The sequence below is a fragment of the Macrobrachium nipponense genome, chromosome 27 (genome assembly GCF_015104395.2).
Source record: "Macrobrachium nipponense isolate FS-2020 chromosome 27, ASM1510439v2, whole genome shotgun sequence".
NCBI lineage: Eukaryota > Metazoa > Arthropoda > Malacostraca > Decapoda > Palaemonidae > Macrobrachium > Macrobrachium nipponense.
In genome coordinates this window covers 31,276,270-31,394,113 of record NC_087216.1, presented here as the reverse complement: position 1 = coordinate 31,394,113, position 117,844 = coordinate 31,276,270, and the positions used below count along the sequence as shown (strand labels likewise).

Genomic DNA, 117,844 nt, shown 5'->3' with positions numbered 1-117,844 from the left:
TCCAACACCAGCGGGCATTTCAGAGGGAGGCACTTCTCTTCCAAGAGTTTCTTCACTGTCGGGCTGAAAGACAGATTTACCCACTCAGTGAACAAATGCCTCGTTACCCAGGCTTTCGCATTAGCCCTCCACATCACTGGAAGCTTCTCCTTAAGCACTTTGTGGGCGTTGAAGGCTCGATGAGTCTCGGAATGATAGATCAGTTTGGGCTTCACCTTGCAATCCCCACTGGCGTTCGAACAAAGTGCAAGCATAAGCCTGTCTTTCATAGGCTTATGCCAGGGTAGCTCCTTCTCTTCCTCTGTGATGTTTGTCCGACGAGGCATTTTTTTCCAAAAAAGGCCAGTCTCATCAAAGTTGAAGACTTGCTGAGAACTGTAGCCTTCCTTGGTCGTCATCTCATCGAACATCTTTTTAAAGGCCTCAGCCGCTTTCGTGTCCGAGCTGGCAGCCTCCCCATGCCGCACCACCGAATGGATGCAAGTCCGTTTACGGAATTTCTCGAACCACCCATGAGAAGCCTTGAAGTCTGGGGTTGGCGTTGATGTCCCTTGTCCTCCGTCGTCTTCGGCCTGGGCAATCAAATCGCCGAAAATAGCACTGGCCTTGTGGGAGATTGCCATCTCCGTTATCTTATCGCCAGCAATTTCTTTGTCTTTTATCCAGACAAGAAGAAGCCTTTCCATCTCGTCGTGCACGTGGGTCCTATTGCTGGACAAAATAGTGATGCCCTTGGAAGGTGTAGCTGCTTTGATGGCATCCTTCTGCTTAAGGATGGTGCCTATTGTCGACGGATTTCGGTCGTATTCCTTGGCGATCACACTCAACCTCATACCAGCTTCATACTTCTTGATAATCTCCATCTTCGTTGCCAAAGAGAACATCCTCCTCTTTCCGTGAATTTCAATTTTTCTTGGGACCATGACTACGTATATACCGTACGTAATTATGTTATGTATACGTATACGTGTGGAGTAAAGTTCTCATACAATACGATAAAGTATACTACAACGAAATCACTAACAAATTTACGTTAATAAACAAAATAGTTAGAACGAACAAATACCGCGTGCGTACGATACAGATGATGCCGTGCAGTGGCCGAAAAAGTACGCCACTATGTAGTAGATGCACGATGGGAAGAATGCTGACCAATAGGAGAGAAGGATCTCGTGGCGGTGACTAGCATCAGGAACCAATGGGAGAGCAGGAGGATGGTGGCGAGTTTACTCAGTTGGCAGCGCACGAGTTTCAAAATTGTTATTGGTGGTCCGGGCGAATCTCAGACTTAACAGCAACAACCTTTCGTATCTTAACCCTCTTACGCCGATTGGACGTATTAAACGTCGAGTCAAAATGTCTCCCGTATGCCGATTGGACGTATCATACGTCGGCTCAAAAAAGTTTTTTTTTAAAAATAAAAACGCGGAAAAAAATTTTACTTATAGGCCTACCAGCCAAAAACTTTTGTATCACGCGCCTTGGGGGATGCTGGGAGTTCATGGATCAAGGCGTTGTTTTGTTTACAATCGCTACGCAGGCGCGCAAGCGCGAATTTCTTTCTTATCGCACTAAAAAGTATCAGTGACACATCTCGGAAATTATTTCGTCACTTTGACATAATTATTGCACCATTTTAAATTATCCTTTACATGAAGTATTATATATGAAAATGTGCGCAATTTCGTGCACAATACAACTAAAAAATACTCATGATTGTAGCTTTTATCAGTTTTGAAATATTTTCATATAAATAACGATAAGTGCAAAATTTCAACCCTTCGTCAACTTTGACTCTACAGAAATGGTCGAGAAACGCAATTGTAAGCTAAAACTCTTACATTATAGTATATTCAACAATCATTTGCCTTCATTTGCAACAATTGGGACGTCTCTAGCACAATATTTCGATTTATGTGAATTTATGAAAAAACTTTTTCCTTTACGTTCGTGCGATAACTCTTCCGATAAATTTTTTCGTGCGATTGTCCTAATGTTTGCACCCTTTTAAATTAGAGCGTTACATGATATATGGAAATGTGCGCAATTTCCTGCACAATACAACAAAAAACAACCCACTGGTTGTAGCTTTTTATCAGTTTTGAAATATTTCATATAAATACATATAAATAACGTTAATAAGTGCAAAAATTTCAACTTTTTCGGTCAACTTTGACTCTACCGAAATGGTCGAAAAAAACGCAATTGTAAGCTAAAACTCTTATATTCTAGTAATATTCAATCATTTACCTTCATTTGCAACGACTTGGAAGTCTCTAGCACAATATTTCGATTTATGGTGAATTTATGAAAAAAAAAAACATTACGTTCGCGCGGTAACTTCCGAAAAAATCAGAATTTTTTTGTGCGATTGTCGAAATGTTTGCACCATTTAAAATTAGCTGTTACATAAAGTTTTATATATGAAAATGTGCGTAATTTCATGTAGAATACAACTAAAAATGATTGAAGGTTGTAGCTTTTCTCTCGAAATATTTGCATATAAATCACGATAAATAGAAAAAAAACCACGTTCGGTCCAAATTTGACTCTACCGAAATAGTTGAAAAACGCAATTGTAAGCTAAAACTCTTACGGCCTAGTAATATTCTGTCATTTTTTCTTCATTTTGAAACAAATTTGAAGTCTCTAAAACAATATTGTGATTTATGGTGAATTTTTGAAAAATATATTACCTTCACTCCGCGCGCGATTCGTCGGCCGCAAGTCTCCGAAATACGTACATGGCATTATCCTAATATTTGCTCCTTTTCATATTAGCCTTTTTTTATAGAGTTTCATATATCAAAATGTGCGCAAATTCATGAAGATACAATAAAAAATAATTGAAGGTTGTAGCTTTTTTCCATCTTCGAAATATGTCCATATAAAAAAATATATATATATTAAAATTTCGACATTCGGTCAAATTTTAACTCGTCCGAAATGGTCGAAATCTGGCAATTCTAATCTAAAACTCTTACAGTATTGTAATATTCAATCATTTTTCTTAATTTTGAAAACAAATTGGAGTCTCTAAACATTATTTAGAATTACGGTGAATTTTTTTGAAAATAACATTTTTTTTACGTCCGCAATCGTTACGAATTCGTACATCATTTTGTGATAATATTTTTCCGGTGTTGCTTTTATTGTTTTACAATGTATTATATATCAAAATGATCGCAATTTAGTGTACAATACAACGCAAAAAAAGTAACTGGTTAGCTTTGACCGTTTTCTGCACAGCGTGATTTGAATACAATTATGTATGAATTTTTTTTTTCGCTACCATATATCGCATTATTTACATATGATAATGATATTATTTTTCATTTCTGATGGTTGCATTCTAAACTTCAGGCAATGACAAAAAAAGGAGCCAAAAATGAACTCTTAATCTTCAAAAGTACGCGCGCTGTAATTTTTTGAAAAAATTATTTTTTCCACTTCCGCGCTCACTCCAAACCAGGCCCGGCATACGGGAGACGTTTTGATTTTTAGGGCTCCGGCGTAAGAGGGTTAAGCAATTTTCATATGCAGAGCCGTAAAATTTTTCGTATTAGCTTTCGTATCTCGAGTTTTTCATAAGTTGAGCCTTTCGTATCTCGAGGTACCACTGTACTATGTACACCCGATCTTGACCCTGCATTTGATAATGACTCCATAGGCGCTCTACTAGCCTGTTTAATACTGAAAAATCCGCTATTTGAAAAATAGAGAAGAATCTCTACAAGAGTAACGCTGCTGAAATAGCCATTACTTTTAATAAAATAATAATAATGATACTAATTCCTCTATTTTCAGCTCACAGACTTTGTCCCTTTCCCATTTTTCCATCCTTCCTTACCCACTTTGATATCCTGGATATTTTTTCTTTTCCCTTTCTTGTGTTGAGATTCAGATCACATTCCTCCTAACTTCATTGTCCTTGCCACCTGCCATTTAGTCTGTCCCCCTCATTTTGTAAACTAATAGTATATCCTGTTTCTTGCATGTCCTCTACCATAGCTTAAAGGCTGTTTTCTCTTTAGTTGTTCTTTCTACATTGTGATTCTTCCATTATTTTAGATGCACATGGAGTGTCTGTTTGTTAGAAAATCTGCTTGAAGACGATGTGATTAGTAAATAATTAACACAGTTTACTTTACATACTTAAGAAAACAAAAGCTCTTAGTGTTGTTGTTATTATTAGTTTTTGAACTTATTATAAAGTGTTTTCTTTGAAAATTTCTCAGACGTATCAAGATGATTTTAGAAAATTATTTACGATATGTGAAAAGTATACATGTGTTGTTACAGTAACATTTATGAATCATGTTCAGTAAAGTAAATATGTTATTTCCACAGGAAAGTAGTTTAAATCAGGCCCTAACACTTACACTCCTTGGAAAATGCAGTAGAAAGTCCTGTCCACGACCACGTGCCCGCAATCCTCGCACAGGGGCCATCCATGATTATTGCTCCCTGCGCTGTGCTCAGCAAGCTAAATATCTTCCAGAACAAGGTATGCTCAAAGGTTTGAAATTCAATTCATTTTTTACTTGATTAATTTTATGTTAACTCATTTCCTCTGACCTTTGAATTATAGAAAGAAAAGTGTTGTAACATTTATAGTCAGTCTCTGGTATTTTCGGGGCACGAGTACCACAACCCCGCCCCCTCCTACTGGCGCCGATAAACTGCTTATCAGGATCGAAAATCACTTACTGACACCTACCTAAAATCTAGTTAACGATGTTGTTAGCCAAGGATTGTAAAAACCAAAGCACCAATCACTGAAGCTGCCAGTAAGCAGGCACTGCCTGTATATGCATGTATATAGTATATGTACGTATATACAGTCAGCCCCCAGTATTTGTGGGGAGGATGTGTACCACAAAAAAAAAACTAAGAATGCTTATACTTGAGTACTTTAATAGTATAGTCTTATCACAAAAAGTGCATTTAGTCAGGAAAATGATATAGAAATATAGTAATTAGTGAATATTTCTCAGTGAAATACTGCCAATAGGCAAATTTTCCACAGATAATGTGTATATATGTTCCATAGAGAAATCTGCAAATACAGTAAACTCCTGTATTTGTGGGGAATGGCACCACACCCTCCCTCACTACAAATAGCTAAGATATGCAAATTCTTAAAACCCCTCTTAAAAGGCTTAGAACTGCCTATTTTGATAGTTAAAATAAAAAAAAAACCCTCTAGAAGTGCTTATACCTGAGCATTTTATTAGTTTTATCACAATAAGTGCATTTAGTCATGAAAATTATATGAAAATGCAGTAATTGGTAAATATTTCTTGGTAAAAAATACTGCTCATAGACAGATTTTTTGCAAATAATGCATATATTTGCTCCATAGAGGCATGCATATAGGTAAGTCCACGAATTGTGAGACTGTGAATAGCAAGGTATATCAGTTACAAAACTTGTAGCAAATTTACTTTATATTATATGGTGGCATCTTACTCTGAATCACTCAACACCTACACATTACAAGCATTTAATTTTATATGCACTTTTCTCACTTGGTGAACCATTTGTAGTGACCAAAGACTAGGGGTTCCTCACTTGTATGCAATTGCGCTGAAAATTAAATCTTATCAATGATGCAACAGTAGAGTAACTGCAAGGATCTGGGAGTTGGCTAAGCATAAAAGCTGGCTAGGTTTGTTTGAAGAGATTCACTTCATTGTCTTGGATGTGTCCCACGCAAAGGCTATTTTATGATTACATTAAGGGTTTGCACAAATAAAGTTGTGGGTAACAAACCAAACTGAACTATCATGTCAGCATGATAAAGTTAGTAAACTATTGAATAGTACATATTAGATATCATGTTCCTGTTTGCTTTTTTCTAAAATCATCCAAGCAAAAATATATAAAAAAAAAAGAATCAGATCAGTTTCCATGTATAACTGTTTACAAGAAATGATGGAAAAATATTTTTGATGATGATGAAAATAGATTTTATATAAAAAAATAATTTATATCAGTATTGCATATGTGGCACATGAGCCCTCAGAATCACAGCAAGTATCTGCCTCACTTTTCATGTATTTTGATGTTTAGTGAGGTTGCATCACCATAACCCATAATGGCACAGATGTAAAATTTCCCTCTATATGCAATACAGATCAAGCTAATCATAGATATGAACATATAAGAAGTCTATGATTATTTAATGCAAACATGAACAAACTCTAGAGTTGTTAACTAGCTAATTGCTCATTACCTAACTAATCCTAATTTAGACAACGAAAAACTTTTTATCATTCAGAATACCCCATAAACACATATCACTGGAACTTTTACTAATGGCCACACCTGAAATTTTATTCCCAGAGAACAAGTGAAAGCAGAAAACAAGATCCTGCAACTCATGAGATAACCTGGGGAAAAAATAAACTACTTGCCAAAACCTAGAGTTCCATTAATGATTACCAAAAAGAAAAATATAAATAAAAAAAAAAAAATTGCTCGAGCCAGTGTTCGGTGTGCTGCCACAGAGAGAGAGAGAGAGAGAGAGAGAGAGAGAGAGAGAGAGAGAGAGAGAGAGAGAGAGAGAGAGAGAGAGAGAGAGAGAGAAGACTTCTCAGCTGATCTGGGTTGATTATTTGCCCATTTCTTTCACTTACACTCGATCTGCCCAAATCACTTTTTTGTTACGGTAAAATACCAATGTAGTGACAATTGCTTTTTACGATATTTTAATACAGGAATGAAGAATGCGCTTGGGTATTAGTAGTAGTAGCGAGAGGAAGGTAAGGGAGGTGACCTTTGTGACGGCTCTAACCCTTATAACGGCTCTTGCTGTGGAGGGATTTTGGAAAGGAATCCTCTAATTGGCAGAGGACCTGTGAGTAGTGGCTTCCACTCGCCCTTATACTACTTTATATCGACGTCCCTTGGGTGCTCGCGCTGGGGGTAGTAACTTCAGCATACCATGCTAGCTTTTTCTCTGGTATATTTATACTTAAAAAAGTGAGTTACAGGAACTTTTCATCGGGCGACACAGGTCTTCCCCCAGAAATAGATTTTTCCTTCGTCAAAATCCCTTTTTACTACTGTAAAAGTAGCTCAGCCCTGTAATAAACAAACTGGCTCCACTTTCAGCTGCCTTCAATTGTTTGTTGAAACGGTTTCCTTGTGAAAAGTTATTTTATCTCCTTTTCCTGCATTCTTGAATTATTACTTATTTGTTTGCAAAATCTTCATGCTTGTTTTAAAAGTCTGCCATTTGCCAACAGTAAGTTGATGTATTATGGCATAATTAATCTATTTTGTGCACTTAAGATCCAAGTGTAAACAAGCTGAATACACTCACTCTCTCTCTCTCTCTCTCTCTCATTAAGGGAAATATTTTCATTTTTTAATACACATTTTTAGATGTAATATGATTTAGTTTACCCTGCAAGGGTGTCTTTTGCAATCATTTTGTTTTTTCAGGGGATGGTGAAACCACATCATGGGAAGGTTGTGATTCAAATATGGAATTGCTCATTGCTCTGGAAATGTCACGTCTTCAAATGATTGAAGATGAAGCAAGACGGAGACTATCATTGTTACAGGAACACTCAAGGGAGCATGGATGGGATGGAACTGGGGACCCCAGAATTGCTCAAGGTAAGTGATGCAGAGAAATTTAGTTTTATGTTTAAATGTAGTGATGCTTGAGAAAGTGGTGGTGGGTTTTTTTATATTTAATCAGGTAGTGGTTTTGGGATTTTCATGGTACCTAGGTTAATTTACATATGAGGTGTGTTCAAAAAATTATCTGACCTTTATTCATAAAAAATACCCTTACTCAGATACAACAATCTTATACTAATTTCCTTCAAAGTAGTCCCCTTGGGATGCCACACACTTCTCCCAATGGCTCTACCACTGTCGTAAGCAACGCTGGAACATGTATTTTTAGATGGCGTGCAGCCATTCCATTGTATTCTGCATGATGTCTTCTCTGGACTGAGTTCTGGTCCCTTTCACATTTGATGCCACGTTTCTTGGCAGACACAACACACCTGTACTTCATCAGGCTCCTTTCTCTCCCAACTTGGCTCCGTGTACTTCTGGCTTTTCCCCAAGCTGAAAATGCCACTGAAAGTGACTTGATTTCAGTCCAGAGATGACATCACACAGAATGTAACAGACAGCTGCTTCTGACAATGGTAGAACCATTGGGTGAAGTGTATGGCAGCCCAAGGGGACTACTTTGTAGGAGATTAGTGTAAGATTGTTATATCTGAAGATGAGTTTTCATATAAGTAACATCCCAAATAATTACCGTATATTTCTGTGTACATATATGACGACCTTTAAATCTTAAATTTCACTCCTAAAAATTCGGGGTCATCTTATATTACCATTGTAAAAATTGGGGGTCGTTTTTATACTACCATTTTATAAATCAAACCTTGAATTCTAAGTAATGTTTATCAGTAGGCTAGCCTCATTCTCAGTATGATAACCACAGCCATACATGAAAAGATTCACATTTTAAAATAAACATAATATGTAAAGGTAATAAAACTATTTTTACCCCATACATCATTGTTATATTCAAGAAATAATTCCATGTCGGTGAAATCAACTTTTATATATATGTATTAGTATTGGCATATTTGAGAAATAATTTCATGTCAGTGAAAATAATTTTTTTTCCTTCATACAAACCGAGCTGAGAAAATGTAAACAAGTTACGGTTGCACTCAGAAATATTTATATTTCGGTAACCTTTCAGATTTTTTTAATGGTAGTATTGTAGGTAATTATGGTAGTACAGTAATAATGTTTAGGAATACATACTACATACAGTTGACCCCTGTATTCATAGGGGATGCGTTCCTGACCCCCCGCGAGTAGATAGAATCTGCGAATACTGAGAACACCTATAAAAACACTTAAAACTTCCTACGTACTTTCTTAGTTCAAACTCAAGAAAAACCCACTAAAAATGCTTATACCTGGTTTTCTTAATAGTTTTATCACAAAAAGTGCATTTAACCCTCTCGCGCTTACAGGGGTTATTATAGTGCTACCTAGTACACGACTTAGGCTGTGGAGGGAAAAGTGGGGCTCGTGCGGAAAAGTTTCTTTGTAAAAATCGATACTTCCAAACTGTAATTGATATACGCTTCTGGTTTGTTTTATGATGTTGGCAAATGATTGAATTTTTTCCTGAAGCAATCAGAAAATATTTACAAGGCTTAGAAATAATAAAATAGGTGTGATGAACGTGACATTTTTAAATCATGGAAAATATAATAATTAGATTTGGGGAGTTTATTTTATACATAAATTGTATGGAAATGTTTGAACTTTCATGTGGGAGCAATCATTTTGATATAAATGTGTTTGCTAATTAGCTGTTACCGATTGAAAAATTATAATTTTTTACAGAGTGCAATTTTCAGATTTTCCAACCTACTTATGTTGATGTTTCGTATTGCACCGAAGTAAAGAATAAAGATACAAAAATGAATAAAGGTGGCATTAGAAAGCTGAATAAATTTCCTATAAACACACACAAGAAAGATACTATATGTATTGTTAGAATAAAATTCAGCAATTGTCGTTAGATTACGGACAATCTTTTTTTTTTTTTTCTAAGAAAATATACAGTAACGATTATTATATTGAAACATTGATATTTTTACATTTAGCTGTTCGGCATGATAAAGTACAAAGAATGGCCGTTTGAATGATATTTAATACAGGCAGTCCCCGGGTTACGATGGGTTTGGCTTACAACGTTCCGAGGTTAAGGCGTTTTTCAATTATATTCATCAGAAATTATTTCCAGGGTTATGACGCCTACGACGCTGATCTGGCAGAAGAAATATGACACCAAAAATGCAAAATAATCAATATTTGAAGGATTTTTTTGATGAAAAATGCAATAAGAATGCAGTTTACATAGTTTTCAATGCACCCCAAGCATTATAAGTAAGGTTTTCTTAGGATTTTTGGTGATGTTCCGGCTTACAATGATTTTCGGCATACGACGCGTCTCAAGAACAGAACCCCCGGTGTACTGCCTGTACATGCATATTGAAGTTATATACAGATGCACAAACAGGCGTACCAAAAATTATGTATGCATGCATAAATTCTGGCCAACTACGGCAGTCAACGCATATATATAGATTGACATTTTTCTTAATTATGCTCTGTAATAATTAATGCTAAAAAAGTGAAAACTGCAATGGAAAGCTGAATAAATATCCTATATATATATTACCTAAAATTAGTAAGTGTTCCCCGTAAATGATTGAGCAATTGAATCTCAAAGACTTAAGTTTTTTTTTTTTCACATAAAGTCCACTGTTCACTAGATATTTAAATAGAAATGTTGATATTTTTACATTTTGCTGTTCAACACGATAAAGTACAAAGAATGGCTGTTTGAATGATATATATGTAATACATGCACATTGAAGTTATTTACAGATGCACAAACAGACATACAAAAAATTATCTACACATGCATAAATTCTGGCCAAACTACAGCATTCAATGTGCATATTTTTATGTTTTACATCCAGCTTGTCAAAAACGTAAGGGGAAAGAGGAAGAAATGGAGCGCTTCTGACTTACCTTAGATAACTGTTATGGGGTGTAAAAGGTCGCTATTGAAAAACTCAGCAAGTTAATATAATTTATAAATTTATTTACAAGAAAACATTGAATGGTCTGAGATAAAGACAAGGCATATAGGCCACGTGGGAAGAGTACCGTGTACTGTCTGGATTACTCTTATCATTCCCAATATGAAAAAAATGGCCGAATTCAACATCTACTGCAAAGCTGGTTTCCAAATTTCTGTTTTCAGGTAATAAAAGTGCTTGCAAGGAGACAGGGAGCACGGTATCATCAGGGGAAATCTGGAAATTAATTCCCAAATTACACACAAGATAAAAATAAAGACTTCTCTCACAATAATTTTGTCTAACGCACTATGGAGGGAATTTATCCTTGATCACACACAATGGGATGGGAGAACTCTAGTGCTTAAAGAGAATGGCTCAATGAAGATTCTTGTTTATCTGGGACGATCCCAAAGGTAGCATGCTGCCACTTGGTAGAAAGGAACAAAGGGAGGTTCGTTTGAGAAGTAGGAATTTGAATTGGAAAATGTGGGAGAGTTTATTTGACTTGGAGTAAAAGAAACTGGCAATATGACTGTATCTCAGACGTACCTGGGTGCCCTATTGAGAGTAATTTGGAGAGGATGGCGTCGGCTTTCTCCTAGTTTAGGGCGCGCCAGTCAGCGCCTTTGTTTAGGCCTATGGGCAGGCAAGATCAGATGTCTTTCCGGGATGGAAGACTAAACTGGACTGAGAATGAGGTCAGGTGCAAATCCTGGCCATTGGGGTAGCTTTTCTCCCCCATTGGCAGGTCATTCTGGAAACAGACATATGGCCAGTGGAAGATTCACAGGATAAGGGATCTTATGAGTAGGTCTAAGAAGTACCTAACGAGCTACACACACCCCTTGTGATATGTCCCTAATGCTTAACGAATTTGCATTCCCCCAGCTACTACACGACTGCAGCCGGAAATGACTATGTCTGGCCTGTTCTGAGTTTCCCTCCTAAAGTCAGCTGATGGTAGGAGTAAGATGGCTGCCGTTTCTAGCTAAATTCATTTTGATAATACTAGAGAGACGTGGCGATCTATAAATGTAACAATATATATATATACAGTCACCTCTCAATTAACGCGAGGGTCACGTTCCTGGAGAGCTCCTGTTAATTAAAAATGTTATTTAAACATAGTTTTCCCATATGAAATAACAGGAATAAGGGGGGTTATGTGCCTGGACTTGGGGAACTCTGTGCTTTTTTTGCTAAGTACAACCAAATTGGATAACAGCAACATCTGTTTGGTGTATTTCAACCATTGTACGATAGCAAACAATTACCGTAGTTATGTTATAAACGAAGTTATGTAGAATAGGACTGATGTATTTTTATGTAATAATTTTATTTGCTATATATCAAAGATCAAGGAAATATGCTGTTAAATTTAAACCAAGTTGTAACTGAAGATTAGAAAATTGTTCAAGCTGCTAATGACTGTTATTGTGCATCAGTAACAGATAAAACTCCAGTAAAGTTATGCCATTAAACACAACTGCATATAAAATTGAGAAAAAATAATTTTAATCAAAACTACTGGCTTGAAACAACAACAAATTTTACTGTTGTTTTCACACCCACATAAAAGGGTGTGAAAAGAGCGAATGGAATCTTTTTTTTTTTTTTTTTTTTTTTTTTTTTTTTTTTTTTTTTATACAAAATAAACATGTTCCCAATGCAATCTGTTAATGAAAAAAATAATTTAATTCACAACAAGACTTATTCAAGCCATATTTCAACTTAAAAATTTGTCTTATAACAAAAAATGACTTGTTTTGTATAAGTAAAGTACTAGATATTCGTTTATGCTAACTAAAAGCAAGAAAATTTGCAGAGAACAGAATTAAATACAGCAAAATAAATTCTTATTCGCCATCAGCCGATTTCCAAACCAAAACATTGACTGCTATGTTATTATTTAATAACAATAATATGAGAATACACAATGCATATTATTCGTTACGTGTGTAATTATATGTACCCATCAGCAGCATGACACTGCTTAATTATGCTGATGTCTGAATGAAGCTGATTCTCGTTTTGTGTTGATTTTTTTTTCTTTTTTTGCTTTATTAATAAATAGACAAAATCTTTCGCTTTATATTGATAAATAAACAAAGTTTATCCCTTTATTAATAAATACATACTGTGCTATGTCTTTGTATATGTCGACACCCGTCGTCTGCAGCGCTGTTGCACCGGTGATTTGAAATAAATACTCGGGCGCCAATTCGTGTTAAATCAAAATTTTCATGTTTTTGAAACATTTTAAAATATTTTCTAGCCCGCATTAAATAAAAAACGCATTAATTGAGAGGTGACTGTAAGCTGAAATTTTTCGTGGTTACTCTGTTATGAATAATGTTATCGGTTTCCTGTTTAGGTTTTTTATAGGTCCAAGATCTGCCAACGCAGTGGCGCAGTCCTCATGAGTGGGTGTGTGCGTTTTTGTTTTTTGTTTTTTCCCCCCCCAAAATGACTTGTCGATGGCGCAAAAATCCCGTCATTGAAACACTTACAACAAAAAATTTATTGGCACTGTTTCACGTCATCGGATCATAAGGAATTGATATGAAAATATAGTAATTTGTGGATATTTCTTATAGAAAAATACAGCAAATATGCAAATTTCCCGTGAATAATGGTTATTATATGGTCCACAGAGAAATCTGCAAATATGTGAGTGTGTGAATGCTGATAACGCGAGTACTGGGTTCCAGTATATTAATTTTTCATTAAAAATTCATTATCATTTTGCTGAATTAACAATTTTATATTACATACAACTGTTTAGATGTTTAGAACAATTCTCATACAAATGATAATTATGTACAATAATTATCATATATTACACTAACCTCTTTTCCTCCATCTCTTTATCCCATCTTCGAGTTAAATGAGATTAGAAAAGTTAAAGAGAATTATAAAAGTATCGTTAGTAATGCTATACTCTTTGCGTCGGCAATGTGAATGAAACTTTCTCAAACTTCGTTATGCCATCAAACTCGACTGTTAATAAAACTGGAGAGAAAAGTATTTTAATGAAAATTACTGGGCATGAAAGACCACTTGTTCTTAACGTAAGGATAAATCTAGTAACGGCTGGAAACTGGTAAAAAATCATAAAATTGTATATGCAAGGGATTAGTGGCATCTGTCACAAACGAATTGAGCTCTTCAGCTGTGATATACCCATTCTTCCCCAAAAGTTTGCCAGGCTAGTCACCTACACTAAAACAATAGAAGCGCTACCACAAATTTCAAAAGTTAAGCTTAATTTTATGAAAATAACATATTTTTTATGAATAAATGTCAGATACTGTTTGAACACACTTCATAGACTAGTGCATTATGCTCTATTATTTTTGGAGTACATGGTGTAACACAGAATTTGGCTATACTATTCTTATGCTTTTTTTACTTCCGTCTATCAGACACCTATTTTTTGTATACATTCAGTATGCAAAAAATAATGTATGCATAACGATAAAATCTTGTTATTATTAAGAATTGGAGTCTGTCTAGAACTTTTTAGATGACTGAAGTAATAATGTATACAAAAGAAATGCTGATGCTCATTAAAGCATATGTTGCATGGGATGATCTGCTATACCATGGTTATAAAACTATTACAACTGGTGTGGGATTCATTGAAAAGATTAGTGTTTGAGTGTTTTTACTTGGCTAGAAAATACTGGTATGCTTAAAAGCGGGACTTGATCAGTTGGAAATTGAGGCGACGAGTATGGAGAAGAATAGATATGGGTACAATTGATAAGGTTAATGATCTCTTAACATACAACTCCTGCTAACTCTTATCGTCAAGTAACCTATGAAGATTTGGGTTTGCTTATAGACTAATGGATTTTTAGGTTGTAGTGAAGGAACTAGTGGCCAAGGGTCAACCCTTGCAAGCAGCTTTCTTGGTTATCAGACTACTTACATTGGTTGTGGAGGTGCTGCCGGGCAGGATGAAGCCTCAGCTTGGCCTGGTGCTGATGTGCCTGAAGGGGCTACATCCTGCCAGCCTACTAGTGCAGAAATAGCAGTGGACTATTTCCTAAAAAAGCTTGCAAATAAGGAGATCAGTTTAAGGTAATGCATGGATAATCCAGCACTTCATTGTGATATGTGGGAATAATTTTCAACTGTCTGTTTTTTTATTTTGATATAAGACTTGATAATGCATGTTTGTTTGTAGTTTGGATTTATTTACCAAAGCAGGTGCTCTGTTATGTGTATAACCACTGCATGCTTTCTTTATTTTATGAGGGTAATCTTTTGATATTTTCTGCCTATCCAATTCATGTTATGCTGTGTTTGTTCCTGTGGAAATACAAACCTTTACCATTTTATTTAAAAGTATCCTACAGCACAAACTTGACTTGGTCCTTGAAACTTGGTAATTATTGGAGATGGAGGTGAGTGAGGGAGTACCCCTCACTCAATTTCCATCACTATTAACTTTTATTTCTATGGCTGCCGTATGGTAGAAACTGTGCTTTACTGTCCTGACTTGCGTTTGAAAAACATGGGTGAATAGCCTGCTATTTTGAGCGATTGTGTGTTTGTTTGTTGCTGTTGTGAGGGTTGTGACCTTTCTTTGGGCATTTATGTCCCACTATAACAATAGACCCACATACTTCATATTTCATTTTGGGTGAAATTTGGCTAAAGGAGGAAGGGAGACAAGAAGTGTTTGCTGGCTCCAGGTATGAGAGATGGGGAATCTGCCCTTGGTGATGCCCCTGAATCTTTTCTGTCTCCTTTTAACCACCTTCTCCCTTTCCTGTCCCACTGCCTAGTAGTTCTGTTCCTTCTAGGAGAGACAGTACTAGGACTTTTTGACCTGCATATTCTCTCATCTAAGGATGAAGCACTTGCAGAAAGTGCTCCTTCAGCAACTGCCTTGCCCTCCTTTTCACCTGATTATGACATTCTAGAAATCCATAAGGATCTGACACCTAAGTTTTCTTCACCTGTGGTTTCAGCTAAGGCTGTGTTTGCAGGTTCCTCAGCTTCATCTACTGCAAAGGAGGGTATTCTACTGTTGCAGTAGTGCTTCTAGTGCTTCGTCTTCAATTCCAGCATTGACCAGCTTTTCAGTGCTTAACCCTTAAAGGCCGAAGTGGTATTTTAAAAATCGTCTCCCGTATGCCGGTGGCGTTCGCAAGTGAGCGCCGAAGCGGATTTTTTTTTTTTTTTTTTTTTTTTTTTTTTTTTTTTTTTTTTTTTTCCAAAAAAAAAAAAAGCTCGCTTAGTTTTCAAGATTAAGAGTTCATTTTTGGCTCCTTTTTTTGTCATTGCCTGAAGTTTAGTATGCAACCATCAGAAAAGAAAAAAATATTATCATATATAAATTTTGGGATATATGACAGCGCAAAAAAAAAAAATTCATATATAATTGTATACCAATCGCGCTGTGAGCAAAACGGTTAAAGCTAATGAGTTAATTTTTTGTTGTTGTATTGTACACTAAATTGCAATCATTTTGGTATATAACACATTGTAAAACGATCAAGGCAACAGAGAAAATATTATCACAAAATGATGCATGAATTCGTAACGTGCGGGCATAAAAAAAAGCAGTTTTCAAAAATTCACCATAAATCGAAATATTGTGCTAGAGACTTCCCGTTTATTACAAAATGAAGGTAATTGATTGAATATTACTAGACTGTAAGTGTTGTAGCTTACAATTGCAGTTTTCGACCATTTCGGTCTAGATAAAGTTGACCGAAGGACAAATTTTTTCTATTTATTGTTATTTATATGAAAATATTTCAAAACTGAAATATAGGTTGTTTTTTGTTGTATTCTACATGAAATTGCACACATTTTCATATATAAAACTTTATGTAATGGCTAATTTAAAATGGTGCAAACATTACGACAATCGGACGAAAACATTTATGATTTTTTCGGAAGAGTTACAGCGAGGACGTAAGGAAAGTTTATTTCATAAATTCACCATAAATCGAAATATTGTGCTAGAGACTTCCAATTTGTTGCAAAATAGAGGTAAATGATTGAATATTACTAGAATGTAAGAGTTTTAGCTTACAATTGCGTTTTTCGACCATTTCAGTCGAGTCAAGTTGACCGAAGGTTGAAATTTGAGCACTTATCGTTATTTATATGAAAATATTTCAAAACTGATAAAAGCTTCAACCATGGGCTTTTTTGTTGTATTCTACATGAAATTTTGCACATTTTCGTATATATAACTTAATGTAACGGCTAATTTAAAATGGTGCAGACATTACGACAATCGGACGAAAAAATTTAAGATTTTTTTCGGAAGAGTTACTGCGCAGACGTAAGATTTTTTTTTTTTTCATAAATTCACCATAAATCAAAATATTGTACTAGAGACTTCCAATTTGTTGCAAAATAAAGGTAAATAATTGAATATTACTAGAATATAAGAGTTTTAGCTTACAATTGCGTTTTTTTACCATTTCGGTCGAGTCGTTATTTATATGAAAATATTTCAAAACTGATAAAAGCTACAACCATGGGTTGTTTGTAATTGTATTCTACATGAAATTGCGCACATTTCCGTATATAAAACTATGTAACAGCTAATTTAAAATGGTGCAAACATTACGACAATCGGACGAAAAAATTTATGATTTTTTCGGAAGAGTTACCGCGCGGATGTAAGGAAAAAGTTTTTTTCATGAATTCACCATAAATCAAAATATTGTGCTAGAGACTTCCAATTTGTTGCAAAATGAAAGTAAATGATTGAATATTACTAGAAGAGTTTTAGCTTACAATTGCGTTTTTCGACCATTTCGGTAGAGTCAAAGTTGACCGAAGGTTGAAATTTTGGCACTTATAATTTTTTATATGAAAATATTTCAAAACTGGTAAAAGCTACAACCATGAGTTGTTTTTTGTTGTATTCTACATAAAATTGCGCACATTTTCATATATAATACCCCATGTAACGAGATGTGTCGCCGATACTTTTAGTGCGAGAAGAAAGAAATTCGCACTTGCGCGCCTGGGTAACGATTGTAAACAAAACAACGCCTTGATCCGTGAGCTCCCAGCATCCACCAAGGCGCGTGATTCAAAAGTTTTAGCCTAGTAAGCCTATAACTATTATTCCTCTAATTTTTTTTAAAAACTTTTTATATCGACGGACCATACGTCTAATCGGCACCCAACAGACAATTTATATCAACGTTTAATATGTCCAATCGGCGTTAAAGGGTTAAGCCAAGTAGGACTAGCTAGCAAGACAAAAGGGAAGAAGCATGCTCAGATCTTTTCTTCATCGTTGTCTTCCTTGCATCATCAGACTCGTTCACCTCCTCATCCAAGGGCTCCCTTCCATTGCTTAGGCAGATTAAGAAGACGAGAGAGTCTTAAGGCCTTGCGAACGAAGTCTAGGCTTTGCGAAAGAAGTCTAGGTGGACTTTGCTTAAGGACTCTTCCTTCTCAGCGGGGAATGAAGCTACTAAATCACTGGTGAGTGATTATCATACCCCTAGCAGGGCTGTCACTATTGGAACTGCCCACTTAGATAAAATCTGCTCCTGTCTTGTCCTACCGTGGACTTTAGGGTTCACACATGGATGAGTCTCCCAGTCTTGCTCGTTCTGCTCAATCTTCATAAGATGATGAGGGTGGGCAGCTGCTGGAGACAACCCTTCTCCGTGTGTCTCAGAAGTCACACAGAGAAGGGCTTGTGTAACCTGTTCACTTGGTCACACTTGGTTGAGGATTGAGTTCATTCTAGCAACTGGGTAGGTTTTCCTTCTTGCATGGAGCATACACAGTTGAAAGTGCTCTCACTTGTTAAGGAGATCTCCTTCGATCTCTTCCACTTTTCATGTGTACATATGCTGTGTAGGCAGGAGGCAGTGGGAATAGTGGTGTACATGCTCATTCAACTCCTCTGTCCACAGACTTGGTCACTACCAAGTCCAAGAGCCAAATGGTGGTAGCATTTAAATCAGAACTCTGTTCTAGTAGTGACCCTGCTGGGTCTTCTCTGTCTTCTCTGGGTGGCGGTTCATCTTGTTCTGTGCAAGATTGAGAGCCTAACTGATATCTTTGGCTGGAGATGGGGCCACTTGTGCCCTAGGTGGATCTAATGGGACCTGAGGATCCCTCTCCTCTGGTAACCCTACAGACAGAGCCTTTTGAGAATTATTTTGCTCATCTGTGACTGGAATAAGCTTACGGAGGTGACCTCAGCTTCCTACTTGCCAGCAGTCTCATCTGCGGAGCTGACCTTTAGGAATGTTTCTGAGACATGGCCCTTGGCCAGGTTGCCCTAGCCACAGTTAGCATGTAGTCTTTTGGAAGAGAACATCCTGATTCCTGGGTGGGAAGATCCCTGTCCTTCAGCAGATCAAACAAACTCCTCCCCCTGCTGCTTTCATATCAGGGGAGATACTACATTCTGGAGGATGCAGAAGCTATTCCTTTGCAGCTTGCTTATCAGCCTGGAGAGATCACATCGGGAGGTTCTTCCGTTCTGTGCTTCAGAGACGAACTCCTTGGGCTTTGTCTCTGTGGCTACTCTCCAGACTATCTCATGGTTTGATTAGTAGTTGAACGTGTGGACAGACATGGCCATGGCAGGTATCGTGTCTCAAAACAAGAAGGCATTGTTCAGGAGGTGCTGGTGTCCAGATGTAAGGCCCATACCTTCCTGGCACTAAGGAGCATTTTAGTGTTAGACTCTTCAATACTCTTTCCAAAAGTATTGTGGAGGCAGTAGTGGAACTTGAGTGATCAGATTCCTAAGACTCCCTTATCAGTAAAGCTGCATTTAAACTTTAAGTTCAGAAGTTGCTAAGCCTGTTGGTTCAGTAAAGCATTGCAGGAACAGTTAAGTGGTCAGTCACTTGTGTTCATGAGCAACAATATGTCAACCAGTAGGAGTGGTCTTTGTCTCAGACCCTGCACCATTCAGAGTTGCAGATGCACAAATGGACAGTTTGCTCTCAGTTCTCTGTTCCCCAGTCCCAGACCCTCGGGAAGTTGAAAGATGTATCCCAACACCCTTGGGACAATCTGGATGCATATATACTTTCCCAATGTTCAATCTTCTTCCCAAGGTATGACTGGTGGCGGTGCTCCTCAATGGCAGGAAGCCCAGGGGTGTCCTGATCTGCTGACTACTGTCAAGAGAGCTACCCCAGTGGCCCACCCTTCTGTGAGAGCTGCATGTTCACAGGTACCAATAAGAAGTTCATGCCTTTATGCTTGGTGATTATCTAGCATCTCTTGTGAGAGAGAGATGTCTGGATACCTTCATCCTTCCTTAGTGAATGTTCCTAAAAGAAATGTGGGTCATCATCTGCGATTGGTATTGTTTTGTTGAATGGTTCTCTCTCCAGTTGGAGTGTCTTTTCAGCAGATCACAGACTTCCTCGTCAACTTTTTCACTGAGAAAAGCTCCTTTCACTTTCTGGAGTAAAAGGCTGTTACTCAGCCTTGTTTAAGTGGAGTTGTTTGTGCTAGTGAGAACTTTCAACCAGTCATGTCTTCCTTGGAAACTGTGTCCACCCAAGTGGGATATGTCCTTTGTTCTGTAGAGCTTCACCAGGGCAGAGACCTTATGCTCAAGACTTGTTTTTCTCTTAGCTTTGGCCTGAATGAAAAGGGTGTGGGAGTTAAATAGTCTGCCTCATCTCTCCCGTTTTCTTATGTACCTGATTTCTCGGCATAATCTCTGAATCTGTCTGTTCCAGACAAAAGATTTGAGAGTTTCCTGATCCCCTCCCTCTGAGTCTTCATGGCTGCCAGCCCAGATGAGATGATGCTTTGCTGGTATACATGCTGTTATATACTGTTTGAAAAGGAACTACTACCAGAGGCCTAAGTGTAGAAGACTTTCATTTCTATAGGTAAGCATAAGAAGGAAGTCTCTAAGGGCATCCTTTCTTCCTGCCTTTGTGAGGTAATCAGGCAGGCCTGTGGCTCCTAAAGGGAGATTGGCCTTTGTTACTTTACAGTTCATGAAGCCAGGGGTGTGGATCTCTCCCTCAGTTTTCATAAGAACATTTAGGTTTTTCAGGTAATGAGAGCAAGTATTTTTTTTAGATAGATCGTTACTTCATTGTGCCAGAGGGATGTTGCCATAAGTCTTTGGATACCTTCTCCCTAGGACCTATGATGGCTTCTGAGCAGGTTATGTAGGCACCTAAGCTCCATTTCAGACAAGAACGGCATCTCATCTGAGTACTGAATGCCTAACGTAAGTCTAGATTCATGAGTGTGGAATAAATAGGCTTCCCTTCCATCCTTACCCCTACCCCTTTTCATGAGCAGCATCTTGGACTGTGGTTCTTAACCTTTTTATTACCACACCCCCTCTAAGAGTTGGTCCTTCCCTCCATGCCCCCCTTGCATCTATGAGTAAAATTTCCTCCTAGATTAAAAGAAAAAAAAGAAGAATAAAGAGAAGAGGTGTTGAGTTGAGAAGATACAGGTGAGTACACTCCAGGCATCCTGTCCCACCCTCATGGCTAAGGTGCATCTCCTTCAGTCTTCTCACTTTTAATAAGGGGGAGTGGACATGGTAGAGCTTATTTCTCAACTCATTACATGGTAACTGAGGCTACTATTTCCAAATAATGAGTTCAGAAATAAGTTCTACCATGTCCCCTTCCCCTTGAATTAGGCAACCTTACAACAGGAGTTGTTAAGGTTCTTTGAGATATTTTCCTTACATGAGTACACTCCCTTTATGTGGGGTACTTGGGGCCCTTATGCTTACTGTTGTGGTCAATCCATTTACCAGACCAATAGGAGGTTATAGGATTCATAAAACATACTGTATTCCTTCCCTGCAACTCATCGAAGAGCCTGGCAGTTCTGTGATGATAGTAAGTCCTCTACATAAAAGGCAAATGCTTTTATTTCTATAAAAATGAATAATAAATTTTAAAAGTAATATGTATTTTTCATAGAAATACAAACCAGTCTTTTATATACTTTAAATCTACCTCAATCAGTGGCAGAATTAAGCAAAGGGTACTACCCTGATCACCCCCATCTCCACCAGTTCACTACCTTGTTACCGAGTATCAGTGACCAATTCCAGCCCATGCTGAAGAATACTCCTATATAAAAGGCTGTGGCTTATTTACCAAGGAAAAATATAAATTATTTTAAAATATTTTCTATTAATAGATTTTTGTATTTATACAGTGCAAAGCTTTTGATGAAAATTGCTTACCTAGGTAGATTCTTTTGATACCTACAGATTTTATTTGAGTTTCTGTGATTCTATGTACATATTTGTTATTTCAGTGCGAATTTTTTTTTCTTTGTTATGTACCTTTCAATATAGACTTAGGATATTTGTTGAAATTATTATTGTATGATTAAGTTACTGCTTTTGTAAACTTCCTTTCATATTATCTATGAAAATATCGGTGCTTGAAGTAGAAAAAATTGAAAAAGCTATAACCTTCTGAGGCAGGATTTCAATCTGTGCACACTGATATTGAGCTAACACTTTGCTGTACCTCTGATGTGTGGGTTCAAATCTTACCTCAGAAGGTGATACCTCCTTCCTTTTTCCCTAATCGAATAAGGCTTGTATTGATAAAACTATCCAAGAATGAGAGGAAGCTGAGAAGGTAGAGGTCATTGTGGTTATTAAGAATTCATATCTAGGGTAAGGGGCCCAATGGGGACTCATTTTGCCTTGATTTTTCTACTTGCAAAGCTTATAACTTTTGATTTTCCATATTGTTTCAAGTTGTCTTTATTTATTCATAAATTATTGTATTTTCATGTTTCAATCAGAATTGGATTATCATTGATAGTCTTTGAGTTATTAGGTGATAGATTCAGCGTCAACATTATGCACGTGGCCTCATGGAGACACCTGGCCTAGTGGAGACAAAATTTTCAACTTCATGTAGATTGCACTGATATCAAAGAAGGAAGAAATGAACCACAGAATAAAAGTTTAACTTTTATTAAGTCATATGTGTTGTACTTAACCCTTAATGGACATTGCTTCTCCGGAGTGGTAATAACAGGTTTGGGGTGGTGGACGGATTGATCCTGTAGAGAAACAAAATGTATTGAGGTCCACTGATTTGGAAAGAATCGGGTGGGAAAGAGGTGCCAATATACTTCTATAGCCCATAAATTCACTAATGGCAACTTTTACACTGGCTAAAATCAAGACTCGCGGCCTCATGCAAGCTTAGTAGTGATCTTGACTGAAGGGGATGTACTGCCTCTCTGTCTCATATGACTTCTTTTTATAAATTTGCTCATAGATATACCAAAGAGCTGCTGTTGGTTCTAGTTCTTGTCTTTTACGATAGTGTGATAGTGTGTCAATTGTAAATGTAATTTTGCAAAGAAAAGTGCAAAGAAGTATTAGAAAAAGCATTTATAAAAAAATTACTGAATCTTTGTTCTCGGTAAATTTACGTAAATATTTTTCAACAGACATGCAAAGAATTTGTTACTGATTTTATTTCTTATCTGTTTTTGTATTGTTTGAACTGTTATTATAATTTTACAAAATGAAATAACATTATTTATTAAAGAAAACATATATAGTTGGTAAAATTTACTATTGTCTTGTAAAAGAGGCCCCACAAGGGGTTGTAAATAGCCATTTTCAGATTCTCATACGTGCATTTGCATATCTTCCTTTTTCCATTGGTGTGTGTGTGTGTGTGTGTGTGCTGACCTATAGTTTACCTGGCCTGAGGAGCTGCTTGTTGATTTTTTTACCTGTCCACTAAGGGTTAATTTACTATTGCAAAAATAGGCACCATTAATATGGTCATTGACCTAATGAGAAAATATGAATGCTTTCTTATGTTACTTGATAGAAATTGTTATATGTATATGTATATTACTTTAATCAATTAAAACAAAAAATTTTTATATTTAGAAACATTATAGTCATAGCATTAATACTGAATAGACCCTATGCAGCTACTTGGCAGAGCTTATGTGAGCAATAAAAAAAGAATTTTCTACAAACATAAATTCTACTTTGTACAGTGTAAATGACTGAATTTAGAGGCAAATATTTATGTAGATTAACTGATTAAACTACACAATCCTTTATCAAAAATTCTAAAAACCAAAAACATTTCGTGGAGAGTAGGAGAGTAGCGTATCAATTCATATGATTGGTGGTTTGGTTTCCTAATGGCTGACTTGAGTCATTTGGGTGTGCACTGCTACTCTATTTTTTTTATGAAATCCCAAGAATTGACCTTGGAAAATCCCAAGAAAATACGGAATATAATTGTATCTCTGCAAAGCCTTAGAGTCCTAAAAAATAAAAAATATCTCTCTCTCTCTCTCTCTCTCTCTCTCTCTCTCTCTCTCTCTCTCTCTCTCTCTCTCTCTCTCTCTCTCTCTCTCTCTCTCTCTCTCTCTCTCTCTCTCACTTCTAATTTGAGACTTTAACCAGTGGGTATTAGCACATATGAACACTCTGTGTATGCATAATGTTTTAAAAAATATGTAGTACAGGTAATAAAATCTTTAGGTGATACATCTCCACTACAAAAACTATGCACGTACCACTACAAAAACTATGTACGTATTGTATTTAAAACATGCACTTATGTCATCATCAGCTTCACATGAGCAAAGCGTTCTTACTTAGACAGAATACTGTAGAGTTAAAACTGATTGGCTGGCTGGTTACCATGGAGAGCTGTTAACCAATGACACCATGTACTTCTGATCTGTTTGTTCACTATAAACATTTCGATCCCAATTTGTGTGTACGGTACTAAGTTTGAACTTTCCCATGATCATGATTTGAGTGCTGATGGTAAAAATTACTCAATAATTTGCTATGATCATGATTTGAGTGCTGATGGTAAAAATTACTCAATAATTTGCTTCAATTGATTATTGTTCATATGCGATCAAACCTTCAGTCTTAATAATAGAAATTATTTATTTCCTTGTAACAACAAGAATTTAACAATAATTTTAACTTTAATATAGGGAGTCCATGGGTATGGTGGGGGGGGAGCTCTGTTCTAACAGCATGATGATAAGCGAAAATCGCTGATAACTGAAAATCGGCACCAATAATCAGTTAATGGTGCCTTATTTAGGTATGTATTTGGGGCCACAACTCAATTATCAGTGTCAATAACCGGAAATTGGCGCATTATGGCACCGGCTACTTTCAGCGCTAGACAAGCACTATAAAACTGGATTGCCGATAATCGAGTCCCCTAATAACTAGGGGTTGCCTGTATAGTGGTATGAAGAATCCAAGACTGTGTTGTAGTGCTGCATCATCACTTGCTAACCTTGTTCTGGGACCATCCTAAATGTACAACTGTAAACTGATGATAACATAGTGGCCATAAAGAACAAGATTGATACGATGAAATGCATTTTATAGTCTTATCGTTAAAATTCACAAGTTGAATTACAATTATTTTTATTATTTATTTTTGCATTTTACACAATGTTTTTGTTGAAAATAATAGGTGTTAGTAAACTTATGGTCTTAGTTGTCCCTCTATTTTATAATTGATGATCTTAACCCTTAAACACCTATTGGACGTATTATACGTAGAATAAAATTGTCTGCCGGGTGCTTAACGGACGTACAATACGTCGACTACAAAAAGTTTTTTAAATATTCGCGGAAAAATAGTTATAGGCCAAGTTTGCAAAAAATTTGAAATCACGTGCCTTGAGGGATGCTGGAAGTTCACGGATCAAGCTGTTGTTTTGTTTACAAGCGTTACCCAGCCGCACGTGCGCGAATTTCTTTCTTCTCGCCCCAGCAAGCATCAGCGATGCATCGTCGGAGAGTGATCTCATGCCTCATTCGTGCTTTGCAGAGCTTTTGCTAGTGTTAGAGTATTTGTGACGTAACAGGACGTTCACAGAGATCTCCCAACGTCGTCAGGAGCGTGAAAGGAGCATATTGCCTGTTAGTAGTGATAGTGTGAGGCGAGTTTTAGACTTGGATGCTGGAGAGGGACCAAGCACCCAAGGTGACCCAGCTTTCCAACGCCGTGTTGTGCGGCCTCATATGGCCGAAAGTGTCCAAGGACCACATCCTGTGCCTTTTACAACCCCTAGGAAGCATTGGGGTGACCTGAGGGGCATTCGTAAACATTTGGGAGGCCTCCAACAAAAGGACATAGACAAATACTTGTTGGAGCTTGATCGAGAGGAGCTCGAAAGTCCTCATTTTGATGGCAGTTGTTCGTCTAGTGACGAGGACATCACGCCCAATGTCATTGATGACGAATATTTGCCCCCAATGTCCGTACGGGAGCCACAACCTAAAGGTGAGCTCGAATTTAGTGGTTTTAGTGCATATGAGGGAGAATCTGAGGAGGAGGAGGAGGCACCAAGTTTTGGTGTTGGGGATGAGACAGAGGGATGGTGAAAGCGAGGGAGATGAGCCGGGGTGAGGGGGTTGGGAGTGCGAAGCCGTGCCCGCGCACAGGCCTGTAGAAGGTCGCAACGTCACGCCAGCCTAGGTGAAGGCCGTTCGTCCGAAAGTGGTGAGGGGTGGCTGGAGGACCCCACCCCACCTAACATGCACCCATTCACGGCAGCACCTAGACTGACCGTACCTGTTCCTCTCACTGCACTGGGGTTTATTCAGCTGTTCCTGACGCGGGAATTGCTGGAATACCTGGTTGCAGAGACGACGGATTACGCATGGTACTGCCGTGACGAACTGCAGACAACGTTGTCATATCTCTGGCAGGGCTGCAAACTCACAGACATGGCGCATTTTTTGGGGCTCCACATTTTTTTTGGAATGATGCCTGCTGCTGACATCAGGCAATATTGGAGGCGGCGTTTTTTTTAAGTACGCCCAATGTGCCTTGCGTTATGGCCTGTGATAGTTTCCTGGCATTGGACAGGTATATCAACGCCTTCAACCGAAGGGCCATACCCCAGAATAACCCCGACCACCTCATCTTCGTCCGCCCAGTGTTGGACTACATTTATGAACGGTGCCAGTTTCTCGTAGTTCCTGCCAAGAACCTTTCTTTGGATGAGGGGATGTTGCCTTACAAAGGACGTCTCGGTATAAAAGTGTACAACCACAAGAAGCCAAAGAAATGTGTAAAATTATTTTTTAGTACCGAGTCCAACACTGGATACGTCGTGGACTTCTCGGTGTGTTCCGGGGTTTTCTCCACGTTGCGTGGTGACACTGTCTTCGGTCTTGTGGATTGTTTCCGTAACCAGGGATACCACCTGTTTATGGATAATTATTATACCTCGGTATCCCTGGCCCAGGAACTGTATGAAGCAGGTGTGCATGTCAGTGGTACCCTTCGGTTGGTGCGTGGGGCCCCGAATGTCCTCAAGAGGTTCGCTAGTCAGCCGCAACATCTGGCAAGAGGAGAGACAGAGTGTCGGCGGAAGGGAGATGTCTTCGTCATCTGTTGGAAGGAGGTCCAACTCGTGCCCATGATTAGGACAAGTCATGAGCCCATCCAAGAAGAGATCATCCAGCAGAAGAAGACACGTCGGCAGGGCCGAGTTACTTATGAGGAGTTTCGTGTCCAGTGGCCTATTGTCATTGGGCACTACAACAGGCACAAGGGAGGAGTTGATGATCAACTCATCCAGTATTATCCCTTTGCCAGGGGAACTAGAAGGTGGACACAGAAGCTCCTCAAATACATCCTTCAGTTGGCCCTCCAGAATGCCTACATCCTCTACTGTGGGTACAATTCCGACCCCCAGAGGTTGTCCCACTTGCAGTTTCTCGAGGTGGCTGCGAATGCCCTCATAAACTTCAATCCTGATGAGTGGCCTTCCAACACCGGCCCCCTGCCCGGAGCTCCAGATCTGCCGCCCTCTCTTAGATTTCAACTTCCCGTCGGATAGTGGACCCTGTGTGTCGGCTGCAGCCAGGGGATCACACACTGGAGCTCCTAGAAGGGCGCAGGCAGAAACGGTGCCGGGTGTGCCATATGAATGGCAGAAGAGACACCCGGTATGTCTATCGCACCTGCAAGGTAGCACTTTGCTGCAAGTACGGGGAGTGTGACCGCAAATACCACACTGCGGTCATATATTGGAATGCGCCGACCCAAGGGATAATGGAGGGCGCAGCAGACCGCCGAAGGGCGGCTCGTCGGCAGTAAGGGCACTTGTCTCCCTCCTCCACCTGTACCTCATCATGTCGAGAGGAAAAAAAGCAAGACTCTTCAATGGATGAGGGAGAAAACAAGAATAGAACGAAGAGTCAGGATTACGAGTGAGTATTCTGCATTGATTTTATATTTAGTTTTATATTTATTACAAGTTTTTATATATGTATTTATTGGTGTTTTGTATATTATTTTGTTTTCTGAAAAAAAAAAAAGTTTTTCACCGCATTCCTTTCAGTTATGTATTCGTACCAGAATAAAAAAAAAAATATATATATATATATATATTGGTATTTTTGGTAAGCAAAAAATCTAACATTCTAGTGATATTCAATCATTTACCTTCATTTTGCAATAAACGGGAAGTCTCTAGCACAATATTTCGATTTATGGTGAATTTTTGAAAAAAAACTTTTTCCTTTCCATGCACGCACTGCCGAAAATCTCAGAAATGCTTTAGTCACCTTGTCGTAATTTTTGCACCGTTTTATATTAGGCCTTACATAAAGTGTTATACATGAAAATGTGCGCAATTTCATGTAGAATACAACAAAAAATAACTTTTATCAGTTTTGAAATATTTTCTTATAAATCACGATAAATAGTAAAAATTCGACCTTCAGTCAACTTTAACTCGACAGAAATGGTCGAAAAATGCAATTGTAAGCTAAAACTCTTACAGTCTAGTAATATTCAATCAATTACCTTCATTTTGCAACAAACAGGAAGTCTCTAGCACAATATTATGATTTATGGTGATTTAAAAAAAAAACTTTTTCCTTCCCTCCGCGCGCGGTCACTCTGCCAAAAATCTCAGAAATACTTCAGTCACCTTGTCGTAATTTTCGCACCATTTAATATTAGGCCTTACATAAAGTGTTATACATGGAAATGTGCACAATTTCATGTAGAATACAACAAAAAATAACTCGTGTTTCTAGCTTTTATCTGTTTTGAAATATTTTCATATAAATCACGATAAATAGAAAAAATTTCACCTTTGGTCAACTTTAGCTCGACTGAAATGGTCGAAAAATGCAATTGTAAGCTAAAACTCTTACATTCTAGTAATATTCAATCAATTACCTTCGTTTTGCAACAAACAGTAAGTCTGTAGCACAATATTTTGATTTATGGTGAATTAAAAAAAAAAAAAAAAACTTTTCCTTCCCTTCGCGCGCGGTCACTACCGAAAATCTCAGAAGTGCTTTGGTCACCTTGTCGTAATTTTTACACCGTTTTATATTAGGCCTTACATAAAGTGTTATGCATGAAAATGTGCGGAGTTTCATGTAGAATACAAAAAAAAATAACTCATGGTTGTAGCTTTTATCAGTTTTGAAATATTTTCATATAAATCACAATAAATAGAAAAAATTTGACCTTCGGTCAACTTTAACTCAACTGAAATGGTAAAAAAATGCAATTGTAAGCTAAAACACTTACAGTCTAGTAATATTCAATTAATTACCTTCATTTTGCAGCAAATGGGAAGTCTATAGCAAATATTTTGATTTATGGTGAATTTCTGGGCTCAGCTCGTGTCGCTGCGCGAAATATCCTTTAATCTATTATTTCTAGGGTAAATGTACTAACACATACCAGAGAATAAATAAATAAAGAAAAAGGTCAGTACAACTGACTCGCTCACCCTCCAAGAGGGTGTCGGTATGAACACTATGGCGAGTGAGACCACTACCACGAGCCGAATGCCAATAGAAATCTCCCACTACAAAATCCCCACAAGAGGAGAGCCGACCCACAGAGTGGGCAGCAACTACTACTACTCCATCCCATGCTGCCGACTGCTGCGCCTCTGGTGGCCATCCTTTTCAGTTAGCGCACACGATACACACGTGCCCTTTTTTACTCTGTGTTTTTTGTGCCCTTTTCTTTGGATTTCTTTATCATGGAGCGTGCAGCCATCGCAGCAGCTAAGTTAAGTACTCAGTGTTTATTGCTAATTGGTTTTTTCCGGCCCTGAGCCCGTATTTGCCGTTTTTTAGGTATAAATACGAACTCTAGGTCGGAAGCATGGCAGCATGTTCTGCCTCGTGGTGGGTTCGTTCTTGGTCACCCATACCCAGAACATCCCCTTACTTAAGTACGCTCTATTTTAATCATCCGCTTTGTTTAGGGTACGGTCTACACGGTTTTGTCATGCATGCATGTCGTTTACCTTATGTAGGCTCCTTCCATCCAGACCCTAGCCACGGCTCTTAGTATCGGCCTCGGCTAGCTTTGAGTTGGTAGACTTTCCTTCGGGTTAATCGTACACTCCTGGATTTTTTCTCCTACTATTTTGTTTTCTTTCTTTCATATTATTCATTTGAATTATTTTTATGTTATTTGTTTAGGTTAGTTAGGCGTCTGGCTTTGTTTAGCCTAGGTGTTGGCCCATGGGCCCTTATGCTACCGCTCTTCAGTTCAGTTGCTTCCCAATAGCATCTCTCTGATCAGCTGGTTATGTTCTAGGCTATGTTGTCCATTGTTTTGTACTTACCGCCCCATGGTCACTACGTGATCACGGGGCAGCCAGACGCCTGTCCAGTCACCTTCCCCCCCTCCCGCTCTTCCATAGAGTCGGGGGGGGTGGGTCGGTCTGCCCATGCTCGCTCCGCATAACCCGAGCCCGCCTCCCCTCTCTCCCCCCAGGCGGAGGGAGTAGAGGGACGGAACAGACCCAGACTGGACTCGACCTCTCCGGCTTCTCGGTCCGGCCGGATGGTAAGGTGGGGGGGACTGGCCTTTCCCCCCTCCGTTGCTACTACTCCGTCGCTCCGTTGCTAGCCCGAGTCTGTATGTCCTCTCGCTCTTTCCCACCTTACTAGGGCTCCTTTACTACCGGAGACCTGGCATCCAGCGGAAAGGTGCTAGTCCACCCAGCAGGGTGGACCGGGGCAGACAGTTGGTCCCTCTAACCACTCCGTCTCGCTGAGTTACGACACTCCGCCACGCACTGGACTTAGTCCGGTACGTTCGAGTTTTATAGGTTTAAGATCTATTTCGTTAAACTATTAAGTTTATCTTAGCTACCTTAAACCATCCCCCCTCCCTTACCTGTTTCACCGGATCTCTCCGGGGTTATAGCCTATTCAGGCGATAAGGGAGGGGTTATGCCCAAATTTTTTCCGAGCTCCGGCATGCAACGGAGTTCCTCTGTCCTTTAGCCTGTAAGTGAGAGTCTTTAAGATACTCATGTGTCTTTTCACTTACAGACCACCAACTGTGAGCATCCGGGATGCGCCGCCACACTTCAAGACCCATGTGGACATGAAGTTTGCCGTCCCATGCTCCATGCGCGACTCCGCACGGGGACATCCAGGTCTGGTACCACGAGACGTGTACCATCTGTTATGATCTGGTGAGCCAGCTCTTAGACGGGGTAAGTATTCCAACTCCGTTAACTGGTCTTCATTTGTTATAGTGCTTAAGTTTTTACATTAATCCCTAACTTAAGATAAAATTCATGGGGTTTTTGTAGCCCTATAATTTTAAGTTAAGCTTTTAAATTGGTTTTAGTTTTAAGCTTAATCTTAAAATCTAATCAATACCCTCTCTTCCAGGCTCCGGCTGTGAGGGATACCGCACTGGCAACCCTGCGGGCCTGGGTCGGCGGTTTTGGGAAGAACGCCGCCAAGGGTATGCCCTACATTCTTGAGAAGAAGTTGGCGGTACTAATCTTCCCCGGAGGCAAGGCTACAGGCTACGTCGACCCAGCAGAGGCGGCCCCGACTATCGCTTTCATCCAGCAACAGCTGGCTGCCTCGTTGACGGACCAAGGCCAGGACATCTCCTCGGAAGTCGCGACGCTTGATATTAATGTTGAACCTATGGTAGGTGTAGACGACCTGTTGGTCGAGGTAAGTACGTTGGACACCCAAGGGATGCCCTTGGGTGCTACTGGATCTTCTACCCCTGCAACCTCTCCATCCTTCCAAGGCTTTACGGGTAATGAACTTTATACTTCTCCTGACGCTTCCGTTAGACCCAAGGTCAAAGGTCAAGCAGTGAAAACCTTGACGAAGACGTCGTCGTCGTCTAAAAAGTCGGCGTCGGCGTCATCTTCCTCTCGTAAGTCTCCGGCTAGGAATCCCGGAGCAGAGAGATCTAAAGCTTCTGGGTCCAGCTCTAAGTCCTCTAGGAGTAAATCCTCCAGGGAGAGATCTCATACTCCAGCGGAGTCGTCAGTTCCGCTTCCTTTGGTTCCGGTTCAGAGCCACCCTTCCACCTCCGCAGCAGCTCCGGCTTTGGACTCCAACGCTGGTCTGTTGCAACAAGTGGGCGATCTGGTTGGTTCTCTGAAGAACAGCATGGAACAAATGATCTCCCGGTTGTCTGATAGGATCACCTCTCAGGACAACATTATAGCCGGACTTAGCCAAGCTCCATTAGCCTCTTCTCATCTTTTCAGCACAGGGGTTGGAGCCCAATTACCCAGTATGACTCTCTACCTCCGTTCTCAATGAACAACCCTTGGAGAGTAGCGTCATACGCCCCCTTCCAGGACGGGCTTATCTCTATCCCGGAATGTGGAACTCGGAGGGTTGAAGACTTCAAGTTCTACCCGGAAGACCTTCAGCCTCCGTTCATCGGCTACGCCAGGCTCACCGCCTCAGCCATGACTCGGGACGATAAGGTACCAAAGGAGACAGTCCTCTATTCACGAGACCAGGCTCAGAGAGAATGGCTCAGGTGTCTAGAGGACATGGATTGTTCCAACACGAAAATCCAACCTTTTAAGAGTCCGTTTACGATCTTTACGATGGAAGAGGGTACCCCGCTCCCTTTCTTGACAAAGATCGCGACAACCACCATTCCAGCAAGCCCAGAAGGGGATTCCATGCCTCAGCTGAAGGAAGCAGATCCTACGTCTCCTTTACTTCCTTCAGCCGGTGAATTGTGGGAAGATTTGCCCAACACCTTCTCAGATGGCAAACTCAAACCAGACTGTGCTATGGAGCAGTTTGGTGAGAAGCTACCTAGGCTTCCGATAGCCTTATTCAGGCGGAATTCGATTCCAAATCGCGGTTAGCCAGATCCATTAATTCCATGGCTATGACCGAGGTGGCTACCATTGCCTATGGATCGGAGCCACTCTTTAAGCTTCTTACCAAATCTTTGACTCAAACGGTGCAGTCGGATATGTTTGAGTTCGCCACTGCTAGGACGAATTGTAGGAAGCATGTCCTACAAGAAGCAACAATTCGGCACGAGCCGAATAAGTTGCTTACGTCAAGCATCTGGGGAGCAGACCTCTTCCCAGAAGCAATGGTGAAGGAGGTTCAAGCAGAGGCTACGAGATTGAACCAAAGCCTTAAAGACCGTTGGGGTCTTACGGCCAAAAGACGACAGGATCAAGCCGGTAAGGGTAAGGCTCAAAGGAAACCCAGACGTTTCCAGCCCTACCAGAAGAAGCAGCCACGCTTTTCTCAGCAGGTTCCGGCTGTTCCCTTGGTGCAAACAGCCCAACCCTCTACCTCAAAGGCTCAATCGCAGCCGATTTATGTTATCTCCCCTCAGCCTCAACCCTCCACCTCTTACGCTCTCTCTCCAGCCTACAATCAGGTCTTCGAGGGTCAAGCTTCCCAGAAGTATGACCGCTCGGGTAAGGGAGGCAGAGGTAAGCGATCCTTTCGTGGAGAGGATCGGGAGGTCCCTTTAATAGAGGCAAACATTTCAGGGGAGGCCGAGGAGGCTACCAAAACCAATGAGGAATTTCAGGTAGGAGGGAGGCTGTTTCACTTTCGCCACCGGTGGAACTTCAGCAAGTGGGCTCAGAGCATTGTGTCAAAAGGCCTGGGTTGGAGCTGGTTAGCGAGCCCACCCCCATCCAGACTTTCGCCATCTTCCTTCCAGGAATTGACGGAGTATGCGGAGGATCTCCTTCAGAAAGGAGCTATAGCAAGAGTCAACAGGTTAAAATTTCAAGGTCGCTTGTTCAGCGTGCCAAAGAAAGGCTCACAAAAAAGAAGGGTAATCTTAGACTTGTCCCGCTTAAACTTAGCCATTCGCTGCGACAAGTTCAAGATGCTCACGATCTCGCAGTGCGGACCTTACTTCCCCGTGGGGCCGTCACCACCTCTATCGATCTTACAGACGCTTACTATCATATCCCTATTGCAAGAACACTTCCGTCCGTATCTGGGCTTCAAGATAGGAGACCAGACATTCTCCTTCAAGGTAGTTCCTTTCGGGCTCAACGTAGCACCCAGGGTGTTCACGAAGCTGGCGGAAGTAGTAGTTCAACAACTAAGATCGCAAGGGGTTATGGTAGTAGCGTATCTCGACGATTGGTTGATCTGGGCTTCAACAGTCGAGGAATGCAACAGAGCAACACTGAAAGTGATTCAGTTCCTGGAATATCTAGGCTTCAAGATAAACAGGACCAAGTCAAGACTCACTCCAGAGTCAAACTTTCAGTGGCTAGGCATTCAATGGAATCTATCCTCCCATACTCTGTCGATTCCATCAGCCAAGAGGAAAGAAATAGCGAAGTCAGTCAAGCAATTTCTGAGTCACAAACTGGCGTCAAGAAGAACTCAGGAAAGGATCCTGGGTTCACTCCAGTTTGCATCAGTGACAAACATCCTGATGAAAGCCAAACTGAAAGACCTAACCAGAATCTGGCGCTCACGAGCAAATGTCAGGTCCAGGGACAAATTATCCTCAGTCCCTCTGATTCTACGGAATCGACTCCGGCCGTGGACGAAAGTCAAGAACTTATCGGTATCAGTGCCCCTTCAGTTTCCTCCACCAGGAATTACCATCCACACAGACGCTTCATTAAGCGGTTGGGGAGGATATTCCCAGTTCAAAAAAGTTCAAGGAACCTGGTCACCTCAGTTCCGTCAGTTCCATATAAACGCTTCTGGAAGCAATGGCAGTGTTCTTGACTCTGAAAAGGTTACGGCCGCCAAAGTACTCCCATATAAAGCTAGTCTTGGACAGTGCAGTGGTAGTATTGTATAAATAAAACAGAGGAGGCTCCAAATCACGTCATCTAAATCATGTCATGGTAGCCATCTTCTCCCTGGCGGACAAGTTCAGTTGGCATCTCTCCTCCACCCATATAGCTGGAGTGAGAAACGTCATAGCAGATGCTCTATCCCGATCAGTACCTCTAGAGTCGGAATGGTCACTGGACAACAGTTCGTTCCAATGGATTCTTCAGAGAGTTCCAGGCTTACAAGTGGATCTCTTCGCATCTCAAGCGAACCACAAACTCCCATGTTATGTGGCCCCCAACCTGGACCCTCTGGCCTATGCCACGGACGCCCTGGCTCTAGACTGGAACAACTGGGAGAAGATTTATGTCTTTCCTCCAGTGAATCTTCTCATGAAGGTATTGAACAAACTCAGGACATTCAAGGGTCAAGTGGCTCTAGTAGCCCCAGACTGGCCGAAGAGCAATTGGTACCCTGTTATTCTGGAACTGGGTCTTCGCCCTCTTCGGATTCCCAGTCCCAGGCTCTCCCAGTCAGTACAAACGAAGACTGTGTTCGCTTCCTCAGGGATTCTCAAAACCCTAACTTTATGGATTTCATGAAGTTTGCAGCGAAAAGGGATGCGAATATTGACCCTCAAAATACCCTCAAAATATTCTCTTCTTGGAATCCGATAAAAGAGATTCAACTTTGAGACAGTATGATGCTGCTGTCAAAAAGTTAGCAACCTTCCTGAGAGAATCAGATATTAGGATTCATGACAATCAATTCGGCTATATCCTTTTTCAGATCCTTATTTGAAAAAGGCTTAGCAGCTAGCACGATTACGACAAACAAGTCAGCCTTGAAAAAGATTTTTCAATTTGGTTTCAACATAGACTTGACAGATTCCTACTTCTCGTCTATTCCCCCCAAGGCGTGTGCTAGACTTAGACCTTCTGTAAGGCCTACGTCGGTATCATGGTTCTTAAACGATGTTCTAAAGCTGGCTTCAGAAACTGATAATGACACATGCTCGTTTATTATGCTCTTAAGAAAAACTCTATTTTTATTAAGCTTGGCCTCAAGAGCTAGAATTTCAGAACTGTCGGCTTTATCCAGAGACCCGGATCATATTCAGTTCCTTCCCACAGGGGAAGTTCTACTTTCTCCGGAACGTAGTTTTATAGCTAAAAATGAAGATCCTTTGATGAGGTGGGAACCATGGAAGGTACTACCCCTTCCACAAGATGTATCTCTTTGCCCAGTTTCAACCTTACGAGCCTTTCTGTCTAGGACCTCCTCATCCTCATCGGGTCCTCTCTTTAAGAGAGAAAAAGGTGGTACTTTATCTATTAAAGGCATCAGGCAACAAATCCTGTACTTCATTAAACAAGCCAATCCTGACTCTTTTCCAAAAGCACATGATGTCAGGGGCAGTAGCCACCTCAATTAACTATTTCCAACATATGAACTTCGATGAGTTGAAAAAGTATACTGGATGGAAATCGCCGACAGTGTTCAAACGTCATTACTTGAAGTCCTTGGAAGCTCTGAAATTTTCAGCAGTAGCAGCGGGTAACATAGTTTCCCCCGACTCTACCTAATCTTTAGTAGAAGATCCAGTCCTCCTTTCTACCTGCCTCACCCAACAGTTCGTCTATCCCTGCCTTGTTCATCTACGGTTACCTTGTGTCTTAGCTGCTTTTATGATGATGTGGTGGGTGTCCCTTATTTTTTTTTTGCTAGGGGCACTCACAATTGATTGTGAATATTGATCTCTTGGATGTCATCCCCTTATTTTTATGCTAGGGGATACATCTTATTTATAATGGTTACGGGTTTTGTATATTAAGTTATATACATTCCTTTATATGTTATTATTGTTGAGTTTGTTTTGTTCAACTTATTATGTTAATTGCTCTGGATTTCTGATACATATCTTTACACAGATACTATTTTGGTACAGATATACCATATTACCCCTGTATATATATAAATTACCTTAAGTTAAGGAAAATATTAGAATTAAGTTTAATTTAAGCATATTCTAATTTGTATCATTGTGTTTATGTATCTTTATTAGCAATTATATTCTTTTATTTTATTTTACCTTTTATTTGAGACCTAATTTTTGTTTTGTTGAATTTTCTTTACAATCTTGTGCTATTTCTCTGGTACGATTTCGCGCAGCGACACGAGCTGAGCCCAGAAAAGGGATTTTGATGTAAGGAAAAATCTATTTCTGGGCGATTGGCTCGTGTCGCCAGCGAAATATCCTTTAATCTATTATTTCTAGGGTAAATGTACTAACACATACCAGAGAATAAATAAATAAAGAAAAAGGTCAGTACAACTGACTCGCTCACCCTCCAAGAGGGTGTCGGTATGAACACTATGGCGAGTGAGACCACTACCACGAGCCGAATGCCAATAGAAATCTCCCACTACAAAATCCCCACAAGAGGAGAGCCGACCCACAGAGTGGGCAGCAACTACTACTACTCCATCCCATGCTGCCGACTGCTGCGCCTCTGGTGGCCATCCTGAAGTTAGAAGACAATCTTGGGCGATGGGATGGGTAGGGCGGGATTTCGCTGGCGACACGAGCCAATCGCCCAGAAATAGATTTTTCCTTACGTCAAAATCCCTTTTTTGAAAAAACTTTTTTTACATCCGCGCATTACGAATTCATGCATCATTTTGTGATAATATTTTCTTTGTGTTGCTTTGATCTTTTTACAATTTGTTAAATAGTCGCAATTTAGTGTACAATACAACGAAAAACAATTAACTCATTAGCTTTAACCGTTTTGCTCACAGTGCGATTTATATCCAATTATATATGAATTTTATTTTTTTTTGCCCTGTCATTTATTCCAATATTTATATATGATAATGATATTGTTTTTCATTTCTGATGGTTGCATACTAAACTTCAGGCAATGACAAAAAAAGGAGCCAAAAATTAACTCATAATCTTAAAAACTAAGCATGCTGTGATTCTTTGAAAAAAAAACTTGTCCCACTTCAGCACTAACTCCCAAACCCCGCCGGCATACGAGAGACACTTTGGGAAATAGCGGCTCAGCGTTTATGGGTTAATTATGTTAGATTCATGTAAAAGTACATTAATATATTGAATGAATAACTATAATAATGAAAAAATATGAAAAAAGGAAAAAACTGTTTTTGCTGCAGTAGTTTATACCCATGACCCCACAGTTCCAAAATCAGACAAATCCAAAAATCTAAATACATCTGGCCCCTAGGATTTTGGATAAAGGCTGATGTACATATGTTATACTGTTATATCCTGAACTTACATGAGGTTAGAATCCAGGCCCCTTGCGTAAGGTGAATTTTTGAGTAAGTTTGGCAATCTCTAAAAATGCTAATAAATGCTTATTTCTAAAGTGTAAGTTTGAACACTAAATATGATCCTAATCGTGGTCCCTAAGTATTACCCTAATTTTTAAATGATATTTAAGTTAATGAAATTTATTTAAAAGTTAGCTAAATATATTATCCTTGAAAAAAAGAAATAAAGGGTCAGTAAAAATATAGGAGAGTGTGCATATTACGTATGTACTATTTCTTCTTAACCCCATCTGTGGTAGAAAAATTAATTCTTGAATAGCCACTGTAAATAAAAAGTTAGATGATAAATAAGACCATGGTTATCTCATTGTATTACCTGTAATGGATGTCTTCTTATTGTTTTCCTATTCATCACTTTACAGTAGTGAATGTTTTTTTTGTGATGGAGGTGATCTTGTTTGCCTCTGGCTATGATTATGTATCTGGGTTTCATTCGGCTGTATGAACACTGCTGGTCTTTTCTATTCCTGTAGTTAGCCCTATGTTTGTTTGGTCATTACAGGAAGTACTACAATGTGCCCTTAGAATTTTTTTTGTGCTTGTCCTTTGATCTACTTGGTTTTTTTTTCATTGATCTGTCAGACTCCTTTGTCTTGTTAAAATTCTTTACCGTTCATTCATGATGCAATCCTTTAGTCCAGCCAAATTTAAGACTAAAAGTAATTCATTGTTCTAGTTAAATTACTTGAGAATAAGAATTATAACGACACATGGTTTGATTTATAGTATTTATAGTAGATGGTTCTGAAGTTTCTCTGTAATGTTCCTGTGGGGCTTAGCAGCCATTTGTTTTCCATCCATTCTTTGTAGTCTTATCATCTTAGGTGTCCAACTTCTTAACCCTTAAACGCCAAGCCGGTATTTCTGAAAGTGTCAACCGTATGCCGGCGGCGTTCACGAGTGAGCGCCGAAGCGCAAAAAAAGTTTTTTTTCAAAAATTCACAGCACGCTTAGTTTTCAAGATTAAGAGTTCATTTTTTTTTTTTGTCATCATTACCTGAAGTTTAGTATGCAACCATCAGAAATTTAAAAAATATCATTATCATATGTATAAATATTGGAATATATGACAGCGCAAAAAAAAAATCATATATAATTGTATACAAATCGCGCTGTGAGCAAAACAGTTACAGCTAATGAGTTAATTATTTTGTTGTTGTATTATACCCTAAATTGCGATGATTTTGGTATATAACAAATTGTAAAACGATCAAAGCAACACAGAGAACGCGGACATAAAAAAAAAAACTTTTCAAAAATTCACCATAAATCAAAATATTGTGCTAGAGACTTCCCGTTTGTTGCAAAATAAAGGTAATTGATTGAATATTACTAGACTGTAAGTGTTGTAGCTTACAATTGCAGTTTTTGACCATTTCAGTTGAGTTAAGGTTGACCAAAGGTCGAATTTTTTCTATTTATCGTGATTTATATGACAATATTTCAAAACTGATAAAAGCTACAACCATGGATTGTTTTTAGTAGTATTCTACATGAAATTGCGCACATTTTCATATACAAGACTTTATGTAACGGCTAATTTAAAATGGTGCAATGGTGCAAACATTACGACAATCAGACGAAAAAATTTTCGGAAGAGTTAAAGCGCGGACGTAAGGAATTTTTTTTTTTTTTTTTATAAATTCACCATAAATCAAAATATTGTACTAGAGACTTCTAATTTGTTGCAAAATAAAGGTAAATGATTGAATATTACTAGAATGTAAGAGTTTTAGCTTACAATTGCATTTTTTGACCATTTTGGTCGAGTCAAAGTTGACCGAAGGTTGATATTTTGGCACTTATCGTTATTTATATGAAAATATTTCAAAACTGATAAACACTACAACCATGGGTTGTTTTTTGTTGTATTCTTCATGAAATTGCACACATTTTCATATATAAAACTTTATTTAACAGCTAATATAAAACTGTGCAAACATTATGACAATCGGATGAAAAAATTTATGATTTTTACGGAGCGGGCATAGGAAAATTTTTTTTTCCATAAATTCACCTTAAATCGAAATATTGTGCTAGACTTCCAATTTGTTGCAAAATGAAGGTAAATGATTGAATACTACTAGAATGTAAGAGTTTTAGCTTACAATTGCGGTTTTTGACCATTTCGGTCGAGTCAAAGTTGACCGAAGGTTGAAATTTTGGCACTTATCATTATTTATATGGAAATATTTCAAAACTGGTAAACACTACAACCATGGGTTGTTTTTAGTTGTATTCTACAAGAAATTGCACACATTTCCATATAAAAAACTTTATGTAATGGCTAATATAAAACTGTGCAAACATTACGACAATCGGACAAAAAAATTTCTGATTTTTTCGGAAGACTTACCGCGCAGATGTAAGGAAAAAGCTTTTTTTCATAAATTCACCATAAATTGAAATATTGTGCTAGAGACTTCCAATTTGTTGTAAAATGAAGGTAAATGATTGAATACTATTTCTAGAATATAAGAGTTTTAGCTTACAATTGCGTGTTTTAACTATTTCAGTACAGTCAAAGTTGACCGAAGGTTGAAATTTTGGCACTTATCGTTATTTATATGAAAATATTTCAAAACTGATAAAAGCTAAAACCATGAGTTGTTATTTGTTTTATTCTACATGAAATTGCGCACATTTTCATATATAAAACTATATGTAATGGCTAATTTAAAATGGTGCAAAAATTATGTCAAAGTGACGAAATAATTTCTGAGATGTGTCGCTGATGCTTTTTAGTGCGAGAAGAAAAAAATTCGCGCTTGCACGCCTGTGTAACGATTGTAAACAAAACAACAGCTTGATCCGTGAACTCCCAGCATCCCCCAAGGCACGTGATTCAAAAATTTTCGCCTAGTAGGCCTATAACTTTTTCCGAGAATTTTTTTAAAAAGCTTTTTTCGTCGACATTTCATATGTCGGTTCGGCACCCGACAGACAATTTTCGTCAACATTTAATACGTCCAATCGGTGTTAAAGGGTTAACTACTTTTATCAGAGTTTCACTTTTCTTGAGCTGAATCTAGCAATACAACTCGGTAACCTTATTCAACATTTTAGTAATAAGTTGTAGGCCTTGCCATGTCTTTTGTTACTTTGTCTCATTTTAGAATCAATTGACAAAACAAATTTCCTTTTCCTGTCCTTCTACAAAGATGATGGCACCAAGATATCACCATGATTTGGCATATTTGCGAGATCCTTGACAATGATAAGACATTAATCAAATTTATTACCCCTGTTGACAGGGAGAGCAAAGGTAGACCAAGTAATGCATTTGTCAGATAGGGACAAAAGCAGAGTTAGAGAAATGTTAATTACATCCTTGGTGGTCCTCACTACTATAAATTTTGACAAACAGCCAAGGTACACCAAACATCACAGATTCTATCTTTAGTGGCTTTAGCTTCTCTCTAATAGGAGAGTTACATTTAAAGCACCAGTATCAGCAAACATGGCCAAGTCACTAACTGAAAGAAGATAGAAAGAGAAGAATGAAGAAAACTCCTAGTAAGATCAAGCAAGTGGAGCTAAAATCATAAAAGCAGACAGAGATTAGTTCAAGACAAAGTTACGTACCTGGCTTGGAATCAGTCGAAAGGGAGCTAGTCAAGCCAAGTACAATGAGCATGAGTCTAGCTGAGCACCCCTCAAGAGCATAGGCATATCAGTAAATTTCCAGTCAGACAGAATCCTAAAGGCAGCAAGAAAGCAAGCCAGGACATAGATAAGAGATGTTAATTTGTAATTAGAATGAATCCAAACAGCAGAATAACAAGAAGCTGAAGTAATGACATAATGCTGCAATATCATAATAGGAGTGAGTCTTACTTCTGGTGTCTGAGGAAACTTGTTTAAAACATTTTGTTTGAAGGTTTTTCCATGATCAATGCTTTTGGAGTTAAGTAAGCTTCAGGCTTTTTAGGGTGCATAAGTTAAGCCCTATGAGAGGCTAGAAATATAATTCAGTCATTTTAATCAGTACCCAATACAGAAGTTGCTTATTGTTGCTTTATAGAACACCAGCAGATATAGAGCATTGGATATTTGTTGTAGAATAATTCTAGTTGGAGATATTGTTTTTTGTGATGAATTGCATTTGTCTTGGGATTAATGTTTTTGTCTCAAATTTAATCCTAGCCTATAAAAGCTGGGATTGTTAAATCCCAAAACCCTCTGCCATGACTTCTGACTTAGTGGATGCTCCTTTTCTAGCAGTTATGCCTTCATAAGTTTGTGTTGCACTGAAAGGTGATGTACTGATCAGGATCACTTCATTTGTCAGTACATCTCTGGGTTGTAAGTCCTCAAAGGTCAAGGCTTAAAGATAAACTTGATCCTGGCATAAGTATGCCCAAGAATATTTTGAGCAGTTATCATAGAGTCATAATCAGCATGACTGCTCTTCCTGTTGAATGAGAACTAAGATCAGGTGGTAATTGCATTTTTTGTGTTGTCCATGACTGCCCAACCTTTCCAAGAGAACCTGTGTTACTCATACCAGTCAAAGGAAGAATATTCCAAATGGGTTCTCTTGTGTTTGCACTGAGAGGATTTCATTGGCAAAGGCAAGTGTTACCTTTAGTCAAGGCAGTGCCTGTAGAAGATTAGCAACATGTGACTTCTGGCCATTCTTGCATCTATTCATCTACTAAAGAGAAGGAATGATCTTACCCCTTAGTAAAGGTGCTGATTCCTTCATTTCTCTGTTTCTGCCAAATATATTTGCTCTTTCATCCTCTTCACTGGGAACTGATTTTCACAAGTACCAGTAATGATGCAGACTTCCCCTACATGGAAAGCATTGTGCAGTGGCCTTGGCAATGGCCATTCAAAATTATGTTTGAATGGCCTGAATATCCATCATCTCCATGCCCATAATAGAAAAGTTGCAGTTATGCATCTTGCACATGGCTATCACATCAGGGAAAGGTGCTTCAAGAACTGGTATAGTGGAAGGAAAGTCATATAAATCAGCCCTAGTATTTTCTTATTTGCCACCAAATAAGAGACAACTTGGTCAGTCACTTTATCTGGCAATCAGGTATGCCAGATTTGGGAGTCTCCACCATTGTAGAGAGTTTCTCTAGCAACTTTGCCTTTTGCTTTGTAGGGCCTGAACATCCCTTCTATTCATGCCCAGAGGTTATTCAGCATAATGAAGGGCTTACAGTTTTGCATCGTGAACACACTGTCCAGGTATGCCAACTTTGGTGAGTAAGGGATGGTAGTTTTTCTGACTTGACACAAAGATCTATTTCTTAGGGGGGTACTAGTGTTCCTCATCAAGTACACCTGAGGCATTACTTAAGGTTCTTTCCAGCAAACCTTTGGCCTCTAGCTGCAACTGCTATCATTCTTTTTGCTGTACTGTACCTCCATTCATATTCTTTTTTTTATTTTCTCACTCCTATGCTCTCTCCTAACAATTGTCTCAACATTATTTTCAGCACTGAATGACCTTATAGCACTTGGCATTTTACCTTGATTTTATATTACATTTTAATTTAATTTTATATTCCAATTTCAATTCTACACAAAGATCTAAATAACTGAAGTTATTAAGGGAGAAGGGAATATGTAGGGAGAGAGAAAGCTAGAAATCCGAGGTTCGACAGGAAGAAGGGATCACAATAAATGGCAAACATAGAAGAAAACAATGAATGGGATAAAAAGCCAACATATAAAAATTAATTATATATAATTATCAATTACATACATACTATACTCAACTTAGGCATTAAATGGTGAATAAGAGACAAGAAGTACATTCGTTGCTGGTGTTCCAAGCAGGGGTCTTCAAATGATTTGAAAATCGAACCACTCTTGCAGTAGGACATGAGAATGGTGAATGGCATCTAATCTTGAAGGTCAAGCCGAAGATCAAGAACACTGAACATTTATCAGGAGAGGAATAGCCTATCCAGGAGGAGAATGTACGACGTAGCTGGGCTTCAATGTACGTTATGCTATTTCATATATCCTTTTGAGCACTGTCCAAATATCAGTCTAGGCACTGTCCATTATTTTCAGCATGACTTGGGCGTGAATTATTTACATGAGAAACAAAACCTCGCTTGACTAGGGTCCCACACCTGTCAATACGGCTGAAAAGACACGAAAAAGAAGCAATTACCCAACTGTGGCACTTTAAACTATAATTAATGTTAAAACAAATTTTTTCACTGCACTGATGGTTGATTTTACAATTCTTACGTTTGTTGTATTGCTCAAAAGCAGACTGGTTGAAGTAGAAAAACCACCACACGAAGTAGACTTTTTGAATAAAGAAAACCCAAGGAATCAAGAAATAACAAAATTCCAATGATTCTAAAATGCCCTGCCCTCTAGCAACTAGAGTTATATACTAAATTTTATTTTAGAAGAAAATTTCTAAATTTCCTTTACATACCCCCGCACTAAGACAAATATAAGTAATTATATTTATATTCAAATTCTATTAAAGATTCTCATTATACCCAGCATCTACTTAAGAAATCAGCAAAGATATTGTCTATTCCCTTAATATACACTACAGTATATTTATATTGCTGTAAATATAGTGACCAACGTAACAATCTCCCATTCTTGCCTTTAAAATGTTCAAGGTAAGACAAAGGTCTGTGGTCACATTCAACAATGAATTGTTTACCGACAAGGTAATATTCAAATTTCTTAATGGCAAAAACCAAACTTAAACATTCCTTTTCAATAACTGAATAATTTAGTTCGGATTTATTTAATTTTCTTCCAGCATAGGTTATTGGATGGGGAACGTTATTCCAATACTGCAGTAAAACAGCTCCAATGCAATTCTTGGAGGCGTCACTGCGAACAACAAAAGTTTTTGTTATGTCAGGTAATCTTAAAACTAGATCAGATTCAAAATAATGCTTCAGGGTGTCAAACTGCCGTTTAAGGTCAATAGATAACTCAAATTTATCGGGCTGGTTTTTTTTTTTCTTTAGTAAATTTGAGAGGTCAGAAGTAATAGATGAAATATTAGGGATAAATCTTTGATAAAAATTGCAAGTACCTAAAAAGGACTGAAGTTCTTTCTTGCACTTAGGATAATTAATTTCCATGATTTTACTGCACTTATCTGGATCTGGATAAATACAATTCTTAGAAATCTTAAAACCTAAGTAGGTTATGGAAGGTAAACCAAAACGACATTTCGATGGCTTAGCAGTTAAACCATGTATCTCAAGTGAAGTTAATACATTATTCAAAATCTGAGATGTTCTGGCCAGTCCTTTGAGAAAATAAGTATGTTATCAAAGTATATACTTATTCCCTTGACACCCTCAAAAAACTCTTCTCATAAGTCTGATATACGAAGCACAAGCAGTGGATAACCCAAAAGGCATCCTAGTGAATTGCATCAATCCTTTAGAGGCCTGGAAGCAGTATATTGACGGCTATTCGGATGCAAAACAATCTGGTAGTAAGCTTTGGTAATATCTATTTCTGAAAAGTAAATGGCACCTGTAAACTTAAAGAAATCTTTATCAATTAGTGGCATTGGCTCACAATCAAAGACAGTTATTGAATTCAATGCACGGAAATCTAGTGCTAACCTATAAGTCTCATCAGGTTTCTTAATCATGACAACCGGATTACAATAAGGGGAATCAGAAGGTTCTATGATACCTAGCTTAAGTAAATTATCAACTTCAGATTCAAATTCCTTACTCAAATGGACAGGAACAGGGTAAAGCCTTGATTTTAGAGGTTCATTAGTCTTAAGTCTAATTGTATGCATAACCGTAGAAGTACAGCCAGGGATATCTGAGAAAATCTTTCCTCAATTTACTTAAAATTCTTTTCTTTTTAATTCTGTAATCATTGGACTAGTTAAAGATTCACCAAGTTGGTAAAGATCTTTAGAAGTTTCAGAACCTACTGTTGGTAGTTCTGTATCAGAAGAATCTTCAACAATACAAAAGTTAACCATCACATTAGATGAAGTAACCTCTTCTATTACTTCTCTAGATGATAAACCATCAAAAGTATTCAAGCAAAACATAGATCTTCTAACATACTTCTTTAAAAGATTAACATGGAAAACTTTTAGCTTTTCCTTTAACATCCAAAACATAATCTACTTTATTTAATTTTCTTAGAACTTTGTAAGGACCTTGCCAAGCTAATAACAGCTTGTTATAACGTATCCGGCAGCATTACTAGAACTTCATCACCTGTAACAAAAGATCTATTAGAACTATGAGCATCAAAAAGTAAGTTTTATATTGTTTCATAGCAACTTTTGTATTTTCTGCTGCAATTTGAGCAGTCTCTTCTAGTCTCGAACGAAGATCAAGAAGAAATTGGTAGCAAGTTTGCGTATCATCCGAAATCTTTCCATTTGACCACAATTCATGCAATATGCCCAATGGAACCTCTAGCTTGGCGCCATATAAAAGTTCAAATGGAGAGAAACCGCTAGTGTCTGTAGGAATCTCTCTCATTGCAAAAAGAGCACAAGGAAGATACCTATCCCATTCTTTAGGTCTAAGATAGCATAACTTCTTTAAAATAGATTTTAGGTGATGGGAGTGCTGTCTCTCTATTTTTCCGTTAGCCATCGGGATGGTAACGGAGTGGTAAACACAGGTTTTATACCAATCAGCTCATACACCTTACCCCATCAAGTCCTGAAGTGATTGCGCCCCATCTGTCGGAAACAAATGGACTTTAGGAATTCCTACCCTAGAGAAGATGGTCACTAGTGCCTCTGCTATATCTATAGAAGTTATATTTTTTAGGGGGACTGCTTCTGGAAAGGAAAGTAGCATAATCTACAAGTGTTAATAAATAAGAGCAACCTGAAGATGCTCTTGGCTTTATAGGCCCAACGATATCCACTGCTACTTTCTCAAAAGGTACGGAAAATCACAGGCATTTTAACTAGTTCTGCCTTTTTTAGCCTACCCTTTGAAGCAAACCTCTGACATACATCACAACTCCTACAAAAGTCATAAATGTCAACAGTCATGCCTGGCCAGAAGTAAAGTGAAGAAATTTTCTGATAAGTTTTTCTTATGAGAAAAATAAGGCCCTGAGAAGGGAGACTCATGAGCTACTTCTAAGACTATATTTCCTTAAGATGGGTTTAGGTACGACTAGAAAAGACTTGCCCACAAGTTGACTATTAGTCGAGTCTAGATTCTCTTTAATAAAATGTTATGGTCATATTCAAAAGTGTACTTATGATTTTTACGAGTGAAAACTGTACCCTCCTTAGCATGATCCCTAATATCCTTCAAAGTAGCACACACTTCTTGATATTTCACAAAATCACTGTTATTAACATTTAAATCTTTTACAGCAGGTAGTAATAAAGGATGTACAGGAATTCTTTTAGATTCCTTACTAGACTTAGATCTGGTGACTACAGATACTGAATCGAACTTTTCTCTCACAGCATGGAAAGTATCTTTAGAATCTGGCATAGTAGCTCCTTCAACATTACCAATCATGACCGAACAACAATCAATAGGTGCAACTACTACATCTGTCCACCCCTTAAAAAATTGACAATCAAGAAACGCTCTAGTAACAGGAAAATCATTCTTTCGCCCTAGGTAATCAGAAACTGTACATTTAGGTAGTTTATCAGGTTGGATATTTGGAAAATTTTGTCTGACACCATGATGCAAGTACAACCTGTATCTCTCAAAATTGTAGAAAACATTAAGGTCCATTAACTTTACCTGCACAGAAGGGGCCAAGATTACGATCATTACCTGTTAAACACCTCTTAATTACCTCCTCTGCTTTGGAGACTTGGAGACAATTTTTTAAGCATAATGTCCACGGTCAGCCAACAAGTGAAGCAAATTGGATTCTTCATTTGAATTTTATCTTTAGTTTGAATGAAGGTAGCTTTAGTTTCTGGTTTTTGTTCAATTTGGACTTTCTTACTCGAAGATTTATTGCTATTTTTGTCTCTAGTTCTGTTAGGATAGCAATCATGAGCTCCACAATATAAATCAGCCTTTCTTGCCAATTCTGTAGCATTAGTAAAACCTTGTTCCATAAGGAATAACCTAATATATTTAGGAATGGCAGACATAAATTGGTCGGTTACAATGAAATCTCTCAGACTGTCATAATCTTGTCAATTTTAGCACTATCTATCCAAAAGTCAAAGAGGCGGTAAAGGTTAGTCAGATACTGCATAAAATTTTCATCTTTAAAAAATTTAGCATACCTAAATTCTCTACGATACTGTTCTGTAGTTTTACGAAATGCTTTCAAAATAGCATCTTTTAATTTATCATAATCCTTGCAAACTTCATCAGGTAAAGTAGAGTAAACATTAAGTGCATCACCCGAAAATAAAGAAGCTAACCTAGGTGCCCATAATTCCTTAGGGTCCATCCACTCAGCTTTGCTAAATTTTCAAACCTTATCAGATAAGCTGTAATGTCTTCACCACTTTCATACAGTTTCAATTTAGGAATAGCAACGGAGAAACTATCCTGAGCATTAATAGACTGTGGACTAACACTATGGAGGCTACTTAACTTTTTATTTTCTAATTCAAGTCTTTCATATTCTAGTTTCCTGTCCTCCTCTTCTTTCCTACTGTTTCTATCTAATAATCTATCCTCCCTTTCACGTTTCTCCTTTTCTTTCCTCTCTTCTCGTTCTATCCTTTTATTTTCTATGCTCAGTCTTTCCTTAAATTTGGTATCAGCAAAATTCATTAATTCCTGGCCACTCAACTGCAACTCTTTACCTATATTAATCCAAAACTCAAAAGTTAACTCACTCAGGGAACTAGCCATGTTAAATAATGGTGAAAAAAAATTGTATAAGAAAAAAAATATTACGATTATAATTAAGACTCACGCCAAATCTCAATCTATTCACTCATCTACACTAAAGCACTGATTATTCAGATAGAACTACCACCTAAATTCAGTAAAAGATAAGTTCATTCTTATCCACAGTTTAAAGCTTCGAGGGATTAGCTTACACCAAGACAAATACAAGAAAATATCTAACAGTATCTATCCTATAATTGACTAATACAGCTCCACTAACCTCACTCAGGTAAGGGGTATATCTTACCTAACCTAACAGGAAATCCTCGGCAAACAGCACTAGTACTAGGGAACCTGGGATACGTGAACCCGCCAGAACTCTGAAAGCCTATTCCACTTCACAAGTACCTATACTCGTGAGAACACACAAACAAAATTCCAAATCATAACCAAAAATAAGTGCTATACTTAAGTGCCCAAATTGGATAATATATGTTCTATTTCAGTCTTGTTTATGCCAAACAACCCCATGTTTTCCCCATGAATGCCAACATGTAATGCCCCCGGGTCTGGGCACCAAATGTAAGGGAGAAGGGAATATGTAGGGAGAGAGAGAGCTAGAAATCCGAGGTTCGACAGGAAGAAGGGATCACAATAAATGGCAAACAAGAAGAAAACAATGAATGGGATAAAAAGCCAACATATAAAAATTAATTATATATAATTATCAATTACATACATACTATATCAACTTAGGCATTAAATGGTGAATAAGAGACAAGAAGTACATTCGTTGCTGCTTGTTCCAAGCAGGGGTCTTCAAATGATTTGAAAATCGAACCACTCTTGCAGTAGGACATGAGAATGGTGAATGGCATCTAATCTTGAAGGTCAAGCCGAAGATCAAGAACACTGAACATTTATCAGGAGAGGAATAGCCTATCCAGGAGGAGAATGTACGACGTAGCTGGGCTTCAATGTACGTTATGCTATTTCATATATCCTTTTGAGCACTGTCCAAATATCAGTCTAGGCACTGTCCATTATTTTCAGCATGACTTGGGCGTGAATTATTTTACATGGAGAAACAAAACCTCGCTTGACTAGGGTTCCACACCTGTCAATACGGCTGAAAAAGACACGAAAAAGAAGCAATTACCCAACTGTGGCACTTTAAACTATAATTAATGTTAAAACAAATTTTTTCACTGCACTGATGGTTGATTTTTTTTTTTTTTTATTTTCAATTCATTACGTTTGTTGTATTGCTCAAAAGCAGACTGGTTGAAGTAGAAAAACCACCACACGAAGTAGACTTTTTGAATAAAGAAAACCCAAGGAATCAAGAAATAACAAAATTCCAATGATTCTAAAATGCCCTGCCCTCTAGCAACTAGAGTTATATACTAAATTTTATTTTAGAAGAAAATTTCTAAATTTCCTTTACATCATCCATCCACTGCAAAGGACAAAACTGCTTGTTCTGCTCATGGAGAGATACCAGGCTAACCTAAGTAGTCCAATTACTGCTAGGGTAACAACTCTAAGTGGCAGTTTTCCATGAGCTTACTACCTTGATTTTGAACTCTTCTTGGCTAAGTCAAGCTTCTTGTATCATTTTTAAAATTTAACAGTTACTGGAACCAACCTATTTCAAGTTGTTGAAACAAAGTCTGACTAGTATTCTCTAATGCACATCATAGAAGTTACAAACTCATAAATTCTCTAATTTTCCACTCATTCATGGCACTGAAAAAAGGGGGTTAGTGCCACCATTTCACCTCACGCAGTGCACTGTAGGCATTACTTAAGGTTCTTTGCAGCATCCCTTCGATCCCTAGCTGCAACCCCTTTTATTCCTTTTTACTCTACCTCTGTTTATTTTCTTGTTATTCCATCCTACTTCCCACCCTCTCCTAACAATCATTTCATAGTGCAACTTGAGGCTTTCCTCCTGTTACACTTTTTAAACCTTGCGACTATCAATTTCCCTTTCAGTGTTGAATGACCTCATAAGTCCCAGCACTTGGCCTTGGGCCAAAATTCTATATTCCATTCCATTCCATTCCATTCCACTGATAAGAGAAACAGTTTCAGAGATTTTTCCCACATCTCATGTTCAAGGTTAGTGTTGTGCTTTTCCTGTCTTAGATGACTGTGGAATTTACCTTTTACATTTAGGCCTCCCTCTTAGATAGTGTGTAAAGTATACTATAATTAATGGGGTTATGATGAAGCATACTATTATGTTTTATAGCACCACAGATTTTTCCTTGCAACCCTTTAATCTTATGATGAGCTCACTCCTCACAAAACGCTCAATTTGTTCATGAAACTTACCTGACAGATATATATATAGCTGTATTTCTGACGTCCGACAGAATTTCAAAATTCGCGGCACACGTAGTGGGTGCGGTCAGGTGGTAGTACCCATTCCCGCCGCTGGGCGGCGGATATCAGGAACCATTCCCATTTTTCTATCATATTTTTCTGTCGCGGTGCTGCAAAACATCTGTTACAGTACCTCCGTCTAGGATTTTTTCAATTATCTCGCTTAATATTATCTGGATTGACTTTTGGTATCGACTTCTGGATTGTTGGATTGGCACGCGGAATAGTGGATTGGTTTTTGATTTTGGATTGACTTTTCTGGATCAGTATGTCTGGATCAAGTTCGGGAAGTTTCAGAGTGTGTGTGAGGAGTGAATGTAAGGTGAGGCTTCTTAAACCTTCAGTCGATCCTCACACAGTTTGTATGGATTGCAGGGGGCATGTTTGCGTGGTTGATGATCGGTGCAATGAATGTAAGGATTTGGATGATGATAAATGGAGGATGTATGAGACCTATCGGCGTAAATTAGAGCGCGATAGAGTCAGGAGGTCTTCCTCTAAGGGCAGCTCTACTAAAGGTAAGGATAATAACATTTTCTCCTCCTCTAACACCAGTATAGATTTTGCCCAACCTAATCCTGTTTTGTTTGCCTTCGGGCCCCAGTGCTGTGTCTGGAGAAGGTAACACCCTTTCTCTGATTCTAGAGTCTATTCGTGCTCTCGAATCTAAAGTTTTGGCCCTAGAAAACCGGCCCAGTGAAAGGTTTGTGTCAGTGCCCCTAGTGTTGTGGAGGGGGCGTCAGATCGGCCCCGTTAATGCCTCTAGGCCTAGACCTCTATCGGACTCCCAGGACTCAGGGAGTGGGTATGTCGAAAGCCGCAAGAGTGTTACGGGGGCTCCCCACCGATCTGGCGTCCCTTCGGCAGGCCTTGTTGCTAAATCCCAGGCTGCCAAGGAGCGCGCACGAGCGCGTATCCTGAAAAGATTGCTTTTCGTCCTCCGAAGGCGTCCTCCCCGCGCAAGGGGTGGAGCGCTCGGAGAGACTCGCGTCCGTTGAAAAGGACTTTTCGCTTTGAGGACGCTTCACGTCCTATGTCTCCTCTTTCGTCAGAGGAACGATTATGACGCCTTTTCCTCCTCAGAAGGAGAGGAAGGCGTTCTACCGATGAGGACGTTAGTTTCCACGCACAGGCGTGTTCACCTGAGAGGCAGATAGCTGTACCTGCTAGAAGGAAGGAGGCGTCCCCTCGCCCCTCGCCTTCTCGTCAGGTCCTCAGTCCTTGCCCCCTTCATTTGCTTCCTTCGTCACCTACGAAGGATATCCTTGTGTCCCTTCAGGACCAGATTACGTCGCTGATGGCTCAGAGGACTTGCCCAGCAGCAGTCGAGTCTAGGCGTAGGAAGGACGTTCGGCTGCCCGTTCAAGAGGACGAAGCGGCCTCATTCTCTCTCAGCTCGCTCGTCTCTCTCTCCGCCTCCGGATCGTCAACGTTCTCGCTCTCCTAGCATATCTTTTACTCTCAGGAGAGGACCTGCTCGTCAAGACTCTCGGCTTTCGAAAGCAGGCAGGCGCTTTGCGCTCTCGGCAAAGTATCGGTTGAGGACGCTCGGCAGGACGCTCGGCGTTCTAGACAGGACGCTTTAGCCTCTCCTTCAAAGACTCTTTTAAGGACGCTACGGCAGGACGCTCGGTCGTTCGAAGCAGGACGCTTCTGGTCTTAGACAGGACGCTGTTGAGGACGCTCCGCAGGACGCTCGCCGTGTGAAGCAGGACGCTTTTCGAGCGAAGCAGGACGCTTTGGAGCCTGCAAAGCAGGACGCTCGCTCTTCTAAGCAGGACGCTTTTGGCGCTGCTCTTTCAGGAAGCTCGCTCTTCCTTCGAAGGGGAGCTTCGGTTAAGACATTAACTTGGCTTCTAAGGATGCTTCTCTTTCGGAAGATGTCCGTGCATCTAAAGAGCAACGTACGGCGCTGCTTCCGTACCTGTAGTGGATACTTCCAACCAACGGAAGTCTTTATTCAGGATTGAGCCTAAGGGACGTACTCCCTCTCCTGATAGGCGTTCTCCAGTTCCTCTTAGGGAGGAAGGAAGGGGAGCATAGTAGTCCAGGGAGTTCCGTAGAGGAAGAACAGCCGGTAGCTTCAGCTGTCTCGGACTACAAGGTTCTTGTTAGGCTGTTACGTTCAGCATTCGGAGACAAGTCAGCCTACAGCCCCTAGGTCTCCTCCCTCACAACTTTCGTCGTCTAAGACCGTAAAGACCCCTGAATTCGTTGAAATGGAAAACGCTCTGTCGACCAAGAGGGTGGCGTTTAAGAAACTCCAAGACTTTATGTCCAGAAGGAAGGATCAGGGCAAGACCACTTTCGCCCATCCACCCTCTAGACTCGCAGGGAAAGGAGGAGTTTGGTATGAGACCAAGGGAGGATGTCGGGATAAAGGTCCCTTTTTTTTTTTTGTCCGCGTTGGGTGACTTCTCCAGTTTAGTGGACGCCCAGAGGAGGTCTCTCTTAGCGTCGGCTAAGGTGACCTGGACTCCAGTTGAGACTGACCACCAACTTGAATAGGGTCTTCTTCGTACCCTTAATGTATTTAATTTCCTAGACTGGTGTCTGGGAGTTTTGGACCGTCAGTCTAGAAGTCCTGATTCTCTCAGTCTGGGGGAGCTGTCCCAGCGTGTTGTCATGTATGGACAAGGCCGTCAGGGATGGTTCGGAGGAGCTAGTTTCGAATTTTGGAACTGCTTTCCTAAAGAAAAGAGCATTGCTGTGCAATTTTACGGCTAAGTCGGTATCTCCCGCTCAGAAAGCGGATTTGCTCTTTGCGCCTCTTTCGGAACCATCTCTTCCCCCAGGCTATGGTAAAGGATCTTGCACAGAGTTTGCAAGAGAAGGCGACCCAGGACCTCTTGGTTCAATCTTCAAGACGTCCAGCGGTTCCTTCCACGTCAAACTTTCAGCAAACCCCCGAAGAAAGTCAAACCCTTTCGCGGGGCACCCCCTCGAGAGCAGCTCCTCGAGGGAGAGGTTTTCCAAGAGGAAGAGCTTCATTCAAACCGAAAACCAGCAAGTGAAGATCTCGTCCTTCAGACACCAGTCGGGGCCAGACTGGAATTCTTTGCGTAGTCTTGGAGGCAGAGAGGAGCGGACCCTTGGACCCTCAAGATAGTAGAACGGGGGTACAAGATCCCTTTTCTTCATCCTCCTCCTTTGACTTCGACTCCCAGAGACCTCTCTCCATCCTATCAGGGAGAGAAGAAAAGGGTTCTTTTCGATCTCTTAGACCAGATGGTCGAAAAAAGAGCGGTGGAACAAGTCCTGGACCTAGAGTACCGGGTCTTCTACAACAGGATTTTCCTTGTGCCAAAGCAGTCATCAGGTTGGCGCCCGGTCCTGGATGTGAGCAGGCTAAATCTTTTTGTAGAAAAGATAAAGTTCAGAATGGAGGACGCCTGTCAGTCGGTGCTGGGAGCATTGAGACCTGGCGACTCGGATGGTGTCTCTAGACCTGCAGGACGCATACTTCCACGTCCCAGTCCACCCTCTGTCAAGGAAGTACCTGAGATTCGTCTTGGACAACAGGGTTTGGCAGTTTCAGAGCCCTTTGTTTCGGTCTCAGCACGGCCCCAAAATGGTTTTTCACAATGATTATGAGGAATGTAGCGAAGTGGCTCCATTCGTCAGGAATCAGGATATCCCTCTATCTCGACGATTGGCTGATCAGAGCGTCGTCGAGGCAGAAGTGTCTGAAGGACCTTCAGTTTACGCTAGCCCTAGCAAAGTCTCTGGGTCTTTTGTGGTCAACACCGAAAAAGTCGCATCTGGACCCCGACACAGTCCATCGTGTATCTGGGGATTCAGATGGATTCAGTGGCTTTTCGGGCGTTTCCATCCCAGGAACGTCAGCGACTGGGGTTAGAGAAAGTCGCAGCCTTCTAGAGAGAGAAGCTTGTTCGGTGAGGGAGGTGGCATGAGATGTCGGGCGGGCACCATTTCCTCACTAGAAAAGTTTGTCTCGCTGGGAAGACTGCACCTCAGGCCTCTTCAATTCTTCCTTGCGGAAGAATGGACGTCGAAAGGGGACCTGAATGCGATCCTAAGGATCTCCAACGATGTAAGAGTTCACTTAAGAATGGTGGCTCGACCCTCAGAAGTTACGAGAGGGCCTCTCCTTAAATCTTCTGAGCCCGACCTAGTGTTTTGTTCTCATACGCTTCCACTTCCGGTTGGGGAGCAACACTAGGGGGGGAAGAAGTGTCAGGCTCCTGGAGAGGGAACAGGTAGCCTGGCACTCAATGTAAAGGAACTGGCAGCGATATTCCTGTCGCTGCAGTTCTTCGAAGAGAAACTGTCAAGCAAGGTTGTTCAAGTCAACTCGGACAGTACCACAGCCCTTGCGTATCTAAAGAATCAGGGAGGGACTCGTCCAGATCCACCCTTTTTCTCCTGGCGAAGGAAGTTCTACTATGGGCAGACGCAAGGCCACATCAAGATCCTGACAAGATTCGTAGCAGGGGTTCAGAATGTAGGGCGGACCTTCTCAGCCGCCGGAATCAGCTTCTGCCAACAGAATGGACCTTGCACCAGGAAGTCTGTCAAAAGTTATGGAAATTGTGGGGACGTCCTCTAGTAGACCTGTTCGCTACATCGAGGACGAAGAGACTTCCTCTGTATTGCTCCCGGTTATGGACCCGGGGGCAATTGCAGTGGACGCGTTGCTCTGGAATGGACAGACCTGGATCTTTACGCCTTTCACCCCCATTCAAGATCATGGGGGACGTAATGAGAAAGTTCGCAGCGTCAGAAGGGACAAGGTTGACTCTGATTGCCCCAATGTGGCCAGCAAGAGAGTGGTTCACAGAGGTCATGACATTCCTTGTGGACTTCCCCAAGAACGTTGCCCTGGAGGAGAGATCTACTCAGACAGCCTCACTTCAAAAGGTTTCACCAAAACCTCTCCGCTCTGGCCTGACTGCGTTCAGACTATCGAAAAGCTGGCCAGAGCGAGAGGCTTTTCAAAGGCAGCTGCGAGAGCAATCGCTAATGCTCGAAGAGCCTCTTCAAGAGCTGTCTACCAGTCTAAGTGGTCTTCCTTCAGGGCATGGTGCAAGAAGGAAGGAATTTCCTCTTCCACGACCTCTGTGAATCAGATAGCAGATTTCTTTCTCCATCTAAGAAATGTGCAAAAATTGGCAGTTCCTACAATCAAGGGTTATAGGAGTATGTTGTCTGCCGTTTTTCGCCACAGAGGAATGGACCTTTCCGACAATAAGGATCTGCACGATCTCTTAAGGTCGTTTGAAAACTACCAAAATTCCACAAGCAAGACCGCCCTCATGGAATTTAGATGTGGTATTGAAACATCTGATGCTTAGTCCCTTTGAGCCTCTCCATGAAGCTTCTCTAGGGACTTAACGAGGGAAAACGCTTTTCCTAACTTCTCTGGCGACGGCGAAGAGAGTTAGTGAAATCCAAGCGTTCAGTAGCCTAGTGGGTTTCAGGGAGACAGCGCTGTCTGCTCGTTGAACCCTTCTTTCTTGGCTAAGAACGAGAACCCGTCTAATCCTTGGCCAAAGAGCTTCGATATCAAAGGAATATGAGTCTCGTGGGTCAAGAACCAGAGAGAGCCCTGTTGCCCTCCGTCAGGGCTCTCAAGTTCTATGTGAATAGGACTAGAGAGATAAGGGGTCCCTCAGGTATCTCTGGGGCTCGGTGAAGAGACCGGATTTACCGTTGTCGAAGAATGCTGTTGCTTTCTTCTTGAGGGACGTCATTAAAGAGGCTCATTCATCTTGCCAGAAGACTGATATGAGCCTCTTTAAAGTGAAAGCTCACGAGGTCAGAGCCGTAGCTACCTCTCTTGCCTTCCAAAGGAACATGTCTATCAGAGATATTCTTGATAGCACTTCTGGAGGAGCAATTCAGTATTCGCCTCACATTCTCCGGGATGTGAGGACGATTTACGAGAACTGTAGTTCTTTGGGACCTTACATTTCGGCAGACACAGTTTGGGGGGCTGAAGGTAGCTCTCTCCCTATCCCTTAGCGTTAGTTAGGGTTAGTTTATTGTGTTTTTTGGTTGATGTGAGATCTTCTGTGAAATCTCCCATTCCATAGTGTTAATATCAGGGGTTTTTTGCGTTAGTTGGTCAGGTGGTGGTCGGTTGCTGTGTTACTGCCATATGTTTGCCTAAGATGGTCTTGTCGCATTGTGGTCACGCCCCCGTTGACAGAGCATCCAGAGAGCACCAGCACTACAGGTCAACACCTGGCTGGCAACTCTGATAAAGCATAAGCAGGCCTTTTGGTGACAGTAATCACATAGTCCTACTTTGCTATCAGGTAAGGAACCAATAAGATAATCTTTTATTTTATTTTAAATTTCCTAAAAAATCCTAGTCTGTCTCTACCCACCATCCCGAAGGTGTTAGATTCAGCTATATATATATCTGTCAGGTAAGTTTCATGAACAAAATGTTATTGTTATAATACAATTAAGTTTGTTCATACTTACCTGGCAGATATATATACTTAGAGTGCCCACCCTCCTCCCCTCAGGAGACAAGGGCCATGAATAAATATGAATAGAAAATGGGAATGGTTCCTGATATCCGCCGCCCAGCGGCGGGAATGGGTACTACCACCTGACCGCCCCACTACGTGTGCCGCGAATTTTGAAATTCTGTCGGACGTCAGAAATACAGCTATAATATATATCTGCCAGGTAAGTATGAACAAACTTAATTGTATTATAACAATAACATATTTTGTTTTAATAGCACCACAGATTTTTCCTTGCAACCCTTTAATCTTATGATGAGCTCACTCCTCACAAACGCTCAAATTTTGCTAATTTCCACAACAGGAGATTTTATAGTGAGACTACCTTGTTGTTTTTTTGCAAGACAAACATAAGACCTGTGATCCTGATAACATTGTGGACCTTGATATGGGCATTATATAAGTGATGGTTTTGTATGAAAATGTGCGTACATCCTAATGTGTATATTTTTACCATTTCATTAATGAATCTTTTAAACAATTTCATGTGTGGAAAATTGCAGTGACTTGAACAGTAGGTATAAAAATGTTTATACCATTTTTTTTTGTTCAAAATTGCATAGCTTTGACAGTTTTCAAGTTAGACTGCCAAATATTATTTAATTTTACAGTTGAGTGATTTCTCTATATAATTGGTGATAGGTGATGATGTCTTACATTAGAAGACAGGAGATTGCAGGATGAGAGAAATGATATCCCGAGTCATAGATTTGTTTATTCCAAGCAGCAAAAGGTAAATATGTACAGAGGCTTTGCAGGGCGTGCAGTTCGCGCCAAGAGCAGCAAGAAGAATAGCCATGCGCATATGCGGGGTGCATACAGGGCGACACATGCGGATGCGTTCACAATAGGCAATTTTATTAAATACATGGAAATGAATAGTACAGCAATTTAATAGTAAAATATACATTATTCCACACCTCACCTCCCTCTTTTCTGTTCAAAGAGGTATTTTGAACGTATTAAACAAATTACATGATGTAGATTTATCACGTATGCATGTATGAAGCAAGTTGCATACGTGGTATGTGGGCTTTGTACACTATGTAGGCCTGTTTAATCTTGGAGGCCTGTGAGGGTCTTTGGAGGGAATTGATGACTTTTCCATGTCTGGGCTAGGGACCACGGGGAGATCTAGAGTTGGGAACTTGATCGGGGCTGGGCACTGAAAATAGGAAGCGACGGTTCCGATGTAGCACTCGACCACTTGGGAGGCAGATCGTGCACCACCCATGACAATCCCAACTGTGTCCCATCGGTGGGATGTCGGGTCCTGGAGGCAGACATGTTGGCCCACATTAAGCCTGGGCAGGGGACGGGGGTGGGCATCATAGTTGCACTGCACCTGAGCAGCTCTCGCAGCGGCTCAGCGGTCACAGTCATGGGCCTTTTTCTGCCAATCTTCTGTGAATGACTGAGGATGGGAAGGCACACATGTACGGAGAGGGTGACCATACAGTACCTGGGCAGGAGAGGGACCAGACTGGTTGGGTGTGTTTCTTAACTCGAGGAGACCACGATCGAAATCGTCGCAGTCAATGTTTCCTGTGGGGGCCGTTTTGAGGATCAAGTGCTTGACAGCCTTGACAGCGGCCTCAGCGTGTCCATTAGACTGTGGGTAATGTGGCGACGAGGTGATGTGGTGTACACCCCAACGTTCTGTGAAGACGGCAAATTCTTTGCTGGTAAACTGAGGTCCTCCATCGGTGCGCAGGCGTAAGGGAACACCCACCTCTCTGAAGTAGCGGCAGAAGTGCCGTATGGTCGAGGAGGCAGTAGTGTCGCCCTTGCAAGGACAACCACAGGCCAGCCAGAGAGGCGGTCGGCGACTACAAGAAAGGACTTCCCAGTTACTTGGAAGAAGTCCGCCGATACCGACTCAAAGGGCCTGGATGAAAAAGCCCCCAAAATAACTTTTATGTAGTGGAGTAATGAGTAGAAATTACCGATATACAAGAAAATGTTAGTCTTTGCTTTTTATTTATAACACACCCAGATAAATTACCTAGTTATTGCAGTTAAAACAGTAGTAATTATAGCAAATAAAATATGAATAAATTAAGACAAAGTAGAGTCACGTTTTCCATAAGAAAAGCGATACATGCTAGAACTCTATACTTTTTTTGTTCAAAGGCACAAGCTCTGAGAATTTAAAGCAAGACTGCTCAGTTAGGTTTCATTTTGCAACTGAATGATTCATCTACACACAGCCATGAAAATCCCAACAAAGTAACTTTATGTAGGTGGAATAATGAATAGAAATAATGAGATTAAAGAAAGTGCACTTTCCACCGTAATAAATTGCCAAAAAAACTTGTTTGTGATAATCATATTTTATCCATGACACACCTAGATAAATTACCTAGTTATGGTAATAAAAAAAATGTAATCATAACAAGCAAGATATGAAAAATGCCTGACTGAAAAATATGAAAAATGCCTGACAAAGTAGTGTAATATATATATCTCTCTCTCTCTCTCTCTCTCTCTCTCTCTCTCTCTCTCTCTCTCTCTCTCTCTCTCTCTCTCTCTCTCTCTCTCCTCTCTCTCTCTCTCTCTTCTCCTCTCTCTCTCTAAAATTACTATGCAAAAATATACCAAACAAATACACATACATACACTCCAAAATGATCCTGATCTTTCCTGCTGGTTCGTGCATTATTTTTTTTATACATATGGATACATTATTAAAACACGAACAGCTTGAGTATGGATGAAGGGTCAATAATTGTCAAATTGTTCTATTCTTATTCCTTTACTTTTTCCACATATATATACATGTTGCACTTTTTGTCTTACTTTTTTTTTCTCCTTTTAATTATTTTCTTTTTCCCTCCGTACAATATTTACCTCTCATCAGTAGATTGGGCACTGAATTTTGAAAAAGGTAGAATTACTGCACATTTGTACAGGTTTTTTTGTGTCCCACCATTTTTCATCACTTTTTGGGAATTAGCTCCTGGTTCTTGGTTATCTGTCAAATGCAGCTTTAGACAGTCCAGCCTGTCTGTTATGTCTTTGTTGTTTATGAAGTAAATTTTTGTTGCTACTAAATAAAATTGTTTTAATGTTGTTTAATCAGTGATGCCACAAGATAAATATTTTGTGTTAAAGAGTTAGATTTTGCTGGACGATTCGTAGCCAATAGGAAGACTTTAACCACTTTCACTATATTTTGTAAGTTTTAAGTCTTTTTGTTTTAAAAGAGGAAAATTTCAACTTTTACATTCATATAATACATATATAACTTTTACCATCAAAATGGTTTGTTTCTGTAAACAAAGTTGTAGTAAGATAATCAAATTCACTTTACATTGGTTAAAAATTATTGTTGAAAATATGTCATTAAATTTTATAAAGGGAGAGTAGTTTATATGGGAATAAAAATATAATCCGGTTTACGATTTTACTAAATTAAAGCAGTTTGTCATGAAAGAATTTGCTAAAGAGAGTAACATTATCCACTAGTATGATGGATTTAGTTAGCACAGTTTTTGGTTTTTGTAATTGTTATATATTTGTCTGAATAATATTTTTTAATCTTGTAGTTGTAACAAACTTACTTATAACTTTCAGAAACCTCAACGTAGACAAGGATTGGGACAATAAAGCAGATAAAGACCTTCTGTGCTTCCCTAAAGCAACTAGTGAAGTAGAAGATGGTCATTTTGAGTATGGGGATCTTCATGAAAATGGCCATCTTCTAATTTCAGGTCATTCTTTAGACCACAGGCGTGACTTGCGTAGATCACAGTCCTTGGGTGACCTTAAAAATTCGGAGGAGCCTGAATGCATGATTGATTCTGACCATGTGCATCAGGATCATCCTGAAGAAACTGCCAGACTTAGATTATCAAAACCAAAGCAGCAAGAAAGTTTGGATATGGAATCAGAAAGTGGTGGGGATGTTGAAAATACTGATCCGGGGGCTGCATCTGAAATTATTGGAGATATGGACTCCCCTTTAATGGATATGGAAGTACGTGGTATTTTAAGTCACCTGGAAAGCCCGATAGACCAGTGTGGAGGAAGTGGCACTAGTTTAAGTCTTGATCCTATGTTTCAACAAGAGCCATCCTTTCAGTTAATTGTAGATGAAGGAACTGATAAAGATGAAAGTAATTCAACTGAACAGAGCAGTAGTGCTCCTTCCAATGTTAAAGGCCTTAGAATTCATATTTCTCATTCTTCTAAGCTTGAAAACCAAAGTTCAAATGACTATGAATCTGAAACAGGAATTCCAAACTCCCCAACCTTGTATATTAGTGGGGTGTCCATTTGTCGATCACCCGAACCACGTTCCCCAAAGGTTCAGCACAGAGAAACACGCTCACCTAGCTTAACTCTTCCCTTGTGTTGTACCCCAGAACCTAGATCACGTGTGGAAACACGACTAGATATTTCTCCTCTGCCAATTTATAGCCGCTCTCGATCTTCCTCTTTAGTTGTACCTAGTACTGCCAATTTGTCTTCTCGAGTTTCAGCTCAGCCAAGTGGAACTTGTCTTCACCTATCCTCCTTATCCCTCCAGGCTACAAGGGCTACTTCTCCTTTCCTTCTTGGGGAATTACGTGTTTCTAGATCAGCATCGGAGCCTGAAAAAGGACGATTAGTGTTCCAATTTCCTAAGTCACCAACAGATGGTGCGCTTAGTTCAGTGCTACATGTTGAAGAATCTACTTTAAGCTCTGATGACTTTCATGAAGCTTTGTTTTTAGGGAAGTCTCCTAAGCCATCAAAAAGAAAAAAATCTAAGAAAGAAAGGAATAAAGATGCTAAAGACAGGGGTAAACTAGATAAAGACAGTAAAGACAGGAATAAAGAAAGTAAACAGAAAGATAAATCTAAGGAGAATGGCAAAGAACAAAAAGAAAGAGAAAGAAAAGAAAGTAAAGAAAAAAGGAAAAGCAAAGAACTTGGTTCGGCAGTATGACCTTTAATAAAAGTTTGAATATTATTAATGGAGTATTTTTCATGATTTATATAACTTTGTGTATTGTAATTTTAATGGCTGAAAATTAATGACACTGTGACTGCCATTAACCGACTATGCCAATTTTATACCACAACAGCTTTAAATGAATGTCCTGGATTCCTGTATTAGGAAGTGTTATAAGGAGCATCATTGAAGCTCTTTAGTTGGTTAGGTTAACCTTTATGTACTGTCCCAGATGATAGAAAGCCTTGTGTTTTATGGGTCAGGTTTGAATTTACTACAGTACAGTCCTTTTTGATCACCTTACAATTTTATACTGCTGCGTCTTTTGTAACTCATGCTGTCATCTCACTTAATCCATACCAATTTTTTCCTCCCTACCTGTGATATTGTAGCCATGATTATAGGTCATGTTTCTAGATCATGTTTCTAGATGATGTTGCTTTTAATGTTATTCTTTTCTTATGTAAAACTGTCTGTGATCATTTATTTTTTTTCTTTTGTAATGTTGATGAACATACACAAATGCTAATCCTGACCAGTTTCATGTTTGGAGATGCATTGGTACTTTTGCAGATAGAATTGATTGCCTTTTGAAGAATTACATAGATCACCCTTACTGAAATGTAGCTAGGATTTTGTAAGGTTTATAAAATAATGTTTGTGGTTTTGACAATTACCATCAGTACTTATCTACAGGCTTTGGCAGCTTCTGATGGAATAAAGTTTAGAAGGAAATGTTTGAAAGGGTATAAAGTGACACCAATAGAGAATGCCAGTCTTTTAAATGATGCTCTTTTGTTAAGGGGAAAGAAACATTTTGAAGTCTGCCTGTATGAGAGACCTTTTTAGGTGATCTTTAGACATAAATGGTAGGCGAGTTTTATTTTTAGGTGCATTACATGGACATGATTAGGCAAGAGGAAGTGACAGTAATACTGCATGTACTTAACTCTAGTATAGAATTGAACAGCATATCACTTGCACTGCCATATCCAACAGTTGTAGTCTTTTTACTTTAATATTATCAGACAGATGCAGTGTGTGTATCATGTGAATGTAATTGATCAGCAGTTTTAGTTCTTAACGTTTTTGACAATCATTTCTAAACTAACCATATTAGAAGCTGCTAAAACTTGTTTAAAGAATTTTTGGTTAATTGCCATGACCAAAATTCTATTGTGTAGGGTGTAAATGTTTGAAGAGTACTGTGATTTTGTGTGGATGAAATTCATTTTTGTAAGTGGATTACTATGCCAGGCAATCCTAGAGCCCTCCGTAGGAGTCCTCAAAAGAAGAGAGGAGATTGTAGAGCAGGCAGCAGAGATAATCATTCATGTCCATTACCAAGATTCACACCGTACAGAAGGAAATAGTAACACAAACATTCTTGAAACCAGGAGGTATAAATCAAGTGAATTAATTTCCATAGGCCATGAAAGTATTCTGATATCAGCGTTAAGAACTGTTCAACTACAGTACTGTTAATTATGTAAGAAATTAACTAAGGTAAGAGTTTTGTAACATTGGTAGAAAGTAGATGGAATTTAATGCCTTGTTTTATATTGTAAAAAATTATGTAACAGACATTACTTGGCTTCTGGGCTTTTCCAACTGAATGCCATTGTCCAAACTGCTCAAATAGTAATTTGAGCCATTTGTTACTAACATATAGTTTGAAGTAAAAATCGCTGCATTTCACCCAAGCCAAAATATTTCTTCTTTGAATTTCTTTGCAGACATTGTAATCAAGGGAAACACAGAAGATCAGCTTTGTAGTTATGGTCTGCTCCTGCATTGTCTCAGCTCAAACTTTAATACCTGCTTACCCACATATATTTTTGCACTGATGCCAAATTTTTGGTGGTCAGAATGCTAGCAGAAGGTTATGCCTGGTACATGTTGCTGCTAATAATGGCTACCTGTACTATTATATCTGATGTTTAAATATATGTTGTCTACCAAAGGGCTAAGCAAGGATTCAAGTTCGAGTATTTGCGAGGCAGCTATTTGCCTTGGCACTGAATGTTGGATATGTTTGTAATTGTATGTGCAGAGTTCCTTGATGTAATTCTTTGTAAAGATATAAAATTTTCTGTTTTATCCCACTCTGACCAGGTAAATTGGTGAATAACAGAGCACTTGTGTGACTATATATATATATATACATATACATAATATATATTATAATATATAGATAATATTTATATTTATATATCTATTATATTATATATATATATCTATATATATTATATATATATATATATATATATATAATATATATATATAACTTTAGCAGTGTTTTAGGGCATATAATTTGATACCTCGTTGTGCACAAATATGAATTTTACACCAGAATAGTGTTGTTAAAATTTTAAGGCTATTATAATGTCTACATTCTTATTTCAAATATACTTGGAGTTTATGTACATTGATTATACATATTAAAGTAACAAACTTGTAATCCTGCTGAAGTAAATCAAGTCTTGAGTACAAGGTTCAATTGGATTGTATGGGATGAATTGTTGTTAAGGTAGATATTTGTTTCATCAAAAAAGCCATTACACTGACAAAGCCCATTTGTGTGCCAGTGAATTCCAGACACATCATTCCACTTTGGAAGAAAAAAGATCAGGTGCCTCAGGTAGATTAATGCTTACACATGTATTCCTTTCAGTCCTCAGTAATTAACTAAGTTGGTGTGTGTGTGACTCTGCGTCTGCTGACTGATCAGTTGCTCCCACAGATTCTCTGATTCTCTGTCTTTTGGAATCTTTAAGGATTACTGTGTTATTTCCCTTGATTTTTTTACAGCTTTATGATTTTGCCTTGCTTTAGGTGAGAGCCCTAATAACATGAACAAAGTTTTTGGTAAAATCTCTAATAAATATTCAACAGATACCTTGGACCAGCCATGTAAGAGCTAAATAAATTAACTCAGTGATCTAATTAAACTGCTTGATAATAAAAATTAGTTTGTGAACTTTATAAGTTTTTCTTTAGTGGATGGGAGAAAATTTCAGCAAGTACTGATGAGCTCTTTTCATTTGTTTCTTTTGTTACCTTCAGTCTGTTGGATTTTTTAAGATTGTTTTGTAACTGTCTGGTGTTGAGTTTTTTCTTGCAATTTGGGGTGTAAGTATTTGTATCCAGCTAGAGAGAGTGGTTAGCTAGTTGGTGATTTGGTTTCAGATTTGTCACTGATTGTTTATATTACTAAACTATACTTTTGTGTAGCATTTCTTCTGACCAATAATTCTAAGGTAAGCATGAATTTTTAAGAGTTTGGTACTTTTATGGGGTGTTCATTGGTAAGTTATTGTACATGCTTTTCCTTAGTTAATTTTCTGGTGATGGATAATGAGCTCATAGCTGCTCTCATTTTTCCCAAGTATTATTGTGTATAATTTATCCAATGTTGAATGCAGTCGCTGTAGGAAGACTGTTTATGGAGTCTTAATTTTTCCAAAACTTGTGTTTTTAGAATTAGAATTTAAACAATTTTCTTAGATATTGGCTTAGATTTTGTGATATTGGAACTTTTGTAGTGATGTTCAGTGGTAGAAAGGTGTGTTTTTCAGTGGTAGCAAGATATGCACTATCTGGAATCAAGTTCATCGGGCGCACTCCTGTCATATTCATTCCCAGGAACAAGCCATTGTTCTTAAGGCCTGCCCACACTAGGAAACATTATTTGCAAACAATTTTTATCATATATTTTTTCCCATCCAGAATGGAAAACATTTAGTGTTTCTGTGTGTATATGTATATATACACATAATGTATGTATATGTTTATATATATAGTACATATGTATGCATGCATATATGTATATATACATGTACATTGTATGTATATGTTTATATATATAATCTATATGTGTGTGTATGTGTATATACAGGGTGTAACACGACTTTATGCAAATATTGTGGGAAATGAATGAAAAAGTTATCCTGAGCAGAAAATCTTTTGAGAAAATATTTAGGCTTCATTGGTGATGGAAATTTTTGAAATCGTTATATCTATCTATTGCTGCTTTCATGTGATAGAGGGTGGTAAAGGGAGGTCGGTGCATCCTGGGATGTATGGAGGCTGGGGGTTGGGTGGATGATGGAGCGAATAGGCTGATGTGAATAAATTACCTCCCAATCACATGTATTATATAGATTTTGAAGAAAAAAATGGATGCATCATTGAATCCCTATTCCTCCTTATAAATGGTATTTATTGGACACCGATAAAGAAAAGGGAAAAGAAGCCTAATTGAATCTCTCCACCATCAAAAGTAGGCTTTTTCTTTTTCATCCCTCCTCAAGTGCACTAAAATAGCCAAGTAGATTACAGAGGCTACTGCACCGACAAGCATCCTGACGACAACTGAGGTCTGGACAGGAAACATTGTTTGCAAACTTTGTTTGTAAACCATGTTTCCTAGTGTGGACAGGCCTTTAAGAATAGTCTGTCAATGTTTAAGATATCTGTGCATGCCAGTTTTGCCTTTTTACTGGAAGAATCTGTGCATGCCAGTTTTACCATTTTATTGGAAGAAACAACTTCCAGCTTATCCTAGGCCCAGTCCAGATGGTGTTTCATTGTAACTCATGTCAGGGCATATTGGACCCTCACACCTATCTTTATTTCCTTATATATTTCCAAATAGGATTCGGATCCAAATATTGATCCTCATTTTGCTTTGTAGCCTTGGGTTCATTTTACACATCCTTGTTCAGGAGTTCCATTATCTCTTCCAGTTTGTGTTAAAAGTAACAGATTTTTAGTGAAACAAATGTAAATTTTTAAAGATTATACTATATGCAAAATAAATCACCTGACCACCAACTACTAAAGGAGCATATGTGCATGCACCAACCTACTTAAGCTACCTGATCACTTTCTTCTAAAGGGTATTGGTGTCCTATGCACAAGTAGGTTATGTTACAGTAGTGGTTTAGTATTGAAAATATTAAATTTGCCTTTTAAACACTTGCATATATATAAATATATAGTATTTTATATGTGCATTTAGTCTTGATAGAAAAACTTGAATTTCTCTTCTTGTAAACTGACACTGAAATTGGTTTGTAATTGTTCTCCAGCTTGCAGTAAATGTATTTATCAAAATGTATTTATCATCACTCAATATTCAGTACTAAGAAGTCATCAGATTACTTATGTCAGGCATGAAGGCATGACCAAAATGCTGTAGGTCTGTGTTTGCTTAAAGGACTTGATTGAGATGTCCAGAAGAGCCTTTATTAGGCTCAGAGGTCTGGATAAACTAATCCTTAATATTGATAAAGACCATGAATTACCAAAGATGTAGTGCCATTATTTTGCAGATGTCTTTTTAGACTAGTTGAAAATTCAGAACTGTCTCATTACTGTTGGTTAACCATAAAGCATCCTCATCCTGGGAAGGCCCCTCTCCCTCAGAATTAACATTCTGCCTGGTCAGTTTCAGATAAGTTTATACTTTGTCACCGTTTTCCTTCCTTTGTTGTCACATATTTCCTTCTTTTTTTTTTTCTTTTTTCTTCCAATGCATGTTTAGCTTTAGCTTGATGTGGGTTTGTTATTTAGTGCTGTAGATATCTTGTAAATAGCTAGTAGTACCTGAAATTATTTCATTTAGGAATATGGCACATTCCTAACGTATTTGGTTAATTTTATAGTCCTATTTGTTCTTTTTTTTATTTTTTCTCTCTTGGCCAGCCTGCTGGAACTTGGTATTGCAGGTCAGGTAACTGAAGACATATACAGACATTGAAGACACTGACGTATGTCACCCACCCCTTTAGCCTCCTTGTCAGATATCAATTCTGCTGTAACCATAAATTAGATCAGACAGGATAGAATGGGACCAAAGTTCACACCTCATGTTATAATTTGGAATCTGTTGGGTAATGTAAAAGGCAAGCAAATGTTTTGATAATTTAAGATTTAGATTTCACCCCAGGTTAAAATGTCCATTGAGTTCTTCCTCTCGTGTGATGTCCAGCATGGATGTAAGATGGAGGGTCTTTCCTTCAACTTATTTGGAGATGCTGTGATGGAGCACTATCAGGTTGTTACCGACAGCGGCAGAGCCAAATGTCAGAGTAGTTTAAAACTTTTAGTGATTCTCTGTAAGAATTGCTAATGAAGGGCAGCTTTTGTTACAATGGCCTCCCACCCAAATAGTTGTTCAGCATTTGTAAAACAGATTTTTTATTTGTGTGAACCGAAAAAATATTAAGCTTTGATCTTTTCATAGATGTAAACCTTTGTTTTATTACAAGAATTTTTCTTCTTTCCTCCAAGCATCTACAGGAACCACATAACTCTGTAGCTGCTGTTTGGTTTGAAGTGCAGTTGAATGAGGAAGAGGGTTTTCCCATTTGGGTTGCCTCATTTACTTGTTAACCACAATTTGTCAGACAGTTCAGAATTATAGACATTTTCAGGCCTATTGCAACTGGCAAAAAAAGGCATTGGTAAAATTATGACTTAACTATGAAACAAGATTGTTTTCATTGCTTTTATATTTTAGTCACTTCTTCAGTCATTCCTACAAGTATAAAATCATAATGCTTTACAACCTCTAGCATTAAAAATTATGCAAGGCAGAAAATAACAGATACTGAACTCCCTCCATTTTCATTTGTAAGACACTTATAAATATTACAGTTGGACAATTACTTAGTTTATATTTTACCAAACCTCACATCTTGGCAAAAGTAGTCCATACGAGTTGCGTGAATTCACGTGAATTGATGTGAAAACTGCCATTGTCATACTAGTATGAAAGCTAGTTAGGTATTATGGGGTGTAGTTTTAAAAATATCCAATTGATATTCTCACTATTTGTCTGGAAATGTTTGGAATACATTAGTCAAAGTAATAATCTTTGAAACTTACAGTTTACTTCTTGTTAGTGGAGGCTTTTGGGTTTTTATTTTTTATGTTAAGAATCTAATCTTCTTTTAACACGGAATAAGCTCCATAATTATTATTGTTGTTGTTGCTAGAAAATCCTTCAAAAGCAGATAAGATGTATAGATAGAAATTAATAATTTTTTTATTTTTTTATTTTTACTAGTACGTACGTGGTTAATATTCGCTTTGAGGTTTATACTATCATTAATAGTATATGTATAGTAATCAAGAGTATGTTACAAATTTGCTTATACATAAGCGAAATAGAAATGGTATGCGTGATATAAGGATAAAAAGCAGTAAAGTTTCCCGTACTAAAGGACTCCTGGTTTACAGAGTGTGTCCCTACTTCACTTTAAATAGGTTATATTTTACTATAGATAGACAATTGAGTGTTAGGTAAATATTTGTTTACTTGTGAGAAAATAGCATATTTTGTTTCATAAGTAATTTTTTAAACATTCATTTTATAAGAGACAGAGAGATTGGAAACTTAACATTGCATGACATCTATAGAAAATAAAATAAAATATGATTACATTTTCAGTGTTTTGGAGGATGATGGTTTGTCTCTACTTCCTCTAGAAGTAAGGACTGTGTAAAGAGAATTATAATTTTATGGAATGAGTTTTACCCAATGTTAAAGATAACTTATATTTCCGCACTGATAGGTGAGGAGATTCAAGCTATCTTTAACAGTAGGTCAATATCCAAATAACAAATTTTATTATAAAGATTTACACTATTCACCAATATGAAATCATCAAAATTTTTATGTAGTTTCATATTTTTTAATATACAATATACTAACATAAATATTAATTGTATATTATTGGAAAGGAAAACTATCATTCTTTTTTATGAAACAAACTTTAGCTCATTATTTTGTCCACAACATTTTTGTTGCTTTGCATATTCCAAGGTATCAAAATGGACAGTTATTTGGCTCCTAAATGACACCAAAACCAGCATTCACTGAAAGCAAATATCCTGCAAACAATAAATAAAATTATCTCCTGAGTTTTGAAGCAGCAAGCCACAGTATGTTTTACCACAGACAAGATTTGAACCCCCAAAAATCTGAAATGGTTTAGTTTCTCATACCAAGGAAACCTTTTTTATCAGTTTCTTGATAATCCTCCACATTATCTTTGAACAGGCACAGTCTTAATTTAGACAACTGTTTATTAGCTATTTTCATTGATAGTCTTATGTATTTTATCTAAATTTTATTGTGATCTGGTAGTGATATTTGAAGTTGTAACTAAAAGTACAATACCAAATTTATACTAATTTGTTTGTTACTAAAAGTTTGTCATCTCACTATAATATTTCCTTATCTTAATCTTTTTTTTCTCTTAATTATTATTATTATTTTTGCCATACTTGAGAACAAAGGTAGCTTACAGGTTATTTTCTGAATTTTTAAGGAGATAACTGTGTATGAGCTTAATCTGAAGCATAATTAGTAGCTAAAACATGGTTTAAAGCCACTAGAATGTTAAAAATGGTAATCCTATGCATTTCTGCCTCGTGTAATTGATCTAAAATTAAGCATAAAATTAATTTTACATTACCTCAAGATAAAGGTATTTTTATATAATTTAAGAATATAGTAACATAACTAGTACAGAATCAGAAGGTTTAATTACAGTATATATATAAATGGGGTTCACTGACAGATGACTTCCTAATAATGGAAGTCTAAAGAAAGATAATTACTAAAGTTAAAATTGGAGCATAACTTCTTTTTTTTTCACCAGCAAACTGAAAAATTAAAATGAGGGTATTTCTAATCAAACCAAAGGAACTTGTAAAACTGAAATAACATATATTTCCAGATCTCTATTATTATCTGCAGCTAGATGACTTTTTGACTGTGGCAACAGTTAGGCTTTTGTAAACTGATGATACCCATAATTGTCTGTGTATTCATAATGGAACATTTTCAACAACAAAATTATATCTTCGAAATGTGACTTGACATACAACTAACAGTATTTCTATCTTTTTGTGGTATGCTGTGCCGTATTGTGAATATTTACCTTGATGTTAGCAATATTTTCATGTCTATTTACAAGAAGAGAATTTAATATTGGAGTGTCAGAGAGATGTAAACATTTACTATAGTGTCACCTTTCAGTGATGTGGATAGACATTTAAAAGATTCTTCATAATTAATCTGTGGGATGGTTTTCTCTGGTAACATTTATGGTTGAAAACTGAAAATAATATCTCTTCATAAGTCTAAAACTTTCTGTGAATATCTGTAAATGCTTAGGTTCATCCCTCCATATGAGCAAAATGATGTTTTGTTTGCCATATGAGAGTTGGCAGGCTGATGGCCGAGATATGGGAACAATATTTGCTAGGATTAAAGAGGCATATGGAAAGTTAAATAGTACGTAAAGTAGTTTTGTGATGTAGTTCATAAATATTTATTGATGAAAATACATTTAAGGATATTTTATATTAATTTAAGACCCTTTAAATAATGAATGAATTTTTAAATTTGTTCCATTACACTACGTACATTGAAATTTGAGACATGTTTCATTAATTGACTTCTGTTACTGAGGCTATATTTATTTAAAAATGTGAGATGTACAATAGCTATGTTGCTTTTGGGTAAGACAGGTTTTGAAGGATCAATCACCATTTATAAATTTTGTTTTTTATTTTATGTTTTGCAAATAGCCATAAGACGTGATCTTGTTTCCAATGAGTATTGGAAATCCCTAATTTTTTTAGATGATCATTCAGTAAAATTCTTCTTGACACCTTTGTAAACTGATACTTCTCCCATAGAAATACCAGTAACATGCATTTACTTGGCAGTAAAAGCCTAATGCTTCAGCATGGCATTAAAACTCAGTATTTTACATGAGCCTTTTTCTCCCACTGGCAAGGATGGCTTACTAACAACAAAGGTAATTAAGTGAGAGGCAGTTATTTCTAAGATGGTAGCTATGCTAGTCAACATTCTCCATTCCTACAGTACAGATGATTTTTAGCTCTCTTGAAAAAGTAAATTAACTTCACTTCATAAAGAATAAGATTTGTATGTATTTTATAACTGCAGTTTCAATGTTTTCTAATGTAATTTTTTGACAATCAAAATTGTGCTGAACTTTGAATGTGAATATGGCTTGTAATACACTGTACTATTTGATAGAAGCCCGTATGTGGTCTAAAATCTCTTATTTTCATATTTGATAAAATTATAAAATTTTGGTAAATTCTCAAAGTAAGAAACAATTGAGTGAGATTTACAGATTTAAGAACACCACTTGAAAATGCACAGAGCATTAATTAAGATTATTATCTCATTCTGCTTCAGCTATTTATTATAACAATTCTCCCTCAGGTCAAAAGAGGTCATATCAATTAACCATATGAAATTTAAAGGTTAACTTAGTGTTTACGTACTTTATTTGATTTCTAATTTTATTGTAAAATGAAAGCAGTTTTATTCCTAATTGTGTTATTAATTTTCTTTTGTTAACACAGGCTTACTGATTTATGTAATGTATCATTACCTATTCATATTGTAACCAGTGCTATTTTTTGTATTGTACATGATAATTTTGTATAATAATGTACAGAAAAGATCTACCTTTTCATGAAGTAAGCAGTCAAATAAACAACATTTGACTTTCATTTCAGTTTTTTATATATATTATATATCGTGTGATGACTTGAGTTGGAAGAACCAGACTTCATGTCAGCCAAAATATCCACTTATATAAATCTATGTACAGGTAGTTGTGGGAGCACTGCTTGCAGTGTGCCTTGCCTAGCACACTGTAAGCAATACAGTACTAAATTTATTTTGCAGCATCTCTTGCCTCTTTAGCTGTAGTGGTTTCTGTCTGTATCTTTGATCTATACCTTAGAGTGTCTTCCTGTTCATCTCCAACTTCTATAAATGTCTTGCTCTAATTTTCACCTCTTATTCAAGAATAATTTATTCTGTTGAGCTTCATAAAATTCTACTGTGTATGTTAGTCCTAAAAGATAGTTTAACTATTTGAGAATAACTACTACACAAAAACACTTCATACCTAGACTACATCCATATAGATTACAAGTCAAGATTTTTGATGACTTAAAAACAGTTCTGTGCCTTCATCATCCATCAGTCATTAAGTTTAGCTGCTCTTCAGTCATTTTTTCCATATATGTAATTGCTTGTTTATTTTTTTGGCCATGCCACTGAAGGTTTTGGTTCACCCAGAAGTTGAAAAGAGAATTGCTGTAGATCTTAAAGTTTTTCTATTCTAAGATGTTTATTTCATTCCTAAGAAGACCTAGGTCTCTTTAAAGAAGCCAGGTCACCCTGCACAAAGTAAGAAACAGATTACCTAGTTTTCCTTTTTTTTTTTTTTTTTTTTTTTTTTTTGCACTCTCGTATGACACTGAGAAAAAATTTCTTGGCTAGTCTGCAACAGTATTTTTTTTCTATAATTATTCTTTCTGTGTTTGCCATTCAGGGTTCTTCCTTCTTAAGCAATGGGTACCGTAGCTGGCCTCTGGCACGGGTAAACAAGAGAAATGGAATGAAGCTGCCAGCAAGGTTGGATCTTCCTTTCTATCCACCTCTTTTAGTATAACCTTCTTTTATAAATATTTTTGGTAACCATGATTTGTAAATATAATCACTATTCTCAGTTAATGCAATAAAAAGCTTATGCAAAGTATGGAGTATAGTTAGTTAAGAAACAAAATCTGCAATAAGTAACTAATTGCAGTGGAAAGATTTTTGTTTTTGTTTTTTAAGTTTACTTTTGTATTTTTGTTGACATTTATACTAATATTTTATCGTAATGTTTAACATGTTTACGAGTAGCATATTATTCCCCCACTGTAGCAGTGAAATATTTTATAGAGATCTCTTACTTTCAGTTTCATTAAACATAGGATTTTTAATTTAATGTAACCTATATTTGTAGGTTTTTGTAACAAAGTCATTTAGCCTCCAGGGTAAAACTCGGATCCAGTTGAATATCAGGAGAGTAATTTCATGACTAAATAAGTTGAAATAATTGAAGCCAATGTTGGCATATGGAATTCATTGTATCGAGGAATGACAGACAAGTACGTACTAGTTTTCATGTCTGTTAGCATTGGTCACTCTTGCTTGGCCCCTAGGCCATGTGTTCAGTCCTTATGCATATAGACACTAGAGTGATAGTAACAGTTAATCATCATTGTGTGAATGTTCAAAATATAATCAACAATAAACATAAGTTTTGGCAACAAATCAGTTAAATTTTGTGAGAATCTCCATCATTGTCAATAACCACATTTTGAAATTTTTTAAAGCAAAATTAAATATACGCAATATCTAAAGTTTACAATTTAGACAAATCTTTTGAGCCATTCCTGTAAGGGCTAAATAAACTCAGTGGTCTGGTTAAACTACTAGATAGGTTGTAACAATGATAATGGATTCTAGCTCTAGTGTGTATTCTCATGTGTTTCTAAAGGTAGGTGCCAGTGCTTGGCTTTGGGCCTCAATTTTGTATTCCATTCTATTCTCAAGGTAGGGAAGACCAGATTTCTCACTAACATCAGAATAGCCTGTGAGCAAGGCCTTGAATAGCTCATCTCATGGCATTTTATTCAATTCCCTTTGATTTTTTTTTATTAATTTCATTGATTTGGTGCAAGGTAAAGTTAGGTCTGCTCCCCTTTTGCTGGTATTCCTTGGATTAATGTTTTACCTTAATGTGAGATTTTTTTTTTTGCTCTTTGGCCTCTTTCAGGTGTCTCAGTACCTACAAAGGTTTGTAACAGCTTTTGGGCCTGATCTAAACAAGGCATTCAAGAGTCAACACGGAAAGTGTCAGTTAGGTAGAGGATCTCGTCCTATTACAGCCCGATCAGACCTTGAAGAAGCATGACCTTATGTCTTACCAAAAATTTCAAGGGGTGAAAGTTATGCTTTGCTGGATTCTCATAGGTTGGGTTGTTTGTAGAGGTTTTCCACCCATGTTTAGGTTGCCAATTATATCTCGTGAAAAGAGGCTCAACCTAAATATGTTCTATTTTCATTGAACTTTTTTCATGCCTTCCATGTGCAGCGTTTCAAACTCCTGGTAATTTTGTTCCACTTCAATAAAACCAGTTGCTCCCTTTTCTGATATTTCTCAGGTCTCTTGGTATTCTTCAGAGCTTAGAATATTTATTTATTTTAAATATATATTGGGTCCCTGCACATGTAGACATTGAATAATTTTGCACCCCTAGTGATGGGGAATTGGTACAGCAAGTATTTTCAGTTCTCTTTAAATGATGAATGCACAGCTGCATTTCAAGTATTAGCACACATAACTGTGTACAGTATTATTTTAAAAATTAAATGTACTTTTAAATGTAAAATAGAAACTATACAATTTTGTTATTGCAAATCCATAGTAAATACAAAAGCCTTGTGATTCCTTTGGAATTAACAGGCTAAGAGTTGTACTTTCAGGTGGTTAAATTTATATATTTCCAATTATTTGTTGTATTTTTCCACTGACAACGGGAAAAGTTCATCAACATAACTGTTACTTGTAGACAAGTCAGGATACTCTTTGTCAGTTTTTTGTTTCACTCTGAAATATGTCTTAATGATTTGTATTTGACAGTGGTCAGTGTGCATTTTGATTTGCCTTTCCTTACTAGGTATGTACTTTGACAAGATCCTTTCAGTTTTTTTTTTTTTTCACTGACAGTGTTATAGTGGCAATAGCTAGGTAATCTCCTGATTCAGTCTTCAAGTTTTCTGTTTAGCAGCAGTTTGTTAAACATTCATGATGAGGGGTGCCCCTTTTAATTCACCACTTTTATGCATAATGCTCATGGCTCCATGTATGTACTCTATATGCCTCTTGTTCGGCGAGGTTTTGTATCGGCATGCAAGAATGTTGTTTATTTTACACTCTTCTAGTCAGCTGCAAAAATAATGCCTTTGCTTGCTTGCCATGGCTTCCATGCTGACTTGTGTTCCTACACCCTAATACTATGTTTGATGGATAGTCATCAGATGTAAATGTTCACCATCTCCTCTTAAACTTTTCTTATTATCAAGGTTGAGGTTCTGATATCTGTGCTTCATTGGGCCTGCTTCTGAATCTGAGAGAATTTCCAACCAACATTTTTGTGTAAGCTATTCATGTTCCAGTCTCCTGTTCAAACTCTTCTGCTCCCGTGTTACCTCGTTATCACTCCTACCATGTAGCCAGGGTTTTGGTGGATCCTACCTCCTTCCTAAGCTGCCTGCCATCCTGGCTTCATCATCTGACATTCTTCTACAATGGCACTTTTGTCATCTACATTCAGCTGCTCCTGGTTCACTTGTCATCTGAATTCAGCTGCTCCCAGTTCACTTGTCACTACTCAGCTGCTCCATTCACTTGCATCTACTTCGCCTGGTTCACTTGGCATCGCATTCAGCTCGGTTCACTTGTCATCTACATTCAGCTGCTCCTAGTTCACTTGCCATCTACATTCAGCTCCTGGTTCACTTGGCATCTGCATTCAGCTCCTGGTTCACTTGTCATCTACATTCAGCTGCTCCTAGTTCACTTGCCATCTACATTCAGCTCCTGGTTCACTTGGCATCTGCATTCAGCTGCTCCTAGTTCACTTGGCATCTGCATTCAGCTGCTCCTGGTTGACGTAGTACTGTAATCCTTGGCTACTGTGATTCCAGCGGTGCACCTCCAATCACAATCACTTTCAACAAGGCTTTCATATATTATATGTTGACAGCTGTAATCCTACCTCCTTGCCTGCAACATCCCTCACTGACCAAGCCTTCTTGTTGCCCTTCTTGGCAATTGCATGTCCAGCCATACACATGCTTTTGGCATGCAGCTTTCTCAATACGTATACTTTTCAGTGTTTCTGCTTCAGGCATGCTTCTTGTATAGTCACAGCTATTTCAGCCTCTCCTTGCTCTTATGTTGCCTGTTGCTGGCTTCATCCTGGCTTTTGCTCACCTGGTGTCTGTGATCTTGACCTCATCTATAGTCTACTGAGCCTTGCCAGTCTCTGCCTCATGTCTATCTTCAGCCGTTTGTTTTGTCAGTTGCTGGCCTGCTTCCACATTGCACCTGCAGTTTCTTCATTGCAGAGAACAACTTTTAGCCAGTTTTTCGTCTGTCTTGACTGCACGCTTAAAATCAGCCTCGCCTTCTTTCAGTCAGCCATACCATTAGCCACAAGCCTGCTTTCTTCTTTGGCTGTACAAAAGTTTTCAGGATGATCCTACACAGCATTTGCTATTTTGTGTTTAGACAGCACTCGTCATCTTTCCCTCTTTCCAGTCACTGTGGGCTCACTCCATCCCTCACCCTCCAAAGACAACTAAGGTAGCTGGAGACCACACAGCAAAAGTTACAAACTCTTCCCTGCATTAGTTCTGCTTTCTGTCACTACCTGCATCCTTCTTCCCGTCCTTGTCTCCTTCAGTTACTATTTATTTTTATTAGACTATCTTAGCTTATCTCTCATCTTTGAGTGTCAAGCAATGCCTGATCCACTACACAGCCTTGTGAAAAGGTTCAGCTGATTCATCACTGATAAAAGCAGGATTACATCTCTCAAGGATGACAGATCTACCCACACTAGCTGAAGATGCTGCTCTCTGTGAGGTAAATAGGTGCCTGTATTGACCTTTGCAGTCTTTGTTCCTTTTTGCCTCATTCCATTGGGGCTATTTTGGTTTCTTTAAGATATTTTAATCTAGTCAAGAGTTAGGTTCTTTTCACCTGGTCAATGTCAGCAGCTCACTGCCAAGTTTATTCATGTCATATTAAAGTAATGGGTTTATGATTAAACTAATTTTAGTTTTTAAAACAAAATTATTTTGTACACAAATGCATACATTAGCCAAAGTACCCTTCTCCTGACTATGGTTCTTTCAAGCTGAATCATGTTGCACAAAAGGGATTCAACTAACCTGTTAAGAACCAAGAAACCAATCATGCATGCATCAAAGTACCAGCTGTTCTTATTGGCTTCTACAATTGCTCAAAATGTCGGGGATTTTGTTTGATATATAAATTAGGCTAAATTAAAGTTGTTTTTGTTTAAAAGATATTTTAAAATAATTTTTTTTGACAGAAGGCATCATCTAACACGCAATCCCAATTGTTAGAATTTTGACTGAAATGTTTACACTGGAAACTAATATCTGGTACCAAAGGTCATTTGTATACTAGAAACTAAAATCTGTTATAATGCAATTAAAAAGTTTTACCCCTAAAGTCATGCATTTAGAAATGGGCAATGAACCAGGTAAAGGCCAAGAGGTTAACACGATTCTCGCCCAGGCGGTCAAAGAAAAGACAGATGCGTTGTCGTAGGTGGATGGTCTTCGACCATTCTTCATCCGATCTATGCATGCGTTGCCAAATATCACAAGATTCCTTGCTTTCATGTTTTTTAACTGGATCCAGCTAGGTGCTAGAAATGATCCTATTGTTAAGAACTCAGGTTTGTAGCTATGAAAAACACAAATTGTCTCTGAAAGTTTGTTTGTTTGTTTTTGTTTTTTTGTTTTGTTTTTTTTGTAAATCCCATTATGTTTATACTATTCCATAAGTCCTGTCTTCTGTGGCTTTGCCAATAAGAACAGCAAACATTAAGATCTAGCAAATTTTGGAGTCAAGGAATTTTAATGCAAGTGTTATTTATCCCTCTGAAAGATGCAACAGTTGTACGTAGATCACTTAATTGAAAAATTATGAGGTATTGAAGCTAACCAGAATTCTTTACATGCAAATACCTTATTTCATTTATAAAACCACTACATGCTCTCATTCTCATGCAAGATTAGCAAAAATAGCTACTGGTTTTTAAAATTACTTGGTACGTATATATTTTAGGATGTTTTTATGCTACAATTATTGTAGGAGTTATTTCTTTTAATAAATAGTATTGAAGGTGTCTGGTTAATTGAAAAAGATAATGATAATCACAGAAAAAAAGAATTAAAAACAACTTTAAACAAATATATAGCTTACAAGTCAAAGGATAAAAAAAAGAATTATAAATAACTTTAAACAAATAGTACACAAATATATAGCTTACAAGTCAAGGATTATTTGAATGAGAAATGCAATACTGACGTACTGGTAGCTTTTTTTTTTTATTTTAATGTTGAGAAATCGATAGTTTATTGTACAAAACGTGATTATCTGAATCTACTAGGTCTATCAAGTAGTTCTCTGTGAATACTAGTTGCTCTGAGCCCCACAATACAAGAACTAAGGTGCATATCTGGATGTCTCTCACCCATGTAAATGCACACTTATCCATTAGTAATACTTTAATAAGAATAATCTGCTATCTTGGAGAGCAACTTCTGAATATTTGAAAGGGGTAAAATTGAAATAACTGGAGCTGCCTGTTATTACCATTTTTCTTTATGTTTACTTTTTTGTTCTCAAGTTGTACTCGTGAGTGATGAACGTGGTAAACTTTCCCTGATTGTAAGCATATGTGTAACTGTAAGAACACTGAACCAATCTATTGTAATTTGGCATGAAGAAAGCTGTAATGTGTAAATGGTTTTTATTGTTTATCTAAATTTCTTGGTCATTCTAAAGAACTTTAAGACATCATAAAACTACCAAACCTCAGTGTCTTCACTACAATTATGTTTGTATATTAAAAAATTAAGGATATTTAGTATGAATCTCAGTATTACAAATCAGTAGTGCTTCCATCCAATAACAATGTAGACATGCATGATCATGCTGCTGCCTTCTTACTAGATGGATATAAGGGGTTTAGACTTTGTGCAAGTCTAATAGGGCAAACAGAATCCAACAGGAGTGCAGTACATCGGGCAACTTTAGAACAAATTCTTTGGGTAGCTCTATGAAGTGCACTTTCTGTGTAAAGTATTTTTTACTTATTATAATACTAATAGCAGTGACAATGGTTTCGTAACCAACAACTCCTCACCCCGAACACCACCACCAGATTATTTGTTATAATGAACCATATTGTTAGAAAAAGTGGAATGAATGTTTAAAGTATTCGGAGGTATGCCTTTGTACACACAAATTTAAGTCTGATAAATGAAGTCTGATGAAATGCAAACACTCTTAGTAAATACATAAATTTTCAAGTCAATTAAAGGCACAATGGGCAAACACCACAAGAACTCCAACAGTAGTTTAGTATTTTGTCAAAAGTGCACAAAGATGAAAAATAGTTATTTTTATGTTCCAGGTGTTTACGAATGAACATTTTAAGATAAAATTTAATCATAATTTTAAAATACATGAATTTAACTTTTGCAGATTCAGTGTGTAATGGGGATGTAATGCTTGCAGCCCTCAGTAGAGAATACTTAATATTTTGTTTAGCTTATCATAAGCTACTGTCTTGTATAGAAGTCTGTGTATGTGATACTACCTTCAATTATTATTTAATACATTAAAACTAAGTTCTACATGGGGCTTTTAAATCTTGCTCTGATTCCAGCATGTACATTATGAAACAAGAATTTTTCATTAAAAGAAGTTATGTGGAAAGTTATTTTGGATAATTTAGGATTCCTTTTCTGTCTTTAACCTTCAAAATTGTCATTTTTTAATACACAAAGGTGCCGAGATTCTGATGAAAATCTTACATATTCTATACAGTAATGACATTTGTTTGGATCCAGGTAACCTGAAATTTTCAGTATAATACTGTATAGTCCTTTTATGCTATAGAGGCTGTGTAAATGATGTCATGACATGCTATCATTTGATGAATTCCAGAGGGAAAAAAAAGAAAATTGCTGCTGGGTAGTTGACCATCAGAATGCTGATTCTAGTGAGTTAACCATCAAAATGCTGATTCTGGTGTGACTGAAATGATAACTTATCTTATCATGATGAAGTTTTGTATAGAAAACTGTCGTTTTCAGTAAAAAAAATAAAATAAAATAAGTTATCCATCCTATGGTGTATGCAGGCAGTACAAATAACATCTACTTATCTAATGCCTCTCCTAATATGCCCAGCTGTGAAAAGCAGTATATAAATTAGAATTTACTGGGTATAATTAGTTGAGTCTTAATTCTTAAGAAATCAACATTACAAAACAGGTGGGTATGGGGCAGGGCTTCCCTAGTTGATCTGGATAATCAGTGTATCTCCTGTTTTGTGACAGTTACTGCAATAAATTACAAGATCTTTTAATCTTATTCAGGAGTTTCATTCAACATTCCATATACAAAATACACGGCAGAGTAAATGGCTGAATGTACAATGGCTTTTAATGTTCTTTTTATCAGTTCCAACGAATATTCCAAAAGTATTAAGGTTTTTATGAAGAAGCAGCTAATATTTATTTGGGTATTCATGTTTCAAGTTGAGAAAACTGGTGCTATATTATTTCAAGTGTACTTGGTTTCAGTTAGCTCTAATGTCCTGTCATCTTTTAAGAAAACATGTAGTTTTAAGAGGAGTGGAAAGCGGTAGGGGAGGAAATATCAAGGTAATGAACTGTTATGGATTTAGCTTTCTTAGTTTTCTAGTAATCCCATTTCTGTAACAGTCGAAATTTATTTGATCATCCCAATTTGGTACTCTCCGTTTACCTTTTGGGTGGAGAACACACTAGTGGGTGTAGACTTGAAGCTTTTGTGTTCATAATAAAGATGCCAAACTCTTAAAGTCAATCAACTATTTTCAGCATTAATATCATTCTGCATATGAAAAATTATTTTATTTTAATTATGGGCATTATTAAAAAAATTTAATTTCTTAAAAATACAGTACCTTATCACTAACAAGACTTTGAGGTAACACTGTCATATTTAGTTCATATACAGCTACATATATTTCCCCACTCACTACAGCAGTAAAACCATTTGTTCACTTGATGCAATGGCAGAAATGCATAGCTTCTATAGCAAATCTTAGTAGGCACTGAGGTAAACAAACATGTCTACATTTACATTTGCACCTCGAATCCTTGCTTTTCATGAACTGTCATTTCTGTTATAAAAGGACTTTTGTATTCAGAGCTCTTTATAAGTTACTGTTGTCTACATTTTATCACATTTCATTCTGTGTCTGTGGGATTAATGATCAATATGTCTCTCGTAGGATGGTTAACCCATACAAGCATAATTTAAAATTTTTCCTCATTTAATACAGAAGAGTTGGATTAGGGTTTTGTAATACATAACTGGTTTTGTATATAGAAGCATTGCCATAGTGTTTTGAGTGTGTTCAGAATTTTTGTGAAGATGCAAAGACAATGAAAGAATATAGACATTCTTGAAAATGCCTTCATGGGAATTTCTGATGGTTCATAGCAAGTGAAATTCTCATCCAGCTTAGATTGAGATAGAACGTTTGGCAAGTCGGTAATTATTAACCCTCCTTGTAAAATTTTCATCTAGTCTGACTTAGCAGACATATATATGTGCTATGGAAGTTTTTGAAAGTACTAAGTACTGTGTAATTTTTCTATAAAAATTTCATATACTGTACCAGTTTAACTTACAAAATGACAACATTCCAATCTTGGCACATTGTTATATTTTAAGACTCATCCTCCCATCAATCTAATGCAGTAGGATGCCTATATTTCTTCATGTGGAATTTTGTCATCAATATGTTCAGTACCTCAGGAAGAGTAGCAAGTGTTATGTGGTAGAGGCAGTTTTTTTTTATGCAAAGGTTAAGTAATAAGTTGTTGATTATGTCAGAAGCACTGAACGTATTACTAGAGTAACAGTAACAATAGCTTTATTGATGTGAGGCTTTAACACAATTCAAGTAGATATTTCCAACCAGAGGATTTTACACATGTATTGATGTTCTGTGGAAGAAATTCTTAATATCTTGATAAGTGGATTTATTGGAAAGACATAAACTAGTTTGTATTTGTCACAGAACACCAAAGACCAAATTTATATGACCTGACCATTTTACAAGATGCACATCAGCTGTGTTCATTATGGTTAGGATTATGAAAGCTGTATTGTGTTCTTAACTTATTTCTCTAACTTTTCTTTTTTAATAATTAAATTTTATAATACAGCTACAGTATATATTAATTATTGTTGCTATTAATTACCGATTCCTTCAGGATTTTGTAAGGTTTTTGTATGTACATATATATAATTTTTTAGGTTTCTTTTTATACAAAACATAATTAAAAAGTTCATTTCATATACATCATAGGCATTAGGTGGTGATAAGTGGTCACACTGTGTGACATGAGCATGCAAAAGAACTGATAATTATTTTTGTGTCCTCAGGATCGGGGAAAGTATGTTCACAAGAGAAAAAGGCAAAAGTTTGAAGGTACATTCTCCAATTTTAGTCTCCTAGTATTTTCTTTTAAATGGTTTTCTTGTATATTGTAACATACAGTCAGTTATTTAATTCAAATACAATTCTATTTTATATAAGAATACCCTCATAATTTTGCCTTTTCTTTTTGTGTGTGCTTCAGGCAAAAGCCCTTAACAATAATTAACTGGAAGTCTTTCTAAGACCTGCTTCACACTGAACAATAAAGATTAAAAATTAACTATCGAGTCAACTTCTTACCTGGTAGTATTTAATGTTTAACTGCCAACTGTGGTTTTGATGCTTATTCTTTAACCTTCAGGTACTTTTCTTTATGCTTGCAGGAACCTCATACTACGGGGAAATTTCTGGTATGGCCTACAGTTGAAAGGACTGGCGACGTTAAAATCTAGCAATTTAACAGATATTTCAAAATTCTTGCTGAATTTTAGCCTAACAGTACTTAAACATTTTCCACAATATGTATGTTGGGTCTAGGCTAGTAGAAGAGCAAACTAATTTAATTTTTCTACTGCTCTTCTGAACATTTGTAATAAAGCTGACTAGTACTTCCAGCATCAGAACCAACCTCCTAAGTAAGCTCATTGTGAAGAATGTAGAATGTTTCAATTGCTCACTTTACCCAGTCTATGCAGTAAACAAGTGAGATTTGTTACATCCTTGGTCACATGATCACATTTTTAAAACAACCCACTTTTCCTACTCTTCACAAGTCTACATAATGAGCCAAAGCTATAATTGTATATTGGGATAGCACATCACCAAAACCTTGCAAATTATTACCTTTAGTCCTAATGTAACGACCATTCGACTCAATTGCATGGAAAAATTAAATCCATGACTGTAATCCGAGTTTCTATCTTGTACTAGTGTACATATTGACTCAAGTTACACAAGTGCAGTACATTTACATCAAAAACATTATTAACACTGATGCCTTTAAAATTGCCATTAGTGCCAGTCTGGATGTAGACTTGAGAAGTTGTAACAATGCTCAAACATAGATCTCAAAACTGAAAATATCTCCCTGCTCCACAAATCAAGGATGCATGGAAATTTCCATTCTAGATGGACTGCTGCAGTGACTACTCACACCATCTTGAAGGGGATGTGCTGAAGATAAGGTGCAAACTGCCTGTTGCCTTGGAGAGCATAAAAAAACCACCACAGTAATCTATTCCACACTTAAACTCACTGGCCAAAGCCTTGACTTCTCCATGACATCTTTTATTCTGCAGTTTTGGTATCTGTAGAATAACGATGATGTTCACTCCGAGCCAATTACTGCCTACTGGGAAATGAAACACGGTCAACACAATGTCTACAATTTCTTCACTAAAGCCTTGGAAAATAAGAATAGATCAACCAGTCTGATGCATTCATGTTTCTGATTACCAAGGACAAGAAGTTGGACAGGTCCTTAGTGATTGTATCCCACAACTTTGTGACAAAGCTGACTAGGAGGACACCACCATCCGACAAAGATTAGTACCCTGCTGTAATTCAACCATGGGTCTGATCTGCCATAATTTATCAAGTTCACTATGCCATAAAGTCCACATTTCTCAAGATAAATGACAAATTTTAAACCAATTTGTATTTTTCACAGCTAACAGCTAACAAACACGAGGTCTTAACAATAAGATTATTTCCCACACAAGCTGGTTACTGATTGGAAGCATGTGTCCTATGAGCAGATGACCTAGAGACTTCAGGGTGTCTTAAAGAGAAGAAAAAAAAAAAGGGGGGGGTATCTACATGCAAAGGGGAGAACCCTCTTGACCAATTGTAAAGGGGGGGGGGGTGGACAGGCGCCAAAGATATCTTAGGTGAGGTGGTCTGTTTGTGATGCTGACATCGAAGAGAAAGGACATGATTAAGGGGGCTGACAAGCACTAGTGTTTTCATTTAAAAGAATTATTTTCTGTAAAAATACTTTTTTGGTGAAACATGTCCTTTCTTGCAGCAATCAGCTTGAAGTGGAGAGGAGCCTGGAGCTGTTAATGCAATTTTATGGGTTCTTTCAATGAATTAGACCCATGGCCGCTGGACCTGCTCAAAGAGCATACTCTGCTAGAAGATGCATGTTGAGATTCACCATGATGAATTTCACTGAAAATTGCAATCCCAGATGACCTCTCCTTATGAATGCCTTTTGGGTAGAATGTGCTATGGCTTAGATTATCATAATGGCAAGCATAAGAGGAGCCAATCAACACAACAGGTGATACCAGAGTACATGAGCAGCAAACACTGGGAGCAGTAGGATTAACCAGAATTAATATTTTCAGAGGAAGCAGATGCAAGCATCAAAAGTGAAGGCACATCACAACCAAACCAACAGAAGTAGTGATCAAAGAAGCAGCAGGAAAACCATCTAAAGATATAACAAATGCAGCAACAGACATCAATATGTGTAGCAAAAAGAAACTCAAATGCCAAAAAGTGGGCAGGCTGCAGGAAAGGAAAATTCATAACAAAACTGATGAGCCTCCCACTTTAAACACAGACGAGGAAGAAACAAAGCTGACCAAGGCACACAGTAACAGCATGCATGTCACCAGCAGCTCCCTTATTATGCCTAGACTTGCAGAATCTCCTCACATTGTCTGACCAGTGGATAAGTGGGGGGGGGGGGGGGGGGGGGGGGGGAAAGGGGGGGGGGGAAATATGCTGGAGCCATAACAAGTGCAAAAGTCTGCCTCCAGCAAAAAAAAGGAGTAACTAGCAATTTTGCCAAAGCACACTTGAGAATACAAAACTAAACATGCAAGAAAGAAACAGAAATAAAGCAAGGATAAAAATAAACCAATATGTATGAAGCAACTCAAAAAGAAGCCAACAATAAAAAAAAATACACAAGCCCACAATATAAATAATAGAACACAAGAAAATCACTTACATTGCTGAAAGATAGAGAATATTATAAGACTAAATTATGGTTACCATGAGAGATATTTAACCCTCTTACGCCGAAGCCCTAAAAATCAAAACCTCTCCTGTATGCCGGCGCTGGTTTGGAGTGAGAGCGGAAGCGAAAAAAATAATTTTTTCAAAAAATCACAGCGCGCTTAGTTTTGAAGATTAAGAGTTCATTTTTGGCTCATTTTTTTTCATTGCCTGAAATTTAGTATGCAATCATCAGAAATGAAAAATAATATCATTATCATATGTAAATATTGCGATATATGGTAGCAAAAAAAAAAAATTCATAGATAATTGTATTCAAATCACGCTGTGCAAAAAACGGTCAAAGCTAACGAGTTAATTTTTTTTTCGTTGTATTGTACACTAAATTGCAATCATTTTGATATATAATAAATAGTAAAACAATAAAAGCAACACCGGAAAAATATTATCACAAAATGATATACGAATTCGTAACGCGCGGACGTAAAAAAATGTTATTTTCAAAAATTCACTGTAATTCTAAATATTGTTCTAGAGACTTCCAATTTGTTTCAAAATTAAGACAAATGATTGAATATTATGATACTGTAAGAGTTTTAGATTAGAATTGCAGATTTCGACCATTTCGGACGAGTTAAATTTGACCGAATGTCGAAATTTTTATATATATATTTTTTTATATGCACATATTTCGGAGATGGAAAAAGCTACAACCTTCAATTATTTTTTTATTGTATTTTTCATGAATTTCCTCACATTTTGATATATGAAACTCTATAAAAAGGCTAATATGAAAAGTAATATGAAAAGGAGCAAATATTAGGATAATGCGATGTACGTATTTCGGAGACTTGCGGCCGCGAATCGGCGAGCGGAGTGAAGGTAAATATATTTTTCAAAAATTCACCATAAATCACAATATTGTTTTAGAGACTTCAAATTTGTTTCAAAATGAAGAAAAATGACGGAATATTACCAGGCCGTGAGAGTTTTAGCTTACAATTGCGTTTTTCAACTATTTCGGTGGAGTCAAATTTGACCGAACGTGGTTTTTTTTCTATTTATCGTGATTTATATGCAAATATTTCGAGAAAAGCTACAACCTTCAATCATTTTTAGTTGTATTCTACATGAAATTGCGCACATTTTCATATATAAAACTTTATGTAACAGCTAATTTTAAATGGTGCAAACATTTCGACAATCGCACAAAAAAATTCTGATTTTTTCGGAAGAGTTACCGCGCGAACGTAAGGAAAATGTTTTATTTTTTTTCATAAATTCACCATAAATCAAAATATTGTGCTAGAGACTTCCAAGTCGTTGCAAAATGAAGGTAAATTATTGAATATTACTAGAATATAAGAGTTTTAGCTTACAATTGCATTTTTCGACCATTTCGGTAAAGTCAAAGTTGACCGAAAGGTGAAATTTTTGCACTTAACGTTATTTATATGAAAATATTTCGAAACTGATAAAAGCTACAACCATGGGTTTTTTTTGTTGTATTGTGCATGAAATTGCGCATATTTCCATATATAAAACTTTATGTAACGGCAAATTTAAAAGGGTGCAAACATTTTGACAATCGCACGAAAAAATTTATCGGAAAAGTTATCGCACGAACGTGAGGAAAATTTTTTTTCATAAATTCACCATAAATCGAAATATTGTGCTAGAGACGTCCAATTTGTTGCAAAATGAAGGAAAATATTTGAATATTACTATAATATAAGAATTTTAGCTTACAATTGCATTTCTCGACCATTTCTGTAGAGTCAAAGTTGACCAAAGGTTGAAATTTTGGCACTTATCGTTATTTATATGAAAATATTTCAAAATTGATAAAAGCTACAATCATGAGTATTTTTTTGTTGTATTTTAAATGAAATTGCGCACATTTTCATATATAATACTTCATGTAAAGGATAATTTAAAATGGTGCAAAAATTATGTCAAAGTGACGAAATAATTTCCGAGATGTGTCACAGATACTTTTTAGTGCGATAAGAAAGAAATTCGCGCTTGCGCGCCTGCGTAGCGATTGTAAACAAAACAACGCCTTGATCCGTGAACTCCCAGCATCCCCCAAGGCGCGTGATACAAAAGTTTTCGGCTGGTAGGCCTATAAGTATTTTTCCGCGAATTTTTAAAAAAACTTTTTTGAGCCGACGTATGATACGTCCAATCGGCATACGAGAGACATTTTGACTCGACGTTTAATACGTCCAATCGGCGTAAGAGGGTTAAGTAAACAAAAGTGTAAATAAAAATTATTTTAAATATCAAGACTAAAAAATAGATGCAGTAAAATCCATAAGCCGGTGCCTAGAACAATAATACCTAAGCTTGCACAATGGTCTATCTTTTCATGTGCTAATTAAAGAGCGTAGACAGCAACATGGGAAAAATTACTAAATAGAAATAGCTAAGCAAAAAAAACTGGAAATACCAACACAAGATGAGGAAAATTCACAGAAAAAAATAAGTCGAAGACAAAAGAAGCGACCAATGACAAAAAATCCTTATAAAAAGTTATATTTTCACTTTTAATGAAAAAACATGAAATTATAAGGGGGGTCAAGGTAAATCTACAAAAAGGTAAACAAAATTTGATATTTATTAATTAATTTGTATTTTTCCTCTGAATAACACCAACCAGAGGTAGCACCTCAGTAGTGTGGTCAGTTTGGTCTTGGCCGCGAGTTCGATTTTCAGGAATTCCACTGAGGGGTCAGAGATGTGTATTTCTGGTGATAGAAGTTCACTCTTAACATGGTTCGGAAGTCGCGTAAAGCCGTTGGTCCCATTGCTGAATAACCATTGGTTCTATGCAATCTACAAACACCATACAAACAAACCTGAGGTCTTTAATTGTAGGGATTTACTTTCAGCGCAAGTTGGAGCCTGCCATTTCACTTAAAGCAAGGTGGATATGGGTAGCTGGCAACCGATGGAAGGGGAGGAATGTGCATTCACTTTACTTTTTGGCCCAGGAAACAGAATGAGGGGTGGCTAGAGGTGGACCTTTATGTAAAGACCTCAGGTCTGTATGATAGGAAAATTAAAAATTACTTTAAAAATTTTTGTCATTTGTTCCTACATGTATACAAATCCTGTCTTTACATTTGGGAGATTTACTCCTTGGTGGGAGGATGCTGAGCAAATCTTTGAACTGACTGGTAGTTCGCTCACCTAGGACCTCTTTCCTGGACATTTAAGATCACAGGAAAGAGACCCATGCCTCTGATTTGTTGAACATGTGTGATGTTCAACTGCCAGACTTCTGGGAATTCAAGTAAATGGAAGTTAATGAAATTGATTCAAAGATAGCCTTGGATGAACCCATATTGCCGGGGACAATAAAGCTGAACATGACCTATGGGTCTTTTAATTGACAGTCCCCCTCTCCCCTTGTTAGAGGTTAGGGAAGGAGTTGGATCTATTAATCCAACAAGAGCTAGATTATAGACAGGATACTCAGTCATCTAGAACACCTGCATGCATACCTGTCTAGTAAGACAGTTTGCTAAGCGTCCCTTAGAAGGGTATAAAAGAGAAGGTTTGATGTTCGTCCCAAACAACTTCCTCGTTTGCAGCCACACACCTTAGGCGAGATGCTACCTGTCCTCATGAGTTGGGTGATCAATGTGACTGTTGAGTAGCCAACACAAAACCCACCCATCCCCAGGAAAAAAAAAAAAAATAAGTCCAGGGTATCACTGGGGGCAAGAAAAACATCCCAAAGGTACAAAGGAGGCGAATGTGATCTATAGTGACCAAATTCCCAACCTTTTTCCCAGTCTGAGATGTTCTTCCGGTATGCTAGAGGCAGACCGACGCCCAATCTTATGAAATCTCACCCGGACTCCATGTTGTCCGCCATGTTAGCTGTGGAGTACATACATTTGATCATGCATAAAGTCAAAAGAAATGGAGTTCCTAGACAACACTTCTTGGCTTAGTCAGAACTAAAACCAAGCTGTCAGCACTAAGTTTGGAGGTGAAGTCCTAAGTGGTAATGCAAAAGGCCTTCAAGCATGTGGTAGCTTTTAGGGTCCTTAAAAACGGAATGCTCATATACTGTTGATCTGACAAATTAGGCAGAACGACGGGGAGTCGTAATCCCAAGACTTGAATCGTGTATGCAAAGTACGTCTCCTAAATGCCAACATCATCTTTAGTTCCTAGGAGGTCACTTATCCAAGTACTGACTAGCCCCAACATTTCTAACCATAGATGAAAAAAAAAAAAACTGAAGGCTTCAACAGCATCCGGTGTTCCCAAGAGGTCACCTATCCAAGCACCGAGCGGGCTTGATCGTTGCTACACTTCACTGACCGGACGAGAAGCAATATTTTCAATGTGGTATGGTCAATGGCTGTTATGCCTACGGTCTATAAGATGAGCCAAACAATAAGTTTCGATACACCAAAATTGAGGGACTAATTTGAACGTCTTTCTAGATCGTACAATTTGAAACGTCAAGGTGTCATGGCCAATTGTCACAAACACTGACCCTAGTGACCAAACTTGTCTGTCATACATCCATCATCCTGGAATCTCTGACTGATTGCTGTGCTGAGCATGCTACTGCAACATCAATCAAGGATATTCAAAGATTTCCAAGCAAAAAGCTGGGAAACCACTGACAATAGCTAATGCTCAAGTGCTAAATACATAATTGGGTTCATAGGGTACATCCATAAAATAAGAATGTCTTTTGAGACAATTAAGACTAAATATAAGTAACTACAATATAATTGATGGGGTTGCAATGACACTTTCAATTTCCATTTCCTGTCATCCAAAGAATGGGATATATGACTATTTTAATTTTTTTGTGATACAAATACTATCTTTAAGGCTTTGAAAAATTTCAAAATTAGATACATAATCATGTTAAATTAAGACCTACTAACCATTCAATAATGTACGCCTTATCCAACGAAGGCAGAGCAATACTTCATTTAAAAGTAAAATGCTTCTTTACAAAATTAAAGACTTCCTGCAGATGGAAAATGACAAGTTAGTTTGGAGGCAGCTACAGGAAAAATAGGCTGCATTAGCTTTCACTAGAAATAAAATGCTCAGCATAAAAATTAACTTTAAGATATGACAATCTTCCTGTCTGAATTAATCTTGGATACAATACCTTCACTTTCCAATTATCATTAATCTATTAAATAGTATATTGCAACTGATATGATACAACACCTTCACTTTCTATTAATCATTAATTTATTAAATAATGTATTACAACTGATACACATGCCATAATAATCTTACAAAAAGAACTACATAAGACAGTTTTATGTCAAATCAATATTTATCCTCAATGTTTAAGTGTTTTTACATAGACTATTTACAAATGGAGACAACTGTAAATTGAATATTATCCTCAATGATGTTCTTCATGGCCATGGCCATGGCCATGGGCACCTCCACCTAATGCTCGTTCAACTGCTACTGTTGCCAAAGCTAACGCCAGTCCCCACTTGAATCCTCTGAATAACACCAACCTTAAACGCTGACCATGGGTCCCAAACTGTGTGCGATCAAACCTCCATACCTCATTCCTGGAAATTATGATGTCAAATAAATTTCTAAAAGTGACCTTAATCATTCTAGACTTTTGGCTTTTAAGATCAGGGAGATAAGACATAAAACTTTGGGAGATGACATCAATAATTCTACAGCAATTTACATGAAAAACAAAAACAGTTTAGGTATATCATAAAACATTTTATGATTCTCCTCTCCATTTCTTCTTCTGATGAATAACTTTGACAGTGAATTTTAAGAGTACTTACAATTTGTACACAAATGAAAACAAAAAATGAAGGTGACAACGAATTTTATAGGTACTTAACTGTACACAAAAAGAAAATAAATTTGAAAATACAAATATGACAAATTTGTAACTAATTTGTATTTTTCATAACTAACAAACCTGAGGTCTTAACATTAGGATTTACTAGCGCCAAGCTGGAAACCGGTAGAATTAAAATTAAACTTGTGCGATCCAGGGACTATTGGCATCTACCAGGTCACGGGGCATGTATTACCCAGAATGCCCTCAGCATCTTGTGACCCACCAGTTATACTTCTAACAAAGTTAGACTGCTAGAGGGGTGGTTCGAGGTGGGCCTTTATCTGTTAAGACCTCAGGTTTGTTAGTTATAAAAAATACAAATTAGTTACAAATTTGTCATTTGTTCATATAAGAAACAATCCTTCAGTCTTAACATTAGGATAGAGTTACTTATTGGAGGGAGGTAAGTCTCTATAACTGACTGAGAGTTTGCCACCTAAATCCATTTCCGAATATTAGGAGTATTCCAAGAGAATGGACTATGAACCCTTCAACCAAAGATATAAAGAATCTATTGGTTTTCCTCAATGTGTGCTGGTACCATGCCATGGTTTATAAACTATGGGAAAATAGAGGACCTTACATTCTCATAAACCACTCTTGTCCCTTGTATCTGGATCTACCATCACCCCTCCCTTCCCTGTTACCGAGAGGGGTGTTTTGCTACTGAAAAGTATACTGTACTCTAAAATAACTTGACAGTATGGCTGACCACCTCACCTGCATCTAGTCCATTCCAGCTTATGATGGCGCTCTCCTTCATGCTGCCCGTAGGTAAAAGAGTAAAAAGAAAGTAGTAAAGAAAAAAAGACCAGTCATCCCATTCATTCTACTTTCATACCTTCATCTTAGACTAGACACAAACTGACCCGCCAGGGGTACTGGATGAGCTATACCACATGCTGGGCTGCCACCACTGGACCCAAGGAAAAGGTATCCAAGGATCTATGGGCAATGTCTTTTAAATAAAAGGAAGTGAAAGTCGTTTGGCGTTTCCCAACACCAGCTTTCAAAATTCTCTCCACAGACATATTCTTCTTGAATGCCAAAGAAGCACTCGAGCCTCTGGTGTCATGAGCCCTAGCCCTCTCCTGGCTATCTGACCCCGTCTCCTGTCATGTAGGCATTCCTGATCGTTTCTCTTAGCGAAAACGATATTGTATTCTTGGACACTTCTTTTTTTGTTCCGTCCTGTACTACTTACGAACAACCTCCTGCACCCCAGCCGGAGGTGCCTTGTCCTTCTTAAGTACTCCCACTAAATGGGTTTTGAGTTTTGGCCACGAATTCTGGAACAAACTCGAATACCATTGACTTCCAACCTCTCGAGTGCTTTACAATATATGACAGGCCATGTAGTTCCCCTATCCTTTTGGTTGAAGCTAGGGCCAATAAGAAGACTGTTTTCAGGGTCAGGCTCCTATCTGTGGACTGGCTTAGTGGTTCGTAGGGGGGTTTTGTCAGACTACTCAGTACCATGGTCAAATCCCAATCTGGGGCTATTAGTTCCTTTGGCGAACATGACTGCTCAAAGCCCTTCATCAACATGGCCAACTCCCATGAGGATGAAGATGAAATGTCCACACCTCCCATGCGTAGACCAAGGCTAGAGCAGCCCTGTACCCCTTCACCGCAGATACAGACATATGCCTTTCTATCCTGAGATATATCAGAAAGTCTGCCAATTGCTGAATAGTGGTACTGAGTGGAGACAAGTTCCCTCTACGACACCAATCACAGTATGCTGACCACTTTCCTTGGTATACTGCTGCCGATGACTTTCTGATATTTCCTGCCATCTGCACTGCTGCTCTTTGAGAAAAGCCTTTCACTCGCAGGAGATACTTGACAGTCTCCACCCGTGAAGTGATAGGGATTTCACCGACCGGTGGTACCTCTCCACGTGCGGCTGACATAGTAGGTTGTTCCATGGGGGTCTCTCTCTCGGCACGTCTATTAGGAGTTCCAAGAGGTCCAGAAACCATTCCGCCTTTGGCCATAGAGGAGCTACCAGTCATTCTGAGGTTCTGAGACTGCATTACCCTGTTCAGGACCTGACGGATTAGACAAAATGGAGGAAATGCGTAAACGGCCAGATTGTCCCACGGGTGTTGTAGCGCATCTTCTGCTACTGCCTCTACATCTGGGACTACCGAACAATACACTTCCAACTTTTTGTTGTACCTGGTTGCGAACAGGTCTATGATCGGCCTTTCCCACAACATGAGCATCCTGTCCACTACTTGTTGATAAATTTCATGACGTTTATCAGGTGATACTGGGCCGAGATCTCCTGAAGCCGGATCTCCCCTGGACGCAGCTCCCACTACCAGATGCACCGGACCCCTGCAGCATGCCAAATAATCAATTATCAGTTTTAGATTCCAAGGCTAGTGGCTTCGATGTCCCTGACATCTCTTCTATTCATGAACCTGGTCCTGATCCAGTGCCAGAGCTAGAAGTTCCTGCCGCATCCTGCCCGCCTCTTACCATTTCACCACCCCCCACCTCCATTTTGGAAGAGGCGAGCCCACCAGTTGACCCTGAACTTGTTCCGGAGGGAAATTCAACAGAGGATTCCTTAACCTTCCCACGTCAAATTGCCAGAGAGGACTCTTCACCTGTGCCAGAGCACACTGCAAGCCTTGGTGACCCCACAAATTCGCAATCTGTGGTGCCATCTCAGCCTTATCGTCCAGTGCCAAGGAAGAAGTTCTGGAACAAGTTCTGCCAAGATTGTACAGAGGAGACTGATGAGGATCTAAATGCTCCTGTGCATATTCTTAGGCCTTCGTTGTGAATTGGGTCTAATATTTTCAGTGCTGCTTCTGAAGCTGACCCATATATTTCACTTCCATAATCAATGATTGATAGCACTGTTGCTTTATATACATAGTATAGTAAGAGTGTCTATCAGCTCCCCAATTTGTGAGTGTGTTTTTTAATTAGGTTTACTGCTCTTTTTCATTACGATTTTATGCAAGTTATATGGGCTTTCCAGTTGAGGTGTGTATCAAATATCAAACCTAAAAATTTTGCAGTTTGGCTAATTGGTATATTATGGTTTCTCATTTTTAATCTGCTTCTTAACCTTTTTTCCAAATTTTACTTTTATAAAACATGACAGCTTGGGTTTTTTCTATGGAAAATCTAAAGCCTACTGATGAGGCCCATTCATATATTTTTATTATAGTTTTATTAATAATTCTTTCTGCATGTTTTATGTGTGATGCTGTGTAATATAATGCAAAATCATCCGTATACAAGTTACTCTTAATTCCGACCGGTAGCATGTATGTTACTGATGTCATTAATTGCCAATGTGAACAAAGTACCACTAAGGACGCTACCTTGTGGTATTCCATTTTCAAGTGGAAATATTTTGGAAAAAACATTATTCTCACCTGAAAAGTGCGGTCAGTCAAAGTTTTTAATAAATTTAGGAAGATGGCCGCGTGTGTTATTATTATGTAATGATTTTAATATCGCATACCTCCCATGTAGTGTCGTATACCTTTTGAATGTCAAACAAAGACAGCCACTGTAATTTGTTTTCTTTCAAATCCTCTACGTATATGGTCTTCCAAACTACAAAGAGAATCTAATGTAGACCTATTACGTTGTGAACCAAACTGTGTAGGACTTAAAAATTTTATTTTCACGAATGTGCCATGTAAGTCATGCATTTACCATTTTCTCCAATAACTTGCATATACAACTTGTTAATGAGATAGGTCTATAATTATTCACATTACTAGCATCTTTTCCCGGTTTGGGTATAGGAATTATTATTGCATTTCGCCATTTGTCTAGAAACAAGTTTTGGAGCCATAAATGATTGTAAAATTTTAATAAGTATGATTTTGCCAGAGGTGCTAGGTGGCAAATCATCTCAAAGCAAACTTCATCTCTTCCAGGGGCAGATTTATTGCTGTTCAAGAGAGCATATTCTAACTTTTCAATATTAAACTTATTATAATATATATCTTCCTTTGTCTCAAAATTAAGTATAATAGATTCTGCTTTGTTTTTTACTTTTTTAAAATGTTTGTCTAGATTTTCGTCACTACTTATTTTGGCAAAACTTGCTCTAAGTATGTTACTCATTTCAAAGGAATCTTAAAGTTTATTTCCATTATCTAATATAGCTTGTCTAGGTGGTCTAATGTTTGTTCCATTTATTTTTCTGAATTTTTCCCATACTTTTTGAATGGATGTTTCACTTGTTATTTCCGACACACAGGACCTCCAAGATATTATTTTACCTTTTATCACTTCTTTTCTAAATTTGGCTGATATTTTATTTTATAAAGGTTTTATTACATCTATTTCTAACAGTAAAATTGTCATTTTTAATATATTTTCTTCTATGAATGGTTTTGACTTATTGACTTTATTGAATCTTCTGTTTAGAGTATCTAACCTTCTTGCTAGTGTGTTTTTCTCTTACTAATTCAGATAGATCATCTGACCACGAGGGGACTTTTAAGTTTTTTATTCTGGGGTTTTGAATGAGGAATAGCTTTGTCTGCTGCCTTTTTAATGAAGGAAACAAAGAAATCGTTCGTCTCATTGTGATTTCTCAAGTAATCATACGGCGGTATATTATTGGTGTGAAAGTTAAAAATGTCCCAATCTGCTTTTTGCATGTTATAATGTGGAGAATATGGTTTTGGTTCATTATTTAATAAGGATATTATGGGAAAATGGTCACTTGAGTAGGAGTCATCACATATATTCCAATCTAGTCTGTCAACTATATTTGTTGAACAAAGTGTGACATCTACTGTGGAAAATGTTCCATGGGTGCTGGAATAATATGTATTTACTTCGCTGTCATTTAGACAAGAAAGATTATTAGCGTTCATTAAGTTTTCTATTTTTGCTCCATCTTTATCCGGAGTAATGTTGTTAGAGTCCCATATTGGATCATGTGCATTGAAATCTCCTACAATTAATATAGGATTCTTAAATTCTTTTATTATTTTTTGTAATTTGTTTAAATCATACTTTTTATTTGGCTGCTTGTATAAGTTAATAATATCAACCACATTATTTTCTATTTTCACTGTTATTGCTGAAATTTGCAGTTCCTGTGATGTTGTAGCTAATAGATATTTACCTATTTTTGGAACACCTTTTCCTATGTGTTGTATACATACAGTGGTACCTCGACATACGAAAGGCTCAACTTACGAAAAACTCGAGATACGAAAGCAAATACGAAAAATTTTACAGTTCTACATACAAAAAGATTTCAAGATATGAAAGCTTGTTGCTGTAAAGTCTCAAGATTCGCCCAGACCACCGAGAACAATTTTAAAAGTCCCGAGAAAAATTTTAAAACTCGCCACCATCCTCCCGCTCTCCCATTGGTTCCTGATGCTAGTCACCCCATAATGTCCTGCTCTTCTATTGGTCAGCATCTACCCCTTGTGCTTTAAGTATTCTATTGGTAAAAGGATGCTGTAAATTGAAAAACTTATTCATGCAATACATTTAATAAAAAAAAAAATATTAGGTAAAGATAGAATAAAGAATAGAAATGAATGGTTATTATACAGTTTGGTAGTTTCAGTAGTTGAAGAGAGATAATGAAAATTTATGGCTTACTGTGTAAAGTGATTGCTTGGCGATCGTTCGATACTCGTAAGTGCTGGATGTAAACAGAAGTTTGGATGCTTTTTTTATTTTTTTATTATAGTTAATGGTTACTTAATAATTATTTGAAATGAGTACATGCAATACATTTCTCTTTGTCCGGTGACGACCTTAAGAGCTTATCTGTCCAGGACATCTTCCAGATCCTCAGGCCCCCTTTATGAGGGAAAAAGGTGGTACTATTTCAATAAAAGGGATTAGACAACAAATCCTATACTTTATCAAACAAGCTAATCCTGATGGTCAATGGTCCACTCATATGGGACTTCCTTCTTGAGTAACTGCCTTAAAACCTTAGTTTTCTCTGCCATCAGGGGTAAAAGGGCATAAGTACTGTACAAGTCCTAACAAACTTTGTAGTTCCCTCACACTTGATGGAGGGGGTCATCGATTGATTTCATCGCACTTTGCAGGGTCTGGTTGCATGCCATCCTTAGACCATACAAGACCGTAAAAATTAATGGTTTGTTGTCGCACATGGCATTTCTCAGCCCGAAAAACAAGGCCTTCTTCCCTGGCCACCTTCAGTAGCTTATGAAGATTATAATCATGTTCCTGTATGTCTTTTCCACAAACCACATCATCATCAGCTATACCAATTACTCCCTCTCCTACTTTTCCAAGAATCCTATCCATCCGACACTGGAAAATATCTTGTGAAACACCGAGTCCAAACGGCCGGCAGAGGAAACAATATTTCCCAGCAGGACTCTGGAGAATGCAAAGTTTACTGCTCTCTTCATCAAGCTTGATTGACCAATAGCCATTTTTGGCATCCAACTTTGAATAAAGGACACTTCATGACATCTTGTGTGCTATCTCATCTAAGTCCTCTTTAGTGCAACATTCAGGTGCTTAGGATCAAGACATACCCGCAATTCACCCGAAGTCTTCCTCGTAGCTAATGCATGTATCCACTTAGACGTCTCATCCTCTGGGCACTTCTTCACAACACCCCCTCCTTGACACTCGATATATTCTTGTTTTCCTTTATAGCACTAATTCCTAGTCTCTCACAGGCATCACATGACAGAATTGCTGGTCCATTGGTATCTCAGGCATAAAAAAGTAAATCGACAACTTGGGACTTATCCAGACTTGTTGGTATTTCTATAGTTCCATATGTATGAATGTTTGTGTCATTCACGGCTGTAAGTTTAGCCAAAGTTGGCTTCAGTAACCCTGTAAAATTTCCATTAGCATTTGGGTACATCTGTCCGAGACATCTTATAGGTAAGATATTAACATTGGATCCAGTATCGACCTTGACCTTGAGTGTCACTTTCCTTAAAATGTTAGGGGGTTTGATATCCAGTTTAGTCATAATTACTTGTCGTTCCCCTTTTGAATTATTAATGGCAGCTACATTTACTTCTGACAAGTCTATAGATCCACAATTCAATGTCGTGTCATCAAAATGGATTTCTTTATCTTCTTCAGTCACTTGGTTGCTGTGGACTTGGGTATTTCCACACATCTCTCTGGTCCTTTCCTTGGACCTGGCCCTTGACATGCTTCGTCAGCGGGACAGTGAAAGACTTTATATTCTGACAGACACCCTCAAAGTGATTCATTCTACATTGGGGCATCGTTTAATCGCGGATCAGTAATCACGGATTCAGTTAATCACAGGTTTTTTCTTGGACCGTTTCTCATGCTACATCGCTGGCATGAATCGCTGCATCGCGGGTTTGTCGTGTTGCGTATGTGATGTTTTTCGGTAGGCTAAGCCTCGGCCGCGGTCCGATAACCACCAACATACATTAAAAGACTCATATTATGATATTAACTGACAATAAAGGTAATAAAGCCATTCTCACCTTATATATTATTGTCCTATCTTTGTAATAAATAGCCTATTCAAGGTTTATGTACGACGTTCATTGGTAGGCTAAGCGTAGTTGCGGTGCGATAACCACCAACATACACAAACAGATTCACATTATGATATTAACTGACATTAAAGGTAATAAAAATTCTTACCTTATATATTAAAGGCATATCTTCATAATAAATAGCCTATTCAAAGAATAACTCCACACCACTGCACTCAACTTATTGTGGAGTGGCCAGCCACAAAATGTAAACATATAACATTACGAAAATGGTGTATGTATACGGTTGCGTTCAAAGCGACATTTATTGTTCGATAACCTTTTAGAAATTTTAATAGTAGCAGTAGTGTAATTACGGTAGTAATAACATTAAGGCTAAGATTAATTCGAACTTCATTATTATTTTGGTAGTATACGTATATAACTTCTCCGAACAATGAAGTCATACAAACAATATTTGTCATAGATTATTGTAAGTATTGCTGTTTGCTATTGGCAACGAAGCGTAAACTAAATACATAAAAGCATTTTTTACCTTATATATTATCGTCATATCTTCATAATAAAAAGGCTATTCGTGGAGTAATTCCATATCAGTGAAAAGAACTTTTATCTATGCGAGGCCAGGCAGCTGACAAAATGTACGTACGTATATGAAAATAAAATTATGGTAGCGTTCACAGCAAGATTATCTTTCGAAATTTTTATAGTACTATTCATGGTAGTAATAATGTTTGGAATATATGTAACATTCATTTTCAATACACAATATCATCGTTATTTTGGTAGTGAATAATAGTTTAGAATTATCATACATACACTGCATGGTTATGGGTTTGTGGCAGTGATAAAACAACCAAAATAACTTTTTCCTTTTAGTCAACACATTTAGGAAAAACACGACATAGAATCGGCTTTGCATGTGTTAATCTTGGGGAAAACATTTATTCAAATTACAAAAATACACATCACAGTACGCATTTATTAGTTTGTTCCTGTGATTACATTAATATTACAGCATTGTACTTTCATTTGTACGTAGAGTAAATACTTTTTTATCATAAATGTGTATTCATTCACAAAATGCATATTAACATAAAAATGCGAAAGATGATTGCCGTGACGTCACCAAACATACAATCTTGTTTGTATGTATGTACTATTGCACACAAAATAATAAGTAGTAATTACACTATCCCACAAACTACCCACATATTTTATATACTCTAGTAAACCCATAATAAAACATTTTTTGTACTGTAAATATAATTTCAAAATCATCTTACAAAACACAAAAGAAAAAAAAATGAAAAGTCGTATGGTTGCATAGTAGTATGATGCGCGGACATGTTCAGTCCAGTGTTACCAATTTTGCATTTTTAATGCTAGCGTTCATTTTCCTGAGGTAATTACAGTGGGCCCCCCGTATTCGCGTTCTCCGGATTCACAGACTCACACATTCGCGGATTTCTCTCGGGAACGTTTCCCTGCATTATTCGCGGAAAATTCGCGCATTCCTGGTATTTTTCTATGAGAAATATCCACAAATTCATGGTTTTTTTGATCAATTTCATCATAAAATGCACTTTTTGTGATAAAACTATTAACAAACCAAGTATAAACATTTTTAGTGGTTTTTCTTGAGTTTTAACTAACAAAATAGGCTGTTTTTAACGTTTTTATAGGGGTTCCAAACATTCGCGGGTTCTAGCTATTTACGGGGGGGTCTGGTACGCATCCCCCGCGAATACAGGGGGACCACTGTAGTAAGAAAATTTTCAGTCTAGCATCTGGCAGGAAAAATTGCACTTTTTTTCGAATACATCTAGCATACATATTTAGACATCAAATCTTTGTACTGTTAAGTTGAATATTTCTTTTATTCTACTATATTTGATATATCATGTAAGAAAAAAGAACAAAATCTTGCAAAACCATTTTCAGGAATTAAACAGAATAGGTTTCGAAATGATTAGGAATTATGCAACGTAATGTACAAGTACACTGTGTATGTTAGAAACATGTTTGAATCGAAAAGGAGAGCAATCGGTTGAAATTGGCTGGGTGGCATTGTTGTGTATGATGTGATTTTTTAGCCTTTTATGGAGCAAAATCTAGCAAGAAATTGCCATTCCCATTTGGCAACACTGGCCTACCCACATTTGTCCAAGTTTTGTTTGTTGTTGTTATGATGTGTGGTGTTCGCCGCGTTCTTTAAATTGTACCCATATAAAAGACTTTATTATGTGGCATCCAAAAACCCTGATTCTTTTACTCTTATGGGAAAGACGCCTAAAGGTCAGATTAAGGTTTTTACGTGGAATATATTAACATGTGTTGTGAAGATGGGAAGAGATGTTTCGCTGCATACTGCTGGTAGCATTATCGTTATTATATTCATTGACAATTGCACTGCAAAATTGTCGCCATCTTTTATCAACATAGATTGTTGGTGAGTACCCATATGATTTACATAATTTTGATAGTTCTCTTACCTCTCATCCTCTCTTTCCTTGTAAAAAAAAAAAAAAAAAAAAAAAAAAAAAAAAAAAAAAGGAGGCCCACTATGCATCAATTTGCATTTGTCTTGTACTTGAGTAAAATCAATTCCTGAAAGATCTTAAACTATAGATTAAACATTTTGGGAATAAGGAAATGCCCTTAAAATGTTAATTATTGTCGATTGTTTCTTCCCCCGCGTGAGTACCAGTTTTCGTTTGTAATAGCGTCAAGTTCGTCTGCTCATCCAAGTCGTCTACAACAGTTTAAGTGGGGAAAAAAAAAAAAAAAAAAAAAAAAAAAAAAAAAAAAAAAAAATAAAAAAAAAAAAAAAAAAAAAAAAAAAAAAAAAAGGAGGCCCACTATGCGTATGTAGGCTTCTAGCTGTAATCCATAGGCTAGTAGGCTACATATGTACAGTAGTACATATACTACATACATTTTTTAAGGCTGATGTTGTAAAATAACTTTAAAACTGTCTTGAATTTAGTTTAAGGTGATAGTTGAAAACATATTCGGTGTTTGAACTAAAGTAGACAGTTATAAACATTAGAATAGTGGTCTTGGGTGGGTTAACTATTAAAGTAGGCAGTTTTAAGCAATTTTTGAGGGGGGTATCAGGATAACACGGGTATTTACTTATCACGGGGGTTCTGGGCCCTATACCCCGTGGATAACGAGGCCCTACTGTACTGCATTTCCGGCACTTCTTCCAATACGCAGGGCATCTCCTTGGAGGATGATGGAATCCATAATACCTGCAGCTCTTCTGCTGCACTGAATGGCTTCGTTCTCTTTTGACAGCATTCACGGACGTGCTTTTCTCAAATGAGGAAGTATTTGAGTGTTGCTTGGAAATTCTGTGCTGTCTCAATAGCATCATTAAGGGTTAAAACATTCCCCTTAGAGATCATCTTTCTTCGTGCTTTTGACCACTTGATTCCCTTTATCAGTTGGAATGTTATCTGTTTATCCTTAGTACTCACATGAAAACTACAGCTATTGGCCTTTGCCTTTAACCTGCAAACATAATCTTCTGATTCTGACTCACCTTGAGACATCGAAGCCAGCTCTAACCTTATCCACATTTATTGTGTGTGCCTACCAGATGATCAGCAAACTTCCTAAAAATATCATCTGGATCTTTCTTTTGAGTATCAGTCAACTGCCAAGAATCCCATAACTGCTTTCCTTGTGACCCAGCAGAAAGCTTTATGTAGTGCCATTGGTTTTCAGCTTCAACCTAATTGATAAATAAGTAACTTTCAAGGAAATCCTTCCCTTCATTAAAAGCACTGACTTGATGATTTGGCAGTTGCATAGGCTACTCTTAATGTCTATGATCACTGCACAATATGTTGCAAACTTGAATGATCATACCTGGATCCAAGTTATATCCTCTTGATGATCGCAATCCTTCACATATGTCGAAAATGTTGATCATCGGAAGGTCTCTACCTGCCAAAACAACTTGGAGACGACGCTGTCGGATTTTATACGTAAACTTTTGCCACTTATCTTCATAATCTGGTGCAGACTCTTACTGTACACATTCTTGAAGGTTGCCTACACTGCCACCATGTTATATGGTGGGATGTCTTAATGATACAGCCAATAAAATAACATTATTTTATTGTGTAACACTCTTGCTGAGGTAGGCACGAGTCAGTCCGTGATGTAAACAACCTGGGAATACAACAATGGTTTCGTACATCTAAACACAAGTCATCATACTGAAACATCCACTGCTCATCATCCTACTCCTGACAAACAGAATGCCTCAGCTCTTTAGAACACTCTTGCCCCCTACATTTAGTACACTTGGAGTGAGGGAAATGAGTGAGGGTCATAAATTTCCTTAACTAGTCTAGTTTTGCAGCCCTCTGCACAAAACCTCACTCCTGATGAACTAGAATCTGACATAATCGAGAAAAAAATAATAATGCAGCAAATTATCCCAAAAAAGTAACTAAGGTAAGCTAACTCCTTGAAAAATACACCTAAAAACTTGTACGTCACCAATATTCCATGAACAGGCAAACAACCCTTCAAAGGATGACGAAGAAAGCCCACAGAGCTACCGATGTTACTAAGAAGCCGGCAGAAATCTAATTGAAGAGGTGCGTTGAGGTCATACCCGTTTACCGAAGGTGGGCAGTAACTAGTTACCTGTACTAATGATGGCGGCGCCACCGGGAAATTTGAAAGTTCGTCTGCCGTGCATAGAATCCTACAGCTGAATAATTGCTTGGTGACTAAATAAAAAACTAAACTTTCTGCAAAGAGGAAGAAGTTATGAAAACCTATACAAGCAGTCCCAGTTATTGGCGATCCGATTTTACGGGGAAAGTCTAGCGATGACGATTACTGAATTTCTGGTGTCAGTCCTCGGTTATCAGTGCCAATAAACATGGACCAGCGTTATCGCCAAATTTTGGTTATTGACAATTTTCAGTTATCATCACACCATCCCGAATGGCAACCCACCCCGATAACTGGGGACTGCCTGTACAAGTTTAAGGATTACAGCAATTCCTACAGTGTCTATATAGTACCTTACAGTGAAACTTGATCTCAAGTCAAGCGGACAGGAAATAGCAATAAACTGAGGTCATAAAAATTTTATTGTAAAAACTCAGGAATACCATACCTTAGCCAAGGATCTTTCAATCCATGGGATGCTAGAGCCCGCTGGACATTTACCAATTCAGGAGCATTTTCTACTTTGTAAATTCTCCAGTCTGGAACTTTATAAGGGGCTCCTCCACCACCCATCTGTTCACAGAAAAATTTATGTACTATTACAATTTCCTGAAAACAGCAGTATAATATACGTAGTACCAAATTACAACAATTATATTGAACTGTAATTACTATAGTAACACCGACCCAAAGATTGGTACCTCAAGGATCCTCAATCAAAATACTTAAAACTGATGTGTTTCAATAAAGCTTTGTGGCAAATGTTTTACATGAAATATAAATACAATTACTATTCACTTTTTAAATACTTAAATCTCCATCTAATATATAGCTTTTACTTCCATGCCAGTGGGAGATTGACAGATTAAAAAAAAATTAGAACGCTTGGTTTTCTATATCCTTCTTCTATCCATCTACTTCCCAGTCCCCTCACCGGGGGACTAATAGGTATAAACACCAGTAGCCTTCAGTCCACTTCTGTCCACTTTGAATGTGAGGAGGTAGGGATAGCAATTTATATAATGATAGCAATTTATATAATGGAGAGGTAATTATACAGTAGATCCCCCCAATTTGCAGAGGATGGGTACAAATACAAATAGCTAAAATCCCCTCTAAAAATGTTGACTAAACTGCCTTTTTTTTATAGTTAAAACACAAAAAAACACTAGATCTTTAATAGTTTTAGTACTACAAAAAGTGCACTTAGTCATGAAACTGATACGAAAATACAGTAGTGTAAATATTTCTCACGAATAATGGGTATATACTGTTGCGTTGGGCGTTGTTTTATTTAAACGATCGTGTCAGGGTTGTTTGCCTGTTTCTCCATCTCTCCATTATTTTCGTCAGTTTGGCAAGTTAACGACTGTCTTGGTGAGAAGAGCAGTGCTAGTTTTGGAAAGCTGATCAGCAATGTTTCGTTGAGACCACAGGAGCAGCACTTGTCAACTGCTAAGGAGAACTCAGTCCAGTTCCCAAGGACAAGGTGGTGGCTAAGTCATAGTCCCTGTTAAGAAGAGGTATTCTTTCTTCCATGTCAGATACGAGGCTGTCACTATGGAGGAGTTATGGAGTTCCATTTGACAACGTCTGTGTGAGAGAGAGAGAGTGAGAGAGAGAAGAGAGAGAGACGAGAGGAAACTGGAGAGAGAAGAAGGAGGGCGACGAGAGAGAGAGAGAGAGAGAGAGAGAGAGAGAGAGTGTAATTGCTGTATGGATGGTTAATGATGGTTATTGGTGGTTAGTGGGTTCTGGGCTGTTTGCTGTCGGAGATCTGTGTTTTGAGTGAGAGTTTTCAGTCAGTCTTTAGTCAGAACTGGTGATGTTTAGTAATGTCGGCAGCGGTCTGTGAAGGCATTGATAGTCAGTTAAGTTGTGTGTCATTGATTTGTTGTTTGGTTGTTATTAAGTTTGATGTTAATTGATTTGGAGCGGTGTTGTTGGATTCGTTGTGCTTATGAGGTTTTGTTGAGTTATTGTGAGTTGTTATAGTTGAGGGTTGTTGTTGGGAGCTGTTGTGGTTTCTTGGTGGGTTGTGAGTTGTTGAGGGTTGTTATTGGAGCTTGTGTGGTTTCATTGGGGTTGTGAGTTGTTGAGGGTTGTTATTGGTGAGCTGTTGTGATTTCTTGGTGTTGTTAGTGGCTGTGTGTGTTGCCTTTTGTGCTGTTGCTTTTTTTGTGTTGGTTGTGTTGTTTGTGCAGTGGTCTTGGGTTGCGATTGTTCCTTTTTCCTTGTTTTGTTGGTTGTAGTCCTTGGTTGTTGTGTTGTTGTTGTTACTGGGTTGTGGTCCTTGGTTGTTGTTGTTGTTGGTATATCTTGTGACGTAAACCAGTGGACAGCACAGGATAGCCCGGAGTATCTGGATTGGTGGAGTTGGTAAGTACATGTGTTTGTGTGTGTGTGTCTTTTTTTGTTCTGTGTGCAGGTATAGTTCCATTGTCCTGCTGTATTCTGAAGTGTAAAGTAGAAAGTGTGACTGGGGTGGGTTGGGTAGCAGGAGTGATTAGGTTAATGTGGGGAGGGTTTTGCAACTTGTTTTTTCTAGCTTGTGATCCCGCCACATCGCAGATAAGATTGTGTTGTTCGATGGGATCTAAGATTGTGGCTCTTACTGTTTATGTGGAATCATTATCAGTATCTTTTGGATGAACAAGCGTATGGTTTTTACTGGGTATGCTGTAACATTATTAGTTTTTCTTGTATGAATAAGTATGTATTTCTTACTGGGTATGCTGTAACATTATCAGTAATTTTTGTATGAACAAGTGTGCGGGTCTTACTTGGTATGCTGTAACATTACTAGTATGTTTTGTATGAACAAGTGTATGGTTTTTACTGGGTATGCTGTAACATTATTAGTATTTTTTGTATGAACAAGTGTATGGTTCTTACTGGGTATCCTGTAACATTATTAGTATGATTTGGATGAGCAAGTGTATAACACTTGTTAATGTGTACTATTGCAGTTATTGCTGAGCAAGTGTGGCTCTTTTGGAGATTATTTTTATATTTTGTAGTGCTGCTGTTTTAAGATGTTATATGTTGGTCTGTTAAAGTGATATTTGTATTTTGGGCATTTATCTATTTAGTTAATATCACAATTTTTTAAAGTAAATCGTATTTTTCTTAATTATACAAACCTGAGGTCCTTTACATAAGGATTAACTTTCAGCGAAGGCTGGAATCCAGTCGTAAGAAAATAATGAGGTAGTTAGGCAGCAACTGCTGGTCCAATAGTTGGGAACCCGCCCGACTGGACGTAAACATTCCACTTTGCTTTAGGCCCAGGAACAGATTGAGGGGTGACATGAGGTGGGCCTATATATGTAAAGCACCTCAGGTTTGTATAGTTAGGAAAAATACAACTTACTTTCAAAAATTGTGATTTGTTCCTACATGTTATACAAACCATCGGTCCTTTACATAAGGATGACTCACTGATTGGTGGGAGGAATCTGAGTCATGTAAATAGACTGTTGTTCGCCCAACCAAGGTTCCCTCCCCGGTCATAAGAGCAAAGGGGGGAACCTAGCCTCTGCCCGATTGATCAGTGTGTGAGACCTCTGAACCTATTCATAAGAGGAAGGCAAGCGTGGCCTCTTATGAATAGCAAACAAGAACTTAATAGTCGGAAGCAAGAAGACAAATATACACTGTCGACTTTGTCTCATGCTAGTGCCCACTTCCCCTCGTTAGGGAAGGGACGGATATACGCTTCTGTACCCTAACGAAAGGGCAAGAATGGAGCTCAGTCATATAGCTTACTTGCATCGACCGCCCTTTCCAGTATGTGATGACGGCCGCTCTCTGCCTATAGGAGGAGAGCAGAATGAAGAGGGAAGAGAAGCCAGTCCCATTCTCATTCCAACCCATTCCTGCGGTCACACAAGGTGGGATGCGAACTTGTCCAGATATAGGAGCTAAGCAAGCTAATACAACCTGTTGAGCAACCACCATGGGTTCTAAAAAAAAAGTGTCCAAGGACCCATGGGCTACATCCCAAAGGTAGGAGGAGGTGGAGAGTGTTTGGTTGGACCATCTCCCTGCCTTCCATACCTGTGATACCGACAAGTTCTTGCGGAACGTAAAGGTACGACCAAGATCTCCGACTTCGTGGGTTGTCGAAGGAAAGTACCCGTGTCGTAACTCCCTTCGGAGGGGTACGCTTCCCTGATCATCTTACAAAGCCAGAAAGAGAGAGTATTCTTTTAATGCCTCCTCCTTGGTCACCCGACGCTAACGAAGAGCAGTCCCCCTTAAGTCTGAGGGGACAAGCTCTAATTCGATAGTGCCTTACAACTAATGGTACAAAGTAGCATCCGTCCTGCGCATTGCTACTGAAGACCTCTGGGGAGGAAATCGTAAGGACTCGAACCTATTGTCAGGGACCGAAAGATTCCAAGTACCCGCCACGAAATCCGGGACAAAATAGAGTGCAGTCAATCCCCGTCCCCTCTCGCCGCCGATAGGTTTAGCAGAAAGATAGTCTCGACAGTCAGATCCCTATCTGACGACTCTCAGAAAGGCTCATAGATTTGCAAGTCAAACTCCTAAGACGAGAGTCACATCCCACTCAGAGGGCCTGAGCTCCCTGAGCTAGCAAGATTTCTAGAAGCTCCTCATCAGAGGGACATGTCCATCAAAGAGGAGACCTCCAATTCTATCGGTTTCGGGATGAGAGCGACCCCGTCTACAGCACCAACCACAGAAGACGGACCACTTTCCCTGATACACTGCTGTAGGGAACTGGTTGAAGTAACCTGCCATCTCTGTTGCTACTCGGAGAGGGAAACCCCCTCACTAGCGAGAGATGGAGGACAACCGCCAGCTGTGAAGACACTGGGAAAACACTGCCGAGTGGTACCATCTATGTACAGTTGAACCCAAAGGTTGTGCCAAGGGTGAAAAAACACCTGCAGTGCTCCAGAGAGAAGAGCCCTCAGATTGGGACCAAAGGGACTGAGGCCATTTAGTGGACGCTAGGATCATCCGAACTTGCTGGTGACTGGAACTGTGCTGACCACCTTGCAAATCAGACTGAACAGGGAAAGGCGTAAACTTCGAGGTCGTCCCACAGGTGTTGGAGCGCTCCCTCTGCAGCTGCCTATGGGTCCAGCGACCAAGAAGAATCCTGGGAGATTTCTGTTGTGCCGGATGGCAGACAGATCCCCTCCTGGATGCACCATAGGTCAAGCAGTCTTTCTGCCCCGTTTGGGTGAAAGAACATTTGTCCCATTTATTTGATTCTGGCAGCTAAGCTTGTCTGCCATTCCATCCTCATGTCAGGGATGTACCTGGCTGACAGATCTATCGAGCGAACCGTAATCAACTCATGCACCTGCATTGTCAACCAATGCGACGGGAGAGTACAATAGGCCCCGCCCGTTGTGTTGACGTATGCCGCCACTGTGGTGCTTCGCCCATCAACACCATGAATGTCCCATCATTCAAACCCGAAACTTTAGGGGGCTGAAAAAACGCCACCTTAAGATTCAGGACGCTGATGAGAAGGTGCTTGTCGTGTCGATCCTGCACTCCTGTTGTCAGTACCTACAGGTGTGCGCCTCTCCCCTCCTTTGATACATTCCAGGACAGAAGCATGTCTGGAGGGAGATTGTGCATTACCTCTCCTATCACGAGTTTCCCGTTGTTCCGTCACCTGGCTAACTCCTTCCTCGCTTCCACTGTGAGAGGTATAAGGAAGGATGGCAGATTCTGGGTTTGTGCTCTACAAACTCTGTCTCTATGCAGAGACCGAAGGGAAAGAACTCCCGTGAGGGACTACTTCTCAGGGACAACAGGAGATCGATCATGACTTGCCCAAGCTGAGCTGGTTATTCCTGTCAAGACAGAAAACAGATGAGCTGCCCTCCTAAACTTGCTGATCCATCGATCAGCCCGTCCAGGTACTTTATCGTCTGCGTGAGGAAGAGATCTGTCCTCTCGACTTTACCACAATCCTCAGATCGTGACTGTGTCGAGAGAAAAACAATCTCTGCCCTTAGTAACTGGGAGTGATGACTTGCCAGTACAAACCCCTCATCGAGATACACTCAAAGATGGATACTGACCAAGTGGGCCCAAGCTGATACCGGTGTGGACACTCAAGTGAACACCTGAAGGGTGGTTGAGAATCCAAAGCCAATTGCTCCGAATTGGAACCCCTTCCCTTGAGGATAAAGCATAGGTAATTCCTGTAGGACCAATAGACAGGTATCCAAGAATACTCATCCTTCAGGTCCACCGAAAGCATGAAATCATTCTTCCGACAGAGGCGAGCATGAAGCCTGCTGCCTCCATCGTGACCCAAGTCTGGTGAGCGAATCAGCTCAAGGGAGAGAGATGCCACTGGTCTCCAGCCCCTCATAACCTTTTCCACCAGGCAGAAGCAGCTGTAGAAACTTGATGAAGTCTCTCGAATGATTATCACAGCCTTCTTGCTCAGCATGGTTTGCGTTCTGCATTCCCCTCCCAGAGTGAAAGAGGAAGGCTAGGTCCCTCCTCGTGTCCCCTTCAACGAAAAGCGGTCTTGGGGGGCCAGAGGACTAGCATAGCCGCAGTTGCACAAGACAGTCTGTATGTCTTGGCAACTGCCTGGAGGACAAGACGGTTGTTTCTTTATTCATCCGCTTGTTCACCATGGTGTCCACCATATCTCTGAGAGAGAGGAGGCACCCAGTTACAGTCTATCTTCAGACCCAATGCCAACTCTATACCAGCCACCCTGGCTATAAAAGTCCGGACTGCTTCCTTCCTTTAAAGAACCAGGTTGGAATTGGTTGGTAGTCCAGTGGGCCTTGTAGGAAAAAACCCCACCACCAGACCAACTGAGGCTCCTGAAGGCCCAGCTTTCCAAGTGAACTATCGAATCCAGAGAAGCTGCAGCCTTGGGTATTGTGCTGGACCCCAGGTGCAGCCAGGAGACCCGTTAGTCGGCAGAGGATTTTCCAAGGACGTAAGTAGTGCAACTGACAAGGCAGAGGAGGGGGAAGCAAACTTGTCCGATTGTTGGATCTGCATGAATTACCCCGTCCTGCGACAAGATAGTTCGCTGGTCCAACGCACTTTGGGTAAGAAAAACCAGGCTCATCGGTAGTACCCACTTATCCTTCCCCGAAGTCATTGTGATGACGAATCAGTGCTGTGGCCTCTGCAAGGAACCCTTGCATCTCTGGAATCACTGAGTCTAGCTCCTCCTCCTTCTGAAGGAAGAGCCTCATCAGACTTCCCCCTGTGATCTCCCCGAACCACTCTAGCATATGCCCGCTCAGATCCTAAGGCTGTGCCGGGCGCCTCTGCTCTCGTGGCCGAACCGTGGGGAGTGCAATCTCCACGGTTTCCCTTGGTCACTTCATTCCTCTTGTTGGATGATAAGATTGAAGGGCCAGTTGAGGAAGATTTGATGCTCCTACTCAGTCTGTTAGCAGAACTAACAGCCGATGCAGGCTGCGAGTGGTCACCAAACATGCATCAGGGGAGCTGCTACCAGTCGTGTGAGCCGTCTGGTCCCTATGGGAGCGACGGTGGGTGACTGGTAGCGTCCACCAACGCTGTGAGGGCGAGCATCGTCCTCACAACGCACCACGGTCCTAGAAGCAGCCGAAACTGTTCCTGGGGGACCTCTTCCCAGCCTCGACACATGAATAGTCTGGTGGGACCATCACGTCAACCCTGGGAACCTGGCGACCGCTGCGCGAGCGATCGCCAGTCTGGCGAGAGTCACCTGAGCAACTCTTACTATCCTTCTGCTCTGTGCCTGGGTCCTGACGGTGAGCGTATCAGCCGTCTGGACCTTGGCTGTACAATCACCAGTAGATGACCATAAACTTGGTGACGCTCGCGATCGAGCAGCAGAGACAGTTCCCGGTCCGGAGGTGGAACCTCTGGAACCAGGAGCGGAGGTACCACAACGTAGTTCAAGTACAATTTGGAGTGAATTAAGACCAAAATGTGTATAATTACAATCAAATAAGCACTGTGGATTTTCAGTAGTCATGGCAGTAAGGATAAAATCACCGATTACGAGGTAAAAATGAATTTCAGATCAAACCATGACCCCGAGAATAAGAAGTTTCAAACTTTTACAAATATAAGCAACAACGTTGTTTTATTGTGCTGATTACAACTGCAATCTTGAGTAAGATCAATAAAAGTTACAAAGTATATACGCTAATATTGCTCAAACGAGCGCTGGGAAGGACGTAAGGACCACACGGGTTACGAAAGGGGCTGGAGGCGGACGGTGCCATATTGGATTTAAAAACTGCCTTGAAAACATGCTTATTTTAGTTCACATGGCGCTTTCATATATCCAAGGTATACCACATTATGTTGATGAAATTTCAATTTTTGGAATGGTATGCTTAAAGATGTGATTGTATTCTTGTTTCACCAATTAAATATCAAGTGAATAAGGCTGATTCCCCTGAGTACGATGGATCCAAGGCAGTGTTTCCCCCTATTACAGATTGTTTTCTGTTAAGAAGCATAGGCTACTTGTTTTAATAATCTTGGAAGTCACACCTGAGGCAGTTTGTTTACATGTTTTGACAACCACAACCATGGTATGAAGGTGATGTGAGACAACCAAAGTATATACAGCGCCTTTACCTTCCTAACCTAACGTAGGGCGCAATGCCCTAACCTGGCCAAAGAACTTTGGCCCCCACACCACCGACCACCCATAAGCAAAACACTGAATATCCTTATTTCCCTACTTAGCATGCTATCCTTGGATCCGTTCTCCAAAATAACCAAAAATAAAAGTTAAAGGTATTTCTACTAAGGCAATCTGCGGTGGCCTAGACTATGGCAATTGATGTTTTCCTATGTTATTTTACTTACTGAACAAGAATTTGAAGTAATATTTATTCGGACGACTGTAATTAGCCCCCAGGGGCCAGTACTAGGGTAAACACAGCGAAATACATAGGACGCCCCAATCCCTAGGGGATGTCGTAGCTGCGGTTACGTTCCTTGCAGTCCATGCGGAACTATTCTTTAGAATTACGTAACCACGGATACGACATCCACTAGGGATTGGGACGTCCAAAGTATTTCGCTGTGTTTAGTACTGGCCCCTGGCGGTTAATTACAGTCGTCCAAATAAATACTACTTAAAATTTCTTGTTCAATAGGTAAAACTGCATAGAAAAACCGCAACTGCCATAGTCTGGGCCGCCGCGGATAGGTACCCTAGATCTATTCAAGTTAAATTCTTTAAATTCATGGTACCTTGCTACTACTATAGGCTAGCTACCTATTAGGATATTTACCTAGGCTAGGTAGGTTGATAAAAGTCAATACCTAGGGTAAAATACCGAATAGCCTATGTCTGAGGTGTTGCTCCGACGGACGCTGTCTCTTGACTAATGTCTATCCTTGGTTTCAGGACGTGTTAAAAGTACTTTTTCGGGAAGATGGTCGCGCTATGGTACTAGAGCCCAGCCATTCGGTATTTTACCCTATCTGGGTTCTTTTGCCGTGCTCTGAAGACTCCTTTACGGTCAGCTAATATAAGAAAATATAGAACTCTAAACCAAATATACTCGGACCGATTGTGGTATACTAGTGAACCAAAAACTACCGTATTCTTTACTCCAACTTAGCATAGCTTTGGTTCATCCGGTTACAGAGTCAGGTAACCTATAAGTAGGTAGTTAACTATATCTCTTAACCGTGACAATGTGGTCCAGCTGCGATACTTTCACCTCTTAACATGTCAAATAAGCGCTGTGAGGAAATATTCACCCTAAAGATTACCTCCAGTACATTGCTAGAGAAAACTTACCGTATTGAGTATCTCTAACCTTTGGTAGACACTAACTCAGTCAACAGCTGATCTAAGTCCAACACTCATTTCGTAGCAGACAACAACTCAGCGAACAGGAGCAATGCCAAGTTAGCCAACAGTTAGCCAGCAATATCATCGTTGTCTTCTATTTTTTTAGTAGGAGATCTGGCTTCTTTTACTGGAGCCGATGCACTCCACTCCAAAATCACATCTGAAATGCAAAGATTAGTTATGCTAACTTTTATTTGTGGAAGAATATTAGTTTGTTAATATCGTATGTTAGAAGTTAAGGTATGGGATGAATGATGAGTTTATCCAAATCACACGGGGCTCATTCTAAATTCGTTCAAACTATCCATGCTCCCCCTCCATTGATTGTTTATAATTTTTACACAATACACCTAACTCTAATAGCTACAAAATAACTAACTATGATTTTATGTTATCCTATCTCAAATATATCTGATCAATGTAGTCACCTTACATGTACAAACTTCAGTTTTGGTAGTTAGATTTAACGATAGTTAAACTAATCTGGCTGCTTTGGTATTTTGATATGGCTATACTGTATAGCGTGTTTGGTTGGTTAGTTTTTCCTAAAATTGTAACGATTCACTTTGTAACTCTCTTTTGAACTTCTTTATCTTTATGTATTCCAACTAAGTTATTTAAGTTAAAGTTTACTTTCATTGCTGTCAATTTTGCTATCAACGTATTCCTTCCTTCTGCAAATTCTCTACAATTTAGAATGACATGTTTGATATCTTCTGTTATATTACAATGACTATATAGAGGCGAATCAATCATTTTACATTTATGCAAATAAGTTTTTACTCTGGCATCCGATTCTTAGATTTGCCAAGATATTCTCTCTTATGATGGGTTCAAAGGTTCCTAGCCACTTACCCAGTTTCATGATGATCCATTCTTTTTGTCACATTTCTTTAATTTTTATCTTTTTTAAAGCTATTTTCTTCTTTATTAAAGCCAAGTTATGATTTATAATGCAAATATTATCCAAACTTTGTTTAGCCCTTGTGACTTGGTACCCAGTGCAAAATCACATAACTTTGTGTCTCTTTTAGCTGTGATAAGAGTTGACTGGATATTATGTACAATTTCTTTAAATCTCTGCACACCATTATTTTTAATCAATTCCAAAGAGGTCATGGGTCAGTAAATATTACAACCTTTCTTCACCCATAGATTGTTCTTAATCCATCACGTATAGCAAATAATTCGTTTCCTAGGATAGGTAGTATGAGTGGATTCAATCTCAAACTACAATAAAAATCAAGACTTGGAATTACAAATGCAGCTGCACATGCTCAGTCCTCTGCAGGGGTGTCATTGTTCCCGATGCAAAATTTTTGCCTAGACAGAAATAAGTGCCAAGATCGTTCAAACTGTTTGAATAGTGTGTGTTTGTCGATACTACTCCCTTCCCTGACTTTCGGGCTGGTGCTCAAGAGGAAAGTGGGGAAAATGCTGAGAAGGCTCTCTTCTGTCTGGAAGAGGATGAAGATTGCTAAACTGATCAAGGTTTGGAGGTCTGGTAACATCCTGATCTTACTGTCGGTAGTTTAGCTGCTCTCAAAGGCTTGGCAATAGTAACCTTAAAAGGCATCTTGGAGGTCACGGCACAGTGGATGAAGGAGTCCCAAGTGGCAGTACCATTTTTTGCCATTGCTGTCTTGACCTTGCTTTTCGGAAAGGGTAAAGGAACCTTCAGCATCAGCAATGATTCAATCTGTAGTTTGAACTACTCTCGATTGAAAACTGGCAGAAGAGGCTGAAAATGGCATTGAATCTCTTCAAAACAGGATTGGGCCAAAAATTCAGGGACTGATGGGTTAGAAAAGGATGAATCCTTCCCGGACATTAAGTCTCCAAATATTGTCCATGTCCTCCAAGGAAGGGCCAAACTTGAATATGCCACAGTATTAAAATTGATATTCAACTATTAAGACATGACTAGAGGGTGTAATCGTGACTGGATTCTCTTTGGGGGAAGAGATTGCAGTCCCATATGCACAAAGATGTTTCACTGACAGACTCCTCCTCATCCCAGAGACTTGCATGTCCACCTATAGTGGATAAGTAGTAGTAATTCTTTTGCACCAACAAAGTAGGGAAAACGAAGAGCTTAAAGTACTTTTGGAGTAGAAATAGTTCTAGATTCTAGAGTCCAGAGTATCTGCCACCTCAAAGGCAAGCTGGGATTGTGGAACTGAAATGCTGACAAAGTCTCCCAAGTGAATCCGTTAGCTTGCGCAGTTGTTGAAGAATTGAGTAGATTTTCAATTTGAGCAAAATGCTGAAGGGGAAAATTTTTATATTGGTACATTTATTACAAGGTGTAACATGAGGAAAACCTCGCAAGTTGCACAATGAAACAATTGTGTAACAGGAGAAAAACCTCACAAAGATCGATAAAAGTGAATATGAACGGAAATGCAGTAAAAAGAATGAAAGGAGTTGCAGCTACAGGGGGAGAAGGGAAAATGCAAAGACCATGCCTACAGTGTGAAGTTTTAGGTGCATCAATGGCACAAACACCTATGGAGGTCTTGGGGATTATGTATGATCGATTATGAAATTTAGGTCTTGGGCCAAACGATGGAACCCTTGAGAATTGTCTTTCATTCCAAAGCTGTTAATTACGAAAGGTCGCCCGAGATTGGTTCATTATTGGTCAACTGCCTTTCACTGCAAGTGTTAATTTTCATTTCTTTCACTTGGGTCGACTCGTCTCCTCAACATCATCCTACCTCATAAACTGCGACTATGAGGATCTTATGATTCAGTGGGTTCGTAAGAGAGCTTTTCAACAAACTCCACGAATCATAATTTCCGGCGCCATCCTATGCACGAAAATTCCGAGATGGAGGTCAGGAAATAAAACACACTTTCTATCTGGTTTGAGCCAAAGAAGTGCCAGTTAAGCATGCAGACTGGTCTTTTCCCCTAGCAAAATCTTTCAAGTCGGTGTTACTACGAAAATTCCTTATACAGATTAAGCTATTTAATGACGAACCGGTTTGCATTATCCTTTCTTGGATGGGTCTTCCACTATAGAGAATCCATATTTTGGAAGATCAGATGTTTAGATGGCTGTCGTCGACCTCATTGCCCAGGAGATG

The 117,844-nt window shown here is 38.5% G+C and overlaps 2 protein-coding genes across 2 annotated transcripts; one reads left to right on the top strand and one right to left on the bottom strand.

Moving 5' to 3' along the window:
* Nucleotides 1-4,350: 4,350 nt before the first annotated feature.
* Nucleotides 4,351-64,748, top strand: LOC135200996 (uncharacterized; the record flags this gene model as incomplete). The annotated part of the gene is given in 4 exon segments (XM_064229799.1): nt 4,351-4,507; nt 7,453-7,629; nt 14,519-14,741; nt 61,325-64,748. Coding segments are annotated over 4 exon segments (1,914 nt in total), but the record flags the coding sequence as incomplete, so codon positions are not given.
* A 27,303-nt stretch (nt 64,749-92,051) lies between these two features.
* Nucleotides 92,052-114,854, bottom strand: LOC135200994 (NADH dehydrogenase [ubiquinone] 1 beta subcomplex subunit 3-like). The gene is made up of 3 exons (XM_064229795.1): nt 114,699-114,854; nt 105,354-105,478; nt 92,052-92,412 (listed from the first exon to the last, which is right to left on the bottom strand). The coding sequence occupies exons 2-3, from the start codon at nt 105,476-105,478 to the stop codon at nt 92,235-92,237; spliced, it is 303 nt and encodes a 100-aa protein (XP_064085865.1). The 5' UTR covers nt 114,699-114,854; the 3' UTR covers nt 92,052-92,234.
* Nucleotides 114,855-117,844: the final 2,990 nt, after the last annotated feature.

Coding starts and splice junctions, on each gene's coding strand:
- LOC135200994 (XM_064229795.1), bottom strand. CDS start 105,478: ATGGGTGGTGGAGGAGCCCCTTATAAAGTTCCAGACTGGAGAATTTAC. Junction 92,413..105,353: donor TTGAAAGATCCTTGGCTAAG/GTATGGTATTCC, acceptor CATAATTTCCAG/GAATGAGGTATGGAGGTTTG.